We start from the raw sequence: 144,179 nt of genomic DNA on the forward strand, positions 1-144,179 counted from the left end.
TTTATATACTTATGAATAATATAAATAATAAAGATTAATCAAGCGTTTATCTGCATCTTACCTTGCTCATTTATTCTCTTCGTAAATAGTAAATATGACAATGATAAAATTAAATCCACAAATAACCTACAATTTTGATAAAAGTAACTGTTTTAGATGCAAAATGTTCCTATTCAGGATTTAGTCCAGATTAAGGGAAAACAAAGCCACTGCAGAAGCTAATATATCTCTGGTAATGAAGAGATTAGCTTTGTTAATTCAAAGTTATTTTTTTCGCACAGTACCGAAGTTACCGCTAGGTAAGGCACTCAAGTTTCGAAAATATTTCGTTTTTTCGATAACAATATTATTATTAGCCATCATATGGTCAGGTTGAATTATAAGAACAGGCCATTTTCAACCTTATAAAAACGAAATAAAGTCCAATTTTTTAACCATTACCAAATGTTAACCATATGATTTCTGAGAAGTAGGCATCTGTGTGTGCGACCGCGGCAATGTTACCTTTCCTAAAAACAAGATCTTCTTGCAAAGTAATAGAGTTTAAATTACTTTAATTTATTATTTACTTAAACAGGATCAGATTCCCATAATAATTTAAAATGACATTCCTCCTTAGTTGTCCAATTGGAGTTTCAACTCTATTAACTTTTGATAAAGAAACAAATGCTTCGTTTCGTCAGTATTGGGATCGGTTAGACTCATAATGTGACCATATGTATTGCTACATAGTAGAAAATACTACTATTATTAAGAAGTCTTAACTGTAAAGTCTTTAAAAATATTCATAAATCCTAATCGTATTAATTTATGACGTTTCCAAACATTTTCTTAACTAAGTTACCAATGTCTTTTAATTCTATTGTATATTAATGTCTCCCATTAATATACAATATTTAAGCGCCAAATGATTCTTTATATGCATATTGTTAAGAATTGAAACTATGTAAGGATACTTGAAACTTAAAGACGAACAATACCAATTTAAAATTATATTCGTTTGTTCATACATAAATTAGTTACTAAGCCCGTTTAAAGAAATACACATTAACTTAATATAATAATTAATTCGTACATTGGTGAAGGTACGATTCGTACGTTGTTATTCGTAAAAAACTAATATTGACGAAATAATAAATTGATCCAGTTTTTAAACTATTCTTTATATGATATTTGAATATTTAGTGAAATTTGTAAAAACGATTTTAACTATTCTTTAAAATCTACTAAAATGGTAGAAAATGAAGCTTTGACGATCCCCCGGGAACGCGGGAGGGGTGAAGTAAGCACGTTAGTGGGACGGGAAACTCAAACTCACGTCACCAATTCATTCAAGTCAGTCGCCGGCTGACCGCGGACGCAGTACGTACTTCGTGGTCCAGTGTAATAATAAACAAATAATGGACTTAGAATAAAATTGATAAGTGAAATTCAGTGAATATGTGGGGAGAAAACAGTAACGATTGTGAGAATAACTGCCAGTGCTCTGGGTGAGTTAATTAGTATTTCTTTAACCTTGATAAACTAATATGTATGACGACAGGAAACTTCCGTGTTAAACTTGGTTTAAAACTCATATTAATTTATTAATTAAAGTATATAATTCTACTTATACCCTAGTTTTATAATATCACTATTTATAGTACAGAATTTATCATTAAATTTAATCGGACGTAAGTACAATAACGATCTGGACACTGACAAACCAAAACAATAACATTACAAGATAAAAAAGTTACATTTTGTATATCTTGTACATTATTAAAATCAGAAGAACGTTTATAAAATAATTTACATGTTCGATTGCTTCATGTTAACTCTTTTTTTAACCAAAACTGAGATCAGGAAATAAATGATTCAAAACATCACATTATGTGAAATATCATTTCGTATAATTATTAAGCTACTAATAAATTAACTTTCTTAATGAAAGTGCATAATAATAATTTTGTAAAATATTATAATTCGAATACAATACATGATGGATCCTAAATCCTGATGCCTAACTTTAAGGACAAGCCTTTAAATTTAGGCATTTAACATACCATTTGGTAAGTACGTGCTTAGATTAAATCCTTCAGGAATTTTTGTGTGGGTGGGTCCTCAGCGCCACCTAGAGTGGATCTTATGAACTACTCTCAACGGACGGAAGTGAGGTCATTATGCTCTATGGTCTGAGATGAAACTTTTTGTGGTCCACACGGACCTACCATGGAGGCTTTATAAAACTTTTTATTGCTATGCGAGTTGTCTGTTAAAAAAACGTTCGGTATACAATAAATCTAGCCAACAAAAAATATAAATTAGATAAATATTAAAAATGACTAATAAACTAAATGTATTTCATATTTCGATCATTAACATTACGGGTAGTTTCGTAGTTTATTTCGCTACTTTCAAGCGACACCTATGGCTAAACACTACATACTTAGTTATGACTCTATCGAACCGCTTCGGATCTCAATACCCAAATAACTTAAGTTACGCAATTAACTTGGCCTTGACAATAGCAAAGTTGAACGACCTCTTTTGATTCAAAAAGCTTGAATACGCGCGAAAGTTTCAATTTTATCGTAGAAAGTGAATTTAAAAACGGTATTTTTAAAGTCCGAAATTATGATTGTATAATCAATTTAATGGAATTCTGAGATATTACTTCTATATGTGGAACGAAATTAATATATGTTTTCTGCAAAAATGCACCTATGAACTTGGGCGTTGCCTCCAAGGAAGCAGTCTCGTACCTAGAAACATAAACTAATAATTATTATTACTCTACGGTTGCAATATACAACTAAGCTAACAAATCCTTGTAGTACATTCATAGAAGAGTTCTAAATTTAAAAATGTGATCATAAATTTATTTTATTTTTTATTCATTTCACAGCTTTAACGTTAGCCAGTGATGTCATATGCAAATTTTTTCACGCTTTCAGGGAATTTTAGTTAGGGTATTACTTAATTAATATGTTAAATTTAGTTACTAATCGACATAAATAATATTCTATATTTTAGGCTGATTTAGTTAGAATGCAGGTAGAAATAATACCTTGATACCGTTAGACCACCGGTATTGATTTTATTGGTTTTAAAAATATTTATTTTATCTGTGTAATAAATATCTTTACTGTCATCTATATAACAATACCATAAAGTTTTATTGATTTTCTATGAATGAAATGACAGATTCATTAGTAGTCACTGGCCACTAGGCTAACGCCGGTTTTGCGTAAGCCTTTGACGGAAATACTTGTGTATTAAATGTTTATAGAACGATAATAATATTTAATGAATTTTGTTTTGTCTCTGCTGTACTATGATGAATTTTAATTTCAATTATTATGCGAGTCTTAACTTATTAATACAGACTAGAAAAGTATTTCTTTAAAATTTAATGTAACATAAGAGACCAAGTTAACACAAGCAATTATGTGTCAAAACTGGAATAATTAAGTGGCAACACCAGATGGTAATGGAATATGCAAATTACGAACTTATGAATGAACGACTCGATTTTATGATGTCATAACATTTTTAAATTTTACTAATTTTAAAGAAACGGGTGCTGAGCTACTTAGAGAATATTGCCAGCAGGGGACCGAATAGTCTGGACAAGCTGGTGGAAAGGAGTGATGGCAGAAGAGGTTGGGGTGGATCGCCTACCTGACCAAACCAAATTAAGACAAGTGTATAGAAAGGTGTGGAGTCAGCACTACGTACGAGGCTTTTCAAGACAGGCGCGACCTTCAGTGTGCTGCGATGAGGAAGAATGCAAATATATTTCTTGTAATAGACAAAATATAAAGATAACATTCTTAGCGACTGATATAGCATATGTTGAAGGGTAGATAAGAAATCGTTGAATTTTGAATAATAAGACATGATTGTACCATAGATAAAGCTGTGTGCGTCAAATAGCAAACCTACGTTTTTAAATGGTTATTTTGGCCGATATAAGCTTTTTATACAAGTCTATCAAAGCACAGATTTGACACTTGTCCGTTTGATTCAGGCATATTTACTTTTTGAATGGAGAACGTCATAGCTTATATCCACCAATTGATAGCCTTTAACCTGGCCCACTTTTGGCGGAAAAAAATTAATGAAAATGGGCCATTACTTACGATAAACATTGACAAGGTCTGTTTATCGTGTTGCAATGAATTAACTTAGAATGACCTTTTTTAAAAATACTTAATAATTTTTAAGTATTTCTTCGTTTCGCTTAAACAGATTTGCTTATTTTAGTTTTAATTGCCTGTCAAGGAACTTATAGTCGAATTCAGTCATAACTGGAAAAATTTTTAAGGATTTAGAATGTTTTAATTTACTATTTATTAATTATTATCATTACTATGTAGGTTAAGAATATTGTCGATACTGTATATTTGTGTGTTGTTAATAAGTATCTTTGCATGGTTGATATATATAATAATATATAACTTCCAATAAATTACAAATCGCTTGCAATATTTTAAGATCTATCTCCGAGTAAAATTTCCCACAGAAGTCTTCACCGGCAAATACTAAAGTATGTACGGACGAAAATAGTTGCTGTAAATGTAATAAGCATGCAATAATATCCATGAAATATGGGAAACTGCAACATTAAATGACAAGTACAAATAAAAAATTAACGATTCAAGATGGCCAATGACCAATGCAACATAAAACTACTTTGTTCTGTTTATAAGCGTTGAATATTTTTTTACTGGAAATCGAAGGAATCGCTGTTATTTTTAACTAATACGGATAGAAGTGAGATTATATCTAATTTTTGTATGATAACAAAACGTTTATTCAATGCCCACTTTCTGAAAATCTGATTAACAAATATCACGTATTTGTTGCATTTTAATATTAACATTAAAGGGTTTTTTTATATAAATTAAAATTATGAAGATAAATTATTTAACGTATCATAACAATCGGACCTAAGCAGATGTCAGCAATAGTAAGCAAAGCTCTCAAAATTAATAGTACATCGAAAATTCATTTCGTGTTAATGTTTTTAGAACGGTGTATGCCTAGTGGATTTACCGTGGGACACTCATCCTTGAGGTCGTAAGTTCGATCTGGCTGGCCGTATCTCAAAACACTTGTAAGTCGAGGTATTGTACCTAAAGGCATAATAAAACCTAATACTATATATAACTAATATAATATACTGGTAGATAGTGCAGGTGACCACAGAGCTGGTCCTTTTATCGCGATAATAAAATTGTAAATACTGTATATTTCATTGTTATGTTGAGGTTCTAATTAAACTAAATCTGTCAAATTTAAAAAAAAACTAAGAAGTATTTCAAATATTCGTTAATCCAATTAGAATCTTGGTCTGTTGTCTGCTGGGTTTAAACGCACTAAATATTAATTAATATTTGTTTTCGTATACATTTTATCGTTAGCCAAAGGTCAAATGGTAAATCAAGAAAAAAATAGTGAAAATAGCCATCGGTAACGGAAATGGAAATAAGAAATGTCGGTTTGTGTAAACGTAACGTGTGTGTACCGTACCGTAACGCGCCGTTAACGTAACGACGCATATGGCAAGTCGTTACAATAGAATATTGATAACTTACACTTGTTACTGCATGTACCAACGGTCTCATAGTGGGCCATTGGGCATATTATGTATGAACAAGACAGAGACAAATCTCATTCAGAATTAGTTTTATATAGTTATCTTATATATTGATTTATTTATTTTGCACAGTATTTACAATATTCTGAACACTATACAGTTATAATTACATTTATAAATAGGTCCTTAAAACAAATAATTACATTATACACAATAATTAACGCCTTTGCACGTGTACCCCATGGCCCAAGAGTCTCTACTCCAAATCCTTACACAGGATTATTTCCAGTTCTAGTTATTTTAACATTCAGTATAAAATTTCTAGAATTTTAGACTTCTTCTAATTGGCTCGTGCTATTTATAATTTAAAACCTTGATTGAAGCTATGATATATTCTTATGATGGGTTAAAGTGGTTGGAAAAAGCCTATATCCCTAGGGGATTCTAAAAACTAAAAAAGGAATTTCTATTTTAATTAATTGTTGCATTTTAGAAATAAATATATATATTATATACTTAAGAAGTCTTGGCTTCGATTCCCAATACAAGAATTAATGATAGCGCAGATATAGTGAAGTAGACTAGTAGGGTTGCATTAAGTATTATTTTAATCACTCTTCATAGTCCGTTTTTTTCTACAAAACAAAGAGTCTGTGAAATAATCGATTACAATTTTGTTGTGTGTATGTTTTTGTGGCCGGATCGTCTTCTGACATAGGTCCTACTTTTGCCCATTACGCATTTTTTTATAAATAAATAAAACCTTCATTAACTGACCATTAAAAAAACAAATAATTTATAAGCAACCAGTTTTGTGGTCAGGTCTGAGATACATTAGAACATGCTGTTCTATCCCGGGCTGGGCATATAAAATCTCTGTGCATCAAAACAAAACAAGGACCCGATCATAATCCCGAAGAAAAAACTATGATGTAAGTTGATGCGCGTGAGTTGAAAAAAACAGGCCGGTTTGAAAGAATGTTGTAATGATTTGAGATCTACGCATCTTGACGGTTAGACGGGTTCACTAGTGTGTGCCTTGGTTTCGTTCATTGATTATGGACTCCATATCTCTGGTAGTTCGATTAGTTCTTGGATGAATATCGCTGTGAAATTTTATTATGTAAGGTTTATTAAAAATTATTATATAAAGCTCGATTAGGTCAATACTGACTTGTGTATTTGTTTTAAATTATTTATTAATTGCTTATCAGTTAATTATTATTATTTAATATATTTGCCTGTTATTTGTGTTATTAGCTGACCGTATACGATACATAACTGAGTTACGTAAATACTTTGAATTAGCAAGAGGAATTTGAAATAGCGACAAATCAAAACTTTGCTTTGTAAAAACACCAGATCGTATTGTTTGTTACGTCTACATTCTAGGGATTTAATATCAAGTGTGGAGAGTCTTCAGAGGAGTTATTCGGACTAATACATGCAGCTGAGATTCGTATCACCTCGTCGTCCATCTTACCACAACTACGCGTTGAGTCAGTCTTTACTACCACCAGTATGTGGAGCCAACTGCCCACAGAAGTAACTAGAAACCCAAAAAAAATATTAAAAAAGTTTTATATAAAACATCAGGAAATTATTATTTTTATTGATTTTTTTTAAGTCGCTCATATCTCGAATAATTCTGATTTAACACCCCTATAGGGGGCGGCATCTGTCGGGGTCGTTGGACTAAGGGTGAACACCACTCATGCGCATCACAACTGTTATATAAAATAGTTAGATTACAAATGTATACAAAATGTTTAATTAAAGTAATAAAAGCTTTTTAGCAATCTGTAACTTTTTAGTAATCTGTAATTGAAGTCTATCATCACAATGTGTTAATACAAAATATATCACCGGAAAACGAAAAATATTGTAACTCCTTTCTGCATGGAAATTGGATTTCTCTCTCTAATTGCATAATAGGTAATAACCGCCAAGCAACGGTGGCGATATATAAAGTAAATAATCATTTATCAAAACCATAAACAATAAACTTAATTGAACAATGGCCCATCTCTGGGCTATGGCGAATTTCGATCGATACTCACCACCTGCCCCGGGGTTGTTAAGTATATGAGCAACAGAAAATATATCTTATTTCCATATTTTACAGTGCATTTTAGCTTATTTGATATTATCGATCCGCGTTTTGCAAACTGATCTATGTGAAAATAGTAATTCGGATTAAATAGTGAGTTTATTCTATTTAGAATTATAAGTGTTCTTAAAGGAATCATGGGAATGCTGAAGCATTATGGAGACACTGAATTAGTCTTACACGATTACATTTGGTTATATATATATACTACTAGCGGATCCGACAGACGTTGTCCTGTCTACACGTCTTTAATTTCAAAATTTCAATTTTTAATAAGCCATTTTGATGAAAATTATTATTCAAATGTTATGACAATATCTAACGATCCAGCACATGGTCACACACGATATAACACAATGATAACAAAACTTTTTTTAAATTTCGGGACAGACTAAAATTAAAATTCGAATATTATTTAAAATTTGACACTGCGATGGTAGCGCCGTCTGTCGGATCCAATGTAAAACATTCCAAAATCAACAACAACTAATAAATTAAAAATTAATTAAAAAAACATTGTCCAGCGGAAAAAATTGTGAATCTAAACCATTCCCAGATCCCCTTGAACACACACACAAAATTTCGTCTAAATCGGTCCAGTCGTTTAGGAGGATTTCAGTCACATACACACGCACACAAGAAATATATATATTAAGATAGATGTAGTACTTTCGTTCTTAACGGCTGCAACTGATTCGTTACGAGACGTTACTCGTTACGCTTAAAAATAACTTTCGTTTTCATTATTTCCGATCACGTCTTGACTTCCTCTAACGGACTTCCTGAAGGACAAACTCAATATTGATGTATTAAGATTCACATTTACAATAATCTTTATAGCCGAAGATAATTAGAATCAAATATTGTCTTTGATTTATTTACGTACGTTATTTAACTGAAATAAATACAAATGCTATTCGACTTTTCGACATCAAAAATGTTTTGACAACTAAGAAATGTACATGTCTTATTTTAATCAAAAATACTGCTTTGTGTTTTTAATTTTGCTTGCCAACGCTCGGCGCACTGATACATTCAAGAAAAATTCAATTCAATTTTTAATGTGACAAACACTTAGGCAAACACACACAAGAGATAAAAAAAATATACAAAACAAATTATAAAAAACTAAGCGAAAATCAATTTCAAAGTGTGAAAGGAACTATATGTTATATAATATTCAGTCCTAGCAAGTTTATCAAAATGCTCAATCAGGGTATCGGTGAGTTCTGGCCGAAACGCGTTTTTTTGCAAGGGACAAATATAATGATGGGATGCCTGGGGTATCTCTAGAGGGTACACGAAATTTAAATTTAGTCTAAAGGATGGGGCACTGAGTTAAATGCCCTTAATCAGTTTTTTTCTGATTCTCCAAAGACAACATCTTAAAGTGCGCTAGCCTGGTTTATTGGCAACTTTTTTTTCCACATGCCACACTAATATTTTTTGTTTTTTATAATTCTAATATTGTTTGTTTTTTTGCGTTAAACAAATGCAGCGTCAACAGAGTACATATAAAAAAAAACACCAAATCTCAACTCTATGGCAGGAAGACGTTAGAAATTCCAAACAGTAAATAGAAAGCTCCAAGTTCAAACTTGGCGGTTTCGTAATGACATTGACAGGTGGTAATGAACTGTGTTAACCGATGTGTCAACATTATGCAATCATGAGGAAATGTCAATATTTTTGTGTACATTACTGTATTGTCAGTTTATGTTTATACTGGCTTTTTTAAGACAATTTTATTATTAGCTTGTGTAGAGCTGGTTTGAGTTGGCTGTCTGCTATTGGTTAGTTCTTTTGAATAATTTACGAAACGGATATAGAAGAGACCAATAGAATTTAAAATAATAATTTAAATTATTTTTAAATAAGGTAATTAGGAATTACCACTTCTGGAGCTTTGTCATATTATTCTCGCCTCTTCTGACGTAAATAACAAATTTTTCACTAAGTAAGGTAGACGATTGTCTTTCTAGATTAAAAAAAAGTTTCTGATGAGCAAAAAAATGTAACGGTCCAAGAACAGTTCGACCAAACCATATTATTCAATTCCTAAATATAACATTAAACAAATAATATCATTTTAATAATAATATTAACCTTGTGGTTTTCCTATTTAGTTTCAATGAAGAGTCAAAAGTTAAAATGTTTACATCCTTTTTCTTTTTTCGGTCACACCACATGAAATCAAAACTAGTTTGTAGATACGCCCACTGACCAATAAAACGAGTTCCAAAAAACCATAGTCAAAAAAGTTTTTTCTTTCTCCATTGTCTATGACCCGCGGCTAGGTTTGAATTGTAATCTCCTTTATTACTTTCGAGTGTCGTTTTATTATACAAAGATTAACTTAAGTAAGCCTTTTAAAGTATAATTAGATAAAACAGTTTTTACAGCTAATGTTTGTTATAAATAGCGTAGAGGTTTTTTAAGTAAAAAATAGTAGTTTTATTTTTTATTTAGAAAAGGTACAATTGGTTTAATGTAACAAACTCTAAAGAAATTAACTATAAAAACTAAAGTAAAATCAATTTCCAAGTGAGCCATTATTGAAATCCAGGTCTAGCTTGTATATCATCTGGGTTTCAGTGAGTTGTGGTCTAAAACGTTCCTTTGAAATGGAGAAATGCCTGGGATACACGAATTTAACATTTTATAGATAATTAGAAAAACCTTCTTTCGACAATAGTCAACACGAGTTTTTAAAGTAAAAAAATATAGTAATACTTACGAAAGACAATGGTGGCACAATTATTTAATGGCTCTCTTAATAACATAAATTGCAGCAGCTGTTCATTTAACTGATAACATGATGTCATTTCCTATAGAATTATAGTTTCAACACCCACGCCGATTAAGTTAAATGAGGACCAGGACTCATAATTATTAGAAGATTGTTTTAGAGAAACCCCTGCTCTATTTTATTAATAGAGCAGTGAGTAAATGGGCAGGAGGCTCCTCCGATGTTAAGTAACCAATAAGTGGTCATTTTCAGTGCCAAAAGATTGGTTGGTACACTCGTTTCTTTGACGGACTCGTAAGTCGAATTGGTAATACTTGGGAAATACTTCAGTGGGCAGCTGGTTCCTCATAGTGGTGGTGCTGGTTGTGTGTTTTTGGACTTCCTTAATATTATATGTGATAAGCTTGTGGTGGTGACAAAATATTAATTACATATTTAAATATATGAAAAAGTCAATAATTATATGAGGGGTATATGCGAAAGTTAATAATAAAGTCGAATTATTATCAACCACACAATAATATGTATAGGTAATCTTGTCATTAAAAGTCCTAAGCAAGTTCTAATAAATACCATAAACAAGTTAGATCATTACAGAGCGTTCTACTCATAGACAAAACCATAACCAATCCCTATATGTCGCCATATTTTTTATCCGCATTTCGCGCCATATCAAATCAATGTGGGAACGGCGACGTTCCAGGAGCAACTTTTTTCCACTGATTTTGTTATGGCTACAGCTTTAATTGCAAAGTTCAATGGCAGGTTAAAAAAAATACCAAAAAATATATATGAGAAGTATATTTGTAGATAAAATAACATTCTTAGAGGATAGAATGGTATTTTCTAAAAGAAAATAGGCAGAATGTGCCCTGGTTAGGTCTCTTCTCAAGATGCCCGCTATTAATATTCAGGCAGATAAAAATAAATTATTTAATCAGTGGGGCTACAACCCTTTTAGGTCTGGGCCTCTGATATCAAATAATCAGCCTTCTGTGCCTGACACATGTCAACTTGTGGGTCTAAGGCAAGCCTTAGGTTTCCTTACGATGTTTTTCTTTACAGTTTGAGCGAATGTTAAATCTACCTATCATGGTAGAAGAAAAAATAAAAGGTGTCTTGAACTCGCCAGTTTATTTTCTTTTTCTTTACTCAGTGCTAGGGCATCTAGAGTAGAGAACTAACCAGATCGGTTTAGGTCTAGTCATTTAATTTCACTCTAGGTCATCATTCCAGCTACTTTCACCTATGCATAGCATGCATATAGTTGACAAGTTGGTTTTGCCCATCTTTATTTGCCTGGATGATTTTATTTCAGAGCTTGGCAACTTTGATCATTAATTCGTCTTAAACCTTTTAAGGCAATTCGTTCAAATTACGTTATAATCCGGAAACCAAAGCTAACGTACCTATACCTTCTTTTCTAGTCGGTTAACCAATAAGAGGTTTTTTAATTTATTCAAAACTAAGGAATTTAGATAAAGAACTTAATTACATAAGTCTTAAGTATACTTATATACTTGGCTATGAACAATGTAAATACAGTCGTGTAGACAAGGTTCACTGTATCAAATTATTATAATACCTACGCTTACAAATGACATGAGATAAATTAGAATATAAATTAATTAAAATTCTAAATGGCTAGTAATATTTATTAATATTTATTCAAACACATGTACAATATTGACAATATTCTTAACCTACATAGTAATAATAATAATTAAAAATTGACAATTAGACAAATTAAGACAAATTAAAAATGTTTACACCCCTGTAGCTATGGCAGTATATAGCTGACATTTCCTCGCTGCATTGCGATACTTATTCATGGAGCGAGGAGAGCACCAGCTCTGGGGTCTATGCTATTATTTTGATATTTATATATAATATTAGAAATAATAACAATAGCATCTGGTTACTTTTGATCTCGCCAAGTTGGTTGTCCCTTACTTCAATATTAGAAATACAGTTTTTTCGTCGCCTGTACGTCGGACATTATTGCCTACATCCTGGCTTGATAAAGACTTAACAAACAGTGTCGGGTTGTTGAACTAGTGTTGACATTGTGCAGCACGTGACATAGTCCGCTAACACATCCTTCCTCTCATAGGGCCCTGGTAAATACGATGTATTATTTCACATCAAATTCTCATACTGTAATACCGATATTTATTGAAAAAATTCCTTGCTTAATAAAACACAACTGCCGTTTGTATACTTACCAGTAGTGATTTCGTAGATTTTCCCTTAAAAGAATGAGTTTGCCATGGGAATCGGTTTATAAGCCGAAATGGAAAAATTCTAAAAAATAAATTTTCGGAAATTACTAAAAACCATCTTCAAAGTTCATTATAATTCTACGAAAAGTAATAAAATCTTGCGAAGAACTTATTTGTCAGATTTTAAAGATTTTAAAATTGACTATTAAACTGTAGACATTCAAAAACGCCTGTCCAAACCATAAACAATCACGCAAATTAGGTCAATTTTGATATTAGTCATCGCGTGTCCAAATTGCTTGTCCGTATCCGACGCATAAATATAGATCTGATATCGTGTCCAATTTGTACGTCCGAGTCTGCAAATGAAACAGCCGGTCAATGTCATGAGAATTGCTTCCTTGGAAATTCTCATTCCGTCACCCCCAAATTAAAAAAAATAACAATAGACAATCAGATGATCCAGATTCGCACGGGAATTCGCGCGCATTGTTTGACAGGTCGTGACCCCGAGGGATGCGGAAGTTGTCTATGAATTTTTGATTTTAGAATTTCTATTGTTTGGTGTCCCGTTACAGCCTCCTTGTTACTTTGGATTTATTGCGTTTGATTTCTTTAAAAATTATCCATGGCTTCATAAATTTAATCAGCCGTTAAGTTAACTATCGTTACACCAACTCACCCGTTACAAAATATTTCTGATATGTTCATAAAAAAATTCGTTGACTGATCTTTATTAGTGAAATACCTAAAACATAATCCGTAAAGTATGTAGATTAAAAAAAAAGTAAAAACCAGTAAAAAGGCGTGGCATTATGCGCTGTTTTTATATTTCGAACGGATGTATTTATTTTACGTTATCAATGTTATTGTTGTTTCGCTGATAATAATAAAACCGTTGTAATGAACTAAAGCTTATACTGGTGTGATATCACAGGAATAGGTATTGAAGACAGGATAAACCTTGTTTTTGACCTCAGTCGTGAAATATGGTTTTAAGGATCTCTTATATTGTATAGGCCACCTCCAACTGGCTTCATCTCTCTTTTTATTCTGATCTTCAAAGAAGTTAAGCTCTTTAGCCCACCGTGCAATTTCCTAATAGTTAAATAAATTATTTTATAATAACATTACTTGTTCTATGGCGTGATTAGGTAAACCGTTTATTAAATCTATTATTAATAGAGTCAACTATTTTTAATTAACCACAATATTGAAACATGATTAAAATTATAAGGATATTAAATATTATTTTTGTTTTACCAAAATAGATTGCATTGTAATATATACCTTATGGCACAGTTATTAAATCACAATTTTAAGTATATGTTGCTTATGGTATTTCCGGAGTTTATTTTGCAATTTGTTTTTTTTTTGCCACATAGTGGGGACAGCTTAGGTACTAATTTTAGCTTTTCACTTTCAATGTCACAAATTATTTAATGAGTTTATTATGATTAGCAGGACCCTGCCGTGCACGACTGTTTCATTTGCGATTTGCGAACTATGCACACATACACATGTAAAAACCGCCGCCATTTCTAGATTAGCTAGAAATAATAAACCAGCTGTTTAAGGTGGTCTATACAATTATTTTACAATACAAAATACTTTTAAGTACTAATAAATGGAGATTATTATAATCTATTATCGACGAAATTTAATTCCTATTCGGTTCAAAGATACCTTATTTTCTCAATTGATAGAATATTATGCTCACCATAAGTGTCATGTATTTTATTAAAGTAAATATACTGTATTAACAGACTCCACGTAAATATATAAATAAACTATGAAAGTTCGTGTTTAAAATGATTTGCTTAAGTAATAAAAGGGATTTACTACTTGTTTTAACATTTAAACTTTGAGTGATAACTCTGACTTAGAAGCAAAACATTCTTCGTTAAATATACAAGGTAATAATTTGCAAATTTTATGCGCATTAATTTTTTATAACACAAGGATCCCACGGAACCAGTTTGAGATGTAAAAGAAATTACAAAAACAATTTTGTTCGAATAGATTTTTTATTAAGACGATCTATTTAGGTTTAAATGTTTTTTAAGAGTTTCTAACCGGGCCTTCTCATTAACGACATTCTGTTAACATGAACAGTACTTAATTTGCAATAAATCTAAAATAATTTAATTATAAAGAAACCCTTTAAAAGAATTTAAATACAGTAATGTTTCGTGTCATTAATTCTAGAAATCTGTGAGTCCTTTTTTGGCAAATGTCTCGTCCAAATCTCTTCTGCACTGTGCCACTATGTACCATGTAACTGCTGTTTCCTTAATCTGGTCTATCCACTTTCTAAATTGTCTTCCTCTTATGTGTTCATTAGGCACCAGTTAATGCTTTGTTAAAACAATTTACTCACAAATAAATCTTCTCAAGTTCTATCACGTTCCATTTTACGTATCTATAACCAGATGCTCATTGTCCTAAATAAAAACGCGTAGTACGGTTTGTCGCAGTATACAATTTAATTAACCTTTAATTAACTTAAAGATATGTTTTATTTAAAGTTTTAATAAAAATTTACGTGATTAATAACGAATAACGAAGAAACGTCAAAATCTGCGGCCATTTCGTAGTCTAGCCAACATTGACGCCAAAGAACGCGCATAAACAAAAGAACGCATTCGAATTTCGAACAATGCAGACGCAATTTGCCGTTAAGAAAATGAACCCTTCTTAACATTGTTGGAGACTGAGGCTATTATGGCGTAAAAATGCATTTTAATAATTAGGCATTGAATGCGAATAACTGGGTTAAGTTGACGCTTACTGTTGCTAGGCAACCGCAAAGAATTTATTAACTTTACAGAAAGGCGACTCTCATGCCTGATGTAGGTTCGATCCCCGGCTGTGCACCAATGGACTTCCTTTCTAAACTGGCCTTAGACACAAAATATCGATGTGAGTACAGGCACTGGAGGTTAATGCTGATTAATAAATTATAAACAGATACAGAAATCTGAGGCCCAGGCCTAAAAAGGTTGTAGCGCCGTTAAGGGTAATTCTCTATGGTTTTGTCATTGGAGCGTTTTAGCCTAAATTAGTTTGAACCTAAGTGTGTGTTATTGGCTTTATATAGATTTCACTATTCTATAAAATAGATCATACATAAACATGAACCAAAAAATATCGCAGATGGTTGGAACAATTCGAGATTTATTTTATTCCTCCAGTTTTGGGGAAGGTTCTTATGGAGAGAAAAATATGAAAAATGAAAAGCGAAATAGCAAAATGCTACATGTTAATGTGTAACTGTTGAAAAGGTTTTTTTGGAAAAGGCTAAATTATCATATTGAATCGAAGATCGTGTTGCTAGTAGCTAATAAATAAACTTATTTTACTTGGGTTATTCCTTTACTTATATTGTCTGGAAGAGTTTGTTAGCCAGGGCCGTCCATTACATTACTGATGTATCTGTGTTCATAGTTCTCTTACACGTGTGTGTGTATAATTTAAAATGTGTAACTACAATAACACATATAATCGTATCTGGCATAAATACATTCGATTAGAATTTAGAGCATTTGATAAAACTAATAATGTTAACCTACTTTGTAATATGTCCAGAATAAAAATATAATTCACCGAAATGTACAGATTAAAACCTACATTTAAGCTAGCAAAGGTCATTGACCTTTCCACTTCAAAAGGATATTGACGATTTTTTTTAATCGTTAATAAACAATTATATGTTCTGATGTATAGATTTCTAAAGATTAAATTTGCTGTGATAAGAACTATTTTTGATATGTTATAAACAACACACGCGTTTACACAATTAGAGGATATTTTTTTAAAGAATTTGTACGCTTTTAAGTCCTAAAACTTGCCTCCACATAAAGAACAGTTGCTGAGTTGTGCGCCATCTAGTTGTAAAATCGGTAATCAAGTGTAAACAAACAAGGCGTGTGGTCGTAACTCTATCCAATTTGTGCCAAGGATGAAATTAGGCACATAGACGACGATTGTTTTTTTTAGGTCAAACTACTTGATAACTAGTTATGCCTGTGTAATGTTTGTTATGAAGATATATTTAGTATGTAACTTAAGATTTTCTATACTAATAAATTGTTTCTTTATTTATTTCTGTAAGAGTTTACTTTAGTTCATTGTTATGTGCCAACTTTTAAATTTATTACACTATTGATATTGCTTTTGAAAGATTATTAGAACTTGGTGATCATGTTCCACCCATACTATATACAATTAAATTTCTGAAACTAAGCCCACCAGATAGATAACTTCGAAAAGTGACTTATAAGAGTTTTGGTACCATATAATCTTAGGTTACAGCAGCATAAGTGGTCGGCTCTTTGTATCTTCTTTTTTAAGTCTTCAAGGATTTTAAAAAGTAATTATCTCAAGTGCGATCCTCACGTTTCGCTAGTTCAAGGACACTGATTAGATGCGGTTAACGTTTTGTAGTTATTTTTAACTTAGATAAGATTAGATGTCGAAAAATCTGTTAACTGTACAGTTTAAATTTAACACGTATTTATTAAAATTTCATTCCGTTTAGGTTTGATGAGTTTGTAGCACTATTCGACCTCCCCGAAGCTAATGTGACATGCAAGAACCATATGGCATTCCGAAACAGATGTTACTTGAACTAATTCGATTAATTTCACCTCAATTTGCATATGTGCGATGGGTTACGCAGTTCCTATAACATACGGTTAACGAAGCGTCTTATTCAAAATTAACAATAAAATTTGAGCCTCAATTTTGACCTCGAAGTTTAGAATCTATTGTCAAAATTAGTGACTTAATTAATGTTTTGAAGTATCCATCATAACATGCTCATTTTTTAAACTACGATTTTTCGAGAAAGACAAATCGTTTCCACAGCTCGTTTTATATTTACGTAATTATCTGTGGAAACTTGTAGTCGACATAATGTTAACATTAGCATGATCATGAATGAAGTGTATATTACTGTGATTGTCCCATTCTTGGGACGGATGCGGTCAGGAGCGGAATTGCGGCTCAATTACCTATATTGTCTTACGCATGGGGTGACCATTTCCTCTGATTGTTAACCCCTTTTACACTGGCGTTTACTCAATGCCTCCAAGGAAAATTATCAGTAGATCCATTGCTTTAAACATATATAGTGTCTATTCAAGCCTACAATAATTGTTAAAATTGCTAATTTGTAACGAGTTTATATTTTATGAAATTTGTTTAGTGACTTTGACCATTTAATGAGAAGTCAATTGTCTAGGTCTAACTATAAATAATGTCTATGGGTGAAACAAAGACAACAGATACCATAAAGTAAATAATGCAGCCGGAAGCACGTGCAGTAATGTCCCATTCACTTTCGTTGAGATTTGACGTTGAATGAACTTCAGTTTTGTCTTTGAACGAATACAGAGTATGTTAGATGTTTTGTCATTATATTTAATCACATTATTCATTGCTTTATAACACTTTCCGAAGAAAATTGACTGATTAGTCGGTCGAGACTCTTACGGCAAAATCAATACCTAGTATGGATTCCATACCAACTTTTCTAGCACTATTTCTTAACACATGTCAAATTTTCGTCATACAAATATTGAATTGAATTCCCGCCTATATAAAGTTAAGTTTTTTTTTGCAAGAAACGCAAGGGGCCAAGCAGATGCGCATGCGATAAGGATTGAATGATTTGTTGTTATTGAATGATTATCTTATACGATATAAATTAGCCGATGACACCTAATTTAGGTTTTTTGTTTGATCAATCAAGCGATTAATTTTTTATAATCCTTTTTTTGCGTTTATTTCGTAACTTTATCTTAATTATACAATAAATAGATTTTTGTATGGTCATAGTCCTTTTTGCTCTAAGTATCGCTCTCTTTATCTATTTATGGAACATATTTTCTTAATAGACTTTCTCTGTCTGACACATGCCGTCTTTTTGGCTTTACGATGTTTTTTTTTCACCGTACGAGCTGGTGCTTAATGCGTACTTAGACATTGCCACACAAAATAATCATTATAATAATCAAAAAAAGAGAGAGAAAAAAAAAACGAATAAGGAATAAGGTACATTTTAAGTATGTGTGTGGGTTTTGTGTTTGTATCTGGCCCTGGTCCCAGTCTGCTGTGGAGCAGACGTTTTCCACAGCGCTGCCAGAAACCACAACAGTTAGTGGCGCCTCAAATACAACAAAAGAAAAATAATGTTTACGTATGTAAGTCCACTGGTGTCAAGACCTGATTCGAACATTTGATCTCAAGGTTGAGGGTTGCAAGCTGCTCTCACTGCTCTTCTATCAGACTATTACTTTGAAAGGGGAAGTATTACTAATCGGCCATCATCACTGCTATTGTTAGCTGTTCAAAGGTCCAATAAATGTATCACTGCAAGTAATGAACTCAACTATATATTACTTGTGATATAAATGTCGAGCAAAACCGCGGGTGAAAGCTTGTTGAACAATATGCCAGCATATCGATCGCTAACCGCCACTCGCTAAACGCGAGGGTTGATAGTTCAGTGTAGGAGTGTAATATATGGTACATATACAATTTATGTATTTTATCAAAGTATTTTTTATAAATACCCTCGCGTAGATATATCAGGTCGAGTCGGTTGTGGCTATGATTCAGACCCACAAAGTAATGGAATCGGTATTTTCGATGTCTAGTAAAACTATGAAAGCCGGCATTGCATAGTACTATCATATATCCGTTACCCCAGATATGACCGCATCTGCCCAATCTTTGAAAATCTTCGATTAATCACAATAACTTCCTTACATTGTCTGATTAACGGTTACAATCTTGCCACCCTCTCCGAGATTTCTCAGCTGTTGCAGATGCCACTTGCTCTCACAGCTGCCGTGGCACGCGCGGCATTGTTAACTTTGACCCGAGGGTATTGTTAAAATTCTGCTTCCTTATCAAACTGTCTCAAGATGGTCAGTCACGGTCGCGATACCGCGGTGAGCGGACGTGTTCGGTATTTAAAATTGTTCTGTTTTCGAAATTTTATTGTTATGTTTGAAATGATTACGTTATTTGAAAGTTGTTTTTATGGAGTGCAAGAGAGGTTTGTGGAGTTATTGTAACTTATCAACTGAATTTGTTTTAACATAACATTTCTTTTTAACTGTTCAACTGTGTTTAAATTTAAAACATATTAAAATGTATAACTCTTTTACACAAACGATGTTTACTAGTGTTTAAACGTGCCTAAATATTTAATAGGACTTGGGACACTTTTCATTGCATATATGCCCCACGCTTCAAAATTGATTTAAATTCACTCTTTTTACAAAAGCTATTTAAATAAATGCTTCATAATCGTAATGCACTCAAATCTATACCATTATATTTTTTTCGCGTGGATTACAGTTATTGTACTCCCCTACGCACGTGCGCGGGAGTTCATTCCATTTTTTTTAATCAGGTGTGTGTCACGTGCCGAATGCAAGCTGTTTTAACAATAATTTGATGTCTAGACTTTGTTGACAGAGAGATAAGTCAATATAAGAAGTCAACATATAATAATATAAATAATAACATAAGCGTAATTAAAAAATTAAATTACATTAGGTATATTGTTTACAATCTATAGAAGACCGTTGCGCAGAAAATGCTTGAATTTATTTTTCTGAAAAATTATTTAATTTAATTACGTTATCTAACAGTCTTAAAAGTGCACCTTTCATAGAGTTCTCGTTTGTCTAAGGTAACAAATCAGAGACGAGATTCAGCACTATGACTCTTGTATGTCAAAGTCGAACTCATACTTAGAGCTAAGTTATATGTAGAAATAATTCACAATTATCGTCTGTAACTTGAGTCCTACTCAATAAGTGTTAAGTATTTCAAAACGTACAATTTCAGTTGGTGAAAAACCAAAGGAAAATGACCATGCTGCACAACGGTATATTTAGGTTCTAATACGAAATCCCGGCCGTTATCAATCGATATATCGACAGATAACGGTTCGTAACGGCATCGTCACCCCAGCGTTCGTTATGCGTTAGGGTGCAATGGTATTAATAACACTTATATGGTTTCAGTGGTTGAGGGACAGAGAAATAGTATATTGTCTAAACACTAAGCCTTTTTATTAATTAAACTGTTTTTCACATTTGTCTAATAATTTCATGTTTATCTTAAATTGAAGTATGCCCCCGTTTTAGGTCCCGTTTAAATTTTCGTTTTCGAAAGCACTCAAAAGAAATGATTCGTAAATCGTTGTCAAATGATTTTTGTCAGTCGTTCGTATATCCTTCCTATAACCTTGTTAACATGTGGTATATGTTCGGTTTGGTTTCCGCCGCAACGGTTTCTTGCTAAAAATAGATCGATTTTTGTCCCCTGAAACATTAAACACCTGCTACGAGATTTGTTAATCTGTGAAGTTGTTTTTGTTTTTCAATACAAAACTTAATCCTTACTTTTGAGTTTAAACTTTTGTAAATCAGTTAAATTATTATTGATAGGCTTTAATTATTTATTTTTCGTTGCAAAACATAAAAGAAAAAAATATTTAAAATAATTTAATGAAAAGCAACTGGCGGCCTTATCGCTTTCGAGCGATTTTTTCTAGACAACCACTGTGAAAAAAGAAAAAAAACATGGATTAAATTACATATTAATGTAATTATTACTAATTACAGTCTCAATTATGACTATAAATCCATTCCTTTATACTAATATATTACTGAAAAGTGTATATTTTAATATCTATAGAACATACGTAATATGCTGGTTTTTATTGGAATGTATAGATTTGTCGGTAGTCATAAGTAAATATCAGAGGCGAAAGTAAGTGCTAATAATTTTAATTCTCGACTCATTTTCTACTCTGAATCTTAGTCTAAGATGTCATGGTAGGCCTGATGGGCAGATATTAGCGTATTATACTAATTTATATAGTGAACATTCTTATTTAAAGTATGGCTGTGTTATGATAATAATGTAATGTTACTCACAGACTGAATAATCTTAATCATTCGGCGCTGTAAACAGTGGTAGGGATTTTACGATAGAATAAAAAAACCTAGTTACCGCGAATTTAATTTTTAATAAACGCGAACTTCAAGTGAAGTGACGTTTTGCCTGAATAACCTTAGCAACAATAGACAATTTCAATGTGGAGGTTTTATTTAAGATCTGGTATCAAACGAGCTCCAAAGTATATATAAATTGAAGTGCTATATAACGCTTTTACTTCATCTTGTCAAACCAGAAATTAAAAAAGAGCTTTGTCGTTATACCGTTACGACCCTTGCAGTGATAAGAATGTGCAGTTATTGTGTACGAGGGGTGCAAAAGGGGCAACAAATACTCCAGACGTTACTCGTTTATACGTTAAAAAATTAACGTATACGTAGCCAAGACTCCAATAATACACAAAAAATCTTATAATCATATAAGATATATGCCTGATTTTGACAAGTTTGTTTCAAATTAATTTCTTGTGTCATTTGTAGGTTTACGGAACGATCAACTTACAAAAATATTACGCAAACATGTCAAAATTCTGACTAATTGTCGGTGCCGATTCGATCTTAGGAATTAGCCGTCAAAAATGTGTATTATTAAAGTTAATGCTTGGTGTCTAGTAGACCGGAGATAATCATTTAGCAGGAAAAATTAAATTGATTTAACTCGAAGGATATAATTACTATTATTGTATTATCATTAACCAGTTGGAAGTCGTCGCATACTGCACATTAAATACTATTATAACTACAAACATTCGTATGTTTTTATTTGCTGTGTGCTTTCAATTCTAAATTGGATGTACAATTTTTCATTTTTAAATGTTTTTAGTGTTTTAAGATTAATTAAAAGCATGGTTAATTATAATTTGTGAAATAAAATCATTCTATTTTTATCATACCAAACTCCTAGTAATGACACTATAAAGACAATTTGTTTATTCAATTTATTGGTAATATCCTAGATCCGTTAAAATTAACGGTTAAATCTGTTTTATTCATGATTTTCGGCGCCCAACCCCGTTTTTAATGTGCTGTATATTGATTACCTTGTTTTCTTGAAGGGATGCATCTTCCTATTCAAAGTGCTGCATACATTAATATTAAACTAGTTTGTCATGAGCTGATTTATTATAATTATCTAGGAAATTGCTTTTTTTAAACCTTATCTAACAAGTTTAAATCTTTATTGAGTAATATGTAAATCAAAAATTCGTCCATATATTCGTAAATCTGTTTCTGTTTTATAGCTTATTAAGAATTTTAATTTTATAACATTTAATCCTAAAATTTGCATGTGCGATTATCCGATTTCACTTCATTTGAATGTCATTGTCAATGCCATATGTTCGACAAAGCGCGCGAAATTACCACCTGATGACTAGTTTAAAGTTGATAATTTCCTAATAATTACTTAATAAATCGTTTATAAATATCATGTTTTTAGCGTTAAACAAAACTTAAAAAGCTCAAAAAATTAATAAGGGTCTTTTAAATATATAAAACGTCGTTTTTGAGGCCGAAATTGTTAAATCTCATAACCTTTGGAGTCGTGTGAAATATCGTATCGAACCAGTTTTGCTGGTGATCGATATTTTGTGTTAAAAAAGTTATTGTTATGTATTGTTGAGGAAGACATCGTGAGAGTTTATAATAAGGGGTGTGATATCAACCCTTTGCACTAAAAAAAGCTCGGGTGAGAATCTTTCTAATAATAGAATTAGCGAATTCTATTTACCGAGTAAAGAATACCTATTTTTTCTACAGTCGTAACGCAAACTTTCTGCAACTTTTGTTTCTTTTTATTTTAATTCAAAGCTATCTTACTTCTTAAATGTTTTACAACTTAATTTTTATAAAGATTCGTCATTCTAGACTAAGTACTAACTTTTTTGTTATATATTAAGAGGTAATTAGAGGTGCTTAATTTTACTTTATAATTACATCATTTCGAGTCGATAATTGCAAAAAATATATTTAAGTTAAGTGTAGAAACTGGTTATTAAAACTTATTGTTGGTTATTATTCTATTATCTAATACTTGTTCCATTGGAGCCTCTATTCCTAAGCTGTATGAATTATTAAGGCTAAGTAGATGTTTCTGCTTTCCTTTTTTAGTTATTCCAAGTTCATCAAAGCAGTTTCCATTAAGGGTAAACCAAAGCAAAACTAAAAATAGTTCATGATACATAAAACATTATTTTGTTTATGTCTCTGAAATACTTTACAGATAACTAATGTAGATAACAGATGGTACAAATTTTTAAAATATTTTCTTCTTTGTTTCAGACTAATAACTGAGAACTTCAGAATAAACTCTGGTAACAATGCCACAAAACGGAAGCAGGAGGAAGCACTCTCATACAATTATAAAGTCAAAATTAAACCACACTCTATAGATTTCACCCCACACTCTCCTAATACACCAAGCAAGGTTCTAGGAGAAATACAAAAAGCCTTAACACCTCAAAGGAAAGTATTAGGTGAAATACAAAACTCTCCCAGCTACAAACTAGACTACAGCCCTTTAACTTTTAAGTCACAAAACTCTCCTAATCTACATGGAATATCTAACATTCCTAACTCCCCTGTGATACCAAAAACATACTCACCAAGGATCCCAACCTCTTCAGGAATCTCTAATATTCATAGCTCACCTGGAATCTCTAGAGTCTCAAACTCCCCTGGACTTTCGAGGATAAACCAATCTCCTGGTATGTCCAGGATCAAAAATTCGCCAACAACACCTTTGACCACTCAAAAGTATTCTCCAAGGGTTACACAATTGTACATTAAAAATTCACCAGCTATGGAAAGACTGAAATCTCCTTCGGGAGGCTTAAGAGAGAGAAAAAGAAGTAGATTGTCTAGGGTATTTGAAGATAGAACAATGTTTAAAGCCAATAAGGAGAATGAAAATCTTAATATTGAAGAGGAAACTCAAGATTGTACTTTTGGCATGGAAAAAAGTCACTTGGCTAAGGTAATAATCTTAACTTTATAAATACACAACTATTTTACATTGATAATTATATGAGATTATACAAACATCTAAACTGCAAAGTTGAGCTGAGACTGTTTGAAGTAATACATTTTTATTTGGTGTTAAATTTATACACAATTTAAACAATTTTTCTGTTTCTGTAAAAATTTCTTAAATTCATAAACAAATTTTTGTGATGTGTTTTTGCTTTTAAAAATAAGAATACAAATTATATTTTCTAATAGTCCATTTTGTACATTACAGTTGGACTTCTCTGACATTAAAAAAGAGAAAGAAATGAATGCAGATATCTTGGTACCAGAAACGGCCACCTCTCTGGAACCAGATATGGAATCATTACAAGATTTAGAAGAGGAATTTGATTCTAACAACTTTGATGAATGCACTAAGTACGAAATAATATCTACTGACAGCCCGGATATTATTTCAAGTGGCCGTACCAGTTCCAGAAAGGTCAACCAAAGGAATTTCGCCTTTGGGGCACCGTTGTCTGAAAACGAAACATCCACTTCCTTTAACCGACCGAGCTCTTCCAGAGTTCTCAATTTCGAGAAGAGGATAGAGAGATCGAAATCCAACCGCACATTGAACTTTGATGAGAGCCGGTCTAGTTTCGATAAGATGGAATTTGATCCAGAACAAATTTTTGACTTCAACTCAAAGACTAAAACTAAACTCAATTTCGATGATAGCAACTTTGAAGAGAGCTTCGAATTCACCTCGCCAATGACTAAAGAAACTACGCCGAGAAAGACTGTATCAGTTAAAAAATCTCTGAAGTTCACTGAAAGCCCGAAATTCGAGAGACACAGTAGCATATCCAAGTCTCCCTGTTCGAGTATGTCGAAGCGGTTGACATCAGAATCTATGGAGAGCGGCTTCATTTCTGAATTTGAAGAACCATTTTTGGACATGGAGGAGATCTCTAGCTCGCCCAAAATTTCAAACTTCAGTGACTTATTATCTGGTCAAATTAAAGAGAGCTTCACCGAAAAGCTTCGGCCCTGTGTGCATCGGAGTTTGAGTTTCAATCCTGTTTCAAAGCGGTTGAGAGATGAACCGACTAGTTCAAGTAAGAGGTTAAAGTCAGAAACGACACCGGCTCCACAAAGGCCGGTTTTACAACGAGCTCTCTCAGAGAATAATGCATCTATTATGTCTGCGTTAGCAAGATGTAAGTAAACATATGTGTATATGAGTTTAAGTTTGAATCTTGGTTGAAGCAAAATAGTCTTGAAACTTAAAATCATGAAATTAATAATCCTTTAATCAATCAAACATATATATGTCCTATGCCCCACTGTGTGATTAACTCTAGACATTATAAGCATATTTGAAATAATTAAGGCTCCAAAATTACTTTAGTATCACAAAAAAGGGAATTTAATTATAATCTAATTAAACGTAAACTTCTTGATTCCAGCTTGTGTTGAACCAGACCTGATCGGTGACTTCAGTTCTCCCTTCGCACTACCACTCACAGCCGGAGACCACTCGGACCTCAAATCAATATCCGGTGATACACTTGCCAGTTTAATTCGGGGAGAATATTCTGATAGCATTGACGACTTTCAGGTAAATATCATTTTAATATTTGTATCAATTTAATTCATATCTCATTATTTCAAAGTTATTTTATTCGTAAAATAAAGTTAATATTTATTTAATAATTAACCTATAAAGGTGCTTTTAATACATTAATTTTGTATTTAAATGCATGTTAAACATTTAATTCAGAGTTTATTGAGTCAATTATGATTAAAATTAGAATAATAGAGGCCTTAGTGACCCCAGTGTGACTCTCATTTGATGATCATGGTCGTTGATTCGATTTCCGGCTATGTACCAATAGACTATTTTACTATTTAACATTCCCTTGAACTGTAAAGGAAAATATCGTAAACATCGACATTTGTCAGGCACAGGAGGCTGATCATCTACTTGCCTGATACAAATCATGAAACAGAAACAGGAATCTGAAGCCCAGAGCTAAAAACGTTTATCTTGAATAATAAAAATGAATAGTTTCGTTAAATTATTCCAGGTGATAGATTGCCGTTACCCATACGAGTTCGAAGGTGGGCATATCCTGGGCGCAGTGAATATGTCGACAGCAGAACAAGTATTGGAACTGATGAATGCGCCCCCGAGCAGGGACACCCAGAAGCGGCGTATATTGGTGTTCCACTGCGAATTCTCACTTGAGAGGGGACCTAAATTGTAAGTATTAGCTTATAAATTGAGAAAAAACATTGTCTTTGTATTGTGTTTATCCCCAATCCCCACGTTGGGGTCCTTCACTCATAAACTCATGGCAGGCATATTTTTTATCACTACAAATTTTTCGAATTTTCAATCATTAAATTTAGTCTTAATGATTATATTAATCATTAAATTTGTGTCAAATTTAAATAATTTCAATGTCTTATAATTATTATAATACGTGAAACCTGCATATAACAAAGTACTTTTATAACGCATATTTATATTACGGGATTTCAGTCCCTCGTATTACACGGGTATTCCCCCATATAACGCGGAGATATCGCATGATATATTTCTGTACATTATGAACCGTCATCTTCATCATCTTCATAAAAACATAGTTTCTTCTTTTTATTCGATTTAAATTCGAAACGTAATTTCCAATCTATGAATTATTAATAATATATATTTATATGTTTAACACATCTAAATATGTTTCTTTCACAGATCGCGTTTCCTCCGTTCCTCGGACCGAGCAAAGAACCAAGAAAACTATCCCAACCTCCACTATCCAGAGATCTATCTCTTACACGCCGGGTACAGATCGTTCTTCAAGAACTATCCGGAACTCTGCTCGCCAAACGGCTACACCGCCATGCTGGATCCGAAACACCGCCATCTCCTGCGGAAACACCGGTCTCTGCAGCCGTCCGGAAGACGCAATCGGCTGCTACTGTAGACTGAGACCGACTAAATTGGACCAGTATTGTAAAATAAAATGCAATGAAAAACCAAAAAAACGGAAACATGTATAGCAAAAGATATATCAATTGTATATAAAAGTTTGAGGCCACTTCGAAGAGACCGTGTAAATAAAAGGCCAGAATTCTAATAGGGTAAGAGAGATTGAGGTATTTTAGTCCTAGCATTTAAATGTGAACGGATTCTTTAGACTTCGTAAATTCGGTCTCAGTTTAATGAGTCTTTGACTAAATTTAGTTTAACGACGCCATATTATTATAGGAATATCCCACCTCTAGTTGTAAGAAATAATGCAATATATTTTAAGTGATACATAAGAATCATGACAATTTCGTAAGTTTTAAATAGATTTTGATACAAATGTTGGAAACGGGAATTTTTTAGTTCATGAGGCCCGCTAAACATAGTTTTAATTTCACAAAAATATGTATGACATGTTGCTTTAATGATTCGCAACCAATATAATGCAACATTCAAACTATGAAAAAACAACTAAATAGACAGACTCAATATTTGAGTAGCTTCTGGAGATTGTGAGTTCGATTTCCAAGAAATAAATTTCTAAATACAGTCTTATTGAGAAATGCTCAGTAGTGGGCCTCTTAGCAGACACATTTGTCTGCCCGAGAGGATTGCCGATTAGGCGACGTGGCAATAATTTACGCTTACAAAATATATTTTATGTTATATGCATTTGGAGGCATGATTCAATTTCATTTCACAATTTTATATATCTGTCATTTCAATTAAAATTTCAACACTTTAAAATACATCATTTCAAATACAATATTAGTTGACTTAAGCCGTACTCAGAGATTTATCTTTTAATTAACGAAATACACACCGATTACGTCATTCAACATCCATAGGAAAGTAAATTTTTTTAGATTCCAGTTTAACAATAAAATATTTAATTTATTATCTCTTAATTTCTGACTCTAAATAAAATATAAAAACCTAACCTAGAGCAGTGTTGGCCTAGTGGCTTCAGCTCGAGGCTCTTACCCGAGGTTGTAGGTTCGATCCCCGGCTGTGCACCAATGGAATTTCTTTCTATGTGCGCATTTAACATTTGCTCGAACGGTGAAGGAAAACATTGTGAGGAAACCGACATGTCTTAGACCCAAAAAGTCGACGTGTGTCAGGCACTGGAGGCTGATCACCTACTTGCCTATTAGATTTAAAAATGATCATGTAACAGATTCTAAAAAAAATATAATAATAAATTAAAAATAGCGCGGCCTTATCCACTAATAATAGTTTATTATCATGACGATATATTTTTTAAATAGTGGTAACTATAGCAAGATAACAAAACATGTTTACGATATTTTTAATAGAAAATTTTACTTATAAAAACCAAATACATTACATACACATTACATACATACATACATATGTGTCTATCAAAATTCCTAACGATACAAATTTATCACATTCTTGGAATCCTAAAACTGAAATATTATCAGTTTCCAATAATATACATACTCTAACCGCCTGTTTTGAACTCAGTTAAAATATAAGTCTCATTAATTGAAAATAAAGTCCACATTTAAGAAGAATCATATTTAGATAATTTAATCATGTCTTCAGACAAATAATCTTCCGTTTCCTCGTCATTTACGCTTATTATGTTAATATCTGTTAAGAATTATTCTAGCTAGTGTAAGTTTGTGTTTGCAAAGAATTTGAGACAACCCAAAATAGCCTTAACACATTTGAGTTCAAAATTTTGTGTATTGAAATATGTTTGCTTGTATACATTTTCTTTAACGCAGACAAACAAAATATGTGTTTAGTTCTGACAATGGACGAAAGAAAATAAAACAGTTTTAATATTTTAAAATAGAAACAAAGTAATCATTTCGAAATCCTGTTCTGATGTTGGTTGAAAGGAAAATCTATGAATAAGAGTTGTCTCAAATGATTTGCAAACAATTGTAGTTGAATTTATGAATTAAAAGGATCTTCTGATTGTTTCGGTTGTAAATATCGTTTTATTAACATTGGTCTTATGGCGAAAATATTTCAGAACATATAATAAATTTAAATAGCTAATAGTGTCGCAAGCGTATATGATCCAGTGTTAAACTGTTCTTTCCTCTTCAGCTATATCTTCGCTGGTTTCAGATTAAACTTTCGGAGCAGATATGCTTAACTACGCCACTGTTTTTTCCATAAGATCGATTTTCGTTCGTGTCATTTGTCTCTCCCAAAGTATCAAAATTTTAAATTAAGTAATATATTATTTTTAGTTATTTTATTGAATAGATTTTAACTGTGTATAGATTTCAAATAAATTATGGAAAAATATGATTTTTTTATTTATTTTTATTTATATGGGTTGTTATTCAATAAAGGTCTATTACTTGACTTAAGGATACTATCGAAATCGCTTTTACTATTACAAGTGGAAGGATCTGGTACTGAGGAGCGTCTGTACTGAACTTCGTTCAAAATGTTTGGGTGTGTTGCCCAGTCTTGAGATTGATCGGCCAAAAACTACAGCTTGTCATTTATATATATATATATATATAGGTAATGTACACTTATGAGAGTCAAAAAAAGAAATATACATTTTATGATTCTAATTTTACATTTACTGCCAATTCTCAAATCAAGGGCGTAGAACGGAAGAGAAGAACTGAATAAACTCTCCGCCACTCTTTAATCGCCAAGTTTTTTCTTTTACACTACATTTGTAAGGAGCTGCAACCATTACACCATGTTCCATATGACTTGATTAATAAAATAAAATAAATTAATAGATTGTCATAGAATGAAGAAGACTACAGGTTATTTATTAAATGAAACGCAATATGTAGATTTCCAAACGAATCTTGTAGTAAAACAGACATTTCCATAATATATTTACATTAAGCACAGCACAAATAACTTTAATACAATAAATAAAACATAATTAATTACATCCTAGTGAGAAAAATACGAGTAATACATAACGTTGAAACCAAATACATGTATTTAAAGGACAGATATTTCATTAACAAACTGTTGGAAGTGAATGAAAACATTTCGAATGAAATTTATTTTCAGAGTAAGTCGTTTGCTGTTTTTTGTCAGGACAATATACGAGAATTTGGTACGATGGTAGTGTATGCGCCTGATTCTAAAAATTGTGCAATCTTACCCGCCTATGATGTGAATAAAATTGATCTGGATTTATTTATCTAAATTTATGATAAATTAGAACTGCTGGTATTTTATAAGTGTGTAAGTAATTGCTCGAACATCGGAATACCTGACCACGAAGACATATCCACATAATGTTGGAACTAACATTAAGTCGCGTCGGTCATCAAATTTAACAGGTGGCAAGCGATTGAAATAGCCATCTCAGAATATCTCTCTCTATTTGTGTTTAATTGACAAGATATGATAAGAATGGTAATTGACAAATGGGTATAGTAATATTAAAAAAATATCCTCAGAGATTGTTTCTTCAGCTTTACATTTTAAGTTAATTTGTCTCTTTGACTTCCTCATTTTTCGTCTCCTGACTTTCTTCCGGAGTTTCACTTATCACCTTTTCTTCGAGTGATGATTTTGACAATTGACGAAGAATTTTTTCAAAAATCTTCGGCGCACTCTTGGTGTTCGGCAGCGAAATGTCGGTCTGTGTCGGCACAGACTCCCATGTCTTCTCTTCTTTCACTTCTAGAGGTAGCACTGTCTCCTTCAGATTTAACGACATTGATTTCTTCTTTAAATCTTTTTCAAGATCTATGATAGGTTCAGGAAATGCTTTTTGACTTTCTTTGGATTGCCTTTCTATCGCTTTTGTGAGGACATTCCCTAAAATGTGTGTACATTTAATGATATTTTGCGTTTCACGTGGGGTAAGGTGTAATCCTTCGTTGCGAATTATGTAATTTATGTTGGTTATGTCGTCAGGTGAGCGTTTTAAGCCTTCATTCGAGAGATCTGAAAAATAAACCCAAAACAAACATATGATATGTTAAGAAGCAGTATTGCAGTATTGGCCCAGTGGCTTCTAAGTGCTACTCAACCCTGGGGTCTGGGGTCGTAGGTTCGGCTGTACATCAATGGGCTTTCTATCAATGTGCGCATTTAACATGGGCTCGAATAGTGAAGAAACTGCTTGCCTTAAACACAAAATGTCGACGGCGCGTGTCAGGCACAAGAGGCTGATCTACTTGCCTATTAGATTGAGAAATGATCAAGTAACAGATACAGAAATCTGAGGCCTAGACCTAAAAGATATATATACATAGCACTATTGGTAAGTATGGTCTAAATCACGTAAGCATACACATACACTCCCAAAAAAAACTAGTTAAATTATAGACCACAAATTTACATCCAAGCTATTTTGATAAGTAATTCAGTTGACCCTGATAAATACATTTCTATATTTATTTGCCAGGAGCCGCACTATTAATAAGGAACATAATTTAAGTAGCAATTGGTCTGTTTCATAAATATGTAATATGAAATTTTTAAAGAAATCATCTGTGACGTAGCTGTTTAACTGCATGTTTCTATATTTGTAAATATGTGAGCACCATGTATCTACATAAGAATATATAAATATATCTGCTGCATTGTTTTTTACAACTAAATGCGCCTATTTTATTTTAGTGTATCAGTTATTTATTTATATTATTATCAAATCAATACGTATACGAAATACTGTAATAACTATTTAACTAAGTCTCTTTTCCCATTCTTAAATAAAAGTTCTTATGGAACTTGTGCAAGGGATACTAGTCATTACCTTTAAACATTCTAACTTTTAATTTTGACTTTCATAAATGCCTTTTTAATAGGCCTAAGTGAATAAATTATTTGATTTAGAAAAATCGTGTTTTCTTTATTTTGATGTAGTCTTACATTCTTGAAAATCATTTGAATTGCTATTCTTGAAACAATTTAAAAGTTGTGTGTGTACACAACACAAGGTAATGTAGCACAAAATGTACGAAAAATGCGGAGGCATTTGCATAATATACTTTATATTAGTGTAAAGCGTTATCCCAAATTCAATATCACCAAGCAACAATTTTACTTACCAAAATCCGTGAGTTCAAAGTCCTCAGTACGGTACGGTGTGGGACATTGGTCATAATATCGGCTTATAGGAACCCTGGCTAAAGAGTTATTGTAATTAGCCCAAAAATTGCTCCATTCTCCAGTTGGCTTGGGATCAGATTCCTGCCACGTACTAACGCAACAGCTGTCAACAATATTATGAACAAAGAAGATAAATAACGTAATTAAAAGGGTAGATTAATATATCATTTACATTGCGATTTAAGAGTCAGGTTGATTGGGCCAGCTCTTTAACTAAATGAAAATTTCGTATACCCTAACATCTGGGTATCTAACGCAAGGCATCATATAATCCCATTGGTTCCTCTCAAAAGAAGAGGTTTTGGCCATAACTCACCAATATCCAGATTGAACAGCCTGATAAACAAATCTATACATGGTTAATTTTACACTATGATATCAATTTTCGTTTAGTTTATAGAAACTTCACACTAAACTATTAAATAAAAGAAATTATAGAATTTGTTTTGTTTAATTTTTTTAAATGCTTGTCACATTAAACTTGCTTAAGTCATAAAAATTGCCATTTTCCCTCCTCACCTGTCCAGCAGATCCTGACTTCTTGAAGACATTAACGTGTCCGGTGGGAACCCATGCACGCTGTCAGTGGATGATGGAGCAGAGCCAGGTGATGCTGATGAGCATTCCATTTCTGTGCTCATTGTATGTCTATAAACATCACTATATAAAGATATAAGATTTTCATGTTAAACCCGCATTTTTTTCGGTATTCTTTTTTTCATTCTTAAACAAGATTACAACTCTGTGACTGTTGCATTTATAATTAAGTAATGTCATAAGGAATATAACTTATAAGATATCCCAGAGATGGCAGAGTGGAATAAAGACTCTTAATATTATTATTGTTAGGTCAAAGGCCTAATAAAATCAACTGTGCATCTCGAACCGAAATATCTCTTGTTTCAAATCGGACCCATGATGGAATTGGGATACAAGCGGCTCTATCTATATATTACTATATTTTGGGCCAAACACTGCTCTGATCAGTGTTAGCCTAGTAGCTTCAGCGTGCGGGGCTCATTCTTGAGATCGTTGGTTCGATCCTCGGCTGTGTACCAACGGAATTTATTTCTGTGTGCTTATTTAACATTCGCTGGAACGGTGAAGGAAAACAACGTGAGGAAACCGACTTGCCTAAGACCTAAAAAGTCGACGTGTGTCAGGCACTGGAGGCTGATCACCTACTTGCCTATTAGATTAACAAAAGATCATGAAACAGATACAGAAACCTAGAAAGGTTTTAGCTCACTTATGTTTTTTTTATATTTCTGGCCTAATCACTCTGGTGAACCCCATTTAATACGCACCTGTAAGCACCAAGACTGGATTTGCTGTCCCGACTGAACGAGCTCTCCTTGCTCCGAGATTCAAGTGATTTGTTGTGCTTGTCTGTCAGCACACTCTGAATAAGCCGCCTGTGCACCTTCTTAGGTGTTGATGTTGTAAATTTTTTCACACCATATTTTGAATTGGTATCCTCGAAATCTGACACCTAAGGGGAGAAAGAAGAAAATATTTTTAAATTTCATTACATTTTCGTTGGTTTGTGAATTTAGATATCTGTTCGATTTTATTTTAATAATATTTGATAAGAGTGTTCTAAAATTTTTTCACTCGGCCGATTGTCACATTTTTTGTTAGTCACGCTCGAGTTTTACTTGCGAAATGTTAGGCACATTTTTATTTACATTTATACGTTTTTGTTATTATTTACGTCCTCAATTCATAAGATTGTGCATCGATGGCTGCCAAATCGTTCTTTGTTGTGCAATATGATGTGTTTTAAAACAGTCTGCCAAGTTTCCGTAACCTTGTTTATTTATCATGCTCTTAATGAGGTTTAAGTTTTCATTTAGTTTAGGTTATGACCTTTAATTTTATTTAGTTTTTTATCTGTTTAGTTTTATTTAATATGAACTTTTGTATTGTATTTGTTTGTTTTATTTTCTCCTTTGATAGATTACTTATGTTCTGATATAATAAATATGTAAGTGTATGTCTATTAAATTTTTGATATCATATTTAGTCTATCAAAGATGAATTTAATATCCTTATAATATAAATACATAATTACGTATAACTTTCGTTTATTAAAATCTAAACATAACAATCAAATTTACAGTATTTACTATAACCTACATAGTAAAAAAAAAATTAATGAAAAAAAAATTAGAACCAAAATTAAAAAGTTTGGTCCCTAGTATTTCTGCTGCTGATTTCTGCTGTTGAGCTATCGTTAAAAGTTTACCGGTACTATCTACCAGACGCCAACTGAAATCATTTATTAACGCCTGTGCATTGGAACCCAAAGGCCTAAGAGTGTCTATTCCAAAGGGAACAAAACCGAAGTTGAAGGAGCTTCTTCATACTTCCTTCTTGAGCCGCTTATAACATACGTTTTAATATGCACTAGTCAGAAACTACTATAATAACTGAAGTCATATAAAAATTTGAATGTGATAATAAAACCAATAAGTATGTTTAAACAATTTGTTTTTACTCAATATCTTTCTGTCATATAATTTATTTTTAAAAGAAAATTTAATTTTAAGGCTTTACTTTCGAAGCGTTTGTGGAGAAATATTTTTCAAAATTAATTAGTCATAAATTGAAACGGCAAATTAGAATTATAAATGTCTTCGATAAGATACAGGACAATTTTAGCTTTCACCTTTCAAATAATGCATATTAAACGATAATATAAATACGAATAGAAATTGTTTTAAGATTAGATTATCTTTTTCGAAAGTATATTCAAATTAAATTGTTTTGCCACATAAACAAACGCTTAAAATTTTTTCATTAATTATTTAAAAGCAAGTAAGTGAACTGTAGGTACTTATGTGATCAGCCATTATCCTCACGATCTCTACTTAGCAGTTAAACATTGAACTAACAACTGTTATTAATAAAATTATAAATAAGATACCTGAGATAAATCCAAAGACATATCATCATCCAACGATGCGTCACGACTTTTAGTTTGAATTCTCTTTGGCGAATCGATTTTCTTTCTCAACGAATCAGCTGACTGTCGCCGCAAACCACCAGGAAGGGATTGAGCTCTGTCACTTCTAAACAAAGGTAATATTAACATTATTACTCAGTAGTAACTTTTGAAATAGAAAAGATTTCCATTAAGTATATTATCATCTGAAGTTAAGTGATAACGTGGCCCATGGATACTCTCAATGCCGGAGTGCTCGCTAGTGCGTTGCCGGGTTTTAAAGAATTGATGAGCTCTTTTCTCAAACTCAAATGTTTATTGCATTCCATATGTTATTATTTTATACGTGACATGTTATAATTTATTACTATAAGGACCTTGGTTAAGCACAGCAATGTTGTGGAAGGGCATGCTCCACCATAGTTAATACAATTCTATTCTTAGAAGATACATTATTTCGTATTCTGCTTTCGTCCAGAGATAAAGCTCAATTGCAAGTTATAATCCAAACAACTCCTCTGAAAACTCTCCTATGTAAATGCGTTAGAAGATTCAGAGTTTTGTAAATGTTAATTCCCGGCGAGAGTTGAGATAATAAGATTATGATGATGATGCCAAGATTTGTTTTTCCCATACTGACTATAGTTAATTATTTCTTATTTCTATTTTTATAAACAATAATGTAAAATGTGGAGTTGCAATATTTGTAGATATGTGAGCACCATGTATCTACATAAAAATCTGCTGCATTGTAAAACGATTTGAGTGTTATTTTTACTAATATGTACACAATGTATACAAAATATTGTAATAACTATTTTAAAAGAGTATTCTGGCCCAATTTTATAATATAAAACCTTTTGGAAGGGATTAGTAATTTTTAACATGTAATTTAGACTTTCAAAAGTGTTTTTTATTAGGCCTAATTGAAATGAATGATTAGACATTTGACATTTACTTTGTGTGCGTTACTAAACTTGTTACGACATTAAGTTTGAATTTCGTGAGTCTTTTTTTTAAATTTTACTTACTTTTTTAATATCTGCTTTCCCGTAACGACAAAGTCAAACTTTTGAGTTTTCTTTGGTGTTGAGTTTGTTGAATGCACTGTTTTGTCGACACTACTACGACGAGACAGGCTAACCGAGTTACGCCGTGACGACGGTCGACTCTTCTCTTCTTCTTCTTTATTCATTCTTAATCTATAAGAACAAATTTATTAACAAGCTCCTGGCATATATGAGTCGAATGCTGACGTAATAACTGGTTTTGAGAGGTAAGCACTTGCTCTGAAGAGATTACTCTTGTGAGTTGTGTGTTGCGACTGATTTGTGAGGAAGTTTCATGGAACTTTTTAGTGCTGCACCTTCTTTCTTTTTTTTCGTTCTCATGATATTACACGAGTATTTTTCTAACATTTTTTTTAAGTATTTTAACATGTGTGATATTTGAGAGCAAAAATAAAATAAAGATTTGATACACGGAACCGTCTGCCCAGTTCCTCATTTTACTGTTATAATTTAGGGACTTGAAAATTAATGGTGCTGAGAAATATGGTTACAAATACCAAAATAAGTTCTAATTTGAAACCTCTAAGTTGAGTTTAATTTTTTTTTTAATTGTACAGTATTTAATAATAATTAAAGATATATTTATTAAATCATATAGTGTGAATATAGTAAATATATGCGGAATAAAAAATTGCTGGTACATTATCGGCCTTTTTTCGTATCAAAAATAGTGTCTACGGCAAAAAATAAAAAAGGAATCTATAAAAGGACTTTCCACATTAGTTCTGTTCGTACAGAGATTACTCCCAACAAACTCAGTAACATGTCTTTGTATAGCCTAAATACTTACATTTCACTATTATTGACACCAATATTCGATCATGGTTTGTTTAAAACTGAGTATTATACATGTTAGAGCCTATATCATGCTTGAATAAACATTATGGTACACATTGCTTGGCGACGCGGACGAGTTCGCGATTTTATTAGCTTAGGCTTAGGTTTGGTTTTAATCATTTTGAGGATTTTTAAATGTATTTATATTGAAAAGACATACAAACGAAACACACACACACAACATACATGCGTACAAATATGCACTATATTTACAGGGAAATATTACAATGATAAAAGAGAATGGAAATTATACAATAACAATAAAATATATTAAGAAATCAAATATGCAATTTGAATATTTCATATATTTCTTCTTTGCCATTGTTATTGGTGACGGAACAATGGCGGCGACATCTTACATGTAGACTCACAAAATGGATCAGCCTCGCAAAAGCGCCGTTTACTGCAGATATGTGTAGAGTACCTCAAAATCCGAACGTAAAGAGACTCTTTCTTGTGTTTCTCTTCAAGAAACACAGCAATGTCTATATTGTATGTAACAAAATAGTATACGAATACGACACATATTTGTGCAACCTTTTTATTAATTTATTTTTGTCAAGCCTTTATTGCTGACAACCAATATAATATTTTACCACTTTTTAAGTTACGTCAAAAAAACTTAATTCTAATACTTGACCCGTTTTATGTAATCAGCGTGTCCTGTGACACATGGGCCACTTGTTTCCATTATTTTATGATGTTAGTTCTTCTCGTCTTGTGCCTCTTATTCTCTTTATATCATCTACCCATGTCTTACTCTGTTATCCTCGTTTCCTTTTTCTATCGCGTGGTTGCCGTTCTGTAATTATTTTTGTCCATTCCAACCTGCTATCTCTCGCCATGTGCCCGGTCAACTTTAACTTGGTAAAATCACGTGACTAAAAAAACAGATTTCTAAAACTTGACTAGGTTTAGAAATACAGTTTATACGGTCTATACCAACAGCCGTAAGAACTCTACAGTTATCCATGGGCAGCCTTTAACATTATATTTTAAGCATATGCCCTGCCCGTTTGCTGAAGGTCCTATGAAAAATACATGTCCTATATTTGTTTGATGTCCATCTGTATAATAAAAATGTTACCCGCTCAGCGAATGAACTCGCTTACTAACGTGACAGTTTCCTTAATAAAGGATCGTATGGGTGTTCAATGGTGCATGTACCCGGTGAGGCGGACATGTGTGACCTACTTGTTGGGGTCTGGACTCTGATAAGATTTTATTTATTCACAGGTCACAGCTTTGAAAGACTCAATCCGACCTCCGAAGATACATAAGTTTCTTTAAAAAGCAAATTTACACAAAAGGACAAATAGAAAAGTTATAAAAATTGTCATTGCTGGCAGTCAATATAAATTTATAAACAATTATAAATAAATGATATATTGACCTTCACTGTGCCCATAAACATGAATGATGTGTGGAGGATGATGCTGTACTGTTTCTCTAGCCTAAATTGATAATCCTCGAGCAGTTTAACCATTGACTGGACCGAAGGCCTCAGTTCCTTCGACTGATGGGCAGGACGAACGCTCCCTGGATTCCCCGTGGATAATTTCGGTAGACTTGTATGTATCTTTATTCGGAATAACTAAGTTTGCACTGTTTTTGGTTTTATTTTTGGTATGACGTTATCGCAGTGAAAGCCCATATTTTGTTTATTAGTTTTAACATACAATCATGCGAAAGAAAAACGAAATATCGGTAAAACTTTTGTAATAATATGTACCAACGATTTCCCTATATGAATAAAATGCATTTACCACGTAAAATCGTCATTAATATTAATTTCCCTGCCACATTACTGATCATTTAGTTTTTTAAATTCTGATGCGACGTTACAACAGGTATTCGAGCAAAATGCTCAACGACGAAGACACTGATCTTCTTTCATTATTATTTTCCAGGTCGTAATTACGCTTTTCTTTTCTTTGGGACACTACCAATAATTCAATCTTGATTGAAATAGTTTCAATAGTTTGTGTTGTAAGGACGGCAACGCTTACGTATGTACGTCAATTTGTATGTTTGCCAGAATTTTGAGGCCCAAATAAAAAGAACCTTCTATCTAAAACCAGTCGTCAATTTTTGGACCCAGATCGTATACTTCACGCTTGCGTGTGTTCACAATGGGTTCTAGGTCTAACAACAGTAACAGTCAGCAGTCCAGCAGTCAGATCAGTCTTGAGCCCCGTAGATCCCGTCTCGCTTTCCAGGTCATCCAACTTGGATGGCATGCGTGTGACTTATTGCTATATTTCAAATGTTCTAAGATTTTCATCCCCACTCCTGTGCGTTGCCAAATCCCTTTTAGAACAACCAGGAAACACAATTCTATTGTATTTATTTCATAATGCATTTTAGAATATGTCTCGCCCAAAGCGGAAAACACAAATCACAAATACCGTAATTATGCAAGTGAAAATTAAATATTTATTTTTGTATAGTTATGTGATGGTAATACGCCCCCAAATTACCATATTACGTGATCAGAAAGTTGTTGTGTGATGTGCGAAATGCCAAATTTGTACAACCTACAATCCGGGCAAGATTTGTTTTACGATATTGTTTGTAAAGGCATGTTGCGTCACACAAAATTACAATATTCAATGTTTGTAGGCGTCATGCTTTTTTTGTTTTTATAGAAAGGGGGAAAAGGCTCACCTGAAGTATCACTTCAGCCATGGACTCTAAAAGCCAGAGTACTTTGCCTTTTAAGAACTGGTACGCTCTTTTTTGAAGGGCTAAGTCAAATGGGTTCGGAATTACTTCATTGGGCACCGATTCCACCAGCTGATACTCAAATCAATAATTATGTAAACATTTTAAAAGTAAAACGTACTTTTAAATCATGGAGTCAACTGCAATATTCTAGACTAAAAAACAAGACTATTAAAGATTTTATTATTTCATTTAAACCGCTAGTTTCTCACGTTTGTTATTCGACATGAATATTTATGAGATATTAATAGTTAACACCTTAAAAATCTCAAAAGAACATTAGTACTACTTATAACTAAAATCAAGTAAAATCTAAACATAAAATATATATACGTACAATAAAATCAACAAAAATCTAAACCAAGGGTTAATTGAGTCACAATTAAAGTATATAAGTAGTAGCTAATTACGAAACAAGAAAAATGAAGATATATTATAATATTTTACGTATACTAAAATTGTTTCACCGCGATTCTAAATCAGGCCCTTTGCTGACATGTACAATCTATCCACTTGAGCAACGAAGTAGCGTGTAGGTAAATATCATTTTAATGTCAACCGTGTAAATTACTGAGCCAATATACGTAAAACTTTCACTCTCAAGGCCATAGGGCGGCTTTCACTTTGAGATGAGTAGGGTGAGTATCTTGGTGAGGTCAAGTGGACAACCTTTTAGGTTTATGGACATTTAATTGACTTTATTTATTAATTTAACCCAATTTTTATAAGAATAGAATATGTCTAATAAAACTACGAACTACTAGATGCTTTGTTCTCTTGTACTATTTCATCCATATACCACTTAACACTGACATGCAGGCTGGTTACACTAAATAAAATTAACTAAATTTCATTTGTGTATAAAAGTTTTTTAAAGGTCAATGAAATGAAATAGTTTATTTGCTAAGATGAATTTTTGCTTTTATTCCAGAAGAGATGAATAATCAAAAGAGCACTTGTTATTACTATATTGTTACATTTAAAGTTTAGAAAATAATTTGACATATTTCTTAATTTTTTTTCTTTTATAAAATATTTCGATTGGCGTAAGTTTCGTTAGTTTCCAAGATATAATAGAATCATCTGGCAGCATGGACACACTACTATTACATAAGCACATTCCTAACTTATGAGCTCGTTAAATTCTCTCATCTTTGACAAAAATCAAGAATTCTTCTAAAATTCTTTGTTATCTGTGTTGACAAAGATCTTTTCTTTTCTCGAAATTATGTAATCGAGAGTTCTTGTACCACTCAATTGATAAATGAAAATGATTGAAGAATCAATATGACGTGTTTTTTTTGGTTTCATATGTGCAAACAAATGTGTATTTTTTCTGGTATTAAATTTAATTACAACTTTTTTGATTACGGAAAATAAAATACATAGGCAACAGATTGATTAGGAATTGATTTAATCACTATTATTTTATATAATAGAATAAATACCTGTTAGCCTTATGTGCTAAACAGTGGTAAATTAAACATAGAACATAAGAACAATGAACCATTCCCTAGAAGGACTGTCAGTAGTGTTATTGAACACTTTCTTATGTTAAAATCCTTTTTAGTAAATTAGGTAATACTTAAATTACTAATTATGTAAGTTTGGCTAGATCGTATTCTATATCTTAGTATTAAAAATTCATCTTATTTGTAATATCAATAATCAATATATTACATATGTGTACCAAATCATATGTGTAGCACACACCTCGCCAGTTTCAGTGATCATCAAAAACACATATTTGTTAAAACGTGTTCTTTGAAAGTTGACAAATACTTTCCCTCAGTGACATCATTCAATATTTAAATAATTAATATCCATATAACATTTTGTGGAAAATCATGTGCGCCTTTATTAAAGTATTTTTCATCTATGTATTAACAAAAATAATAAAACCCTATACCAAGGTTTTTAAATAATTGATACCACTATAAATTCAACTTTTGTTATAGTGTCACTTGTTTAATATTAGTTTCAGAAAAATCTCCATTACCTTGTCAAGATATTTTAAACCATAATTTCTTGACTGGGATAGGCCGCTAATCTATCGTCCAAACCCAATAACCTATCTCAATCCATTTTTGGCCATCTAAGACCGAAATCTTAATCCAAATATTTATATAAGTAAGCCAATAACCAATCGACGGATTGAAATAGCGATCTGTCTATACAAGCTATTCATTGGATCGTTGCCTCTATGTATGTGGATATGGATAGACCTTTGTATGAAAAATTAGATGCATTCTATCAGTCACCAAAAATGGATTGTGGTCGAAGGGGTTGGGTTATTGGGATGAAGAGCTTCGTTTTGAGTTTGAGAGTGGCAGAATGTGGAATTAAATTTCAATTAACAGTCAACAGGCTAGGCAAGTAATGAAACGTCAACGATCCAAGTCATTTGCCTAGCTGTTTAATCAACTGGCTAAACATCTAGCTGCTAGCTAGCTAGCTAACTTTCAAGCTGTTAATTAAACAGCTAATAAAGCAAATTGGCTGTGACATATATAAAAAACTATACTTATATTACTTACATTACATTTTTTAGATTAATACTAGTCTATTATGTATTAATTGACGCTTTATATAATTTGTTTGCTGTCGTTTAAATTTAAATTTTAAATATTTATTTTTTTGTTAGAACATTTTGGATTATAAGAAATAGGATAAAAGAAATTAACAAACTCTAAATGTTGTTTCTTAAAATACATATGTCAGCAACACATTTGAATTTCATCCCTCATATGTTGTCACATGTCAGACTATGTTATGTTTACTCACATGTTAGAAAAAAAACTATGACGCAATCACTAAGATGTTCATTATATTTCAGTGAGCGCTTTCTTCAATTATGCAAATGGACACGCCTTTACATCCTGCTGACACACTTGTGTCTGTGTCATACTTTAAAATATTGTTTTTTCCTATTCTCATGGCTGAGGTAGTGTGTGTTTAGTATAATAAAAATCATTGTTGAGTGTTATTTCAAAACATACGCCTTCGTCAATATTCAATTTAAAAAAAAATCGCCTCTTCCGGTTTTTTACAGTTCTTGTACAAGAAATGCCAGTTAGCTATTTGTCACTAATTAATATACACACATAATACACTCCGCTAATGATAAAATTAAATGTATCATTTGTTAAAGATTCAAATTGAATCAATCGTTCATTTTTAATAGCTTTTTCCAAAACAGAATAAGTAAAAAATATACTTGGATTTCTCCCAGCTGAAAGTATACAAACGAAACAGTTTTGTAAATTACCGTGCCTGATATGCATGTCTAAACCTGGTCACTCGCTAGTAACAGGAAAGCAAACTATGAGTATGTCAAAATATTATCGATAGGAGTGTTCTAGATCGGAAATTAAAAGACAATGTATAAATAGAAGAAATAAAAGACATGATAAAATTTAGAATCGCTGTTACTTCTTGTAAAATATTGAAATGGAAATGGACATGGAAATGAGTGCTACATTATGATGAAGACAAAGATAAATGGACAAAAAAGCGACGGAATAGCTTCCTCGCTGTGACAAAAGAAAACGAGGAAGACAAATGAAAAGATGGGAAAATATATAAGTTAAGCTAGACACCGAGAAGAGTGGAAGCTCTTAAAGGAAACCTACGTCCGTATCTCCGACGTTCCACATCTGACCGTTTCTTCAGGCAATTTCTGCCGCGCACCACCAATATGTGAAACCAATGCAATGCACATAGTATTTCCGAACCAATTCGACTTAGGGTACTTCAGGCAAAAGAGCGTACCAATTTTCAAAAGGCCGGCAGCGCGCTTGCGAGTTGTCTGGCAGTTTGAGTGTCCATGGGTGGCGGTATCACTTAACATCAGGTGAGCCTATCTGGCTCCTGTAACATAAAATACTACTAGTACAAAAATAGAAATTAACAGGCTTGCCGATTAATTATTAGTGTTAATAGCACTTCACATTTCTATCTACTAGGATAATTATTTTACAACAATAAATTCTATTATTATTATATACATATTTATGCCAATATTTACTACACATTATATTACTCGTGTGTACTTCTCAACTCTAAAAAGTAATATGAATACCCCTGAAGGCATATAATACACCACCAAAGAAAGATTAAATTAGTACAGGTCGATCCCCTACACAAAAAGGATAATTTTCATTCATTAAAAAAAACGTTCAATTTTTTATTTTGACTTCGAAGATTCCTCTAAATTTTTCTGTTTACTTATCATCCAATAAAAACCAGTCGGGTCAAAAACGACGAAGTCAATTCCTTGATATCACGGGCGTAGTGAGAAAATTGAAATGCACAAAATGTAATACGTCGATTAGTGTCTGTGCACGTTAGTGAGTATTAAACAGTGGTAAGTGTAATAGTACACAAGGACAAATTGTCATCCCCTAAATACAGACTGTAAGTAGTGTTATTAAAGACTATTTCTGGGATATATATCTTTTTTGGTAAATAAGGTAAGTTTTAATTATTTATTAATTCGTTTTAAGTAAGATAAATCGTATTGTTAAATTTTATCTCAGTAAAGAGATTCAATAAAAAGATTCAAGAGTAATTTATTAAAAAAATGATAAATGACAGTTCTCCGTGGTCGGATATGTAATCAGGTTTAAAAATCGTCATAAAAATAGCAAATCTTGTCTCATTTTATCTGACCGTAACATATTAGTGGTAAAAACAATACAAGATATTCCAACATTTCCCATGACACCAGCGACCAATATTCAAATCGATAAGATAAATTAAGTTTCTAACAATAAATGATGTAACTGAATTGATATCGCGAATTGCAAAATGTCTTCGATAAGTTTTAAAAGCTCATTCCAACTTTTCACCTCAACCTGCTCCGCGGCGCCACTTTCTATCACAGTCGAAGACGTACACTCATGCAGACAACACGTGAACATATATTAAGTTTCTTTTTCTTGTGTTGTGATAGTGCTGTGTTGTGCTTATTGGATTTGCTGATAAAATGGTATGTTTTTATGTTTAAGAAAAAAAACTTAGTTTTAAGATACTTAAATAATTAAAACCTACTACAAAGTGTAAGATATGTACCAGTGTCAGGCCAATAATAATAAAAATACCAGCTTTTCCATAGCAAGCTTAATAGTTAATTCCATTTTGTTTAGTTTTTTTCGATTAAATTTTAACGCAACACGCATGAGTGCATGAGTCTGTGTAATAAATAGTAAAATATTCACAAATGTTATTTAAAAAACTGATGATTGAAAAAACAATAACTTTCTGCAAAAATGGTTTTAAGAAGTCTACAAGGCTTATTTTATTTTAAAGTTCGTGATTAGCTTTCTTATTATAAAAATAATAATTTAATTACTATGCTTTATAATTATCCTATTTTAACAATTTATTTGAATAATACAATAATTCTAACTCCCCATTTTACATTTTAATAATATAAAGTTTTATATGAAATTTATTTTCGTTTTTGAATGCAGGTTAATCGAATCTTATATGTGCAATCAGAGCGTGGAGATTTTAAAACGTTAGAATTTACTTTTATTTTTAATGAGGCTTAAGTAAAAAATCATATAGGTTTTCTTGAAAGTTCATGATATAGTTTTTATTTTTCACTTTGCGTGCAGGTTCTAACCAACTTCTCAAATTGCCTTTTATTGCCTGAGAGAGTTCTTTTTTAGGAAAGGGGAGGTTTTGACTTTCCGCAGCTCTGGTTTTTCGGCTACAGATCTTCCTGATCGCGTGCCTGATATCAAATCAAATTAAAAATCATTTATTCATATAGGTAACATAATGTACACTTATGAATGTCAAAAAAAGAAATATATGCTTCTATAGGGTCATAAAAATTGAAAAAAAAAACAAATCATAAAAAAACCGGCCACTTAGTCGAAATACATCGAGAATTATATTTATATAAAAACAATGAATAATACACTTATAAGTGTATAAAAAAATAACATGCAAATGTTCTATTAATTATCATAATGTCATAATAATAGGAACAGTTAAGTATCACACGGCAGTGATGTATAACTTTTGGGAAGGTATTAAAATAGTTTGATAGCCTAGAATGGATAGACATTTTTTTTTCATACATCGTCGTTCAACATGCACCGAAATAAGTTTATGTAAAAAATATTAATAATAAGGTAATCAGGGGCAGGTGACTTGTATGTGAAAGATTTGGTGAAAGTTAAATTCTCACTTACGCATTTATATTAACAACTTCACTTATTAATTACGCCGTAAATTACGGTGTAAGAAATGTCTAACATCTTTCGGTTACTCAAATTACTCACATTTAGAAAACACGAATTTATTAGGATATTAATTTATCTAGGATAAGTTAATATCGTCAATTTGTAAATTGAGATTTTATAATTTGTCGTAATAGTGCACCTTTGCGCCAAGAGATGGCGTTAACGTGGCAATCTAGTCTAGTTTATAGTGTAGCGTCAATTTCCGCATTCAAATGCCCAATGGTCCGTTGTGCGATAAGTCCTGGCTAATTAAACCGGCTCCTTCCAGAAGCTCTGAAGTTTCCTGGGTACTTGGCAGGCATCACGGCTTTGTGGATTGCTGTTGGGTAGGAAGCCACAGCCACGCATTCCAGGACTTCAATTCATCACCTCAATTAAAGTATGAGTCACGGCTTTTACGGATATAGGATCCGGCAATTAGTGAAATGTATGCATTGACACGGAATTAAGTTTCGAATGTTTTAACATAATGGACTTTCAAATCGCGAGATTAGTTTTAGAATGAGTGCGAATTTATTATCCAATCTAGAGTATTGGTCTTCAAATCACCACTATGCTTCAATATAATAAACTTTTCTAATGTGTATAAAAAGTGAGATATGTCTCAGACTGCCTCGTGTTTAAAGAAAATAACCAAAAATTCAGATAGAACCTATAGATATATAAATGCCCTCAATCGACATAGTTACATGTGATTCAAATTCCTCATATGTGAATTTGAAAACCCAAAAACTTATTAGATTTTGACTTGCGAAAGTTGTCGCCACTTGATTTCTATGTAAAAAATTTAACAATTTTTTTCCGTTTAGGTCGATGTATTTTAGGACACACGTTAATTGGACACTGACTCATTTTTTGCAAGTGAAGTTTCAGACGGAAGCTTTAATACAGATTATCTTTTCGAAAGTAAACTTGCCAAATTGAAAGTATTCTGTACAATTATAATTACTATAATTTATTTTATTGCATTGAGCTTCACTTGTTAACTGGCGGTTTAACAAGATTTAACTGTCAGTTAACAGAATAACATATATTTAAGTCTGTCTCTTTAATGTATGCATTGACTATGAAATTGTATAGTTTATGTGAATAACAATAAGGCGCTTACTTTGTAATGACTATGTAAAATAATTAATACTCTATTTATCATATGCATTCTAATTGATTATATAAGTACATAATTATAACGCATACCATGTCAGTTTCCGAAGTTTAAGCTACTGATATTTAAAAAAGTAGGAATCTGGCGATTCAGTTTATCATATCGATTAGATTCGTACGAGAATATTATCCATTTTGATTAGTTTATAAACTGTCGAATCGACTGTATAGGATTATTTGCTAACATTACAATCTAAACTAAAACTATGTTTATGGTTGTTGCGATCTATTTCATTTAGGGTAGGTAAACGAGTATTACTAACATTTTGCACAATAATACTAAAATGTTGTGCAAAAATAAAAATAAAATACAGTTATAGTACTACCAAGGAAGTCTAAAATGAGAAAACATTAAAATAATTGTAACACTGGTTTACGATTTTGTTCCCCAGGACAAGTCATATTTTCGAGCGAAAATCCCAAATCTTATGATTTATTTCAATTCAGACACAATTGATATCGTGACGTAAAATTATATTTTTTCCAGATCCTAAGAAAACCCCAGAAAACTTGTTTAGGTTCCAGGCGAACAAAGTCGCCGGGCTAGTTTTTAATATATCTTTTTTACTGACCTAAGTAAACATTTGGAAGTTTAGGATTTTTTAGAAAGCAGACAATATATTTAAATATTAATGGTTAACATATATTTGTACGCATCTTATCTTCAGTTTAAGCACCGTTCAAATCGTTGGTGAGCACCAAAGATCAACGCACAGCTCACAACACTTATATAACATGAAAATGACTTTCGATTTTTTGTGGTTTAAAGGTTGCTCACATAAAGGTTAACAGTCTTTAAAAGAAAGGCTTCAGATCTCTATGTTTTAAGTGCATTTCATTTGGATTAACTGTTCTTATTAGAGGTCACCATTAATCTATCCAAAGAACTCGGCCTCGTGAGCGAAGCTTCAGACGGAAGCCATTTTCTAATAAAATACTCTTTCAATTTTAGTATTTTGTTCTATCAACATCTCCACAAAAGAGACTTCGAAAAAATATAGACTAGACCGACTACTAAACACTAGTAAACTAATTTTCTTTTGATATATTTTTATATGTTTGTAAAATACTAAATATATGGTTTTACAATAAATTATTAATTGAAAACTTTACTAAAAAAAATTTCATTTTATTGTAAAAATAATTTCGATCCAGGGGTTTCCACTCTTTTGTTGCACCAAGGCCTCCAAATCTCTAAACTTAACAATATCTGTTTAAACAATTAAGCCATAGAGACGATTGCATATATTCATTACAACGACGTAGGCAGGATGGTAATTGAACATCATATTAACAAGTTTACTACAAAATTACAAAACTGGCCGTGCACATTTATCCGTGAACTTGCCTATAAAAATGTTATATAAATTTAAATATACCAATCATAAAAATCTTCTCGCCTTGGTCGAATTCATAAGTAATTCTTTTACTAGATGCAACATGATTCCTGATTACAATGTAGTCGAAATGTCCGTGCACAGCCATGTTTTTAAATTAAAACTTGAATTTTTGTAGTGATTGTCGTAAAATCAATTTCAGCTTTCGATCGCCTGACTTAGAACCATTTAAATTAATTGATATTTTGACAACTCAATAAGAACATTACGTAACAAATGTTTAGTATGAAATTGTTAAACCACAAAATTCTAAATTTTCCCAATAACCCTTTTAACCTTATTGGTATTCGAGTCCTGATGACTTTCTACCATCCGAATTAGCAGCATCATAAGAAGAAAAACTATCCATATATTTCAAATGTGAGGATATGATGACGATTTTACTTTTTATACACAAATACAATATACAATATCATAGCTAGAAAAGTTCGGAAGCATTGCGCCAATATATTATCGCAGTTGAATCAGACCACTTAATACATTCTTAATTTATCATTTTTAATGATTTACTTTTCATTCAAATCTATTCGAATTAAAGTTAATATAAAAGTCGAAAACTAAATATTAAGTTACCTATACTATGTTCACACATCTCTGAGTATAGAAAGTTGGGAAAGTGACCCGACACCTACCGGTTCTTATCTCAATAGTTCGACTCCCGAGATTTACATTATGCGTAAAGCAAGCATAGGTTTGGGTTATAGGACACTGTATATCAAAATACTTTCTGCGTAAATATGGCAGGATATAGCAAAAACAGATAAGTCTGGAATTCAAATTCAAAGTAATTTTATTCATTTAGCTAACTTAATGTAGACGAACGTCAAAAAAAAACATGTGCAATTCACAAGTGGTTGAAGTGAAACCTTCAAAAACAAAGTTTTTTTAAAATTAATTATAAATAAATTAAACATTTTCACCATCTAAATGTGTGTGTTCTTTAAAAATAGTATATTTTAATGATACATTTTAATTTATAAGTTTAATATAAATCTTATTTGGCAAAAACTAAAACAATGAAAGTTTGATATTCGATCAAAGGAAAAAGCGGCAGTAAAGAGAAGCTGTATAATGCCTCCTATCTCATTTTCTCCCACATTAAATGTTATGAATTTATGTTTCTGTCTCTTTTTACTGTCACTTTTTCCGTTGCATCCGGTTTAAAATCACAACGATTCTGAAGAAGTTTCTCTATCTATCTCATTTTCTCTCACGTCAAATCTTATGAATTCATGTTTCTGTCTCTTTTTACTGTCGCTTTTTCCGTTGCATCCGATTTGAAATCACAACGATTCTAAAGAAGTTTCACTTCAAAAAAAGAAATATACATTAAATGCTTCTAATTTTACATTTTCTGCCAGTTCTCAAATCAAGGGCGTAGAACGGAAGAGGGAACTGGCAATAAACTCTCCGCCACTCTTTTTACCTAGGCTATTACTTGTAATTATAATTTTTTTTTATTAATGTCTTGTATGGAATAATTATCATTATAACATACAAACATTGCAAAGTCCTGTCTTATTTAATCAGCTTAGAATTGTAAAAAAATGCCCATGTCCTGCAAATTGTTATTATCAAGAAAATGAAATAAAATATCCAACTGAAAACTTTATTTTCTTTCGTCCGCTACATTGGACATTTTCTTTTGCGAATTAGCGAATTAGGTAATCGACTCCCGGTGGGTCTCCTTCCCTTGGAGATACGCCTTTCCGACTTCCTTAAAGAGCATACTTAAATGTGTGTTAATAGGCTGCGATGACTGACTTTTTATCCTAGAAAATACAAATAAAATAACTTACAATTACTAAAATAACGATTGAAATGAAAACCATACGGGCAAGTGTTTATGTAGAATTTTAAAAACTTTCATTATAAGTAATGATGTATTGAACAACAAATTATAATTTAATTTGAATTGTATCCAAAGATGTCGATTTCCTCACAATATTTTCGCTTATCATAATTATAATTAAGCCCTTTACAAAAGCATGTTTACAAGACGATGTATTAAGTAAGTGATAGATCACTGCTATGAGATGTTTGATGAGGGAGGTGAAAAAGATTCTAAGCAAATTTTACGGAGCCTTTACGGCGAGTATTTAGACCATAAGTTATGACAACAATGAAATGAAATGAAATCGTTTAATTTAATAAGATAGTGATACATTTTCATAGATTAATTATAAAAATCCGCACAATCAGCCAAATCATAAATGTTATTGTTAATTCTGTTCTTATTATTATGACATTATGCTTATTAACATGACCATGGCATGCCTATTTTTATATGGCTATGTGCAATATACATTTTTTTTCTTTTTATCCGAAACTTCCCCATTGATCGAAACCCCTTCATGGATAAAGGCCCCGTCCTTCCATAATATTGTTAACTGCAATTCCCCTGTTAAATATTGTATTAATTTACTCTTTAAAATTGGGAAATATTAATATACGCCATCTGTATATTCGAAATCGCTTGTGAATACCAAATATAATGTGTTCCGGTCATCTCGCAGGTGAAAGTTACAACTGTCGTCTCACTTACGTAAGGTAATGTTATAGTAGTAGGTTCTTATTATTAACCAGTATGTTTCATGTTTAAAAAAAGGTTTTACACCTTAGATTTCTGTATTTGTTTCTTTGTAAATCTAATAGGCAAGTGATCAACCTATACTCACACACGCTGACTTTTTTTTATAAGCCAAGGTATTGTACCAATTTAGCGAATGTTAAAAACGCACGCAGTTATTTACATTATTATAAATGTATAATAATGTAATTTTTTTAATAATTATAGACCAATAGTATTTGGTTAAACTCAAGAACATCTGGATAACTAACTAAATAAAAATTTTCGTAACTAAATCATTTATTGTTAATTTTTAGACACCACACACCACCACCACAAATTAAAGATATATTTCACAATATTCTGATAATGGCGTAGTAATCAAAAAGGATTGTCATACATATGGATGTCAGGTTCAGAAACTTATTTTGTATAAACGAAGAAAACTATATCAAGCTTAAACAAGCTTGAACGTAACAATAATGTTTAATTATTTTCGTGTATATTAATAAAGAATTTTGACATTTATTTTCTATTAATTGTATTACTTTCATGTCGTTCGTCGACTGTTAGCCTACGAAGTTCGCCGGGTCAGCTAGTTAATAATTAAAAATTACTACTGAATTTCTAGATTTACAATTAAGAAAAATTGAGAATAATAATTATAGTTGAATTTTAAATTACTATCTAGAAAGAGTGTATTATTAAAATACACGGAATAAAGCAATTCGCCATTCGCCAATAACCACTAAAATTTATTTACCTAGGTAGGTTTATTATATATATTATATGTACAAGTCCTGATTTACAAAATTAGCAATTAAATCACTCAACTTGAAGAAAAGGTACACAATTCACTTCAGTCATAGGGATAAGGGAATAATTAATACAGAAAAAATAGGAAACCTAAACTGGTTATATTATTGAGAGCTTACTTAATACAATATAAAACATAAATTGCCAGATATCTAAATGCCAAAGCCAAAAAATTGTAAATTAAAACGTGGCGGAAGAGACAAAATTAATGTATTTCTCTTTAACAAAATAAATAAATCAACGTAAAGTAAAAAGTATTTCGAAAAATGTGTACCCCGTCCCTCATTAGATTTAAGGCAAAAAAATTACTAAAAGCCTTTTCATCTTGACCCAGTGCGAGCGGAAGCAAGTAGTTCCGCATATTGTACCGGAAAGATGGCCGACCTCAATCAATGGAAAGCCAACCGGTTTTCAGCTAATGACCGTTAATTGACAACTTCTCGACAAACATTAAACATAAATAGCCTCTCTTAGTAGTTAGTAGAATAGATGCCACGACTTATCGACTTGTATAAGTAGAAACAGATGCCGGCCGGCGGGATAATAAAAGGCCGGCAACGCAGTTGCGAGCCTTTGGCAATGTGTCCGTACCTTCTGCCCGTTTGCCTCCTAATACATAAATAATACCACTGTGAGTTCTACTATACGAAATGTAATAATGATATTAAAGTTTATTTGCCTCTTTAAAATATTGCATTTTACAGGACATGTATCTTTGTAAGACGTGCGTATAATAAAACTATAAAAGATATGTGGTAACCTTCCATCGCTGATGCAAAATATACAAAGACATACTACGACTAATATAGTAATAAGCAAAATAATAATAAAGCTAAAGACTGAGTGGTTGTGTGTCTGAATATGTGAAAGAGTCTGTGAATTAAACTGAAGTGAAAGAATTTAATTTAAAGTTAATATATTTTTAGTTTCTTATTAAACTCTTTTATTAGAGTACCTATCTATAGTTCTGATTTCTCGTTTAGTAATGATCGATATATCTCCGATCGAGATTACGCTATATCGAAAAAATAAGAAAATTATTCCAATCGCATTACACCGAGACTCAAGATTTTTATATTAATATATGAATTTTGATTCTTCTTTCTTTTTAAACATAAAATCTACCTACCTGTATCGCCAAAAAGAAGTGAAGAAAAGAATACATTGTCAAATGTCAAACCACCCAGGAGTTTTTTGTCATTATTTTTTTGCTAACGCGCTATTTGTAAACGAGTAAATAAAATATTTAATATTTTGATTAAATGTGATGCAGGAAGGCTTCAAAGGAAAGCACGCGAATGTATTTAAAATTTTACTAAGAATTATAATTTAGTACAAAAATAGTGCCTAGTCTAGATACAAGATAAAAGAAAGTTCCCATTGACACAGAACGTAGTAAGTAGGACTAATTACTGGTACTTAGCCATACGACAATTTCAATAAATTCATCTGCACAGACAACAGTTAAAATAATATATTTAATTAAAATATTATAAAGGGGAAAATTTGTATTTTGTACGAAAACTATATTTTTAAAAATCCTCACAAATGGATACATAGGTTTTACTGTAATTTAACATAGTTTAATAAGGGGATTCTTTAGACCACAATTTTCTAGGTTTTATGGTAAAAATAAAAAAAAATACAACCTTTTTAAATCTGAATTACTGAATATTTCAAGATCATTTGTCAAAATAATAGGTATTAATTTCTCGCTTCCTCTCAAATTGGTGAAGACTACTTCTAGCCCTTAATTATCATGGTGAGCCTGCCCGATAACATTGAGATAATTCCACCACCTTGAACCTTTAATCTTATCCGTAGCGGTCCGTCTGTTACCTTATGTCTCTTGGTGCAGACATCCCGTACATATATTCACTATTTATGTGTTAGTAGAGCTTAGGGATCCGTAGAGTGTTAGGTTCTTACATCTCACCCTCTCATATTATTAGTTATCTAGTGCAGCTTTAGCGAATCAATTAACAACCTAATTCTAATTAGCCGTTCAATTAAGAACCTAGCCGTTTAACTAGCGGCTTGATAAAATATTCAGCCAGTTGATTAAACAGCTAGGTAAATGACTTGGATCTATGACCTTTTATTCTTTGCCAGCCAGCTAGAAAAATATCGAGATAATCAAGTACTTTTTAGCATCATATAAAGGTATTACGATGAGCGATATTTTTTTCTGTGAAGTTTCACCAGGCAAGTGGCGAAAACAATTCGAACAGCTTTTATAACAGCAAGTCAATTAACCAATCTTCAAGAAACGATTACGTTTTTATTAGGTCGATAACGCATCTGCGATTTTTGCAGAAGATGCGCGGCGTAATACTTAATTTTTTTTAAAACTGGGGCAATTTGACAGGAAGCTCATTTGATGTTAAGCGATATTCAATGAGCTTCCTGTCAATGCCAAAGGCTCGCGATTGTGTTGGCGGTCCTTTAACAATTGGTACGCTCTTTTTCCTAAGTCTAATTGCTTCGGATATACTTCAGTGGGTGCCTTAAAAAGCGCTCAGTTGTGGAACAACGGATGTCGTCAGGTGATACGGATGGAATTTCGTATTCTGCCTCGACGTCTGATGTTGACACTCATCTGCAGGTATTAATCCAAACAATTTATCTCATCTCTCCGTGGTAAATGCGGTGGAAGATGCAGAGTGATCCCACATTTAAAGAGATCAAGTCAAACTACTGGATTTTGTCCTTTTTTAATGAATGTCGTTGTTCCTTATAACATACTTCTGTATGTCATATCCGGTTAAATGTCAATGAGCTTCCGTTGAACTTTCCAAGCACCTGCTACTTTCACTGTAAGAATGTGATCGGGCGAGCTTTGTTACGTCATAGTGTATATTGCGTCATTGGTTTATGAATTTGGATGTGCTAGAGGTGAACGTAAATTAATGAGATGAATATATACTCAGAGAAGCGTGATGTACGCGTGTCTTACGCACCCTGAATATTATGCATGTGAGACAAATATTTAGTTGCACACTGAATTCACAAGACTTGTATTATTTATTATAAAATGTTAAAAAGTTTAAGTTTTTAGTTTTGTTGTATTGTTTATACAATGTTATAAGAATATTTTTTATAAAAATAGGAAATAAATAAATAAATATTTCGAGAAAATGGTTACCTGAAGCGTATCAAATAACGTCAGAGACCGATGGTATATTTATTATTGTTTTAAAGATACATATTTTAACATTCAAAAAATCAAAAAGAACTTCAAAGTATTTGTCTTTATATTTTTCATATACATATATAAATTCAAATATGGTGTGCTCTTTTATCAAGTTAAAATCTTATTAAGACGATTTTGTTTGAAGGTTTAAATATTAGATGTTATTTCTAAATAAATATATAATTTCCCGCCGCGTCACCGGCAAATTCATGATTTATTTCATGTATATGCAGTGATATATAAAATTTCACTACAAACCATTATATAATAATAACAAAGCCTTATTTTATTTTCATATCCTTAATTTGCATTTCAAATGTTGTTAGTACTTTTATTAATATATATATAAATAAACAAGTCGCCTGTGGTTATGGACCCCTCTTTGTTAACCCTTCACCAACCCTTTCCGATGACTGTATACATATAGACTGCCAGTCTTTCCCTGGTATTTCTAGTAAGTCATCAACCCAGCGCCTTTATAGCATACCCACACTTCTTGTCTCTTCACCGCAATCTGTTGTTCAGATATCGCGTTACAAGACCAGCTCATTGTTAATTTCAAATCTCTTCAAATCATTATATATTTAGATTACATTAATTCTTAATTTTAAGTTGGTTATTTTGTTCATTATTGTAAAACATCACTAAACTAATTATTGTTTTTAAAGGTATTGTATTTGTATTAATAATATATTTTTTGTTTCAGTTTATGAAGTGGCGGGCGGTATGTACCTTTAAGTATTTGTTTTTTTATAGAAAAGGGGGGGGGGCAAATGAGCCTACGAGACGCTCATAAAGGGCAGTCTTCGCAGCCCATGGACCAATTTTAGTGCGTTGCCGGCCTTTGAGTGAGGAGTAATTCCACAGCAAATAGAAGTGTCAAAATACAATTCCATTACTGAAGTGTCAGGGTTAAAGCTTCCGCCTGCACAGAGTATCGTAATAAAAAGTAGCAAAAAGGTTTTATGTGTAAAAAATCCGCTTTCCTCCACTCTGCATACAATGAGTGACCCGAAGCGGAATGAACGAAAAAACCCGGCACATTTCCTACTTCAGTTCCCATTAATATAAAAACTATGTGAACGTATGGTAATTGTTATGGCTGACCTGCGAAACAATGAATCTTAATAACCTGGGAAGTCTAGTGATGTGCTTTAACGACATCGTTAATCCGAAGCATCAAAAAATTAATTAACTGACTAAACAGTTTTGTATCATGCCAAACAAAAGTCACTAGTTAAGGCTCGTTAAGTTTAAGGCTCGCCTTTTTTAAGCTATCACGGAATATGCTTATAAGAAGTATTAAGAATATCCATAGCGCTTAATTACCTGCTTCATGAGCACACCCCATATACACACCCCGACTTTCATACCAACACACAATACAGTCGAAAAAGTTGGTTTGAATATTTTTTATTCATATTTCTTCTTACTCATACTTTTGTAAATGTTTTAACATTTTTGTAAATATTGTGTGTTCGGTCATTGGCCATAATATATTTAGTATAATTTATTTTTGATACATGTAGTTTATGTTAGCTGCGATTAATAAATATTTTAATTTAACTACTCGGAAAAATAAATACAAATTAATTTATGATTTAGTTAGTTTGGATTGTCATGAATTGTAACGGAATATGTAATGATTAGTTGTTATTTAGTATTAATATTTCTTTTAATTGAGTTTATAGTAGTATTATAGCAGTATATTGCCCATATACTGATGGTACAATGTAAGCTTCGAAATCGGTAAATTTAGGTAGACAGAGGATTTAAAACTTTTCTGTGCTGAAATCTAGCCCGCGATTACAAATCGAAATTTAAATATTGCATTAAATTAGAATTTTGAACAATTAACAAGTACCCAAAAAGAAGCCTAGAAAAGCCTGACTTACCAAAATTTTTTTTTTTTTTTTATAGAACAGGGGGCAAACAAATAATCATAATGATGTGTTTTTATCAGTAATATTGCTTATATCGAATATATTTATCGATATTTTTATTTGCAGCACTAATTAATTGCTTCACTCGGAAGTGGTGAGAGTGACATCATTAGAATGTCAGACACACGAAAAGTAGGGTTTAATGATAGAAAAAATAATAATTCAAAAATGTTATGTTTATAAAAATACATACGTACAGTGCCTAGGTGATGGTTAGGTGGTACAGTTACTATTAGTACCCTCAGTTAATACTAACCTCTCGAAAATGATACAATATTTGGAAATAATTAACTGAATTGAGACATTTATAAATAGTTCGTTGAGTAAACTGAAATGTCCGCTGGTGATGTCAATATTTTATACAGTAAGAAATACTTTTACTTGTATAGATACCGAAAAGAACCAAGGAAATATGAAGCGCCACTGAATTTTTTGCAACTTAAATGATAATATTCTTATCTGTCGTCTCTTAATGTATAAAATGATATGTTTTATTGTTATTATTTTATTTCATAGAGGTACATCAAGTAAATATTTATTTATAGTTGGTGGTGCTGTGGCTGGTGGCGGTGGCTGCGGAGGACACGCCAGAGGTCTCTAAAGATGAACATGATCTCGTAGCCGAAGCTTCCCAAAAAAGTGAGACAATTTAGAATCTGAAATATAGTACATAAAATATGATGAGCTATTTTTAAGTTACGATAACACTTCACTCACAACAGCAAAAGCAGAAGTTCTATGTTTGATTCCCAGTTAGACAATAATAGCTTTACATAGCTGCATGCATATGTAAAGACTAGCGTTAACATTAAGGTAAAAAGGCCCTTCAACTTTGTTTTCTCTTTGTGTTTCAGGCCCCCAAGCGCAAAATAGAGAGGGACTTTCAAACTCGTATGGCGAACCTCTACCTCCCGATGCATATGGACCTCCGAGGGATATTAATAGCAGTAAGCATTAAATATTTAAAATAATAAAAAAAATAATGATAATAAAACTTAAAAATGTATAACTTTAAAAATTTGATTACTATGTGCGCTGTGCCTGGTGCGAGTGACAGATGCGTAATTTTTCTTTCAATTAGATTTCATTTGAAGACTAGAACCTGCTAGCTAGGTTAATTTTAGTTACTGGTATATATTTATTGATTAAACTTATTATTTATAAACTAGGTTTTCGAAGATGCCGGCAGCGTACCCCCTTTGAATACCTAGACTAATTCTTTGGCCGAGGTAGCTGCCAGCCCTGATGTCTCCTGTGATATCAAAATAAGCTATAGTTATTAATGATTTTATATACTTATTAAAAATGTTGTACAGCTGAAATACTAAGGCATAATTTGTAAGTCGCGCCAACTAAAACGAACCTTTACTGAAACTGTCACCCGCACCATGCTTTAGCGCACATACTGTAGTTCACTGTCGTATCACAAGTGACAGTCTCGTTTTGAAGTCTGTCAAATTTGCCTAATTTGGTATTGTTTAAGACAAATGGTATAGAACTAAATTTAAGATTGTTTGACGTTCTTGACGCAGTAGAGTCTCTTACCTAATGTGATGTTTTAAGCTTAATAATGTTCCAGTTCCAGACTCACCACTACCAGCCCCGGTCTATGGAGTACCGGAAACGATATTCTTAGACACGCCCCCTGGTGCATACGGCCCTCCGGCCCCGGTGGTATTCCCCAACCAAAACTACGAAGGACCACCGCCACCGATCAAACCAAAACCTATTTATGGCCCACCAAAATTTCATCCACCAAAGATCAGCTATGGGCCACCGAAACCAGTTTACGGCCCTCCAAAGAAGAGTTATGGACCTCCGAAACATAGCCTCCCAAAGATAAACTATGGGACACCATTCAAACCACCAAAAATCTCTTACCCCAAACCAGGTTATGGCGCCCCTAAGCCTATTTACGGACCTCCTAAACCCGTGTACGGTCCCCCAAAAGTTACATACGGAACGCCACTCGATGTCCAAAACGTACAATTTCCTTTACCCCAAAGCTTTGGTACTATTGGCATTGGTGCAAACGTTGGTTCAACGTTCAGTACAGTTGAAACCAGTATTGGGACAAACTTTGGTTCAGTCGACCTACCGGCACCAATATATGGAACTCCCTTCCCTAATCTCCCTGTAAACTTGAAACCCAACTTCCCCGTACCTTCAGATTCCTACGGCCCTCCCGGTCTTCCTTTAGGATCGATCGGACAGAACGACCAACTCGTGGTACAAGACTTTGGAAGCATCGGTCATTATGGACCACCACAACCGGATCCTAATCCTAGACCGCCACATCCAGGTATTCCAGCGCCGCCAACACCCCCTCATGTCTTGTATGATGGATGGAGACCAATCCCTGGAGTATCAAAGCCTTTAAATGAAAACTTAGATCATTCCGTAAATATCCAAAGTCATATCGAATTAGACCAGTACGGACCTCCGCCACCACCCCCACCAGTTATTCAGTCTTTAGAAGTTCAGTCCCTGCCTAATATCCAATCAGTTCCACAATTCTCTGGAGCTCAGATATCATCAGGGTATTCAACAGTGCACCAAGATGCCCTATCAAATATTGACTTAAACGCAATTGTGGGAGGGGATTCAAATCACATTGACCAATCTAAAACCGTATTTGAGGCTCATTACACCGAGAAAAATCCACAAGATGTCTCTTTTATTCAAAACCTACAGAACCTTAAACCAATAGACGCTTACGGACCACCAGAACCGCTATCATTCCCGGTGTCCATACGTCAGCAAGGAGCAAAAGGTTTAATTCCACCATCTGGTGTATATGGTGTACCACCAGGTAGCCAATATGGAGTCCCACCGCGTCCATTACCCTCTAACCTACCAATTCCATACGGTTCAGTCTCCGGTGGTGGTCATTCATTACACACAGGAGGAAATGGCCCCAGACATCCCATTAAATTTAGAGAGTCGGTACCAGAAGGGTTGATTCAGCAGATAGGACAAATATCGCAACATAAAGACCATCACAGCACCGATCATTTAAAGGTGGGACCAGCGTACTTACCTCCACCAGTAAGAGAAGTGAAAGATATTAATCACCAGACTGGGAATTTCGGAGTCAATAATCTAGCTTTGTCAATAGAGCCGACGAACCTCTACAGCCTCCCTCATGCTGGTAACCCTGTGAACTTCCAAGTACAGCCAAGCAATTTATATGGTTCCCCAGTAGATTCATATTCCGTACCACTACATACTGTAGGTGATCATACAGCATCTGGTTCCAGTACAAATGCTGTAACAGCAAGTCTGGATGGTAATATACTAGCAAACTTGAGCAATTTAGAAGCAGCCGCGATTTTGAAGCACTGTCCATATCACGAAGCTATATTAAAAGCTGCTCAATCAGGAGAAAAGATTCCAGCTGACTTAGCGTCAAAATACGTTGCAAGCTTGAGCTCGCTAGGTGCTACATTATTAAAAAATAAACAAGTGCTCCTATCACCACAAAACGCATTTAACACTCCGGCACGTGGTGCTGAATCAGTTTCCTACAACAGCAAAGACTTGTCCACAGCATCCCATTCACTCGTGCAAACAATTTTACCTAGTAACCATATAGACAGTGAAAAAACAGTAAGATCCACAGTTCAAAAAGGAAAGTCTTTAGACGAAAAACAACTCTTTAAACAAAACTCCATACAATCAGTTTCTGATCAAATCTATGAAACGTCTGAGAAAATTAAGAACTTAAGTGAAGAAACAAAGCAATTACAGCAGAAAATAGTTACATCAAGCCAGAGTTTGAACCACGACACATTTAATATACCCATTGATAGCAATTCTCCATCATTCTCCGTACAAATCCAGTCGTCACAGGGAAAAGGTAAACCAACTATTCCTCACGAGCAGTTACTTTCCGAAGGCCTTCTTCAAAGCATCCTTCAAGCAATAGAACAACCGCAAAGACCAAATCAGCAAATAAATCAGAAACAAGTGTTTCAAATCCAGAATTATCAACCGAATATAAACCAAGACGGTTTAGTTCTTCCCGCCGGTTACGAACCGATAGACCGAACAAAAAGCAAGGATCTTGATACACAAAGCTCGAATAAAGTACAGATTAAAAGTGATCACACAGAGTGTGATTTAAGAACAGATAACTCCATACGTCATGAAATAGTCGTACCACCACCACCGGGCGTTAGTTTGGATAAGGTAGACGATGTTGATAATGATGTAGCAATATATTTTGATCAGAAGGAAAGAGAGACAGTGACAGAAATAACTGTAGCAACGAGTATAAGTGAAGATAAAAACGAAAAAAAGTCATGAAAAGCGCTGCATACGTCTCTAGTCCTATTTACCAGTGAGCTTTAATTGAACGCACTGAAGATTTTATAAATCTAGGTCCTTAAAAATTTGTTAAAACATTTTAGCACCAATCTGATTTCTCTAAAAGCATTTTCACACATTATTATGAAAATGAAGTAGTTGAACAGGAAAAGACAAGATTTGCTCACTGGTGCCATTTCACTGTTAAATATCTTCACTTTATTTAATTTTAGTTTAAGTTCATATTTAATTATTGTAATCAACGCCATCTATTGATTTGAATCCCATTCACATATCTTCTGATATTTTAAGAATTTGTTGATTGGGCTTCAAATAAACTAGATTAATATTATTTATTTAATCCTAATTTTAAGTAGTATTGGATTTGGTAATAATTTATGTTGAATAAATAAGCTAAGTAATAAAATACCGTATTTTCATTTTAAAATGTTCGCTCTTAATTATTCTTAAAAGGGGTTTGGAAAATAAAGTATAACCAAGAAATATATTATCAATATTAGATAATATTGAAGTTTTGAAGAGCGTTCATGACATGTTAATATATATATTGTGGTAAAACCTCATAATATAGTACAAGAATAGTGGTTTTGTCTTAAATTAAAAAAATATATATTAAATATATTTGGGCTAGGTATATCCCTTAAAAGGTTTTATTATTTTGTCAGGTTTAAGTACAATAATACACTTTCTCAATAATAAAATCAAGCCACTTCAAGTTTTGTACCTACCTAAATAGTACCATTTTTTTTAGTTTTATGGCAACAGTTATCACTATGCCAGTTTAAAAGATATGGAAACTAAAGGCGAGAATTAAATAAATATAAAGAAAATACCTAGAACATTGATACACTTTGATCTTAGCCAAAAGGCATACATTATAGTTTAGAAGCATTGATATACAAAAAAACAATATTTATAGTATAATTCTATCAATGTTTAGAAGTTATTCTGGCAAAGCTGTGAACTGTCAGACATCAATAGCAAATCACAAACGTCAAACAAATAACAACAAACTATTTATGTTTTACTGCCAACTGGCGAGTGCCAATTTTTTGCATAAAATCTTGGAAAAAAATATTCTTGTTTCATTTATTAGAATTTTAGTGAATATGAATGAAAACTCCGTTGTAACGAATATATGTGATGGATGTTTAAGTAAAGATCGTGTCCTAACAAGTTTTAGCTATGAATTTTTGTATTTATTCTCGCAACTTCTTGGAACTCCGGTAATTTTTTAAACTTGTTTTTAATAAGCAATACCATAAATTTTAATGGAACATATAGTACACAGGCTCAATGCTAAAACATTTCTAATAATTTGGCACACTTAAATATGATCCTTAAATCAAAGAGAGCAAGAATTGTTTTTAAACATTAACTTATATGTACATAAAACTGAAATAGTTACCATTTCCTAGCATTGGAAACCCTACAATACTAAGCCTATGAATGTATACTTGACTGGTTAAATATTATTGTGTTAATCCCAGATGTTTAAATTATAGTTTGATATAAAGACCATAAACATGTGTTGGGAATGCTGTGCTTTGTTAAGAAAGGTAGAGAGATTTAAAAGACAAATTAAAAAAGCACAGAACTGTATGCTAGATTTGGTTAGTATATATACTTTCTCTATGTTACATTGCTAAATATATATTATTTAAATATAATTGATTAAAATGCAAGACTAATTGTATTTCCAGATCCATTTTTTAACATACAGAAAACATACTTAGTGCTAGTCTTAGTCTGCCCCTGAATACAATTTAGAAAAGTGGCATTATGCTTTAATGCAGTAATTTTAAGATTCTCAGTTCTGTATGATAAAATTATTTTAACTATAATATATATATAAATTATATGTAGTGTTTCTAGCTTAGTCAATGTCAACAAATTATATTTACTTACATAGCATGTTACTTTTTTTAATATAATTACTAAGTCTGCTACTTCTCAATATATTATGTAATATTTTAATTTTACTTTTACAGGTGGAAATCCACTCACTATCTAGATTAAAGCAAACTAAATGCCTCAAAATAGATTATTTAAGTTATGAAATTGAAAGCAAAGACTTTAAAACTGAAGATGTATCTCCATATAAGTCACTAGGAATGCAAGATGTTTCACAACACAATATTACTCATAATTTTTATAATAATAATGGGTTTAATAGTGAAACTGAATTACATAGAAATAATGATGTAAAGTGTGAATTTTTCAGCCATAATTATGAGACTGAATTTGATTATGTCGATGCAGAGTGTACTGATGTTTTAAGTGTAAGTATACTTGTCTGATTTACAACTAGAGTTTGTTCGCTAATAATAAAAGCTGCTTGAAAAAAAAATATTGGGGAAAAACTAAAGGGAGTATTCCCTGGAACTTCAAGAGAATATTTTTTTTATCAATTATTTATTTAAAAAGAGACCATTGAATTCCACATAAACCACATATTGTTTGCCACTATGGTGAACCAGCTTTCTATCAATTCTACTTATAATCCTTATATAAAGTTAAATTTCTTTTTATTAAGGCTACTTAGTCTACTCATTCACTCACTTTACCATGAATTCAGTATGCATGAAATATTATTATTCTAAACTTATAGCCATTGATTCACAAGCAGGCATAAAAACAGATACATGTATTACTCAAAACCTTTAAAAATACAGGTTTTAAGATATTATCAGTTGAGAAGAAAAATAAAATTGTCTTCCGTAATTTTTTTTAAACATATTACTCACAGTTGAACATCATTTTTGACAACTCAATTTCAGGTAGATGAAAAAATTATTAAGACTCTTGAAGAGTTTGACGAATCGGATGAGGAACCACTGCGGAATAAAAAGATAAAGACAACGGAGAAAATAAAGAAAGAAAGTGAGTCGTGTTTTATCTTAGTAACTAGTGTTGTCTAGGAAATGGGTTTATAAATAATTTTATTTTGGTATAAATTGTAAGAATACAATTATTATATTATAGTCAAAAGACGAGAGAAGGCATCTGGTGTGGTGATGAATGCCCGAGTGATGAAGAAGCTTCAACAACTGAATGTCAATGGTGATCACCTCGAAATGGTGTTGCTTAGTTGGGAAGAGGTATATTTTATATTTTTTAAGTTTATTTTTACCACACAATTGGTTTTTTCATGTCATAATATTAACATAATATGAAGAACGATTTGTCGAATTCGTTTTTCTGAAGTCGGTTAAAAACTAGAACACTTTCAGGTGGAAAGTGAGCGTCAAGCAACGTTACAAAATCCAAAATTCTTGCGACACGCCCACAAATGCCACCAATGTGCACTCGGCTTTAACCATGCTTGTAAACTAGACGAACATATGAAGAAACATCACCCGGTAAGTAATGCGAGAAATCATTTTGTTAACTGTCAAATTGACATTTGACATTGATGGCCATTTTGAAAATACATGGTTGATTCTCCTCTTTCACTTTAGCATCCGGGGTAATTAACCGTATGGCCGCAGTCCCTGAGCGTTTTAAGTAGAGAAATGTTGCCGAACCAATTTGACTCCCATTAAGTAAAGAGAGTTGCAACTTTTAAAAGGCCGGCAACACACTCGCGAACCTCTGGTAACTCTCCTGCCCGTTTGCAAGGGGTTCGATAAATATAAATAAATTACAACCTAGCACGAACCAATTGTTGTTCTATTATGCAAAGTCTTATGAAAAAGCCACACCCAACTGGAAATAATATTATTTATAGCTACCGTTGATAATGATAAATTTACAATTTTAACAACAGAGGGTAGTTTAAAATATTATGTTTTCAGTCCGAGGGTAGTGTGGAATGTGACTCGTGTCATATTCAATGTAAAGATAAACAGGCCCTGGCCTCACATCGGCGAAGACATCGAGTACGGTAGGTTTTTTAAATATATCTGTAGTAACAATTATGTAAAAATATTAGCGGTTTTATGACGTCAATATAATTGAATACATATTTAACATGCAGAAGTGACAAACACGCTGAATGTCAAATTATCGCACTTGTCAAAGTCCAAACCTCGATTTAGGAAACAAATTCAAATACTATAGATACTGTCCTGTTTCATTGGATATGATTTTGTGTAAAATAGAAAGAGACAAACTCTATTTTGTTGGTTTATTTACAATATTTTTAGTGAAAAAGTATTAGAACGGGAAGAAAGCTTTTAACACTAAGTCTGACCATTCACATTAATAGTCTTTTTTCCTTATTGTGATTTGAATATTAATATTTAAAGCCTTTTACTTCAGATACTTATACGTATTTTCATAATTACATTTTCATAATTCATTCCTAGGTCGTGTGCCCTTTTTTGCCAACTGCTGCATGTAACTACTGTTTTCCTAATCTAGTCTATGCTCCTAAGTCTCTTCTTCCTCTTTGAGGCTTAATACTTTGCTCCACTTTTCTATTCCTCTTGCCATGTGCCCCACCCATTCACACTTGAGTTTATTAATTTTCATTGTGACATCATCTACGTAAGTTATTCCTAAATTAGTTCTTCCGTTCTTACTTCACAACGGGATTGTAGATGGCGTTGCGTTGTATGCGGAGGTTGTTGGTCTCGTGCCAGCGTAGCAGCTGATCATGTGCACAGACACCACGCGGGACCGACGCCAACGCACACGTGCAATATGTGCGGACATCGGGACACGTGAGTCTGTTCTATTGTCTCTGGTTTAAGCCTGAGTTTGACATCACCATCAAAACATCGGGCTTATCAATTTAGTACACCCATGTGCCTGTCTATTAGTTTTTATAAAAAAATATCATATATATTTAATGGGCGGTTAAAATATTTTTATAAAAAAATAAAACAATTATTATAAATATATAATATAAAATATTTTAACCCCCATTAAATATATATGATATTTTTTTATCGGGACATCGGGACACGTGAGTCTGTTCTATTGTCTCTGGTTTAAGCGAGTTTACGACAGCGACAGCTCCATCAAAACATCGGGCTTATCAATTTAATACACGCATGTGCCTGTCTATTAGTTTTTATAAAAAAATATCATATATAATATTTTAATGGGGGTTAAAATATTTTTATTAAAAAAAATAAAACAATTACAGTGAAGTAGTATTGTGAAAGAAATATTGAAATAAAAATTTATTTAACAGTAAACAATTTTTTTACCGTAATTGTCATGTAATTTAGACACAATACTTTGTAACTTATACTGTAGAATATATTTTTAGATATTTATTATTAGGTAACAAAAACAAATATTTACAGGACATTAGGCAAACTACGAAATCACATCAAAAAGGTTCACTCCGGTCAGCATAAATGCGAACTTTGTGATAAAGTGTTCCGGGATAAGACATCTCTCAGGAAACATTTGTTGTAAGTGTATATTTAATCGTTTGGAACGAAAGCAAGTTAATTTAACTAAAATTCATATAGAAATATCAAGTCATAAAGAAAACTGATTTGGTTTTCTCAACTATATTGTTTGACAAAGATATATTTCAAGTTACTTGAATATATGTTTTTTTTTTTTAATTTTGAAAGTTACTATTTTTTTCACACTTCAATTTATATTTCTTTATAGTATTCACAGTGGCGTAAAAGAATATTCTTGTAGCGAGTGTGGGAAGCAGTTTCTATTTAAGAAGGCGATGGAAATACACCTAGTCACGCATCAGTCGCCGGCCTATATGTATTGCTATCAGGTATATGTTCTACCATTAATATGTCACATAGATTTTACTGTAGGCAAAAAAAGCCGCGGTACAAACTGATATTTTAAAAACAATTTTTTTTTCTTGAAAATCGAAACTAAGCATAAAATGGCGGGAAAAGCTAGCAATAGGCTATTTTTGACAGTACGAAAGTTTGGTATTGTCTATACATTTATAACAAATGACAGTCACGTGACTTGAAACGGTCACAGATTAGTATGATCACGATGACATCACATTACACTACGTAAATAATGTGTCTTCGTCTGTCTAATCCTAATACTGTAATGGAGTTTTATTTCGATCGTGATTTCTCCGTAATTTACAAAAACTAAAACTGAACAAAAAATTGGATTTTTGCGTTCTTTTATCTCAAGGATTATAGACATTTTAATATGGTACTCCTAAATCCAAGATTAATGATTAGCAACAATTTAAAGTGTTGAAATTAATTGTGGAATAATATTCCAGTGCGATATGACGTTTAAGAATCAAATGTCATACAACCAACATATGAAGTACAACCTCAAACATATAGATCCAGATAAGCTCAAGTAAGTTTAACGAATAGCACTCGCACTTAACACCAGATGATTCTCAATCTATACAATTGTTTACAATTTAGTGATTTTTTTATAGTTTGTTTTTTCTTTTGTTGTCAAAGTTCTCTATCCATTTCTTTTCTCCATTCGCTTCCTGCTGACGCATACTACTACATATTCTCATAAAATTATTTTTTAAGAAATATATTGTGTATATATATTTTTTTTTTAGATACGCTTGCAAATTGTGCGATAAAAAATTTGTAAAGGCAAAGCGACTTGAAGAACACAACATGGCGGTGCATTTAAAGATAACACATATACAATGTCCCGTCACCGACTGCACCTTTGTAAGTAAAAGCATCAACACAACATTAAACAAAACGCTACAAAGATATACAAAAAATAAAATATGTTTATTTTGGAATATAAGATACAGGTATGACTTATTCCAAATCACTCATATAATAAGGGTAGACCCCCACTCATTGGCAAAGAAGACAGAGGGTGTAGGCCGAGTCTTTTAAAAAAGCAAATCATCAAACTTATTTTAAAACAAATATCGCGAATTCATTAGCCCTTTTATCAACTAGATAACCGCTAACTTTATAGTAAGCCTTTTTACACAGCTTTTCTTAAATACATTTCTAAAATTTATTAAAAGGCATATATAAAAGACCCTCTGGGATTCTATTAAAGAAAACATCCCTTTTCCCATAAAATAATTACTAACTTCACATAGTTTAGAACGGGGTAATTGCAGCCTGCCTTTGTTCCGAGTATTGACATTGTGCGTATGTTCTATTCTAGTATACTTAACACTATTTTTGTAACATGACATTGACCAGAGCGTATCCAATATTAAAATAACATCACAAGCATTAATTTGATTCTTAAAATTATTTGCCTCCAGTGAATGAAGTCAAGCAATAAATGAATTTGTTAAAAAGTAAAACTAACTAACATTAAAAGTACAAAATTACCTTAAATACGCAAAATACAGATGTGTTTCTAGTGCGTTAATTGGAATCCGAAATCAATAAACAGATTTTATCGAATTTCTATCAAATAAATGTGTGTCAATCGACAATATTTTTCTGGATTCTTCCAAATATACCGGGATGCGTAGTCCCTTAATTAATTGTACAGTACCTGGATGGCCGAGCTTTGCTCGGTATTTATATTTTTATATAAATTGTGTTTTTTGGAAATTATATTTAAGTACGAATTACATACTAATAAAATGATGAAATATGAACAATATAGAATTTATATGCTGGAATAGCTTTAGTGTTGTTGTGTCGTTAAAGCAATTAAAAAAATAGTATTATTATTCGCCGAAAGATGTCAGGAAGATTCATTTTTCAGTTTAAATTGGGACCACTCAAACACCACCATTTTGTTATTTTCTATCCTTTATTATATAGCTAGATCGATTTATCGCCCCCGAAACCCCCCGTATACTACTTACTCGTTTAAAGATATAAGATAAAGTTAATACTGTATTTAAAAGGCGTGTTCGTCCCGTGCCGTGCTGAGGTCCCACCGTCGAGCGATTCACGCGCAACACGTGACGTCACGGAATCACGTGTGTGATATGTGCGGGAAGGCTTATACTGTAAGTATTACTCTATATATATACACATATATGGGTATATCAGGTGTTGTTTGTTATAGGTATATATAATGCCAGAAAGCTCGCAAGTTTCTTGAAGGACCTTAAGTAGAATTGGTAAATTGCCTCTGTCCATCTATGGGTAAGGTATACAAGGTCACCAGCTTAACGATCACGACAAGTCGTACTTATAACCGCTAATCAGCTGGCGGCCCTTCGGGATTCATCATTATTAAATAATCAAATTTAACACAAAAGTAACTTGTATTATTATATGATAAAATCTTGTGCTGCGTAAAAAAACAAAGTATAAATGAGTAATTAAACGCGTTCTTATCTTGTATAAGTTTTTTAATTAATTATTATGTAATTAAAAGTATTTATATTCGTTATTATGCTGTTTAGACAAAGAAAAGTCTAGAAGGCCACTTGCGCATGCACAGCGGTGAGCGTCCGTTCCGTTGCGGGAAATGTCCCGCTGCCTTTGGCTACGAGAGCGCTCTCTATAACCACAATAAGCTCGTACATTTGAAGCATAAGGTAAGAAATATATTTTGATAAAACCAATAATCACCATTCTAGCTAAAAGGGGCCGTTCAAGAATTAACTATAAAAATTTAAATTTCAGGTAAACCGCAGCCGGGCCCAGGCAAACTCTAATTGGATCGAAGTTCCTACAGATTAAAATTTTATTTTTACATTGCGTTTTATTTTAAATTAAAATCCAAAATGATTAGATAACAGTGGTTTAGAAGATAATCTACGTAGTATGATAGACGTATATCATTATTTAACAATGACACTTGTAATATGATAGTGACAGTCGACACTGACAATAATTTCTAAGTCAAAACAAACATAACCCCAAAAGGCCAAAAATGTATTTTACAATTGAAAATGAGTCTATCGTTTGTTTTTCGCCACTTAAAATTGTCAACGAAACAAATTCGCAATTACTGCGACTACCAACCCAAAGCTTTACGTAGTTTGAAGCCAAAGTCAACTCGGTCAACAGTGCAATTTTATGTAGATTCGTGTAGAGTACGAGCTGTAGCAGGTAAGGGTGGCGATGGCTGCATATCTTTCTTGTCTTCATGGTGCAAGGAACATGCTGGGCCTGATGGCGGAGATGGTGGGCATGGAGGACACATTATATTTCAGGTAGGAAGGAAATAACCATAGAACATTCATCATGTTCAGATTTAAACAAATACTTGTTGTATTATATAAATTCTTGTAGTATCTATTACATTAATCCCTGGGTAATAATGTTTGCATTTTCAGGCAACTCATTCAAAGAAAAGTTTAAATCATTGTTCTTCAGTCATAACAGCTAAAGATGGAGAGAAGGGGTACAATAAAGACTGCAGTGGCAAGAATGCCCAACATGTTATCATAAGTGTACCTCTAGGTAAGGATTATAAAATAAATAAAGAAATATTAAACATTCCAGGGCTAGTCTTGCTCTTCAAGAGAGCAAGCAATCTAACAGGGACCCAGTAAAAGAATTGTATGTAACTTTATTTTAACATAAAATTTCAAGTATTATTTATTTTGCATCACTAACTCATCTTAATGGTTTTTTATTCTAATGAAGTGACATTATAAGCCAATTTAAAATATAGTTAGTTTTATATGTTTAATTTTATGTAAAATTTCATTACAGGTACTCTAATAAGAGATAGCAATGGATCTGTGGTTTGTGACTTGGAACAAGAAGGAGCTATGTTTATTGCTGCCAGAGGTGGAGCTGGAGGCAGAGGAAATAAGTTCTTTTTGACAGATACAGAACAGGTAACTTACTTTTGCTTAAAATCCATTAAAATATATAAATGTTGCTATCTCTAGCTTATACATACTTTTTTTTAAATGCTGTTGATCTTTTATGTCGTCAGACCTTAGCAATAACTTTATGTTTTCAGTTATCAGATCGTCCACATAACAAATTTTGCCTGCAAAAAAATGCTAAAAAAAATCTAACAATTATTATTAAACATTTTGAATACTTCTGTTAACAATAGCTTAATGCTTTTAAAATACAAACAGTTAACAGTATTAACAAAAGATATACTTAAATTTACAGGCTCCAAATGTAGCTGAATATGGAGCCATTGGTGAGACTATCCAATATTTCCTTGAAGTAAGATCAATGGCCCATGTCGGCCTAATAGGCTTCCCAAATGCTGGAAAGAGTACTTTATTAAGAGCAGTGACAAGGGCAAGGCCCACTGTAGCACCATACCCCTTTACTACACTAAGACCACACATAGGTAAGAGGAAGATGCAGTATATCTTTAAGATAGACTAGATATAGGCAATGGCTACACAGTTAAAAACTTATTTGTGGATACCCATGCTTATATTATAGCAAAACACAGCGAAACAAATTCCTGTATAAAATTCCAACAAATAATATACAATCAAAATTTTGTATAAAATTTAATATTTATATATTTTACAGGGATGATACCATATGATGATTATGAACAAGTAGCAATTGCAGATTTACCAGGACTCATTCCCGGTTCACATAAAAACAAGGGATTAGGTATTTTATTATTTTATATCCAATGAGAATTTATTATTTGATATATTATATAATATGTCCAATGGGATAAATATAATTTGTCTATAATTGCTTTTCAGGTATACAATTCTTACAACACATTGAAAGGTGTAAAGGTCTAATTTTTCTCTTAGATGGAAGCAATGATCCACTTGAACAATATCAAGCATTGAACTACGAGCTTTCTCAATACAACGTCAGTTTGAACGAAAGACAACGGTGTGTTGTCATCAACAAAATAGACCTTCCTGAAGTTAAAAAATCTCTTCCCAAAATTAGAGAGAAATTAGATGTCATTGGAATTTCGGCGAAAACTGGGTTAAATTTACAAGAATTGTTAGGAATCGTTAGGAAAATGTACGATTCAGCATAAATAAATTGATGTGTCTAGCAAATGAGTGGTTTTATTGTGCACATTTACTAAAATTATTGAATAATGTATTTACATGGTGTATTTTATTAAAGCGCGAGAACTCTTGCTTCGACATTGTTTTTTATTGGCAACTTACTATTAAGTGATCACCCTTCTGCGCCTGACAGATGTCAAATTTTAAGATATAGTGTTGACAGTGGCATTTGCCTATCACTTAAAAATGTTTAATTAATAAAAATAGGTAAAAAAACTTTTTAAGTTAAACGGTTTTATGTTAAACATACATTGCAATGTTTAAGATAAATGTACTAAAAATAATAAAATAGATACAGTCGTGGGAATTATAAACATATGCATAGACTAGACTAAAATAAAACCGTGGGGAATTTCCATTGCAAGAAAATAGTAAGTAATTTCCTCACCGTCTGCGGGCAACTGCCTATTTTAACGACGAATTAAACGATTCTTCTATCGCACATTAAGTCGATTATTTGTAGACAATTGACGTGCCCCACGGTTTTATTTTAGTCTAGTCTATGCATATGTTTATAATTATCACGACTGTATCTATTTTATTATTTTTTGGTTTTTAGTACATTTATCTTAAACATTGCAATGTATGTTTAACATAAAACCGTTTAACTTAAAAAGTTTTTTACCTATTTTTATTTTTTAGATTTTATTTCGCATTCTGTTTAATTCATTTAGTGCTTCATTATTGCAAGGTTTCTTGCCCGTTATTTATAGTATATTGTATTCTGCTTGTTGAGCCCTTTCATTTGATACCCATATTGATGGGATTAATAAAACATAAATTATCCGCCATCTTGAATTTATAATGATAATGAATAAATATAATTGTATTGTCACCAAAATCCAAAGTGTATACAAAATTTCACATTAATCGGCTGACAGGAAGAGGGTGAAATTTGAATGACTAAATTTGACCCAAGAAAAATGAATAAAACAAACCGGGTGAGCTAAATAAAACCAATTAAAAACACAATATTAGGCGAACAACCATAGAACACAGAAAAACGATTTTTTCGTTTATTTATGCTCTCAAACAAACATCAGATTGTTACCAGGCCATAAAATTATTAAAAAAAAAACATCAGATTATTCTATTATCAAAGGACATTCAGAAACTTATGAAAATATAAAAAGGATATACAAGTGTGAAAATGACAAGAGAACTTAAGAAGGCGCCTGTATACACTATATAGGCGTGTAAATTAGATATTTGTTTCTAGTCAAACGTGAAACTTCATTGAGAAAGGATAGTAAGCGATTCCGTTGAATATTGTCTTATATGTTTAGAATAATAGTAAATATATTCTTTTTTTATACATTCGTGGATTTTTATACTGTAGTTATTTGTAATAAAACACATATTTCTGACCAATGTTTTATTTAAGATCTTAAAATATCACAAGTGTCTCACTCAGGAATAAAATATAAAAGGGTGCAAAGATAAACTATTTTAATACTGTATTAACCAAAACTGTAAAAATATAAAAATGATTTTCGATTATACAACGCAATTTATTTTATTGTTTGAGAAGTGTCAACTCTCAATACTGAGTTCGTAAGTTCGATTCACGGCAATGCAATGCATATGTTGCAGCTAATTAGTAAGCTGTTCAATTAACAGCCTAGCCCAACGGCCTGAAAGATATTCAGCCAGTTGATTAAACAGCTAGGCAAATGACTTGGATCGATGACGTTTCATTACTTGCCTAGCCTGTTGACTGTTAATACACTATCTGCCACTCTCAATCTCGAAACGAAACTCTTCAAAATGGCGTCAACAAACCTCAACTTTGATGGTGTTTTCCAAAGTTTCATGAAATGAAACAATTACAATGGAAGAGTGTAGTGACAATAATAATGAGAATTTGACTCGAGCAATTAATTTTAAATGAAATATTTTTATGTCATTTGTTATTTGTTCCAAATAATGTCTTTATAGTTCGAATGGCCTAGCAATAGCCAGCCAGTTTATTAAATATTATAACAAACGCTACGACTGAATATCTTTTAGGTCGTTAGTTAAACGGCTAAGCAGTTAATTGAACGGCTAATTGGCTTTCACAAATATAACATGTTGTAACAAACAAAATTAATTGAAAATACTGACATGTTGTAAAGGCGATCTGCATAAAAATAATACTAGTTTTGTAATCAAGAATAAAAATAACTTTATCACAACAGACTATAGCAGACGAAGGTAAAGTTCTAAGGTCCCGGCGGTTCCGAGGGTAGCGGGATCAATTCTTGCAACTGTAATTTTTTATCCTTCTTACTTTTCTTTGCTTGAATTTTCATCTAAAAAAAATGTTTATTAATGATTATGTTCCTGAATGGGGTCTTAGATTTAAATTCATATAAAAATAGGTGACATTTTCTGATCAAATCTAAATAGTGACAACTCGAAACCAGATTTAAGGACAAATATTTTTTTTTCACGATGCTAACCTATTTGATTATTATTACAAACACCTATTGCACATTTCAACGAAACAGATATTGTATTATTTCGCTGGAAACAGAACCTAACACTGTTGAATGCGACTTCATTAAAAAGTAAAATAATTATTATCTGTATTTAATTATATTATACTATCCACTTTACTTAGAATAAAACAGTGCGTGCGAACAAAGCACATAATATGTCGGAAGTGAAACTTTTTTATAAATTAATTATTAATTTATTAGGTAAAAACCCCAAAAGATGATCATGTACCAACCACTATATGATCACTCCATGTATTTGTATATCTATATTCAGAATATTTTTACTGTATATGTGCAAATGACAATATTAATAATTAAAAAATCTGCGTTTACTGCTAAAGTTCTAATATGTAACTACTAAACCAATAGCGTGTACTTTTTTTCAATCTCCCTTTCTCACTCTCTCAATCGCTCTCTCCCTTTTCTTCAACAAAAACGCTGCACACCTTCGTGACGTTTAGTAAAAATTTTACGCTCATGCCTAAGGAAGTTTAACTTCAAAAACGTAGGTACTTTCCCCAAAACCCACCTTGTAATGCACTTCCCGAATGTGCCGGTACAACGACGAGTACCACCCAAAGGCCGCGTCGCAGTCAGCGCACTGATATGGCGTCTCACTCGTGTGCATCGCCACTATGTGGTATTTTAATTTCGCTGCATTCTGTATTCATTAATTTATTTATTTATTAATTACAGACATGGCTAAACTCACAATAAAATAGACTATAATATATACAATACAAAATTAATTAAAATAACATAAAACACAGTATATTCTAACCCCTAATACTCTCCAAGTATACCCTCAAATCAGAGTACACTACCGCCATACGTAATTAATATTACATTTAAAACATTTATTATCTAGTATATTTTGTGAATTCTACTGTATAATAAATATATAGATAAGAATACCTGATATGATTTCCCACAAACATGGCACAAGTTGTCTCTCCTCTCTTTATTCCTGTGCACGTTCTGAAGGTGTACGTATAGCGACGTGTGGCATTTAAACGGCTGAATCGATTTTGATAAGGTTAATATAAAATTTCATTCAGTTAATGTAATCTTTGTTAAGATTTAGAATAAAAAGGAAACTAGCTTATGCTCGCAACTTTCTTCGCGTGGATTTCGATTAAATGTTATATTTAAATAAATATATAATCACACACATTAGCAGCCGTTTAAGTATTACGGAAGAAGATTTACTGCAATATTACCCCCCCCCCCTTCTATCAGTTAAAATAAGCAAAGCTCTCAAAATTGTACTTTTATACATAAACGTATATTTTTTGTAGGAATTCTCATATGTAGGTAAAATGTGTGCCCGTTTGCCCCCTGCTCTATAAAAAAAAACACAAAATAAAAGAGCCTCCCCCCCTTTTTTTATAATGCTTACTACTGTCGACCAGGGAATATTACATTATGTTCAGTTTGTGATTTATTTCCAAGTTTATAAAAAAAACCATACGAAGCACCCAAACTTACTTTATTACACAACTGACAGCGGAATTTAATCTTGTTTAGATGCTCCCAATCGACATGATCACGCAAGCGTGTCTTGCTCACAAACTTTTTGCCGCAATCGTCGCATGTAAAACTAAAAAAAAAACAAAAAAACATTTCGTGTATATAAAATCCTCACAATATTTGTTACCATACTCCGAAATGGCTCAACCGATTCTTATGAATTTCTTTATGCATATTCAGTAAGTCTGAAAATGGGGCTATATCTTTCAAACCCCTAAGTGAGGGGTGTCCAAACAAAAAAAAAAAATATTTTTTAGATTTTTTTTATGATACAGCATACAAAAATACATACAACTCTTAAATTTCAATTCGCTACAATTAACACCTATTTTTAATTGTTACTTGAAACTTACAACATAAACTCTGAGTTTTATATAGAGGGGTATCATAGCAAAATGTTCCATGTTGGTTAAACAGCCTACCTAAGTAACATCACATTAACGAGAAACAAAGTTCGCAGGGAAAAACGTAAATTTTTATACTCACGTAAATTCACTTTCCGAAACATGTCGTCTTGACACCCGTATATGCTGTCTGTACGTCGCCACAGACGCAAAAGACTTGTCACATTTCACACAATACAATTCACCACTTTCACGCGCCTATGGATATAAAGCGACCAATACATATATATATAAGTATATACTTGCGACTCTCATTCCTGAGGTCGTGGGTTCGATCCCTGGCTGTGCCCCAATGGACTTTATGTCTATGTGTGCCTTTACGAAGAAAAACATCGTTAGGCAGGCTTGGCTTAGGAAGCGTCCAAGTATGACGTAACGAATTTGGGGGGAGGGGGTTTGGGGTAAAACGTTACGATGCGGGGCGGGGATTGAATTTTGCTTAATTGTATTCAACTTTCATAATAAATGGCAACTTTTAGGTTTAATGAGTCTCTGGGTTGTAACGAAACTATTTACTATTAAGTACAGAAAAATGTTACGGCGCGTTACATGCCCCCCCCCCCCCCCCCCAAAATGTCGACATGTGTCAGGCATAGGAGGATGATCACCTACTGCCTAATAGATTGACGAATCATGAATCAAATACAGAAATATGAGGCCCAGGCCTAAAAAGGTTGCGCCAGAACTAGGTGGACTGACGACAGCGTCAAGTCTTTTAAAGTACTCTTGCATCTCTTTCTATCAAATTGTGTTTACGCTGTGATGAAAAGAGACAGCATTACCATATCACACATGTAAAAGTGTTCATTGCGTACAACGAAAAAAAATATTCTCAACACAGGAAGGGGAAAGAGGAAAGGAATCACACACTAAATACGTCTAGTTAAAACGACACTAAGGGATGGATTTTGAAATAGTGTACCTATTCACTTTACGCTATCTTACGAATCGCGTATAAAATCTTACCTTATGACTTCGCATATGTCTTCCCAGGTTCGACTTCCATTGATAAACTTTTCCGCATTTCGGACACGGGTGACGATTCTGTCCTTTATGTAATACACTGCAAACATTATTAGAACCTATATACTAATCAAACGCATATATATATATATATATATATATATGAATGTATGTATATATACTGAAAATCATCGTTCATAGCATCATGCATGGGACATGGGATATATTCATTGTTTGAGATGGTGGTCCATCCCGGTACTGGACCCGATCGCCGAGCTGTTACTAAAAGCGAATGGCCTGGTTTGTGAAGGATACTTGCTGTGTCAGGTATCTCACAAACTAATAAGGGCGTGGACGCAACCGTCACATCGATTGGAAGTGGATAAGGCTCTTCATCCAGCCAAAGGCGGTTGGTGGCGCCTTGGGGTTTTAGTGGAGTTTAATCGCGACTTTCACAAAACCCTTCCGCACCAAAAAATGGGAATTTTAAAGGCAATTGTGTGCCTTCAACCAAATTGTTTCACTAGTAATCGAATGCGTTACCTCCTTGGTGGGCATTCTCGTTAACAATACACTTTGTTTTATTCAATAATCTTAATAGATGATAAAACCAAAAAGAGAGACAACAAAAAAATCTGGTTCAGTTCATAATTTTTTTTAATAAAATTTAATACCGCCACCTATGGTCACGTTGCCAAAAGGTTCGACAGTGCGTTGCCGGCCTTTTATCAAATTGTAAGTTATTTTCTTGAATATAGTCGAATTGGTTTCAAATACATCAGTGGTTAGATTTAACTGACAAACTAACTACTAACTGACTTAAGAAAATCTCAGTTGTGGAACGACGGACGTTGAGACGAAATAACATAACTGTAGCGATATAGAACAAATAGGAAGTTTGTTCTAAATATATTTAGTACTACTAACTAGGCTTGAGAAAACCCATCATTTATTTTTTGAGGATAAATATTTTTAGTTTTGGTTAGCGAACTCAGTTTCCGAATATAGACTCATACATCACTCAAAAATCGCTCACTGTGCGTATATATTGTATGATTTTCAAGAGAAACAGAGAAAGTTGTTACATATTTCAACACAGACTACAATCTTATATAATATTAAAGAAAATACTTACTTTAGATGATAGCGATATGTCTTTCTTGAACTGAACACTTTCCCACATTCAACACATTGAGGCCTCTCGGGTAATTGTTCTCTATTTCTGACATTCACTTTCTGAAAATAAGTTTCACCATCAATCATCTAAATACATATCACTAATTTATTATATAATTTAAGGTATACAAATCTAAAACTTCTTGCTTAACATGATAAAGTATTTTGACCACAAACATACAACTGTCAAGCACAAAAACCGAAAGATTTAGAAAAATATAAATCTCAGGCCTCGCCCAATAAGTTTTCAGATTGTGTTTCAAATTTCAAAAAAAAGCAAAATCAGTCTTACTGCATCATTTAAACTAAAATAAACATCAATCATTTTTTATCACATCATAATCACTATTTGGTAAAAGAGCTGAACATGAGTGAAAAGGGTGAAGTACAAATGATTTACTTCTAATTTATAATAAATAAAATATAACATATAAAAATGTTTCATTAGCTGATTTGATTGCATATGAATGCATCATTCATAATTAGGTAATGAAATTTATTTAGACACAATTTAATGAAACAATATTCACCACCTTTCATGTATACACTTTGAAATTTGTGGAACTCCCTTGTCTTTGAGACAATCAACTTAAAACCATAGATAATAGATGACTGAACAGTATAACTCCTTACCGAAACATCATTCCGTACATCTGCTACATCATCTTCTAATTCAACCTGTGTTTCATTCTCTTCTGTCCTTGATTGGTCTTTTTCCTTAGTTTCATTCTCCAAATTTATTTCATTTATATCTAAATTTTCCTTTATAACATTTTGTTCTAAGTTATGTTCAATATTTTGATCTACTTTTACATCTTCAATCTGAAAATCAGTCTCATCATTGTCAAAGTCATGGTCACTCTCCGATGTTTCTTTTTTTAATTTAGTTTTTCTTTTTAATTTTAGTTTCTTTTTCTGCTTTTTCTTAGTCTGTAAAAAATATCTATTTTAAAAGTATTTTACATTTTATACAAGAAATAGTTTGGTATTATGAATAAAATACATTACACACAATGTATTTTCGAAAGATTTTCACATCATTCATTCTCATAAATTATTATTTAAAATACATACTTTGCCTTTCAGATTTTGTTTATTCACTGCCTTATCAGCTTTCTTTATAATGACTTGAGGTTCACAAGGTAGCACATCCTAGAAATATCAGGCAATTATATTACATTGAACATTCATCTAAGTACCAGAACAGAATATTGTAAATTATATCATTAAATATTGGCACTTTTCTTTTAAAATGAAAATTTTCCAGCAAGATACAAACCAAGCATCTTCCATACAGGAATTTTAGGAAATAACTTTAACTAAATAATAGATATAGTCTGTCTGTCAGTAACCTCTTTTATACCCTATTTTTGAAAAATAAATCTAATTTGTTATAACACTTCATTTTCAGAGTTTTATTCTTCCAAGAACAATACATCTATTCTATTTTTGATGCAGCATAAATACTCACTTTTTCTAAATTATCTCCCCAAGTTAACTGGTTAACAAATGTCTCTGGTTCACAATGAACTTCCTCTGTTTCCTCCTTTATCTCCACATCTACTTTCACTTCTGGAAAGCTAATAGTGACTGCTGACTGACATTGAAGGTGTGATGGTTTTGATAATGATTGTTGTGAATTCTGAAATTTTTATTGTGAAGATAATATTTCTTGGATAAATAATATTAATACCTTTACCTATTTTACTCAATATGTGTATAATGTAAATCATTGACAATGTCTTTACAACAATTCAACAATCCAACCCAATAATACTATCGGAAAACATACCTGCTGCACGCACATTAATAGCTCAAGGTAACAGCACTTGACTTGCTGCTGGAAACACTGGAATCGACGGAGCAGCGCTGTACATTCCCAACAAACCTTTGAAAGCTGCGGTAGCACTTCTGGAGCCTAAAATTATTCATTAAAAAAATAAAAAAGTATTTTTTCAAGACTTGGGTAAATTTAGTTAATTATATAAACTAACTTACGGCAATTTCATCAACAATTTGTTTGTAAAAATAGTAAACAGACGTTCCACTAATGTAAGTTAATTTTCTTCCTGAACACAGGCAGCCGGGACACAACTCTTCCATTTTATTTCAAACGAGGGCTAATGTTTTATTCTTTAATTCTTCTGTTATTCTGACTTTATTTTAAGTTATTAAGTAAACAACAACAAAATAAACGGCGTCCTTACGCATAAGGGTTTGTTTCTATTATTTAAATCAAAGTTGTCAATTGTCAACACTGTCAAATTTTATTAAATGCTGTGCTACTAACACAACACTAGTATAAAACCGGCAAGAATATATAATTATTAAACTTTAAAATTGGTTGACTGCAATTTTATGCATATTACAAAAGTCCTGGAAATGAAAAACCTATTGAAATAAATGATTCAATGAAACGAACCTTTTTTTGAATACGTATATTACATAAATATTTGGTAATGTAGTTTCAGATATAAAGAAGACAATGTAATACAGTTTTTAAACGCTATAATCTTTATATTTCACACCAACTATATATTCCCTGTCAAGATCATCACATGCCGCCAACAGCTCCTCTTTACTCCTGTATTTATACATGACTCGGTGGGACTTCCACTTACTAGAAAATTGAGAATCGCTGAAGAAAGGCTCAGCCGTTTGAATATCTAACGGTTTACGTGGTAGCGGTAATACTAGCCTAAAACAATAAAGATTAATATTAATTTTAATCAGCGGATATGTTAAGATGAAGTTAGTGTAATACCAGAATAAAATATATGAATATATATTAATTAATAAATTAGTCACCTAATAGCATGCAAAAACATTCGATGTGGAGCAGTGTCAGTACGGTCACTGTAGGTGTAGTCTCCAAGAATGGTATGAGAGGCCGAATGGCAATGGATGCGTAATTGATGACGGCGACCTAAGACAGTAATAACATCATTATTCTTATGATATAACATTAAATCATTCAATCATATTATGTCAATTTGGTTTGTAGTGTGTTAGTTTCAATATTGTTCTGAATAGGTATTGTAGGTAGGTTTTTAAGATACAAGGATTAATTAAATTGTAAATCATCATCAGGGGATTACCCGTGATTGGCTTTAAAAGTACTACAGCTACAGGTTGTCCACAATAATATCCAGTTTCAAGTAATAACATCCGCGTGTGAGCTGGTCGGGCATCACCAGCGATACTTGTCTTGGATACCACTGACATACGATGCCCGTGATCCGGTGTTTGATCTACGCCTGAAAAGGATAAATATGATTATTTTATAAATCAAAACACTATATTGTTGTGTTCCAACTACATAATAAATTATGAGCGATATACACATACCAACAGCGTATCGTATTTCAGCAACTTGAAATTCTGGGTGGCCTCTCACAATAGCCAAGTAATACTTCTTCGTCAAACGTTTTTCAAAGAGTCTTAAAAAAAGTAAACATATGCTTAAAATAATTATTAAGCCTGTAAAAATTCGATTGACCTTAAGAAAATCGTTATTACTTTCCAGCTAAACCAGCGGTGGTTTTGTTCTTAGCAATACAGAGGACGCCACTGGTTGAATAGTCAAGTCGTTGTATAAAATACAGCGGGTTTGAAGAAGTTGATAGATGGGAGTCGTGGGATGCAATGTGACAGGTCACGGTGTTCTAATAAAAAAATAAATTATAGATTAATATATGTAATAACTTGATAAAAAAATATAACTGCTTCTAACATCGGATACGACTTAGAAACAGTTTACACTTTTGTATTGTCTTTTATTAACATAACTTTTACACATTAAAAAAAAACACTTTTTTACGGATTATAGTTATGTATTATTGTTTACACTTTTTATAAGTTAGACTTTGATATCTTTTAAATGATTTTAAAATATTCTCAAACTTGTTTAACACAATAGGAAACATAAAAAAAACGGAAATCAGCTGTAACCAACTTTACCGATTTTTCTACAGATAGTTTGGCTCGCCACTACAATAAAACATAACCTACATTTTGGTACGATTTATTATATTAATGCGATCTATAAAAATAACTATGTCAAACATACCTTTTCATTTTCGTCATCCGAATTTATGTACATATCGTATGGTTTGTTCACTACTAAAAAGTCTTCACATTCGTATAATTTTTCGACGGCCATTTTGTAAATAGATATTAAGGAGCGCGAAAATTAAATTGTTTATCGTTCAGAAATATCGAGCTTGGGAGCTGTAAGAGATTCTTACAAACGCTGGTCTCTTAAACTTGATATTATCGCCTATTTGTATGCTATGGGTAGGTATGATATGATAAACAATATTCGGAAACAAATTATGTAAAAAAGTATGAAACGCCGCTTGAATACCTCTGTCCAAGTAATTATTTAAAATTTCTTCTAACTGCGGCATTTCACTCATTCTAAATTTTACATTATTTTTGTATAATTTGTATTCATTTTCAAAAAGTCATCTATCAAATCATCCAAAAAGTATACATTAGAAAGACACAATCCATGGAAATAAATATTTTTTTTTAATAAAATACGTTGAATTAAATACTTCTTTCATAATACGTATCCAGTTTCTCGTTGAATTGATTGACGCAATAGTATTCTCTGTATATTAAAAAAATCAATTCAGCACAGCTGCGGTCTCCCAAGTCGGTTTTCTATCTACACTCTCTAAATAATTAAATATTTTGTATTTTACGATACATTTTTAGGGTGTATTTTGAATTTTCTGAACGATTGCTTGATCGGTTATGGTCTTGACAGCTAGATGCAAGATTTCTTACAACTAATTTCTTGACGTGACAGATCGAATCTCCCGAGATCGATAGTCGATACTCGGTCATCGTCAATTCGAGGGAAAATATAAACAAATAATAAATCTTTATCATTTCATTGTAGATTTAAATCACGAAAATTAAAATGAAGCGTGTAAAAAAACATAGAATAAAACGGGAAATCCCAGAATCGTCCCAAATAAGACACGAAGAGCACGATTTAGCGTATTACATACATGATAGAGTCGAGCTGATGCATCAGGTTTTTTCTGTTTTGAAACACAAAGAGTTACGAGCAATGGCACCGGAGTGTATCCGACATATATCCCTTGATGATTTACAGGAGCTGTGTACTGAAGAGGTAGGTTATATCAATTAGGGATCTGAAAAAAATCTTAAGTAGGCCGTGTTGGTGAAGATCATTTTTATAAACATTTACTTTTACATATATTGAAGGTTAGGTAAACATTGGTTTATACTCATCGTAATATATTCGTATTAATCAAAGTTGTTGATTTGTTTAGAACAAATGGAGTTACATTTTTTGCTTGTAGTTTATGCTTATTGGACATTGGGCTAAAATTGTGATATCTTGGTTTATACTGAATTAATGAATCAATCAAATATTATACAATATTATTTTTTAATGTTACAGCTTCTTGGTATAAGTTCAAAACGTCTTTGTGCCATCTTAGATGGAGCCGATCCTCCTTCCAACACAGAATCTTCCAGTTCATCTCCAGAGAGGTTTGAGACCATATCTCTGGACAGCATCTCCTCAGATGAAGAAATATTAAGTCAAGGTAGCTCTAAGAGAAATAAAAAAGTAAGTATGCGTTAAGCATTTTTTAATTGTACTTCACTATTTGTAGAATGCAAATAAAAAATTAAAAAACTTAAGATTTTTTAAAGTACTTATTATAATGTATGGTAAAAAAATATTAGAATTTGTAGATTCTATTATTGGCAACACTGTTAAAGAATTGTAAAATTCCAGCATAAACATCACCGCCACTCAAAGTCAAAGCATAAAGATAAGCATAAAGAGTCGGAGAAACCTGATGAAGATGACAATAATAAAGCATCTAGAGCTGGTCTCACTGTTTTGGAGCTGTTAGAGTTGCAGGCCCGAGCCAGGGCCATACGGGCACAGCTACAACAACATCAAGCATTGGGTAATAAAATTCTGTACAAATGTTGTTTTCAGACTGACACAAATTTTATCCAAAAGAGACCTTAAGCACAGTAGGGATTAAAGGGCAGATTTGATTTGTGAGAAAACACTGTAAGCAAAGGTTTATAGTAACCAATAAAGTAACTATTTTATACTTATTTATACAATACCAATTCTCATGCAGTGTATGTATATACTATAAATAACTTCTTTTTTATGTATATTATATTCAGTATCTACAGAGCAAACAGAAAATCAAGCTTCATCATCGGGTGATGACGATGAGGTGGTGATTAAAGAAGAAGCTCCTGAGGTTGTAGAGATCAGCAGTGAAGATGAAAAGCCAAGTGTACAGGAGTTACAAAGTATGTACATAGATTTGACAAAAAATTAATAAAACCAATGTAATGTACAAAAAAAATTTTTTTAACATTATTCAAAACCATTTTTTATCAAACAAAGCTTTTTAAAAAAACCCTAAATGATTTAGACATGTTTTTCAGAAATGAACTTTAATAACTAATACAATAATAATGCAAACTTGTCACTGCTTTAACTCAATAAAGTAATGAGAAATATATATAGTTATTCAGCAATATGATGTTTTAAATGTATGTTTGATATAACTTTATTTCCACTATCAGAATTAATTATAAATGATCATTCTTATAACTAAGTATTGAGCATGTATTTTCTTTAATTATAGAATTTATAATTTTCAGGAATAGTAGAAAGTACTAAACCCAAGGAAACAAGAAACCCCTGTTCCCCTGTTGAAGAAAATACCAATACTGTGACAAAAAGAATTAATGATCTTATTATAACTGTACCTCAAACAAAAGCATCACGAAAGATAAAACTTAACAGACCTAAAACTAATAAAAAGGATGAAATAGTCCCAAAAGAAAAAGTTATAGACCCACCAAAAACAGTCCCTGTACCAATTGGCAAAGATATAGTAAAGGACAAAAAGAAAAAGAAACAAAAGAAAAAAGATAAACAGAAGGATGGTAGTGATCATGACGAAATTACTTTACAACTATCAGACTCCGAAAAGATGGATCTTTTAGAAGACTTTGATAGAAACAGACCTTCAAGTGAAGATTCAGACAGTAGTTCGGAAACAAGTCAATCAAGTTCAATGTGTAATGACAAATGTTCTAAAAAGGAAAATAAAACGTCTAACTCTAGTGATCTTAACCATCATAGAAGTAAAACTATTGAAAATGATGCTACCATTCCTCATCAAAGTAGAATAATGGATGAAGCAAAAGAAATACCTGAAACGGATAAGAGATCTGAAAATGAAAGCAAAAATATGAAGGCTAACAAATCTGAAACAGACGTTACGGCATCATGTGACGGTAAAGCGGTTGTAGGAAGCGAAATTAGTTCTGTCAATCAAGAAAATGAAACCGTTGCAAACGTAAGCAGTAATGAAAATATTGAAAAAGTTGCAACTGAAATCGAGACAGAAACTTTAGATAAAATGGATACAGAGGAATCAACAATAACTACACATACCAATGACATTGTAGCATCTATAAGTGAGGATAAAAATAGTATTATTCAAGATAAAGAATGTAAAATATCGAACGGTATATCAAAAACATTGGAACAAGAAGAGACAAATAGTGCTGAAGATGGGGAAATAGTAAACAAGAATTTATCCGATGGCGAACTATCCGAGCACAGCATACCAGAACAAAGTATCGAAACTGAAGTAGTTTGCATTTCTGATGAGGAGAATAAGACTAAAAAGAAAAAGAAGAAAGATAAGAAATCTAAAAAAAGTAAGAAGTCGGATTTTCGCGAAAGCGCTGACCAAAACTTTTATAAAATACAGACAACTGACAGTGCAGAGGCTAAAAGTACAGTCGTTAAAATAGATTTGGATGAAGATAAAACAAATTTGAGTCCAATTAAAAAGATTGACAGTAACAATTTAGCCACCGATGATAAATCAAACATAAAGGAGATATTAGATACAGATGAATCTATAGATGATGTTTTTGAATACTTAGAACTATCTGACGATTCTTCTTGTTTTGAAGTGGAAGGAATTTCTATTTTATCAAAAGAACCAACTGCAAAAGAAATTGCTGCTCTCTCAGCTAAGATAGATGATATAAAAAGAGAAGATGTCATCACTGAAGAGGAGATACGAGAATTCGAGAGATTAGAACACGATAGAAATGAATTTGAAGAAGTTGAAAATATTTCGTGGAAGGACAGATATTTAGAGAGTAAAAAAGTTAAGTCTGTTCTGTCCACAGCCAATATTCTTAATGCAATGAGAAAAAAGAATAAAAAATTAAAGAAACACATTGAAGATACGAAAAAAGATCAAGTAGAAGTAATCATCGAAACTCCTTTGTTAGCTAGAAATGATCAATTAATAGAAGGGTCTATTCAGCACTACAACACATTACAAGGATCTACGAAATTTGTTGACCCTGTTAGGGAAGAAGAGGTTGTCACTGAAAAAGTTTCTAAAGAAATGGAGAAAGACGCTAAGCAATTATTAAAAATGTATAAAAAATTATTAAAATACAACAATATGAATAAAAAGAAAGATCCAAATAAAAAGAGAAAGAAAAAACAAAAGAAAAACAAAGAGAAGCATAAAGATAGTGATAAGAGTATAAGTTGAATTAACGGAACAAATTAACATGCTTTATTTTATATTTATGCATATTAAATTTATTACTGCATTTCTTTTTTTATTTCAATTAGTGCTCAAGGTAATAAAATCTGATCTAATAAAATTGATGTATTATCAAATATGCCCGCTAAGCACGGGTCAAAATGATAGCTTTAGTACATTTAGTTTGTAATCAGGGCTCTAGGCGTTCGTTTAAAGTTTAATAAATCCATCCTAAATTTAATTTCAAAGGTAAAACTTGGAATAAAGTGATATCCTTGTTTTTAAAGGACTCGTCACCTGATAATGCTTCCAACACACAACTTAGATGGTCTTAAGAAAGGTAAATTTAAATCATTTGCAGTTTTTATTTACCGCCTTCCTTCCAAGTATAGACTAAATCTGATGTTTTTCAAATTATATCATTATTACGGTTATTGTTTCAGTTGTTCATAACCGACTAATAGCGATTTATTATTAACCTTATTTACCGCTAATGGAGGATTTAGAATAATAGGTAGAAAAAAAAACAGTTAAATCTTTTCCATTTATTATTGTATTACAATCATTGTATTGCTTGAGGTTCATTATTAGTACATGACTCAGGGAAGAACAAGGGCTTACATTAAATTCATAAACTTTACCATACATACAAAAAGATTTAATACAATTGTATGAATTCTCATCGTATGGTTTTCTACCTAGGTAAATTTAAAAACAATTTGAACACAATATATCAAGTTAGGGTAAGCGCCATCTAGTGACGGGAAAAATATAAATTGGAAATCATTTTTCCTCCAAGGATAAGAATTTTACAGTGAACAGTATTGCTGTGTAGTATTTTAAGCACGACAATCTAAGCGAAACGAAATTAAAAAGTCATCAAAAGTCTATTTTAAAGCAATCAAATTTAAAGCTTGTGATCGAGTGCCAGCAAACCATTTTCTATATGAAGTTTGACAGTGCTAAGACAAGATTTTGACTTGATTATTTATTTATATATACGTATTAATTAATATCCATCCGGGGAGAGGTCAATGACCTTGTTCAAAGTACATTGACCAATCCCTAATATCTCTTGTGGACAAGGTTCATTATATCTATGTTTGATGACTTTTAACGTGATAGTGACCTTAGGAAAAGGAAGTTTGTGTAATTAGCCTAATAATAATCGTCTCCATTGGCATCTTCAGGATTATATTTATTCTCGTCTTCTGGCTCCTGCTTGATCTGCATATCCAGAGGTGGCAGCGAGAACTCTGGATAATCTGAAATATGAAATTTTGACAATAAATAAAAATAGAGGAGCCACTTTACTTTGTAGGTAAAACTTATAACAAAGTTCCATCAGGAGATACATAAGCAATGGTCGTAGAAAACTCTCTAACCTTGTATTAAAACCAATTATACTCTCCACTCACATAAGAGAACATTGGAACATTTATTTTTAATGGAAGACAATTTTGAAGTGAAACTTCTTTAGAATCGTTGTGATTTCAAACCGGATGCAACGGAAAAGCGACAGTAAAAAGAGACAGAAACATTAATTCATATGATTTAACGTGGGAGAAAATGAGATAGATAAACTTCTTTAGAATCGTCGTGATTTCAAACCGGATGCAGCGGTAAAGAGAGACAGAAACATCAATTCATAAGATTTATTGTAACGTGGGAGAAAATGGGATAGGAGGCATTATACAGAGTCTTTTTACTGCCGCTTTTTAATTTTATCGAATGTCAAGCTTTCGATATTTTAGATTTTGCCAATTTAAAAATTGATATTAAATCTATAAATTACAATTTATCATTAAAATATACGGTTTTAAAGAAAAGTTTATTACATTTAGATAGTGAAAAAAGTCTAATTTATATATGATTAATTATAAAAATTTTGTGTTTGAAGGTTTCACTTCTACCACGTGTGAATTACACACATGTTTTTTTGAAACTAAGTCTTGACTCTTAGATCAAAAAATCCACATGTGACATGTCCCTAACCTACATGTCTATAATGATCAATGAAACAGATTCAATCTGAAGCCAAGGCTTCGAAATATTATTCTATAAAGAAATCTCTTCATAAGTCACAAACCGTCCTGAGGCTCCTCCTTGATCTTAATATCCTCCGGCTTAACCTTCGTCTCCTTCCTGTCCCTGTCTCTCCTTCTCCTCCTGTCCTTATCTTTATCCTTGTCCTTGTCTTTGTCCCGGTCGCGGCGTTCGCGGCGCCGTTCGGAACGAGAGCGAGAACGGCGACGGCGTCTGAAAAGCATTCATTTTAATTAAATATATTAATATTTAAAGGATACCAAGGATTTGTGCGAAATTTGTAAATGTATGTTTGCCAAAAATTTTTTTTGGTAAGAGTCATTACAATAATCCTATTTGATTTATACCAAATATATTCCAACACAGTCCAAATTTCCTCAAAATCAGGTGCCTGAACTTTGTATATTATTTTTATTTTAGCAAATACTACTTGTGTTAATTTACAAAGAAATATACATGTAACTACTCAAATCGCAATGAAAGCAGATTTTAAAAGCTTTAGGCAATTGAAAATGAAAGTTTTAAACCACAAAATATTCTATTTCATATTTTTTAAATAAATAAATTAAAGTAAAATCAAAATTTATTTAAGTAGGGAGCTAGGGCTTCTTACTTAAATAAATTAAGATTTTTATAACAGGGCTCCTTTCTTGAATTGGAAATACTTCAAAGGGCAGCTGGTTCCACACATTGGTCTCAAATTAAAGCAACATAAGCTTACTAACCTCTCAGCCGGTTGTTCTTCCTCTCTCTTTTCTCTTTCCCGTCGTCGAGTACGAGACGTAGACCTTCGACGAGAACGAGATCTTGTCCTACGACGGGCAGGACCTAAAATTATAATAAATTATTAAGAAAACATATAACAATAAATAAAAAAAATAAAATAATACATTAAAAAAAATAATAATACTTTCAATTTAGATTTTTCAGAAAGAGCTGAAACTGCTCCAAGTACTTGCTATAAGATCTCTTATTTATGGATTGGTGTGGAGAAACTTTGTAGAGTGTGTCTGACATTTAGTAATTTCCACACCAAAAACACACTAATACACCAAAAATACGAGACAACTACTCACGTTCCCGCTCTCTATTGGCTCGCTCGTCCCTCTCCCTGTCTCTGTCGCGCTGCTCCAGGCGGTATCTCTCCCTCTCTCTTTCGTTGTCCTCCCGGCCCGAGTGCTTTATATTCACGTCATTGCCACCGCGTCTCGTTCCGCCAAGTCCTCCACCTAAAATCATCATTTTCCATCATATTAATTATATGATTTATTTACCAGCACTTTTATAAGAATAGGGCCGGTGGTATGTGGTCGACCAAATGGTCTACCTTTTTAATAAAAATAATGTTATTTGGTATACAACTGCCGTCTTGGGACAGGGTATGTAGGTTTCAACAGATGTGGGATTCATTAATTTTAAAATTTGTGATTTTAATGTATTGTACTAACATAGCTATTAAGTAAATTGTTACTAACAAATAATTATGGAACCTTGTTTTCTGATAATAAATGAATATTATTATTATTCTTATTATTAAACCTGGATTGAGGATCTTGCTTCCCTAACTGACACTTCTGCCAAAGGTTCTGATTACCAACTCAACCATAAAAAAATCAAAGGTTCGTGCACGTTGATACAAGTTAACGTACAATCTTTCCGTCTCTTTCTCTCTGCAAATTTGAACTGTTGGACGCCGATGGGTACGAATTAACGCATTGTTTTGTTGTGTAGATTCTTTCGTTCGAATTACCAAGTGCTTAAAAATGTATTGATTTTGTTCGACATATAGAGTTAGAACTTACCAAGCCTTCTCGGGAGCCATCCTTTAACGGTGCGAGCTCTCTCCACATCGACAAGAACCCGTTTTCCATCAATCTTCTTTCCGTCCGCGTGTTTGTAGGCCGCTGTAAGGTAATTATTGTTAGCGAATAAAATACAGCTAGTTTTATTACGAAATGTAACAAGCTACTCAGACAATACGTTATTAATCACAGTTATGTTGTCGGGTTTACATATTTTTTGATAATTGTATTTCCTTTTAACTTGCAAATTTTAGTTGGTACTTTTACTACAAATTATTTTGATTTTAAATTCAATATAATTTGGTAATGTAACTTTCATGTCTCATTTTTCCACACTGCAAAGGGATTTATCGATTATGTGTTCGACTTATCACAATGCAGTGCGAAGTTTAAACACAATTGTGATTTGTATCGGACTGCCTGATTAGCTGCTGCTATATTTCGTAATAGTCCTACTTGTCTTTTCTTGCGTGCCTCTTAATGATGTATTTAACTAAACACCGAGATGAGCAGGATAAAGGTCTTCCAAAGGCACAAAATAAATTAAAATATGCCGAATATTTTTGGCAATTTTCTGTGTATTGTATATAAAATATCGCCAAAAGAGGCACACAAGAGAACTGTGCGTATGAAACTGTAATACACATCGAAACCTAAGCTAGCTTAGCCGATTTGACAAAAATGCAAATTTATCGATGAGATAATTACAATGTTTTTATCGAAACATCAAATCGACCATTCTAGCTTGCTGGTTAGCTGAAAAAGAAAAAAAAATGCAATAAAATCGCAACAGACATACCTACCGACCAAGCCGTATCGAAAATACCTACCTTAAATTTTTTACGAGTACCCACATTAACATTTTACTTACTTTAATATAAAAAATTCCGTTCGCGGCGTGTGAACCATTACCTGGTGCGCTACTACTTACGTTTCCATTGCGCATTTAATTAAATGAATTTAATAATATTTAATAAAAACCCATACTTAGCCTTTCAGTGTTCATTATTCCCAATTGATTTGCTGATTGGCGTAAGTTATGTTCGGAAAATTAACCAATGTTGACATACCAACTATTTTAAATTTGATAAAATAAGGCAAGGTTTCACGACGACTGAACTTATTACAAAAATCATTTGAATACGCCTACACTTTTAAATTTGGAATCTTCAATCTTACCGTACCTACGGGGTCCGATATTGAACTACCCTCATTTTTAAGAACATTATTTGTGAATTGTATCTTGTAGCGTAACGATAGAATCGTGTTTTCTTACCGTGCCTATTGAAATCAAATTACCTTAACACTTATTAAAAACTACCCTCACACACTTTATATATTATATTGTGTCAAATATGTCAGGTAATTGTCACCAAAGTTGCTAATATATAATTCCTACTTAATTGCTGGTTGACATAGGGCCAAATTATGAATTTCTTAGTTAAAATACGTTGTATGTTGGCGTCTTACCACATACAAACCTAATAACTGGGCCGGAATCGAGTAGCATTGGTCAAAACGGCTGGGTCTGTGGTGCGAATAGAGAAAACGACTCATTAATCATGTCATCATACAGCCCAAAGCTGTAGTACCATCTTGGAATTGATCTCTACTCACTTTTCTATGTGAAAATTATTTAAGTGATTAGCATAGCTATAAAGAAATCTACCGACATGCAATTACAGCTTGTTATATATCTGCACCCGAGGTGTCCTATTTTGAAACCAAATTAGATTGTATATTGGCCTATTATTTAATTAAAATCATTGTTTCAATAATACATTATACCCTTTTAACTACAATAAATATTTATGAATGACTTAGGTACAATATTTATTTGATGTTTAATTAATTAATTGCTGGATTTTTGAATAAAATTATTATGGATTGTTAGGTATAGTTTTGTATGGTGTTTAAATTTAGTTAAATGCGTTGTAGCATGGCGAGGTTACTTAAGTTTTCATTTCACAGTTGAAAGTGCGACTTACAAATGAGTTACTATTTCAGTAGTTTCAGTCAATGTGGTACATTCATATTATAACATAAATAACTTAATTTAACCCAACTAGAATGTTCTAGTCTACAATTAAAATCAAATTTAAAGAAAAATTAAGCAACTGTCACCCGTACCAGGCATAACTCTAGTTTGGGCTTTTTTTGTTTACTTCTACAATTTCGATATGTTAATTGAAAGCATTGGTGGTATAATTGATAAGGCCAAAACTGGATTATTTTATAAATCAATGGTAATGTTGCACAAGTGTGGGTCTAATATTTGTAAGATCTCACAATAACAATTCCAAGAAGGGTTTACAGCATATTTTGCTAAATAAGTTAAATATTTTTTTAAAGCTGTAGATACTTTTTGACTGTGTTATATTCTTTAAAAGTTATGGTAGGAAAAGGTGCATACAAAAAATTGGACTATTATTTTCTTTGAAATTCATTCCTGATAATATTTATTTTTGCCCACTATTAAGTTTTGAAATAGTAAAAATATAGTATCATTCTTGTATCAATTACTGAATAATAAGAACAATCAAGTATTGTTGTATCAACATAAAAAAATTCATGGTTTAAAAAAAAATTAGTTCAGCTTCTTACAAATTTGCTGAGTATTTTCTTAAGGTTACACACACAGTTAAAAAGCATCAACTGTATATAAAATATAAATTTAAAAAACTCACAGTGCATATCCCGTTCATGTTCATACTCGATGAAGGCATAACCACGTGGCTTACCATCTTCTTTATTGAATACAAGGTGGATCTGAAAATTTAAAAAATCAATTTGCAATCATTTGATTATACCATGAATAAATAACTTCATATAGTTAAAAAACAGTTATTTAATTAACTTAGTCAACTCAGCTATTTGTTGTAGATTGGGTTTCAGTTGAGAGATAATCCAAAGAATTAATTTCTTGTTAGATGAATTAAGATAAACACTAGCTAGTTAAAAACAGGTATAAAATGACAACATATTAACCTGTATGATTGTTTTGCTTTAGTTTACAATTAAAACTAGTTATTTACCTTTTTAATTGGCCCATAACCTTCAAACTCTCTCCTAAGTTTTGATTCTGATGTATCATAGTTCTGAAAAGGAAAGTTGATTACAAAATTAAGGCAATATGCCTAAGATGAATACTGTTAGTAAATTAATGAGATTAAAGTAAATATGAAAATGATGTTTCCATATTTGACTCACATTTTTATTAAAAAAAATACAGAACAAATAAACGACAACAACATTTTAGTTAAAATGATCTTTTGTGCTAAGGCTAACAAAAACAGATTCATAGTTTTTTATTGTTATTGCAGTTTTTAGAAGCCAAAATGTATGTAATCTTACAACTCTAGCCACAAACAGGGTTTTGAAAGGATCACCCGTGGCCCTAGCGTTGATACTAGGATCCCACAAAGCTATCTCCTGCTCTAATTTATAGGCTGTCTGCTCTGCTCTTTCACGACGTCGTCTTTCGATGCGCTCCTCACGTGTCTCAACACGAGTTGGTGGAGGCGTTTCTGATGGGTTCTAGAAGGGAATGTACAAGGTATTTTTTAATATGTACTTGTATATATAACCTAAAGATAGGTGCATTGATATGCACCAAAATAAATGCATTAAATTGATATTTAAATGATTCCTTTTTCTAGACAGACTTGACTATTTGTATCATGTTTATGAGTTGATAAAGAATCAGGGAAAGGATTTGAGTCAAACAGTCATACATTTATAATATATAGAACATACTTTATTATTGTTCATACTGTTTTTAAGTCAAGAACAGTTTATGATGAATACCTGTGTGTATGAAATATATACCATGTTCATACATACAGACCAGTATTTGAAAGTCTAAATTGAGCCCAGTAATATTTATTATACACATTCATAACATGAAGGTAAAGATTTGATGGCCTATTATTCTTGTATAATAATAGAAAGTTTGGAAACTAACCTCAAATATATTAAGAAAAGCGCCGACTCCATCGTAACCTTTCTGTTTTTTTTCGTGTGGTAATTTTGCGGCCGGCGGCAAGTATGGAATGGGATCCCTTGCCGCAAATAGCGCGAGTAAATTTGGTGGCAAAAACTGCGTCATTGTGCCTCCATGCGATGAATTGAATATATTAACACGGTCACGGATTACTTAATAATCAGCAGAACTTAGTAACAAAATCATTGAAATTATTAATTGTTTATCTGTACACACTTGACTACACTAATGAATTAACGCGTAGCACGACTTAGATCAAATAAAAACAATGAACAATCAATGGAATCTTGGTGGTCCTTCCTCAGCCATTTTGTTTTATTTAAGTAGAGTAGCGTCGCCACTCGCCCGTCGCAGCATGAAAATTAAAATACAAAGTCAATTGCCAAATTACAATCATAGATCGTAGACGTTAACTTTTTTCCATAACATAGACTAAAAATAAAAAATTACGTTGTTGGGTAAAATTTTGTGTTTGAATATTCCATCTCCGATACTTTTTACAATACATATTTCTATAATTTCAGTATCACTTAAAAAATCATATGCCAAAGTCATAAATCCTAAAGCGGCATCCGAATGAACAAAAGACAAAGGTTAGTAAGAAAAATAAAATATTGTCATGTTTAATTAATCTCAGTCATCGTACCATAACTACAATAAAACCTATAATAGTACCAATAATAAAAATTATGAAAAGAGTCACAATAATTGCACAAAAATGTCTTCCTAAACAGCTATTTTCCCCGTGAATCGGGCCTCGCACTCTAAACGCATTCATGAATGCTGGTCCTGTGGGCTTTGGAAAGCCTTTGTCCATATTACTTTCGACCACCGACTTTCACAATGTATGTTATGTCTGGAATTTAAACATAATTATGAATAATTGATAACACATTATTAAAAAAAATAAAATTATAACCTTTTCCTCTAACTTCAAAAAGAATATCTATTGTATAAATTAGTTTCTAGTGAGAAAATGAATATAATAGGACTTAAGAAATGATAGAAGAAAACAAAAACCTTTTATTTTGTATTTAATGCAATTGACTCAAAAATTTCGCTAAAAGAATTACAAATGCAAACATGGAACCACTCAGGCCAAAAAAGACGAGCCACCAAACACCGTTTTTAAGAAAAATTTTTGATTTTCTTCTGACTCGATATTTATGGGAAGTTGTCGCTTGTTGACTTTCTTTTGGGGCTATAAAGTTTAAAACATCATTAATGTAAATGGTATGTAAGCGGCGAATTATCTACAGAACGGCACGATCGTTCTATTTTTCTTTCCTTGCGTGTTACATTTTTATATGACGGTAAGTAAAAGTGCTCAATTATTTTCGGCATCATTACTTATCATGTATAAGTAGTTCAAAATATAGTCAAGTTATTTCAATAATAACTAGGAAAGATAATCTTTTGTTGCGTTTTCGCGTTTTTGCGAGTTCGCACAGTAAGAAAAAACTTAAACCAAAAACATCTATGATCCGTCTGTAACTTGATTTGTAAGAAAGTTCTTTATCGTGACCATCTGAGAGAAAATACAGTGAAAATACTCGAGTGATCTCGCGAGCGTCTGCAGCCGTCTTAAGAATCAGAAATTTTACTTACAGAAATTAATCATATTTGTTGTATTTTCTTCAGGCACACTAAAAAGATTTTTTTATTATTCAAACATATGACATAACTTTTACTCCTTTGGCTCATGACCAAACTTAGATATTTATCTAAAAAATATTCCTGCAAGGCTTGTCTATGGTAAAAAAATTACTGTTATAGGTATTTCTATATCAGCGGGAAGTTTTAATTACAATACATAATTATAAATTAGCAGCAACATTTTTGATACATGTTTCTTGTATTTAATTAATGTTTTCAGTCATGAGGATTTCTTACGAAGTTTTAAGTCCCGTAATATTTAACGACTAAGGGCGCGCGCGGGCGGCGTAGGAGTGGCGCACGAACAAAAATGCGAGCGCGAGCTGCACATTCGCCATATGTGGACGCACCCTTACATATACCGTATATACCACTCCCAGATATATTATAAGATAACTAAAAAACACATACTTACTGGACAGGACTCGGTTTTATTTCGCATTCTTTCATTAGATTAACAATCGTCGACCCATAATATTAAAATTCTGTTTGACACGTGACAGAGATATTTTGGTAGGTACGCTGACAATTTTTATTCTTCTATGAAATGCCAAAGAGGTAATTTCTTGCAAATTATAACTATAAATTATTTTGTATTTTGATAAACAACTGATTGGCTGTTTATAAAGACAATTACAGTAAATAGACAAGTCTAATTACAAATTTTGACCATGTATGTCAGAAGCTGTATCAAAATAACAAACTTTTACATAATAATTTAAAATTAGATGGCGCTTTAAAAATGTTTCCTACGGCATGATGCCTAGGCGAGGTTGCCAATCTTTGATTAGCGACTATCAAGACATGCAAGTTCGGCAACGCCGCAAATGTACAAGACGCGACACAAACACATATTATTCAACGCAAAAGAGACCCGAGTCCCAACGATGACGTATCACGTAGGTATTTGGTAATAAAATGGTGATCATATTATTATCAAAATTAAAAATACCATTATAAGAATTAAATTACTTTTAATACTTTAAGATCTTCGGTTGAAATAACAATATTAAGTATTAAATTGATATATATTTTGGGAATTGATAGGAAAACTAGATTTGGACTATATTTTTTAATTCGTTAATAACATAGTTTTCTTAGATAGATCATAGATCTTTGGTTGACATAGAAATTTAATTGTCTTTAGTGATACACATAAAAAAAAACTTAAGGTAAAGGAGTAGCACTCGATGTATTTAATTATTTTGATCCGAAATATGAAATTTTTAAATCCTTATTTACTATTCAGTTTATTTTCGGACATGAGGCTGACGAGTGGCGGAGAGTTTATTGCCAGTTCTTCTCTTCCGTTCTCTATTTGATCTTTTCTCTTCTTGATTTGAGAACTGGCAGTAAATGTAAAAATGTAAAATGTGTTACCTACATGAATATATGATTTTTGACTTAATACCACCTCGGGTAGATCTCAGAAAGCGGCATTATAGAACACTGTCTAGATTAGTCTATTACTCTCCGTTGTAGCATATTCGTCCCACTGGAGGAAAATATGTACTTTTTAACGAATAACAATGTTGTTTCTAATGAGAGTTCACAGTTACCCTTTGTATCGGTTAAGCACTGTATAATATCTTATCTAAAACCTTTGAAACTGATAAGTGGTTTCAAGTTTACAAAGAATGCCTTAGGTTCCAGGAATATTGCAGCGAGATATATTATCAGCTGACCCGAGAAATTTGTTTTATAAATTACTTCTTTTTATCGACCATTGAGAGTATTATTATAAATAATACAGACTGAGAACTGTAACCGTTTCGGGATTTGTCAACCTAATAGGCAAGTAGGTGATTGGCATCATGTGCCTGAAAAGTGTCGACTTTTTAGGTCTAATGCTAGTTTCCCCACGATTTTTTCCACTCTTCGAGCGAATGTTAAATGCGCACATAGGAACAAAGTGCGTTGGTGCATAGCCGGCGATCGATCCTACGACCTCAGGGATGTGAGTCGCATGCTGTAGCCACTAGGCCATCCTGCTCTTCAATAATGAGATTTTTATTACAGTACAAATATCGCTCAACGTCTGAACGTCAAAACTTATTAATTCGTATTGAAAGTATTCAAAGATATATTGACACCTTGCATTGTACAGTGGAATTACTATGAAGTAGAAAAACATTTGGAGTATAAAACCCTTTAAGAGGTTAAAAAATAGTTTTTTTTATATAATAGCCTACGGGACGCCAAAAATGGACATGGACACTCATTTATAATGGGTCCGTAGCCGGCCTTTGAGGGAGATGTACACTCTTTGAATATTTGGAGGTCGTATCTCTCCAGGAAGATTAGATTCTTTATTTTCTAGACTCTCTCTGGAAAGAAAAAGAGCACATGACTCTTGTTTAGACACCATTTTTAGTGAGTGCGTTGCCGGCCTTTCAGGGACGAGAATAGTCTTACTTTAAACAATTGGAGATCGTTTCTCTCAGGGCAGACCCCAACTGGGAGTCGATTCCACAGTTCGCTAGTTCGCAAAAGGAAGTGCCTAGTGCTGTGGAAGACTTACCATCAAAGCGTTAACCACGAGCTTAGTAATCTAGTCTGAGAAATACGTAAAAACATTAAACCATGAGTTATGTGACCTAACATGAGTTAGTCAGTTACATATTTTAGTTTATAGTTAGAAGCGCATAGAAATAAATTTTTAAACCTCAGTTAAGTAATAAATGTGCTCTTTCGTTTAGACACACTAATAATTAATACATATTATAACATTCTCGTTTCCGATAAGATGACTTAGATTTAAGAACTTAATACTTCGTTCTTAGATCTAAGTTAGTTCTTTGTTAGTGTAATCTCACTACCCCTAATTTTAAAGTTATAAACTCATATTTTAACATTTGAAAGTCCCTCCGACTTTCAAATGATGGTCACTCCACTCCACTCCACTCATCAACCGCCACTGAACTTAACTCATGTCAATTTGTTTTTAATTTTAATACTGTAATTGCTTTAACATGATAACGTAATAATCAAAATAAAATATTAATGTTATCTTTGATAAAACATTATGACTACATCTTTGTAAGTAATCATATTTTAAAAGAGAAATGATACCAAGAGATTAATTCTTATTTGCAATCGTCACCAGCTAGGTATATTAAAACAAATTTGTTGTTCTAACATAACATTTTGAGTACCTATATTTTGTAATTTGTAACTTTTACGCCAACTAACTTTTTCTAAAAATTGATTTTTTTTTTCATTGACTTTTTATTTGATCTAAACCATTGCGAGTCTATGAATAAATGGTTACTTTAGGTATACAGTATCTATTATAAACATCATTTACATTCGTCATAGCTCTAGCGATAATGTCGAAAAAAAACGATTATACGATTTATTTGTGTATGTGTCGTGTTAGCACATACACAAATAAGTCCTTTAAATATTATTATTTAATCTCTTTTTTTTTAAGTTCGTAAAAGTTTGATGTAATGTAAATCATAGTTTTACGGAATAGAATCCTAATAAAACCATAGATTATAGTTCAAAAATTCATGTCACTGTGCAAATTAAATACAATTTAAACCGTTTTTCTGATATCATTAATAAATCATACTTATACGGACATCATAAGGCCTGTAAAAAGATTTTTTGCAAATTTTTATATATTAATTTAGGTACTTTACAGTATATAAATAGGAAATAAGCTATATGGTCCTTGCGATAAAATAGCGATAAAATTAGTGGAACAAGTTCAATCTTCAAAATCCAAATCAAAATACGATTATTCAGTTTAGATGCGTCTTAGGGCATGCTTATGAATGTCAAAATTGTTTAGTAAATTCGCGAAAGGGAACTACACCGGATAATTCATTTACATATTAACAAAAATATATGCCTTACTACTGGAAGATTTCGAAAAATCCAAATATAATGTTAGGTTTATAATATACGCACTATCGTTACTGTGAACTTAATCTGCGAACATATTATAGGTATAAAGATGACGATTATGTCGGAGACAACATTTAGCAAGCTCAACGTCTTCGATGGCGGGTGTCTGTGCAACTGGTTCTGGCCTTGGTATCGCTAACAAGCTTGGCCTTAGCCAAAGAACATATCCCTTAGAAAACGGAGTTCTTGAAGAACTTGGTTTTAAAACTTTATTGTTAAAATTTTTTACACCTCAACATCCCTAAGACAAAAAAATGTAGATTTAATAAAAGTTCATAAATACTATCGCTTTTTAAAACCGTTAATAAAGTATTACAAAGTAATAATATGCTTAGGAGATATTATGTTACAAAATATGTATGTATAACGCATGAAAATAGCTAGTGAGTTGATAAGTTTGTGTATGGGGATTCCCCGAAATCATAACGAGCAACGGCAAACGGAAACAAGTGTTGTCAGTATAGATCGTTCTAAATAGATAGCTTTAGCCAAACAATGAATAAATAAAAATGAGTGTCAGCAAATATTTTTCGTGCGGTGTCCTTAAAAAAAACATGCCTAAAATATACAAGAACAAGTCAAGTTATATTGACTACAAATTTTACACACATACACATCAAGGTATATTAGAAAATAAAAAAATCACAACAGCAAATAAAAACGAAATTTAATTAGAAGCTTAAACCTAATTAAAAAAAAAAGTATTATTAGCCGTGTTATAAGTGTTATTATTCAATTTTTAACAATAGTGTTAGCTTTTATAAGTCAAATTTGAAGTAATACAGATTACGTAAAATCAGTGAAGTGAATAATAGTGAATCTAATCAAGCTATGAAGTGCCATGGCTGTAATAACGTATTAAATGTCGATCATTTTTTAAAGTGTAATAATTGCAAACGCAAGTTTTGTTATGAATGCCTTGATGTTGCTGCCGGGTCGACTAAGCAGCTCAGTGCTGAGCAATTGGCATCACTTAATTGTCCTCTGTGTCAGAATGTAACTCGGCGTAAAAACAATGACGATAATACTCCTGTCCGGCGGGGTCGCAATAACCAATCACCAAGCGCCTCCTCATATATAACGACGTGTAAAGAGCCGGAGTGTGATTTTGCCACGAAAACTTCTGCAGGCGCTGACTTTTCTAAGCAGCCGGTTACGTTGGACAGTATTAGCAAACTTATAGACTTGAAACTGTCCCCTGACTCATCGTTTATGCTAAATCTACGGTCCGCGCTTAGAAAGGACTTGAAGGACATGGTGACCGACGAGGTTAGCCGAGCTGTTGAGTTGGTAAAGGCTGACTTCACGACGACAACGGATTTTATCATCTTAGAACAAAATGATTTGAAGTCAAATATTGCAGACAAAGACAATCGAATCAGGGTACTCGAGACTGAACTTACGAAATCTCAAAACACGTTATCAAAACTCCAGAGTCGTTTATTTACAGTTGAAAAGATTTCACGTGACTTAAACCTCGAGATTCACGAGGTACCCGAAAGCAAGTCTGAGAATCTGATGGAGTTATTCAAAAAACTCTGTGAGTGTTTAAATGTTGTGGTATCTGAGAGTGATGTTAAAGCATGTCGTCGTGTAGCTAAGATGGACTCAAACTCCAAAAGGCCGCGAAACATACTAGTTACCCTCTCAACGCAGCGTCAGCGTGATACACTCTTGTCTGCGTTGACTCGCTTCAATAAGTCCCACCCTGACACCAAACTATCTACTACCGATATTGGTATTGGCGGCTCGTCGTCGAGCAGGATATACTTGTCTGAACATTTGTCTCCTGAAGCTAAAGAGTTACACCATGCGGCACGTAAATTTTCTACTGACAAGAACTACAGGTTTGTTTGGGTGCGATATGGCCAAATTTATGTTCGTAAGGATGAATCAAGCCCGGCCATTCTAATTAAAAGTCATGATTCCTTCACTAAATTGTCTTAATTGTTATTACTACTACTAATTTGTTTGTTTATCATTGCTTAGTAAGTTACTTGATCAATTTTTGTTTTTATATACTGGATCACACGTTATTTCCACAATGATTAATATATTTTATCAAAATGTAAACAGAATTCGTAGCAAGTTAACTCAATTTTCTTTAAATCTGTTAAATTCTAACTTCGATATTATATGCTTGACGGAAACGAACTTAAATATGAGTGTTTTCGATGGCGAAGTTGTTGACGCCCGTTACAATCTCTTCAGACGAGATCGTGCGGATTCCTCCAGTGCTAAAACCGAGGGAGGTGGAGTTTTACTCGCCGTCCATAAAAAATACCAGGTCATCCGTCAAGCATCGTGGGATAGTGATATGGAGGATGTCTGGGTTACTCTTATTCCTGAAGCACGTGACACTTCTCGCATAAATTTATGTGTTTGCTATTTGCCTCCTGATATTAGAATTAACAAGCTTGAACTCTTTTATAGCCATTGCCAAAATTTACTTCTTAATCGTTTCCCTTTGGATAATTTCTTATTAATTGGTGATTTTAACACACCTGATTACTCTGATTCGATTAATCCCTCTCTGTCAATTTCCCCTAACCCGAGTAAGAAGCTCCTTCTACTAAATGAATTAATGTCACTGTGTAATCTAAAACAACATAACTTTATCACAAATGCAAACGCTCGCTTGTTGGATTTGGTGCTTTCTAATATAGATTGTATAAGTGTCAATGAAACACTTGCATTAAGTTTGTTAGATAAAAATCATCCCGCAATTTTGATTACTCTTTCTCCGATTCAGATTTCTAAAGGGCTTCAACGCGCTAACATTAAACGGCTTAATTTTGCTAAATGTAATTTTGAAAACATTAAATCTGAACTCCAGTCTGTGAACTGGTCCGAAATCTTATCGTCCCCTTGTATTGATGAGTGCACCGAAGCTTTTTATGAGCTTTTATTTGAAATAATATCAAGAAATACACCAAGTTGTTGTAGCAAATTCTCATCTTATCCAGTCTGGTACAGCAAATCCTTAATTAAATGTAATAAAGAAAAAAACTTATATCATAAACGGTTTAAGAGGTTTGGGAATCCCCGCGATTACGACGTTTTCTCTTTGCTGAGGGAGAGATGCAAATTTCTTACCAAGATTTGTTACGACAAGTATATCGCATCCATCGAGGACTCGTTGGTCAAGGACATAAAATCATTTTGGAGATTTGTGAATAATCGTAAAGGCCATATTTCAGTGCCTCACACCATGACACTTGAAAATACTTCTGAGACAGACGGTCAGGGGATATGTGACCTTTTTTCGCGATACTTTGGTTCAGTTTTTGACGATAAAACTAATAAAACTATATACACTGACCAATCTGGTGCTGTAAATAACACGTATTTTAATATATTATCTGGCTTTTCTATTACGGTAACTGATATCAAACGTAAAATAGATAGTTTGGATATTAACAAAGGGGCGGGTCCTGACCTTCTGCCTCCTATTTTCATAAAAAGTTGCGGAAAGGAGTTGTCCATTCCATTATGTGTTCTCTTTAATAAATCGTTAACTAGTGGTGTGTTTCCTAAGCGCTGGAAAACTGCCCACATAATACCTATTTATAAAAGTGGTGATAAGTCCAATTGTAAAAACTATAGACCGATAAGTATTTTATCTTGCGCTGCTAAATTATTTGAGTCAGTGATGTATACTCATCTGTTCAGTCATTTTAAGCCTGTTCTTTCAGACAAGCAACATGGTTTTGTTAGAAACAGGTCTACGGTCACTAACCTTCTGGAATACAAAAACTATCTCTGTCAAGTGTTTGCCACAGGTGGCCAAGTTGACTCTGTTTACACTGACTTCTCTAAGGCTTTTGACAAAGTAAATCACCATCTGCTCTGTCATAAGTTAGCGTCACATGGTATCCACGGCAGTTTATATAGATGGATCTGCTCATACCTAGACTCTAGAACTCAGTTGGTTGCGTTAAAGGGCTTCATCTCTGCACCTATCGCAGTTACATCGGGAGTACCTCAGGGTTCCCACTTAGGGCCATTATTCTTCGTAGTTTTTATTAATGACCTTATTCAACAACTGTCCTGCAATTGTCTCTTATATGCAGATGACTTAAAAATATTTACTTCTATTACTAATTTAGATGACTGCTTAACATTACAGCGTGATATCAATACCGTATCACAATGGTGCAAGACGAACTACATGTATTTAAATATAGACAAGTGTTTTGTCATATCGTTTACTAATAAACGAAACAAAATCGTATGGAACTACGTCATAGATGGTCAATTAGTTAACAGATCAGATGTTGCAAAAGACCTAGGTATCCTGTTCGATGACAAGCTTTCATTCCGTGCCCACTATAGTCACATCACGTCTAAAGCAAACCATCTACTGGGTTTTATTCTTAGATCCACAAAAGGTTTTAAAAATCCTCGTAGCACCTTGTACTTATACTTCAGCCTCGTAAGAAGTATATTAGAATACGGTAGTCCTATATGGTCGCCGAATTATAAGGTGCACATTGACGATATTGAACGAATTCAGAGGAAATTTCTCAGAATTTTATGTTATCGTATAAAACCTGGCCGGTCTAACTTAAATTATTGCGATAGACTCCTGAAATTTAAAGTTCAACCATTAGAATCCAGACGCATAGTCTTCGACTTAGTTTACCTTTACAAAATCACCCACTCCATTATAGACTCTCCCGAACTACTAGCTCACATTAGCCTTAACATTAGATTTAGTGCCCGTAGAGCTAACGAAGTCAATTTATTTTCCCTTCAAACTTATAAGAATAACATCTCTTTTTACAACCCTTTGACCAGGATGGCTCGTCAATATAACGAGATGGCAAAGAGCAACCACTTACTTGTGGACATATTCTGTCGCAACATCAATAAATTCATTAGTGTCGTTAAAGACATCCTCCATCGTAGGTTAAGTGCTGACCCTTGTGGTCCTGGTTAACGTTACGTTAAATTGGTGTCGAGGAACTTATTATTATTATTATTATTGTTTTTTTTTTACTATGTTACCTTTGTTAGTTATGAGCCTTTTATTGATGTAACATTAATTTTGCAGTGTGCACATGGTTTTACATTAGAATCCTGTTCTTAACTATTAGTTTTAAGTTTATTTTTGTAAAGATTATAATGTGTTTTGTGCACCAAATAAATAAAAATAAATAAAATAAAATTAAGATCGTGAAACCATTTACGGTAAGTAAGAAGATTGTTAATAAACATTTTTGTACCAATAAAATATTCGCGGAAATATTGCAAACTTCATTCACTGGTAACACGTTTCAATTTAACTCGTTGATAACCGTTAGTTCAAGCGCTTTAACGGCTGTGATTTTATTTTTTAGAAATGACCACTTATTAGTATTATTTTCAATACAGTCGTTACCGAGGAATAACAGTATTTATTGATAAATTATTGAATATTCATAACTTTCTTAACCTATCTTAATATAAACAAACCAATAAAGCTATTTCTTGCAGCGCTTTTTCGCTGAACGATCAATGAGTTTTATATAAATGCATTGACATCATACGTTTACGCGTCACAACTTAATAAACCTTGCAGTTAACAGTTGCTATTAATTTTTAAATAAAAATGCCTAGTTACTACGCTATCGACTGCGAGATGGTTCAGAATAACCTGAACCAGAGCATGCTCGCAAGAGTATCCCTTGTCGACGAAGATTTGAGGGTAATTATGGACGAATATGTGAAACCTACTCATCCTGTATCGGACTACCGGACCTGGATATCTGGAATACAGCCTGGATATGAACGGAACGCTAAACCGAAAAGTGAAGTTATTAATCGTTTGGGGAATATTATCAACGGGAACGTGCTTGTTGGGTTTGACATTCAGAAAGACCTGGATGCTTTGGGAATAACTTACCCGAATGTAAAGGACGTAGCGACATACCAGCCTCTCCTGGTAAGTACTATTCATTTAATATTAATTTTAATTGTGTCGAAATATTATTTCAACTTTCTGCAGGTTTTAAAACTAGATTGTTTTTTTTTCAGAAATTCGGCCAAAAGCAGTCGCTTAAGACTTTGGCCTTAAATGAGCTCGGTTTAAACATACAAAATGGATCTCACGACTCCATTGAAGATGCGAGAGCCGTTATGAAGATTTACAAGAGACATCGCTTCTAAGTGTCTTACAAAATCCAAAACTTTTTGTTTGTACAACTTTTTTCGTTTTATATTCAGAAAATAAATGCATCTTTAAATTACGTTTTTATTTTAAACCTGTCTGACAGTAATAGGATAATATTAAATTGTTTATTTGCAAAGAAAAGTTTAGTATGTCCTGAATTTGGAGCCTCCAGGTGCGACCTCTAGCAACAAATTAATGTAAACGTAAGGGAATTTACCGGAAATATTAAGAAACTTAAGATCGCAACTGGAAGATTCCTGTGGTAGCGTAGGGAGATGTGTTACTCACTGCAACAAGAGCGTAGCAGTGGTGAGACGGGCCCCCATGAATATAAAATAGATGTTTGAATGTATGGATATTAGGAATTTTTTTATGTTTGTACAAAATATGGTCCCGCACCACAGTCGGGGATATTGGGAAATTTATAAAAAAAAAACGTATAAATACTCTCCCATACTATACAGTCTGTTTGCATTTTAACATCACCTGAGAGCATTACACGCTACGGCTAAATAGAGCAATTAATTGTTTTATTATTAAAAATAATAAACAAATATATATATATTATAATGTATCATGTATTCCGTTTGTGGCTATATTCTCGGTGTATTTGTTTGTTATTATATGTAATTTGTGTTAGCTGTAGGAGTACAATATAAATAAATAAATAAATAAATATTGTAAGGGAAAAAAAATAAAGTTCTCTTTTAAAAATTGAAAAATGATATCATTTTAACATTAAATGTTAAAATGATATAAAAAACTCAATATAAATTTTATATTGAGTCACGAATTAAAACAAACGACATCTAGTCCATCTGTCAAAGAATTCTAATATTTTGACATATTTGACAATGCTCAAGCGGTAAATGAAGCTTGAGAAATTTGAATAAATGCCTTAGAAGTGATACCACATAGACGTGCATTACTTTTGCAAAAACGGCCTTTTAATTTGTTGTCAAAATATAACGGCATTGTTATTATAATCTAGTATTAAAACAAATCGGTAATTTACCATCTTTTTTTAGCAAACTGAAGAGTGAAGTTTTTTGTGCCACAGACTACTTTCATCCACTGATTAATTATTCTAAACAACTATCCACTCATAATAGTTAGTGCTCTGTGCTCCAGCTTTTTATTTTTTATCACGTCACGATGCCACTTTAGACCTGTGAAATACAAGGTCCTACAATGGCTTAAACTTCATTATCAGCTCGTCCCGACCTTGGTTTCAAAACTGGCAGTACCTATATTCACATTTGTTTATAATAAATAAATTTGAACATATCTTATAATATAATTTATATTAGAAGGTAAAAATCTTTATGGAAATTATTATATAAGAAGTGTTTACACTGTTACAGAGTATCTGACCGATAGACTTTAATTTCTTTTATAAAAGTTAAGTTTATTGATAATGTTAAGTACATTCTCCTTTTCGCGATGTGAAGTTAATGCAAATAAATAATGTCTCTTGTAAGAATAGAAATGTATTAACTATGGTGGAGCCCTCCCACAACATTGCTGTGCCTAACCAAGGTCCTTATTGTAATAAATTTTAACGTGTAAAATATTTATATAAGGAATGCAATAAAAATTTGAGTTTGAGTTTTAAAATGAATTGCATTTGAGCCCGTGGACGATAGCAGTACTTTTATCAGTTATATTTTCAGGTTTAAGATGTTGATTCAGACGTGATTGAAACAGCCTTTTGAAAAGTAATTGTAATCTAATACTGATTTCTAATTGTAATCTAGAACTGAGTTTCTGATGATTCGGAGTTTCGGACGATATTGTCCAGCATGCGATAACGTTGAGAATACTTTTACCATTATCTTCTTATCTACCAGTGTAAATTAAACAAAATACAGATAATTTCATTTTTTTATTATTTTTGTATTAATGGGAATTTTAACAAAAACAATCAAGCGTTTCACTCGTTTTTATTTTTACACAAACTTTTTTCAGACGGTCAGCAACATTTTCATATCAAACTCTATGGTTCGCTCAACATTTTATTATTTACATTCCAAATTTAAATAATTATCCACAGAGTATAAATATTGCGCTTTAATGTTACAAACCAATATGTCCAACGCATATTCGAATGATGTGGGCCAGCTACAAAAGAATTAAGCGCTTTCAAAGCCCTCTTAGCATCGCAGAAAATGCCATTCAAGCGACCACCATCAGTTAGCGGCTTGGAAGTTGTCTTACCACACTTATACAACCTAGTGCAGCACGTGGGTGGCCTGAAGAAAATAGCAAAACTACCAAAATGGAACAAAGTGGCTGAGCAATTGAAATTTTGTAATCATTTAAAAAATCCTGTGCAAAAAATAAAAGAGATTTATGAGAAATATCTAGTCCCTTATGAAGTCATCACATCTTTGGAGAAATATAATTTGATAGAAAAAGTTGAGAATTAGTGTGAAAGACGTCATTCAAGGATGTTTAAGCGTGCAAAAAGTCCTTTGCACACACAAAAACAAATGCTGGAGCCATGTGATTCAACTGATAATGATTCGTCTGATGAAATACCAACAAAAGATCGTTTAATATTTAATGCTCTTGCTGAGACTGAAGACTGCATTTTTCCCGGTCGATCAATGAATCTCCATGCTTTTGAAAAAGTAGCTGAAGTCGCTTCTGAAGCATTTTTGTCATCCACAAGTCAGAACACAAATGTCATCTGTGTAAGTTCAAAAGAATATCGATTATTGTGTCGGTTTAATTAGGTGTTTAAATTTAGATACTTTGTCAAACTCTCCATCCGCATATCAATTAGCCCTTGTTTTAACGGGTGCAAAAATGTGTCTCATAGTTGTAAGAAAAGTAATCTGAAATCTTGATGGGACCATGAGGGTTTTAATGTTACAAACTAATAATATGTCCAACGCATGTTCGAATGATGTGGGCCAGCTACAAAAGAGTTAAGCGCTTTCAAAGCCCTCTTAGCATCGCAGAAAATGCCATTCAAGCGACCACCATCAGTTAGCGGCTTGGAAGTTGTCTTACCACACTTATACAACCTAGTGCAGCACGTGGGTGGCCTGAAGAAAATAGCAAAACTACCAAAATGGAACAAAGTGGCTGAGCAATTGAAATTTTGTAATCATTTAAAAAATCCTGTGCAAAAAATAAAAGAGATTTATGAGAAATATCTAGTCCCTTATGAAGTCATCACATCTTTGGAGAAATATAATTTGATAGAAAAAGTTGAGAATTAGTGTGAAAGACGTCATTCAAGGATGTTTAAGCGTGCAAAAAGTCCTTTGCACACACAAAAACAAATGCTGGAGCCATGTGATTCAACTGATAATGATTCGTCTGATGAAATACCAACAAAAGATCGTTTAATATTTAATGCTCTTGCTGAGACTGAAGACTGCATTTTTCCCGGTCGATCAATGAATCTCCATGCTTTTGAAAAAGTAGCTGAAGTCGCTTATGAAGTTATCACATCTTTGGAGAAACATAATTTGATAGAACAAGTTGAGCATTAGTGTGAAAGACGTCATTCAAGGATGTTTAAGCGTGCAAAAAGTCCTTTGCACACACAAAAACAAATGCTGGAGCCATGTGATTCAACTGATAATGATTCGTCTGATGAAATACCAACAAAAGATCGTTTAATATTTAATGCTCTTGCTGAGACTGAAGACTGCATTGTTCCCGGTCGATCAATGAATCCCCATGCATTTGAAAAAGTAGCTGAAGTCGCTTCTGAAGCATTTTTGTCATCCACAAGTCAGAACACAAATGTCATCTGTGTAAGTTCAAAAGAATATCGATTATTGTGTCGGTTTAATTAGGTGTTTAAATTTAGATACTTTGTCAAACTCTCCATCCGCATATCAATTAGCCCTTGTTTTAACGGGTGCAAAAATGTGTCTCATAGTTGTAAGAAAAGTAATCTGTAATCTTGATGGGACCATGAGGGTTTTAATGTTACAAACTAATAATACGTCCAACGCATGTTCGAATGATGTGGGCCAGCTACAAAAGAGTTAAGCGCTTTCAAAGCCCTCTTAGCATCGCAGAAAATGCCATTCAAGCGACCACCATCAGTTAGCGGCTTGGAAGTTGTCTTACCACACTTATACAACCTAGTGCAGCACGTGGGTGGCCTGAAGAAAATAACAAAACTACCAAAATGGAGCAAAGTGGCTGAGCAATTGAAATTTTGTAATCATTTAAAAAATCCTGTGCAAAAAATAAAAGAGATTTATGAGAAATATCTAGTCCCTTATGAAGTCATCACATCTTTGGAGAAATATAATTTTATAGAACAAGTTGAGCATTTGTGTGAAAGACGTCAATCAAGGATGTTTAAGCGTGCAAGAAGTCCTTTGCACACACAAAAACAAATTCTGAGCACACGCTACAGCTTATGGTGAGACGGAGGGAACTTCAGAAGACAAAACCCAAATCAAGAGCAATTAAAAATGAGATCTCTGCCCTTTACAAGCTCATAAGTATATTAGAAAGGATTACTCAAACCACAGATATAATACTATCGAAAAACACATCATTCAAACTGGAGGCACAAACAAATCTTACAAAGAGCTGCGAACACATATAACATGGATTGAAGGTTTGAAACAGGGCAAAAAAACACACAACAACCGTAAAGATATCATCACTGTAGCAACACAATTTTACACAAAAATATACAGCACCAAAGAAACAACAAGCACGGATGGAAGAGATCAATACCAAGGTCCTAACATCTAGACGTAATGTAGAAACGCAATGCTGGCTTCGAGGAAAACGTTGACGAGAATGAAGATTTGCCTTTATCGGTATTGGCTCAAAGACTGCAAACTGTTGAATTTAACAGAAAATGACGAGGATGGCGTTGAATTTAATAATGAATCCTCGTTTATGGAGTCCTTCAGTTCAGTCTTTGCGATACAATGATCTGCTATCAAAAGTACGAAAAGTGGTAAAAATTTTCAAGAACTCTCCGACAAATGCGATGACATCCTTCAAAAACATTTCAGAGCTGATTTTGGACAGGAGTACTCCCGCTGTTAGATGGGAAAACGCGCTGGAGTAGCATTTCTGCCATGTTAGGTTGGTTTCTGATATTGAAAATATCTATCACAAAAGCTTTGATTGATTTAAAAACAGACTTTGCATTTACTGATGATGACAGGAGAAATATAGATGAAACCCATAAAATATTGGATGTTATTAAAACCTTCAACGTTCAAAATGACGATAAAACTGTTTTTTATCGGCCTACAGGAGATGAAATGCTAAACGAAATTGTTAATATGATTAAACGCACAACCAAAAAACAAAATATACCTCTTGAAAGTTTGCCAGCGCTAGACCAAGACCTGCGAGAAATTAACATTCAGCTATCTACTTTGACAAATGAACAGGAACTGAACAGACAGTTATGTCAAGCTGTTGCTACTGATAATTCAGCTCCTGACACTGGATCAACTTGTCCATCAGACGATTTGCTTAATACTGTGAGGGTTGAAATGGCACTCTTTGAGAATGGAGGATTAAAAGGCACTAGATAACTTATTAAGTTTAAAGATATTCAGAAGAAAAAAAAAATATTTTTAAATACTAAAAGTGTTTTTGTAATTTGTAAAGTACTGTTTGATTTATTTACATTCTTCCTCACCCTTTATATTTTGTACACATTATAGGAAATCGATATTTAAACGCAGATTAGTGTATTTAAAAAAAAATGCAATAAAAAGATCGAAATGCTCGAAAAAACCGGTCTACCCGGGTTTTGATTACTTTTAGACCCGAAAACCCGGGTTTTCAGAATTGAACCGAGTTTCGATGCCCTACACCCACCCAGTGGTCAGAATCTGACATTACCCTTATCTACAAAAAGGTGACCCCAACGATATAGGTAACTACAGACCAATAAGCCTGCTACCTACCATCTTGTATAAGCTCTTCTCTTCAATAGAGAATAAGAGAATATACCCTACACTAGAAGCGCATCAACCTGTCGAGCAAGCCGGATTTAGAAAGGGATACTCAACGATCGATCACATACATACATTGGAACTTCTGATTGAGAAATACCGCGAAAAAGAAAGACCACTTTACATTGTGTACATTGATTACAGTAAAGCATTTGATTGCATATCACATACAAAGATATGGGAAAGCCTAACAAGGCAAGGGGTAGAAAAAGAATACATTTCTGTAATCAAGAGTATATACAACAACAGCAAGAGTAGAATCAAACTGGAGACAACTGGGCCTTGGTTCCCGATAAAAAGAGGAGTTAGACAGGGCGATCCTCTTTCACCATTGCTGTTCCTAGCAACACTAGAATCAATCATTAGTCAACTCAATTGGAAATTTCGGGGTATTAAAATTAAAGATGCCTAAGCCACCTAAGGTTTGCTGATGACTTGGTTCTGCTATCTTAAACAGGACAAGAAATCCAATAAATGTTAGAATCACTTAATGATGCCAGTAAACTCGTAGGTTTAGAAATTAACTTGTCTAAAACAATGTTGATGACTAGCAGTGAAAAGAAAATAGTATACGTAGGTAGCGGACCTCTCAAATATACAGACAGCTACATATACCTGGGCAAACAAATTAGCTTACACCACAATAATAACGATCAAGAAATAGAACGCAGGACACAACTTACCTGGAACAAATACAATGGGCAATGAAGGGCATATTCAAAAGCAACATGCCGATCAAAGTTAAAACTAAAGTACTAAACTCGTGCCTAATACCGTGCCTTACGTATGCGTGCCAAACATGGAAATTTAACAAAAAAACAAAAGATAAAATAATTGCATGCCAGCGGGGTATAGAACGTAGTATGCTAAATATCAGAAAGATACAAAAAATAAGGCAAACTAAAATTAGAAATATAACCAAGGCAAGAGATGGATTAGAACACGCTCAGTCACTTAAATGGAGAGATGGACGAAAACGGTAACCACTTGGTAATCCACAGGGAAAAAGAAAGAGAGGTGGACCTGTGGCTAGCTGGGAAGACGAGATAAAGAAAGCAGCTAGTCTAACTGGATCCAAGTGGTCCAGTGGAGAGAGGACTGGCTGTCTTTGGAGGAGGCCTTTACCCATAGAGGAGTTCTTACAGAAAAATAATAGTCTAAAAATAGGAAAAACTAACACAACTAAATTTAGGATAGAAATTTAATTACTAACAAAACTAACACTAGTATGTAAGTAAACTTAATCAATGTAACTTGTTCTGCTGTAGGAATTATTTACTTTTTTATTTTTATTTTATTTTATGAGAAATATAACTTAGAAACATTAGCTTGGAGGAAACTTGAACTTCTGAGAAACAGGAAAATGTTCCCGAAGAATATATCTATATCAGAAGACTAGATCCGTTTTGCGCACCGTCTACTCCACCTTCTGACTCTGTTGAAGACACAAGAAAGAAAGAGAGTGAATCCACACCAGTGTCGAAATTCAGTAAGGTTAATAATGCATTTGAAAAAATGAAAATAGATGCCACAGAGAAACAGAGAACGGTAGCAGCTAGCAACCAAACATCGGCAAAGGGGAAAATACAAACTAAAATAAATAAAACCGACAAACAAAATCAAACAAAAGAAGCATTCCCCAACCCGGCTGGTCCCCGTGGGGACCACAACCCCTCTAACCTAACCCAACCTTGAATGTAAGAATGGGGGAGGCCTTTGCCATTGGGCACACAGAATCAGTTATCATAGACAACAAAAAAACAATAGCTATAATGTATATATTGATTCTGATGTTACATATTCCTTGCATTCCCTTGGCATGCTTTACACCAGTACCCCTCTGAAGCAACAACTTCATAAAAGCCGATAGACAACGGAGACCAGAGGCTTTTGATCGGAAACCTAGCATCAGGCCGGTCAAACTTCAAATAGTCATAAGTGTAATATAGATTGTCGCGCTTATATCGGGCCGATTTAATTATCATATTTAGTTAAGTAACCATAAATTGTAGAATTTAATTAAATAATTTCAATACATTTAGTTTTTTTTTTTGGGATTCGCCGCTGGCACTCACTTAATTCTGATATAAGGCTATAAATAATAAATATTGCGCTACGACTTGGGGCAATCACATATTAAATTCGGTTTTTTATACTGCAGATTAAATTGGTCGTATTTATAGAAACTGGATTACGATCCGTAGAAATTACGAATGTTATCTATGTTATCTTGCACATATCGGCATTGTCTTCAATCTTGTCTGTTTGTTTAGTTTCCTCGGTCTGAAAGAGAAAGTATATATACTTTAAATAATACAATTAGGTGCCATGTGCCACGCCCTTCTACTTAAATTTATTGATTTTTATTGTATTTTAATTATATATTCATGATTGATTATTCTTTTGAGTTGTTTGTTGAACTGACAAGAGACCTTCATGTTAGTTCCTATACTGGAAGAAATAATCTTTTGTAAAAATTCTAATAATACTGTTTTGTTATGAATGTGATGTCAATGTAAATATTGTAGTGATCTGTAATGTTAAATAAACTTACATTATTCTCTTTATCTAAGTAAGGCACTGGTCTACCGAAAAATCGTGCGAAGCGAGACTTTTCCGGTTTCATTTTCTTATCTTGTACAATAGGCTGAAACAAAACTTCCAATATATAATTGTGTTTAATCTTAAATATAAAAATCGTGTTAGTTATTTAACTTATTTATTTAAATTTATTATATTTTTATTAAATGTTTCGCCACATTGTCGTATTGGCATAGGCTGTAAAGATAATGTGTGTATGTTTGAAATAAATAAATAAAACTTATAACTCTTTGTGGATTCTCCACAATAGATAATAAAATATGGATTAAGTTGTGGAATAACAATAAATAAATAAATTTTACATATGCAAACAGCATGTTAAAGTGCTTTTATTGTGTGCTAACAATAGCGTGTATTTATCTCGATCTCCCACTTCGACAAAAACGCTGCACATCTCCGTGACGTCCTATAAAGAAAAGAGCGTACCAATTTTTAAAAGGCCGGCAACGCACTCGCGAGCCCTCTGGCATTGAGAGTGTCCATGGGCGGCGGTATCACTTAACATCAGGTGAGCCTCCTGCCCGTTTGCCCCCTGTTCTATAAAAAAAAAAAAAAACATCCAAAATGCGAATTTCATATGAAAGGACCTAATATTCAATCAAGAGGTTCTGCAATCTTCAGGCTTTCAGATTGTTCCATGATCATCAATAGGCAAGTAGGTGATCAGCCCTCTGTGCATCAACTTTTTAGATCTAAGGCCGATTTCCTCACGATGTTCTCGTTCATAGGAGTGAATATTAAATGCGCACAGCCAGGGTTCGAACCTAAGACCTGATGATGATTAATATATTTATTTATTTAATAATAAGTAATCCAACAGCTACTTAACACATATTATTATACAAAACACAAATACAATACACAAAGCCAAAACAGATTACACAGATTAAATAAAAAACAGAAAACAAGCATTAAAAGACAAAGTGACATTTAAAAGAAAAACAAAAGAATAAAATTAAAAACTGCAAAATTAAAAAAAAGCAACAAATAATACTAAGAATTTATTAATATCTACTACTTAAAAAAATCGGAGTCTTCCCGCTTCTCCAAGTACTTAACTACATAATATAAAATATAGATCTTTTGAAAATAGTTCTTGAATCCTGTACATCTTATAAAAATGATATAAAAATTACCTCATTTTGACATTTATCAGTCTCCTGCCCCCCATTTTCCAGGTTAGAACTTGTAGCGCCATCAACACTATCTGAAATGGGAGATTTAGTACCAGACTCTATGACGTCACACGCTTGTAAACAAAACGTCACATTGGCCTATTCGCTTCAGGGTGCGACTCTTACTCTTACTCTTGCGCGCGCGTGAGTAAACTTGTCTCTGACCCAAAATAAATATAATATGTCAAGGGCAGAGGGCTGATCACCTACTTGACTATTAGAAATGATCACTGATACAGAAATCTGAGGCCCAGATCTCAAAGGTAGCGCTCCTGGTATTATTATCATTCAGGCATATTGTTTACAAGCATGCTACGTCATTATTGATTCGACCAATCCTAAGCGTTTTGTCTTTTTTTTTAAGTTATACTTCTTTTGGCGCGATGGAGAAAAATGATGAGAGTGACACCTGAATTCGACATCGTAAAGTTAGGTCTAGGTGGCATGGAAATCGAGAACTATGTCCAAGTTGTATATTCTAGTATTTTAATATTTAGAACACGTGTTTCGTAACAGTACAATAAAAATGTGAATAAATAAATATTATTTTGGTGTTTTTATTAAATCAATGATTTATTTTTTTAAATAAAATCTTTTTGATTAATTTTATTATTTATCGTTAATCACTACTGCATTTTAGTTATATTTTTCCATACGCCAAAGAAGTATAACTTCTAACGCGTGTATATAAGTACACACACTTTTAATGTAATAGGAAGCAAACGTGCTCATGTGATGTTAAGTACACTCGAATGTCAGAGAGGTCGCGAGTGCGTCGCCGGCCTTCCAAAAATTGTTAAAAATTAAATGCACTCACTAAAGTCATACGTATTCCCCGACGCGGCACCAACGCAACAGGCGCTTCGCCCAATCACAGGAGGCAGGGCTTCGCCCCTTGACACTATCGGCATTTGCTGTTGTGATTTGACATATCGCATTATTTCTTCCGCGCGCTCCATATATCTAAAGTTGAATTTGTAAAAGCTTTAAGCGCTAAGAAGAACTTAACTATTTCAAAATTTTATGAAATAAAATCTAGCGCTTTTGGCTTTGATTACATTTTTGTTTCTTTATTTTAAGTCTAATATGCGATTTCCTTTCATATATTATCTGGTATTGGCCTAGTGGCTTCACCGTGCGACTCTCATACCTGAGGTCGTAGGTTCGATCTCTTTCTTTGAAGAGTGAACGGTGAAGGAAGACATCGTTAGGAAACCGACATGTCTTAGACCCAAAAAGTCGACGTGTGACACTGGAGGCTGATCACCCACTTGCCTATTAGATTTAAAAATGATCATGAAACAGATTCAAAAATTGAGGCCAAGAACTCAAAAGTTAGCGCCACTGATTACTACCTGGTGAGTTTAGCAGTGAGGGCAGTGCGTCTCATAGCATCCGTCTCCATGTGCACGACAGGAACCAGGTATTGGAGCCCCTCGCTGTAGCAACGCAACGCTGGCTCCAGCAACCCAGAGCAATCCAACTCAATAGCTTGCTTTATTAAGCACACTGCCTAAAATAAATACCGAGTTGGTATTACTTCCCAACGATTTTGAAGTGAAATTAGGCGCATGAGGATGAAACGTCACGCATGTGCAGCGTTTATGTCGAAGAAAAGGGAGAGAGCGATTGAGAGAGAGTGAGAGAGGGAGATCGAAGAAAAATACATGCTATTGGTTGATGTATTCGTTTAGTAGTTACATATTAGAATTTTAAATGGAAATTCTGTCGCTTAACGTCTTCTGCAGTATTTTATTTATTTATATTCTTAGCGCATATACAGTATGTAAACAGTGTGATTATAGATATACAAATACATTTTACCTAAGTAATAATTAATTTACAAGGACCTAGATTTAAATAAACAGTCAACAGTCTAGGCAAGATAAAACGTCATTTATCCAAGTCATTTGCCTAGCCGTTTAATCAACTAGCTGAATATCTTTTAGGTCGTTAGTTAAACGGCTAGGCAGTTAATTGAACGGCTAATTAAGCTTCGTTTATCACCCACCTTGTCATAATTCTCTTTGCTTGGCATGTGCTCCAGGTCCAGATACTCATGATTAAAGAACTCTTCATACGAAATACGTCTATTCGGATCGTGTTGTAACAGACGAATTAGGAGATCAGAACAACCCGGAGATATTGAGGAATTCGGTGGAATCTGAAATGTAACAACGATTCAATAATTAAATTGTATACAAAAAAATATGATAATGACAAAGCACACTGTCTCTATTCATCACAGCGTAAACACAAATTGATAGAAAGAGACGGAAGAGTACTTTTAGAAGTTCAGGTGATGGCTAATGCCCATATGCCGCCTTTTATTAATAACAAACTTTTGGAGCCTTTTTAGTATAGTATATTTTATATAGTATAGTAAATAGTTTCATTACGATGGCTGACCATGCGTCATACTCGTGAACGGGTGCTACTGGTCGTATTTGAATTCGTGTATGCGGTGATATTAGTTGTTTCTACTACGTATTTATTTACGTGTCGTTCTCACGAGTATGTAAGTGCGTGCTCCTATTTCACCATGCCTCCTGCTGATAGAGGACAAATCTTTGTTTTTAATTTATTTTATTATTATTTATTACTCAAAATGTCATATGGAACATGGTGTAGTGGTTGCAGCTCCTTACAAACATTGTGTAAAAAAAAATTGGCGGTTAAAAAGAGTGGCGGAGAGTTTATTGCCAGTTCTTCTCTTCCGTTCTACGCCCTTGATTTGAGAACTGGCAGTAAATGTAAAATTTAATATTTCTTTTTTTTTGACGTTCATAAGTGTACATTATGTAACCTATATGAATAAAAAAAAATGACTTTGACTTTGACATTACCTGTATGGGATCCTTTCTTTGTATTTTTTTCATAAGCTCTTGTAATGTAGTCGACGCGTAGGGTGCCCGACCAAACAGACATTCATACATGATAACACCTAAAATAAAATATTCGCTTTTAACTATTAAGCATATGTTTTAAGATAAATGAGTCAAGACTATAACTCCTGTATGTCAAATGTCCAATATGTTCGCGGGCCGCGTCTAAAAGTTCTTTGTGCATTTTAAAGTAGTGATAATGTTTTTGCGATAGATATTAGACATGAATTTTGTAACATTGTACAATTTATCGTTAAATTTGCAATTTTTACAAACTACGAAAGTTGAATACACCGAATCTTTGGAGTAATTCCACTGATACAAAGACGTAAACAATTTTTCAAATTATCGTCAGTTGTATCTACGTCAACAAATTATACGATGTATAATTTATTGACTTTTTTTAAAGAAAAAAACTGCTCGCATTCATGAGTACTGCGAAACGCATAAATCAATCTTGCGAATTTTCTAAGACGCGGAAAATTGTCTTTTTTTAGGTATGTTTTATAGAAATCGTTTGATATGTCGCCCGTGAGCAAAAGTACCTATAGTATATTTATTTAATTGGGTTCTTTTATTATTGGATATTTTTATTGTTATGTTTAATATGTCTATAAAAAATATTTAAAATACATTACAAATGGGACCCATGAGATATTATACATTACTTTAATATATAAATAAACACTATTAATAGGAAATTTGAATGTACTTTTTATTCTTACATACCAGTACTCCATAAATCGACTCTTGCGTCATATTCTCCTGCTATCATCTCAGGGGCCATGTATAAGGGCGAGCCACGAATACATCGCATGCGCTCTGAAGTCAGGTGTTGGGCGAAACTGTCATAATTTTTATAAATTACTAGCTGACCAGGCAAACGTCGTTTTGCCATGTATATCATTTATAATAAAAAATAAGGGTTCATCGTAGAGGGTTGAAAATTTAGGGTTGTATGTATTTTTTAATGCTGTTGATACAGTTGATAAAAAAATTAAAAATTTATCTAAAACAAAAAAAATATTTAGGGGTGGACTACCCTAAACATTTAGGGGGATGAAAAATAGATGTTGTCCGATTCTCAGACATACCCAATATGAACACAAAATTTCATGAGAATCGGTCAAGCCGTTTTGGAGGAGTTTAACCACAAACACCGCGACACGAGAACTTTATATATAAGATAAACTATAAATAACTTTATTCATAAAACCTAATACATTTAGAAAAAAATTTATTCACAATTTACATTTAATAACAGTTAGTAGAGGCGTAGAGCGGGCAAGAACTAGCTCCTACACTCTAATCGCTAAGTTTTGAGTCATACAAATTGTTTGAATTGGAGCAAAATAAACCCAAGGATTAGGATAATTTAATAGAAGTGTAATAAAATATAATCCTTATGGTCACCTTTGCCCAATTTTTAATATAAATAACTGAATTGTTTACTTAATAAACTGAAGTGGTTTAGGAATCACTCGGAAATTGTTAACAAAACACAGTAATGTTTAAAAATAATGTACAACTGAAACTCAAATTCCTAATATTAAAATTAAAATGGCCGCCGTTTCATTGGAAAACTCTTCTCTGACTAAACGGTTATGCGTTTTTATCAGACCTGTGCACTAATGGAATTTACTTCTTGTTTTTGTTAATTTTTTAAATTTATTTCACAGAATACATATAAAAATATCCCCAATATAGCATTATGTAATGATAGTAAATATAACAACATCACCTTACCCAAAATCACCAACTTTCAACAAATATTTCCCATCAGAACGCTTATGTAACAGCAAGTTATGTGGCTTCAGATCCATATGAGCCACTCCTGAAACCATATAATAGGGAATTTCAAAAATAATAATTTAAAATTGATTCAATTATTTATATAGTACCTTTTTCTCTAAGAAACTTCAATGCTGACGCTAGTTGTTGAAGGAAATATAAAACCTGAAAGGGGCATATACATAAATATATATTTTTTTATACATAAAGTGTAACAGCAACATAACTCGCTCCTTATGTTTTTCATATATTCTACGGTTTCTTTTCACTTGCTATATCATTACAAATTTGCATACTGTTAGGTGTTGTTGCCATACATACTTATATGCTATAAGGTTGAATCTTTTTATAATAAGAATAGTTAATAGATTGTATGGGTAAGAAATGAGCCATAAAACAAACTATAACTACTATCTATTTAAATCCAAGTTAGCATAAGACTGCATTCTGAACTAGTCTAGAGAAATAGATTTTAAATACTTTGATGGGCAGTGATTTTCTTAAGTACAGAAAAATATAGTTCTTGTATAAATACCTGTTTTTCAGGAACTCTGCCATATCTTTGAATATATTTGGATAGATCTCCACCACAGCAGTATTCCATTATTATATAAATGTTTCTGAAATTAACAATATATAGCTCAGAGTAGAAATTAATAAAAACAACAATTTACTTGTTTAATTAAGAATTAAGAATATTCGAGTTTAATTAAAAATTTTAACTTTTTATTTTGTGAAGGCAAGTTGCAATGCTTTCCATTACATTATGATAATATATTAAATACAAACTACATAATATACTACAAAACATTTGCTTATTTAAGTAATAATTATAGAGTAGAGTCATATAACCAATATTTAAATTTACAGTGACAGGGTCTACAGTACAGTGACTAGCACTGGTTGTAAGTAAAAACATAAAAGTTAGACATGACTTCCCAATACTCCTTTAGAAATTATGGGCATTTTATTTTAAGACAGAATTTACAACCTTCACAATATTTTTCTAATTCTTACTTAGTATCCCAAGTGAACTCTTTCATATGAACAATGTGAGGATGAGATAAGGACTTCATTAATCTTATTTCTGTGATAAGATTATCCACCGCTACTCCAGAATGCTTCACACTGGACTTGTCTATACATTTTATAGCTACAATTGTACGGGCACCTATCTGAAAACAGTTATTTGAGAACCATAAATCTAAGGATTGATCCAACAGTATATCTACTTTTCCATTCTTTTATTGATGTTAGGTTATGTTGAAGATTTTATTATCTACATATATATTAGATATGGATATATGGTTATTCATGTAAAGTTTCCAGAAAGTTTAAATGGGATTGGTAAAGCAAGGGAGGCATATAAAAATTCTCATTTGCTAGTAATACAATGGAAAATAGTCTTAGGTGGTTTAGAGCTCTGGCATTACTATATAAATTTAAATCAATTTATATTTAAATAAATTGATATAGTAAATTACATAATAAGGTAAATTTTAATTACAGGTAAATTTTTAATTACAGAAAGTAGATGAGATAAGATTACTTTTTTAATGTAGATTATATGGTTTTATTTACAAAATGATTACCTTTGTGTAAGCTTTGTATACAGTTGAATAGCTGCCCGAACCCAGCTTCTCGGTAAAAACATATCCTTCTACTTTCGGGAAAGACATTTTTCATGAAAATAATCTCGGATCATCAAAAACATACTCGAACATTTGTAAATATTGTCTAATGAACCTTTGTGTTTCTACTCTTCTTACTTCTTGTTTGTCAATTTTCAAATGTCAATGCCAGTTGCTGATTTAACGATTGACTCGTACTGTGGTGGTTTATGTAATTCCAAATATAAATGCTATCTCTAAACTGGCATAAAGTTTTAAAAAAATAATAATCAATTACTCATAAAATATCTTATCTTATCCTGATCAATTTCGTTTCGTAATTCTCTATTTGTAAGATTAGCTTTTTAGTTTTAGTTAGTTTTTATAATATATATAGTTATTAATAGATTAAGGTTCTATGTATTAATATAAATTTATTTTGTTTTTTATATAACTTCTGCACTTCTTGCACCCATCATTTTTTTTTTATTTATTTCTTTTCTTACTAGGGTTGCCTGGAAGAGATCGCTTGTTAGCGATAAGGCCGCCCGTTGCATCCCTTGTAATTTATATATATTGTGTTATTTGTATTTCTTTAGCAATGAAGTGTAAATAAATAAATAAATAAATAAATAAATAAATAAAATATGTTTTAGTACCTTCCAGTGACCCCAGATTGTTCCTTACTCGCTCCACGGATAAAAATTACCATACAACGGGTAAATTAATGCCACAAGGACCACTTTTTAAATAATAATATATTATTCACTATACAACGTGTTTCGAAGACCAATCAAAATGACATAACAGCTATGACAGAACTGCTAGTTCTCAAATCAAGGACCTAGAACGAAAGAGAAAAAGTGGCATAAGGCAACTCTCTGCCACTCTTTTTAATCGCCATTTTTTTGGTTTTACACAAAGTTTGTAAGGAGCTGCAACTATTACACCCTGTTCTACATGACATCTTACGTAATAAATAAATTACAATATAAATTAAAAACAAAGATTTGTCTGGGATTGTTAAAAATCAATTAGCAGCAGGAGGCATGGTATAATAGGAGCACGCACTTACATTCTCGTGGGAACTACACGTAATTACATAGTCGAAATAAATAACATCACCGCATATGCGAATTCAAGTAGAACCCGTTCACGAGTATTTAGCATGGCCATCCATCGGCCTCCACGCCATATTTTAGGGAGAGAGACAACCCGACGCATGGACGCCGCCATATTCAATATTTAAGCATAACAATATTAAGACATAATCAATATTTGAAATGTTGACTTGGCTAAATAACAAAATAAAAATGTATCACAAAGAACGGTTCGGTGGCCGTCGATACGTAATCTTATACTAAAATAAGTCATGAGTACATATTTCTATGTATTGCTCCTTATTAGGGCGAAAGGCACAAAATGGCGTCAGCCGTAAGGATGGAGAAATTGTTAGTTTAGGAACAAAAAGAGGTTAGACTGATGTTGAACTTGCCTTACAATAATAGTTCATGCACAAAAACACTTACTATAAGTCTTAATGGAGGACGTAACTATTCGCAAGAAATGCACAAAAAAACATTATATATAAAATTGCATCGAACTTAACCAAACGAATGCTCAACAACGACTCATTCAATGCGCGGATCAGCCGAGTTAAAATATTTTTGGGACCACCCTCATGACCCTCAATTAATTTTATAAACTAAAAATGATTCTATTCCGAACAATACTAATATACTGAAATAATTTAAAAACGGTTTGTTCCCACTTTACATTAAAACAGTCGTGGATGTTGACGATCGTCCCAGAGTCTGGAAATGCAGCCCAGCATCCCTTTGCCCAAAAAAGAATTATAAATTATATTAAATAATTAATTAAAAAATAAAAATTAATTAATAATTAAAATTTGATAGTCTATGACGGAGATATTGCAGCATGTATTTGTTCCGAGTATTATTTTGATTTATATTTGCTATTTAATTGCAAGAAAAAAATAAGGAAGCCTACTAAAACTACAATAATGTTACCCAAGGTGTTAAAATAATGCTTATAAAGTACAATACCACGATAGTTGCTCGTCTATAAATAAAATAAAAATTAAAATAAAATAAAAAAGCCTTTTTATTTCCTACAAATATAACTTTTTACATTGGCCCATCTCCAAACGCTTACTTATCTAATTAAAATTAATACCATCTTATTTTTATTTATTTTCTATATTATTTACCTATAACTATTTTGTCGTCTATATGAATACCTAAATATTTGTCTTTTGTAATTGGAGGACACGGGCAGTTACTGAAACTTTGCATATCGCAGTTATATATTTTAATTTTAAACTCTTTGGGTTCGATTAAAGTTCTGAAACATACACAGTTGGATAGAATATTTAAAATAAAAAAGTCCTCCAATTTTGATTTTATTCACTTCGGAGTAGAGACTCATAAGCCGTGGCCCTGCATAGGTGCTAATTAAAAAATTTAGTTAGCGCATGGTACCGATGACGCCAGCGCTTGCCAGGTGCTTTCCTCGCTCAAGTAGTAAGTATCAGTATCAGACGTCAAGGCAAAATACAAAATACTATCCGTATCAACTCGACGTCGGCAGTTTTTGCCGCGCACCAACACTATGTGGAACCAACTGCCTACTGAAGCATTGCCGAACCAATTCGACCTCAAGAAAAGAGCGTACACTTGCGAGCCTTCTGGCAATGTGAGTGTCCATGGGCAGTGGTATCACTGAACACCAGGTGAGCTTCCTGCCCGTTTGCCTCACATTTGCCACATTAAAAAATATCAAAAAGTCAAAAAGCGGGAAAATGCTGCCCCCATCAAGGTACATACCACCGAGACTAAACTTTTCAAACTTAAAAAAAAATCATACAAAGGTCTATCCATACACTAATCCGACCTACCTACCGATGGCTATTACAATCCGTCAATTGATTATTGGCATCAATTGATTATGGGCAAAATGGAAAAAGGTTATTGGGTTTGGGCGTATAATAACAAGACCGACTGTTTAATTAACTTTAATCTTTAAAGATTTACACAACACACGATCACAATTCTCAACCTCAATTCGGATCGTACGTTGAACAATGGCGGACGCACAATTTACGCGGGAAAACGAAAACTTTTAAAATCTATATAAAATTGTCTTTGATTTGCATGAGTTAAATATTGTTTAATAATTTATTATACCACCTTTCATGTCGTGTTAAAACATTCGTATAAAGTGTTCATGTGATTTGACTCGAAGTTATTGTGAGTACATATTATATTTTTATTCTCTTACAATTAAAATATTAGAAATTATTAACTGAAAGTTCATCCAAGTTCTACCAAGTTTCTTTTTTTCTTTTTTTTTCAGATTGTAACGTTAGCATATAAGTGTTCTCATGTAAGTGACTATTATGAGAATAAATGTCTTTAAACCTAAATATTAACTTGCAATTTATGATTTTTTTTACGTACTTTTTCATTTGTCTTTTGTTAGATTAGTTTTATTAGTTCCTGTTTTAGTTATATCTAAATAACTATATGTATTATAAATTTTTGTTTTTTCCCCACAGTGGTTGCCTGGAAGAGATAGTTTGAAAGCGATAAGGCCGCCAGTCACCCTCCTTTTCATTTATTTATGTCAATTCCAACTGCAACGAACTGTTTATAAAATATATTATAAATATATTTTAAGTATATTATATACTAGTTGACCCGGCGAACTTTGTTCCGCCTTAATGGCAATAAATAAGCAGTTTGGGTTTTTTTATTGGAAAAAATACAAAAAAATTAAATACCTACATTAATCATTCATTATTATTTCTGTATTTTAGTACATAGGTTGCTCTTCACTTAAGTACCTTGTGATACACATTTTTTCATTTTTTGTTTTATTATCAGGCGCAAAAACAAACAACGCTGATGGTCTTCCGACCCGTGAACATGCCACGTATAATTGACCATGGGAAAAACATGAATGTTCTAGATTTAAACCACAAACTTTTAAGGATTGGCCTTGTAATTTGTTGATGGTCATGGCAAATGCAAGACGTATCGGAAATTGAAGTCTTTTAAATTCAAACGGCATATCGGTTGGGATCATCGGGATCCTCGGAATAAGAACTTCCTCACCTTTGAATTTTCCTATCATTATCGTAGCGTAAATTACATTGTTCTTCAATTTTCTAACCACCAAACGCATACCATTATGTAGTTCAGGTCATCTACATCTTTATTCTTTTTCTTCTTTTTTATCAGTAAGCAATGTAACTCTCATGTTTGTTGTCAGCTGCAGTTTCGTCACATAGCGCCATAGATTTGACGATTTGAGGCAAGCGTTTATTTCGTCGACAGCCGTAGATCTTGGAATTACTGGCAGTATTTGGCGGAAATCGCCAGACAGTAAAATCATTGCTCCTCCAAAACATCTCGATTCATTGCGTAAATCTTTTAATGTTCGGTTAAGTGCTTCCAATGCACGTTTATGCGCCATTGTGCATTCGTCCCAGATGATGATTTTCGATGCCGCTAAAACTTTGGCCATTGCTGAGTGTTTTGCAATATTACACGTTGGTTCTCCAATAGTTTGAAGATTTAACGGTAATTTTAATTCTGAATGAGCCGTACGGCATCCTTCTAACAATGTGGCTGCTATTTCAGAAGAAGCAACTGCAACCGCTATGTTGGATCTCGCCCGAACAGTTGCTAAAACTAATGACATGAGGAATGTCTTGCCAGTTCCACCAAGGGCATCTAGGAAATATAAACCACCATTTTCATCATCGTTTGCCTTCATTAAAGTATCATAAACTTCCTTTACTCGATTAAATGCGTCATTCGACAACAACAACAAATAGAAACATTCATCATTCTTTGGATGAACTGTATACATACGACCATACCGAGTTTTATAGTTCTCTTCACTGTTTATACGAATGGGCAATAGCACTATCATTATAATTAAATTGTAAATTGTAAAAATAATTAAACGTATTTATTTAATAGAAATATTTTGAATATTGATTTCTTACAAATATCAAATTGTCATATATACGTCATTACATAGCTGTCATTATACGTCAATTACATAGCTATCATTTGCGTTTTATTATTCCAAGTCTGATTCTTATTTGTTATACCACTTTTTATAGTGACTGACGTTTCATGTCAAGTCCCACGGGAACGCTGTCGAACGGGATAAAAAGTATCCTATGTCCGTCTCCTGGCTCTAAGCTACCTCCATACCAATTTTCACTCAAATCTGTTCTTTCGTTCTTGAGTTATAAGTGGTGTAACTAACACGACTTTCTTTTATATATATAGAAGATAATATGCGGTATCACTTAACATCAGGTGAGCCTCCTGCCCGTTTGCTCCCTGTTCTATAAAAAAAATAAAATATATAGCCTATGTTCATAAGTATAATAAATAAAATAAAAAGTCTTTATTCATTTTAAGTAATAATAATAATAAGTGATAATGTAGGCTTCTAATGTAAAAATAATTTTTCTATTCTTAAACTCTGAGGTTTATATAGAGAAACTAGCTGCCCCCGCGAACTTCGTTTCTCCTTATTGAGATTTTATTGAGCCTACCTGTTTAGTACATACCAAGATGGAACATTTTGCTATGCTATCCCAGAGACTGTTCGGAATGAAATCTTTTTAGGTTCTTCTGTGGATTTTTCTCTGCATAAGCCTTAGAGTTCACAACATAAGTTTTAAATAATTAAATAAAAAAGGGGTTGATTGTAAAGGGTTGAACATTTAGGGTTATATGTATTTACTAATGCTGTATCTTAAAACAATTAAAAAGTTTTTTAATTGTTTTATCTAAAATTGAAAAAAAATTTTTAGGGTTGATTACCCTTAACATTTAGGGAGATGAAAAATAGATGTTATCCGATTCACAGACCTACCCAATATGCACGCAGAATTTCATGAGAATCGGGAAAGCCGTTTCGGAGGAGTTTAACCACAAACACCGCGACACGAGAATTTTATATATAAGAAATCACAGAATAAAACCTATAAATTTTTCATTCAAGAAAACCGAACAGTCTCTGGGGTAGCATAATAAAATGTTCCATGTTGGTATCTACTAGAAAATTAAAATATAAATAAATGTATGCAATATGTTTGATTTATAATATGATGGCACGGCCTACATATTATGGTACCGTAACATATAATATATCAAATGAATAAATGCATTTTGATTTGATTGATATGTTTTTATGCCCATTTGCCTGGGCTGCAGTCTCATCTGATGTTGAATAATACTGCTGCCCATTGAAACACTGAATGCGAGAGGCCTAACAAGTGTGTTGCCTTTTATTGGCACGCCCTTTTCTTGAAGGAAGTCGAATTGGTTAGGAAATACTTTAGTGGGCATCTGGTTCCACATAGTGGCAGCTGCAATGCATTAAAAACCCCTCTGTTGTGGATACGATAATAAGCACGGTATTTCTAAAGAACTACTATGAACAATATAATTATTTATCCAATTATTTTGAGTTACTCTTGCTTACATATTTTTTGTATGAAGATTATTGTTTCATACAATTATCGCTCTTAAAGCGAACAATACGTTATAATGAATCTATGACTTGAACAAAGCTTCGTAGGTGCGAACTTTGTAGCGATGTCGCTACAAAGTTTTGTAGTTTGTGTTTTTTAATTTGAAGAAGTGATGGAAAAGTTCTATAGGCCCCGGCGCGGAACTTGGCAAGAGTCGTTAGATGCGCAGAAGTCGTTTTTTAGGTCTCTTTGGTGGTGAAGCGGGACGCGGGGTATGACGTAGCGCCGATCACAGCGCGCTATTGGTGCGTCAGTCGATCCTTGCCTCCCGCACCGCGTCTACATTACGTTCGCTCCCGATTACACTTGCCGACACGAAAGTTGTACCATTTGTTTTTGTTGACTTTTTGGTACGAGTTCAGTTTTAAATTAAGTTTTGGTTTTGTTAGTGTTATTGTTGTTGTTTTAAATTTAGTTTTTGTAACGTTTATTACAATGCCAGGACCAAATACCGTTTTACGCAGACATGCCAGAAAAATGGTATACGATGTGTACTGTTTCATGGAGAAAGAAGCTCAAACTCTCGTCGCTGGACGACAGCGACTCCTCCAGCGACGAGAGTGAAGATAGTTTTGTCGAGGATGAGGAGCCAACTCCTTCCACGAGCTCAGGTGGTAGTTCTAGTTTGATGCCAGGTGTAACATTATTATTAACCGATAGTGACCACGAGAACTTATAATTTTTAATAATAATATTTTTTTACTTAAATAAATAATGCATATTATGTTTTATTTATAACACCTAATAAATGTCACGAATTCCTCTGCTTTGTTTATATACAAGATTTAAAATAAATGATGGCAATAACCATAATGACAATCAATAAAAGTGAACAGTTTTTGTTCCACTAAGTGTACGATGCGCGAACTTGCCCCCACTACGCCAAAACCTTGCCAACTACGGTGCCGGGGCCTATACTGACGTTGACTATGACCTTTCATAATTACTCCTCTGGCCCTGTTACCGAAATAATGTCTTGGCTTCCGAAATGAGAATATTCCTCTTCTACCTCCCGCCAATTGCTGGCTTACAGCTGCAGCAGGTACTCCTCCACTCTGTAGACCGGTACAAGGGCCGACCTAATCATTTGAGGCAATAAAATATACTGTATATGTGTTATTTTTATTATACTTTTATGGTTTTCTGTATTCTATTATTTGCTTTCTTTGTGTTTGTTTATGAAGTATAAATGTTAATATAATCTAGAAAGTTTGTAAATATGACTAGATGTTTGTTACTCTTTCACGTAAAAAACACTGTATGGATTTTAATGAAACCTTACAATAAAATAGCTCATACACCAGAATAATACATAGGCTACAATGTATATAGATATTGTGAGAATTGTCTAAAATATTAAGTAAGTTAGAAAAATCTACCATCTGCGAGTTATCTGGCATGCGCTGCCAAAGCCGCTATAGTTACACACATGTAATGTGTGATGGAAATGTTTATCTTCAATAGTTTATATCTTTAAAAAAATTAATGACATTTGCATGTCGATTTATATATGGCGGATTGTGCCGAGTTTTATAATAATTGTAGCTATATCTTAGCAAATAAACGATTTCATTTCATTTTAGTAGTTTTTTTACGCTCCGCTTATACTTAGGTAACAGAGAAAATTTAGAAAATTGAAAACAGCTTAATGTAGAAAGTTGCCAATAACAATACTACTATTGTTCATTAGTCTGTTAAAGGATGTTACACTCATGAGATTGCTACGTCCAAGCTTACTCGTTAAACCAATTGTAAATAGTGGCACGAGATGGGGTTTCATTTAAAAATGATAATCGCAGCCTATCATAGCTTTGTTGTTTAGCCCACAACGAAAGTCATAATCGAATCTAATGACGTGGAATAAGTGATACCATGATGATCTTATGTTCCAAAATAAACGTATTTTTTTATTTTTATAATAAATAATTGACCGAAAATATTCTCGCGTTAGGTTCATTGTCATGTGTAAAAAGAGTTTTAGATTTACCGCCAATTCACAAAAATGACAAACGAATGGAATATACTACATTAGATTACCAAAGAGTTATAAATTGAAACTCAAAAAAGTTTTCATTAGCAATGTTTCTAACTGGCCAGTTCTAAAAAAATCGTATAAAGGACTATATCAGGTATAAAGCTAGTATACTTTCCCAAGCACTTTATCGACACATTTCCCCGATTCGAACATTATAAATGGGGCGAAAAATCGAGAAAAAGCTATTTTTCCAATTAATTTACGGTTATGTCGCGGACACACACAAATTATGTCCGCGCTTGGGTTACAGCCAAAACGATTAACAGTTATTAATGACCGAGGAATTGTCCAGAATTCGATTTTTAGCCATACGATATGTTTAACTCAAACTCAGATCTTTTTTGAATTCTAATGTTACTATTTTATAATTCATTACAATGACACAACAATGTTGTAAGAAGTTTTATTTATAAGGAAAGTGCAAAAATTGGTATTTATGTCCAACGGGGCTCGGCTTGAAAATGCTAAACGAAACTAAATGAAACATTTGCTGACCATTTTTAAAAGGACGCAATTTTATTTATGGAACATGAAATTTAAAAACTTTTTTTTATAGAACAGGGGTGAAAAAAAAAACGTGTTTGGGCTATATCTCCTAAACTTATATATATATCTTACATAAAATTTGTAAAGACACATTTTAAGTGACTTTTTATCATAAATCTTAAATTCATAATATCAATTTCATTAATATTTTTTTTGTGGACCTCTTTCTTACCAATTCTTAAAAGACCGGTAACGCACGCACGAGTTCTCTGGTATTGAGTGTGTCCATGGGCGGCGGTGTCACTTAGCTGATGCACCTGATGTTGAGCCACCTGCCCGTTTGCCCCTGTTCTATAAAAAAATATATATTAGTATACCTAAATGTGTAATATTGTTATATATAATTTATGTTATCTATACGATTACGAAATAGATAAGTAAATCCTGGCCGATATTAATATACTCTGATTTTTTTAAATCATTCTGATGTTAAAAAAATATCTCCACCGAAAAAGGGACGAATTGACCCAATTGAGTTTGAGCACAATAAATACTACGTATTTATTATGTTTTACCTACTAAAAGGTAAATCTTAACTTACTCAAGTGACTTAATACAAAAATAACAAACATTTCACTGCCTATTAATTCCAGGTTTAGTGAACCTTTTTAAAAAATAAAATTATCCTTACTTGAGCGTTTTGATACCGTTTGTGATGAATTGTTGACTTAATTACTCATAAAACCACTTTTAAAATGGAGCACCGCGCTAAATAAAATGGATACATTGATTAACAAATACAGTGTATGCATAGATTGATTTTCAGACTCAAGTTGAAATTGAAAAATGAGCTGATTTTGGCTGGCAAAAAGGTTTGTAATCTCTGACATGTCCAAAATAGCTGTCATGATTGTACGGAATTTAAAATCAGAGTATCAGGCTTAAAGTTATAACTCATGCCATAAATAAAATAAATAGTTTATAGACAAACAAGCTGACCCGGCGAACTTTGTTCCGCCTTAATGGCAATAAATAAGCAGTTTTTTTTATTGGAACAAAATACAAAAAAATTAAATACCTACATTAATCATTCATTATTATTTCTGTATTTTAGTACATAGGTTACTCTTCACTTAACAAACAACGCAGATGGTCTTCCGACCCGTGAACATGCCACGTATAATTGACCATGGGAAAAACATGAATGTTCTAGATTTAAACCACAAACTTTTAAGGATTGGCCTTGTGATTTGTTGATGGTCATGGCAAATGCAAGACGTATCGGAAATTGAAGTCTTTTAAATTCAAACGGCATATCGGTTGGGATCATCGGGATCCTCGGAATAAGAACTTCCTCACCATTACCGATAGTCAGCAATTGCTCCGAGAAATCTTCAGCAGATGTATCATTAAGCAATGTAACTCTCATGTTTCTTGTCAGCTGCAGTTTCTTCACATAGCGCCATAGATTTGACGATTTGAGGCAAGCGTTTATTTCGTCGGCAGTCGTAGATCTTGGAATTACTGGCAGTATTTAGCAGAAATCGCCAGACAGTAAAATCATTGCTCCTCCAAAACATCTCGAGTCATTGCGTAAATCTGTTAATGTTTTGTTAAGTGCTTCTAATGCACGTTTATGCGCCATTGTGCATTCGTCCCAGATGATGATTTTCGATGCTAAAACTTTGGCCATTGCTGAGTGTTTTGCAATATTACACGTTGGTTCTTCAATAGTTTGAAGATTTAACGGTAATTTTAATTCTGAATGAGCCGTACGGCATCCTTCTAACAATGTGGCTGCTATTTCAGAAGAAGCAACTGCAACCGCTATGTTGGATCTCACCCGAACAGTTGCTAAAACTAATGACATGAGGAATGTCTTGCCAGTTCCACCAAGGGCATCTAGGAAATATAAACCACCGTTTTCATCATCGTTTGCCTTCATTAAAGTATCATAAACTTCCTTTTGTTGGTAATTCAACAGGGTTACATTCGTTTGAACTACTAAATCTAATTCCTGGTGATCATATTCACGTTCCCGTTCCAATACTCGATTAAATGCGTCTTTCGACAACAACAACAAATAGAAACATTCATCATTCTTTGGACGAACTGTATACATACGACCATATCGAGTTTTATAGTTCTCTTCACTGTTTATACGAATGGGCAATGGCACTATCATTACATTTAATTATTTATTTAATAGAAATATTTTGAATATTGATTTCTTACAAATATCAAATTGTCATATATACGTCATTACATAGCTGTCATTATACGTCAATTACATAGCTATCATTTGCGTTTTATTATTCTTTTTTGTTATACCACGTTTTATAGTGACTGACGTTTCATGTCAAGTCCTTCGGGAACGCTGTCGAACGGGATAAAAAGTATCCTATGTCCGTCTCCTGGCTCTAAGCTACCTCCATTCCAATTTTCACCCAAATCTGTTCTTCCGTTCTTGAGTTATAAGTGGTGTAACTAACACGACTTTCTTTTATATATATATAGATTACTTCTCTTTTCATATGACTTCTATACATTAATTTGTCCCAAACGTACTGGGGTTTTAGAAACGTTAGGTCTTAATATTGTTACGGAAACGTTGTAATTTTGTGGTAAATGATTGTAGTTAATAATTTTTTTACGATTAAATTTTGATAGTTTTTGGATGTGTTTTACTCGATTAAAAGTTGTTGCTTCTTATGTATGTATTACTAAAGCAAAACCCATTTTTATTATTTCAGATCACGTGTCCAGAATGTACGGCGTGGTTGCTGGACAAAACGAAGGCAGAGGACAGAAAAAGGTAACATTTCATATCCACGAATGGTGGCTGAAAACGAATTTAGTTCAACTAAATATTGTTACGAGCTAGGGGATCGGATAGAAAACGCCGTCGAATTATTCAAGGGTTTATTTCAATAAAATCTATGAGGAATTCGTTTGTCCTGTTTCGCTAGCTTGCTATCCACGTCAGATTCCAAATTTTCAATTTTTTTATCAACTTCTTGTTTAAGATCTCCTAATTTATCTCCTATATGACGAGCCTGTTCCTCCATCATACGACGTGTCTGAGCCTGTTCTTCCACCATTTGGCGTGTCTGTTCCTCTTGACGTCGTGCCTGTTCTTCCATCATTTGTCGAACTTGTTCCTCCTGATGCCGGGCCTGTTCCTCCTGACGGCGTGCCTGCTCCTCCTGACGGCGTGCCTGCTCCTCCTGACGGCGTGCCTGCTCCTCCATCAATCGTCGTGCCTGTGCCTGTTCTTCCATCATTTGGCGCAGAGCAAGGAGGATGTTGGCGTCGCTGCTTTCGCCCATTCCGCGGTTCGCATCAAAACTCTGTCTCCGCGCGGCGTCACGTGCTGCTTGTGCCCTTGTCTGCACTCCCTCCGCAGCTGGAGACTCTTCTACAAACTCCTCTGGATTCTCCTTTGGAGTAATTGGCATTTTTCTATCCCACTTCTGACACCAAAATGTTACGAGCTAGGGGATCGGATAGAAACTGCCGTCGATTTATTCAAGGGTTTATTTCAATAAAATCTACGAGGAATTCGTTTACACTAGTATCTGGAAATTACGCACAGAAAAGCACTAATAACACACACAATGAAACACTGTCACTAATCACTTAAAACACTCAGTACTTTATCACTGGTTCGCACTTATTCGCACTTTTTCTCTTCGCTGTTTATCGCTTGGAATCGCATTCAAAACTGAACTGAACTGAGTGGTCGCGTTTTGGCTCGCTTATATATCCCTGGGAAGAATCTCGAACGATGTTTCCGATGTTTACGAGAACTTTCTAGGCGGGAGCGCTACTGAGTAGCGATCGCCTAATTCTAGAACGCGCGTACTTGCTATCTCTTTCGCACACTGCTACGTGCTTGTCGTACGACGTTCTAGAGTTCTCTGTCTAGCTTCGAGAAGTTTCTTATCTTTTCTCTCTTTCGCGTATCAAACAGTGCTTGTCCCACACCTAGAAAATTCGTTCTAGAATATTCCTTCATCGAAGGGCTATAACCAGGCCTGAAAACGCCTGAAAACGGGTCTGCTGAAAAGTGTACCAATCGTCTATACGTGTTCTGAAACCGACTGAAAAAATGTTTCAGCCTCCTGAAAACTACGGCAACATTATGAAAATTTCGATTTTCTAATATGTGATTGACCCTCTCCCGAAACGGTCATAAATCATATTTCAGCCTGCTGAAAAGTTCTCTAAGTAGTGGAAAAATCTAAAAACATTGCAGTTGACACGTCTTCGTAACAATATAATCAGCGAAAAAACATAATTAATTAAAAGTTTATTCGTCATAACTTTGGTTTCTTGGTAGTTTTAGTCTATGTTACAAAAAAATTACCTAAATAGTGCATTTATGATTTATTTATTCAACTTTTGGTTTATTTTTTCACATTTTACAAAAAAAAAAACATAAAAAACAGGTTATATGAGTAATTAGGCAACAAGCGGCCTTATCGATAAAAAGCGATTTCTTTGTGGCAACCTTGTTTCCTTTTTTTATAAAATAGAAAGGAATGTCTATTCTATAAAATTTAATGGATTTTATATTTTTTTATAAAATATAAAAAAAGAAACACCTACAGAGGGTAAAGTACAGAAGTGCATTACTATATGTAACAAAAAAGAACACAAAATAACATATAACACTACTTTTAATTAACTATTTTAATTTGGATGCCGCGCTTCTGTACAATGAGTTGGTGCTTTGACCAAACCATTGTCTCAAGTTTTTCAACCAGGACATACGTCTGCGGCCAGGTCTCCTTCTACCTGTCACTTTGCCTTGTATGATTAGTTGAAGGAGCGTATGATTAATTGAAGGAGCGTATTTTTTGCATATAACACTACATATAACCTAAATAGTCAATATATTTAGTAGTTTTTTTCTACGCTATGCTTATATTACCTACTCGAAATACTTATTATGTTCGACGAAGTCGCGGGCACCAGCTAGTCGTAGTATAATTTAAACATGCAGCAGGAAAATATCTTGTTTTATACTAATAATAATAATAATTGAACATTCTTATCCCCTAAAATAGAACTAAAGTCCAACTAAATCCAGAACTTACGAGATTAAAGTTTAATATTTAATCACTTACTTGGCAAAGACACTGCCACTTAAAGTAGGTTTTACTCAAGAGACGCGTTCGAACTAAAGTTTAACAATTGTTTAGTTACACTCAAACTTGTGGTTTGATATTTATAATCTAAGCATTTCACAGGACCATTCCATGTTTGTTCCCAGCATTCTTTCGGATTTAAATTCCTAGAAGAACAAATCTTATCTTATATCTTTAAACGAGCAATTCTTGTATATATATATAATTGGAATCTCGGAATCGGCTCCAACGATTTTCATGAAATTTAATATACGGGGGGTTTCGGGGGCGATACGATTTATCGATAGCTAGGAATCATTTCTAGAAAATGTCATTTTATTCGTGTTTTATCAACTTAAACATAGAATTGCTCGTTTAAAGATGCCAGTCAAATAAAAACTTAAATTTGAATATAAATATCTTTATTCGATAATTATATTAATATTTCATCATTTTATTAGTATGTAATTCGTACTTAAATATAATTTCCAAAAAACACAATTTATAAAAAGAAAAAAATACCGACCAAAGCTCGGTCATCCAGGTACTGTTATTATTAAATGCGACTACTTCAGCACGACACCACTGTCTCCTCAGGAGTTATGAGCGATATTGCATGCCGTGGTAAGCGCTGTGCTTTTTTATGTTATCATATCATTTTCATACGTGTCTATCGTTTCTTTAATTCATAAGTATATTTGCTGACCCGGCTAATTTCCGAACCAATTCGACTTAGGATAGCCTAATTGTTAAAAACTAGCAACTTGTGAGCCATCTGGCAGTTTCCATAGGCAAAGATATAACTTAACATTTGTTGAACTGCCCGTCTGCCTCCTGTAACATAATAAAAATGTAAGGTACATTGCGTTGGATTGGTTGTTAAGGTCTGACTAACATATTTTAAAATAATATCCAAATGTCGGACAAAAATATTGAAGTAAATAAATATCTTATATTAATTGCTTCGAGTCGGATATCCCAACTCACTGTGTTTAATAGATTTCCTACTATAAAAGCCCTTTGTTGATTTACTTTAGCATTATAGCATTACATGTTTATAAAAAAAGGTTAGCCGACATTGCAGGAGACCGAAGAGCTGGCAGCAACCCGGGACAAAGATTTAGTTTAGCTATTTAAAGAACGAATGTAGCCGAACGCGTAGCCATACTGTGCCTCTTTGTCGTTCGTTGCGCGCTCTCGCTTGTACCCCAAGCCTTAAATGGAACACCTCAGAGCGAGGTAACGCCGCGTGCGTCCTGTTTTTTTCGTGCGTGCAGCCGGCTCCGTCGAATTATAAGACGTTTTCATATCAAAATTCCATGAAATGGCCTTTTTAAAGGCAAATTGAAAAATCGGATCAAATTCTATAAAAAATATCCTGTAACGAACTTTTCCACCCACCTAATATGTCTCTTTTCCTAACAGTACTTAATACAAGGGAAAAAGACTGTTTACTTTATTAAGAGTGATTTAATGCTTTAATCTTTTGTATTTCAGAATCACGAAGAAAGAGAGAAGAAAACCATCACAAGTTATTTCACGAGATACTTTCAAAAGAAACATTCATCTGATAAAGGTGACTTTAGTAATAACTATGTTATTTTTACAATATCTAATTAACATAAAAAAATAGTTATTATATTTATTCTCGCCTTGTTAACGCCCTCTAGCGAAACTCTGGGATATGTCTGGGGTTTGTAAGCAACACAAGTTATCAAGTGCCTCTTCAGTAACAAAATAGGTGGCGCTGCCTATTTCATGTCTATCATATACATCTTACGCGAGTTTTTGAAGTGAACCTTCTCCAGGCGAATGAGGGTAATTTTTTTACGGATGAAACGCCATAAAAATTAATATGAGCGTCACGAAGACGTGCAGCGTTTTTGTCGAAGAAAAGGGAGAGAGCGATTGAGACCGAATTGAAAGAGAGTGAGAAAGAGCAAACGTAGCATGAAGCAAATAGCCATAGAGCGAAAGTAGGGAGAGGGCTGTAGTGTTAAAACTAACTTTGCTTATTAAAAGGTTCTTTTCAGGCGTTATCGGAAACAAAAATATTTTATTACAATTTGTGACGAGGGTAGAAAAAACTAGCTAGCTCATTTTTGGCTTCAAGCGTGCGCTAATTGTGCTAAAACAATTGCTAACATTTGGTTTGCGTTTCCAATTATTACCTTAAGCATATATATTATGTAACTTAACTAATGTTAGATTACATAAATCGTGTTTCTGTCTTATTAATGTATTACATGAATTTCTCAAATGAAGCTCCCATTTTTAAAAAGCTTTGGTGTAAAGGTTTTTAATATCGCAATATCAAGAAAGTTGAGCGTAGAAATAAGCTTTTCACTTCATCTCGGCTCATTTACAAGAAATATGAACTTGCTACGAAAGTTCGTTTTGAAATATACCTATTCGTAATAATAAGGCTTGGGTCAAATAAAATGCTATATTTTACAGAAGATAACGAGTTAATCTAACTTTTAACTAATAGGTGTTATGTGGTCCCCACTGTATTATTAATATTTCTATTTACCTAATTACTATTTCTTTACCTTGTATAAGTTAACCATATGTTTACGTAGTTATAAGTTAGTTTAGTTAATTAGTTTGTTCCACTTAATGTATCCCTACTCTTAAACCACAAAACCTAATCCTTTAAGTATCAAGTCCCGATCCTTTGAAACACACTTCTATTCCACATTCCCACTTGAACGCTAGTTTTTGTAAACCTTATTTTAAATAAAGTTTTTGTTAGTTTTAAAAACAAGTTTTTTTCACTGTCTCATAAAAGTCATTTTAGTCTAACATAATTTACTGATAAGGATATTTCCGATATAGATTTTTGAGATAACATAGGAAAGTGTCTGATAACAGTTCTTGCAGTCTCTATTAAAGGGAAGATACTCCACTCCGGTTAAGCTACGTCCATTCCGACCGAACTACTTATTTCGCTCGAGATGAGCTGTCTAGCTAGCCCCTTTAGGCCAACAGTGAGATTCCATTTAAAAATAGAGATGACACTCTGATCTTGTTACACTTAAGAGTACATTAGTACTAATTAACTGATTCAAAAGATTTAATCCTATTCAATCTTCTCACTCGGCCAATGGTTTTAAGAACTTGAAGGTACCTCTATATTTGAGGTCGTCATGCGAATATTACCAGAGAATATTTTGTACTGATAATGTATGACTTCCGAGCAACGGGTACAATTCATTGAAAGAAAGATCCAGATCTTAGAACATGGACATCCCTTCAGAGTTTTATATGCAGCGTCATATACTGGAAGATACTTTGATGTTTTGTTAGTATTTGAAGTGGAAACAATTCACAATGTAGTTTTGCTTTGCCTATATTGCAGTAGTTGGTGTAGTGGCTTTAGCGTCGGACTATAATCCCTGAGGTTGTAGATTCAATGCGCGACTGTGCACCAATGGACTTTCTATGTGCGCATTTAACATTCGCTCAAATGATAAAGGAAAACATTGAGAGGAAATCGCCTTAGTCCCAAAAAAGTCGACGGTGTGTGACATGAAGCTGGTCACCTAGTTCTTATTATACTACCAAATTATTATGATAACAGATACAGAAAGAATTGTATTTGGATCTTTGTAAAAAGTATGTATTTACGTATAAAATAACATTAAAATTAACGTTCACTGTCTGACGCAAACCTCAATTTAATGAGTTCGTATCGCTTTGCGAGTTGCTACGTGCTACGACCGTACCGCTACGAGCCTAGTGCTACGATAACCGTACATATTAATTGCGTAGTAGCTTATTAAATGCGATTTCAATTACTTTTTAGTGTTTAATTAATTGTACTATAAGTAATGAAATCTAAAGTCGACGAGAACTTTGTAAGAAAATCTTTAGTTTTTTGGATAATGTAAAATATTAAATGAAATCAATTTTTTACCCGACGTTTCGCTTGCTTTACAGCGTGCGAGGTCACGGTGACTGAATACTAAAGGTGTTGAATGTCAAAAAGTGCCAAAGTTATATTATCTGTATTAATTTCCCCGGAGTTGATTTCGACCAAAATATGAAGGGTTTTGCAGAAATGACTCACGGTATATTTTCGTGGATTGTTTCCGAAACGTCAGGAAAAAAAAAATTAAATTATATAAAATAATTACAAGTTTATAAAAATACAGCTTCAATCCGTTAAAAAAATAAAAATATATGAAATGCTTATAATTTTATATTTCCTACCAGTATTCAAATCAGGGGTGTAGAACGGAAGATAAGAACTGGCAATAAACTCTCCGCCACTCTCTTTAACCGCTAAGTTTTATGTTTTCCCAACGTTTGTATGGAGCTGCAACCATTACACCATGTTCCATCTTAAGTAATAAAATAAATTAAAAAGAAAGATTTGTCTCAGACTGTCATAGATCCTTTATCAGCAAGAGGCATGGTGAAATAGGAGCACGCACTTACAATCTCATGGGAACAACACGCACTCTCTTATCTTTCTCTTATTTTATCACCTGTTTGTTTGGTACACGTCTTTTACCTGCTAAGTCTAGTATTTTCTGAGACCACTTGACCTAGCTGGGTCTCCTGATCGCATCAGTTTCTGTTTAAAAAGGGCGGTATCATAAATCCAGGTTTAATAATAACAGAAGTTTCGACTATAATGTAGATAGAAGGTCATAGCTTTATTTTCTCTTTACCATCTCAGTTTACGTAAAGCACTAACCATAAATTGTAGAGAACGGTTTAACAGTGCTCCTTAGGTATATTGGAACTAAAGGAAAGCCTGGAAGCATCATTTCTTAAAGATTCGTGTTTCATACAAGTAATATGAACCATCATGGTAAATTTAATATATTTAGGGCCTGTTTCACAATGTTCAAGTTCCAAATAAGCTATTTATTACTTATTGGTAGGATAAACAGTATTTTTGCGTTTCCCGACTGTCAGATAGCGCTATACATGAAATGCGAAGTATCTTATTTGGAATTTTTATCTTCCGAATAATTTATGTGTTGCATAGCTATTTGGTACTTCATCCATATATTGTGAAACAGGTCCTTAAGCTGTCAAAATATGTAAAAGAATACTTTACTTTACTTTTATTGTATAATTTTAATTTCTATTTATAACTGCAATGTTTCCCTTTAAATTTTGTTTACACTTGTCATTGATGCATGTATTGTATGTATGTCATGTGTTCTCTGCAATTGCTTATCGGTGTAGTGTGCCTTTTAAAAAACTGTCTGAAATAATAGTTTATACTATATAAATATATATATATATAATAAAATAGTTTTTGCTAATTATGTTATTTTATTTTTATAGTTACACATGCATTTGCCATAATATTAACAGAAGGTAATTAATAAGATTAATGAAATTTAAAACATTGTTTAAATTTGAGTACTTTTAAAGAAAATTCAAATTTTCAATAGAGCAAAGAATTCCACAAAATAGTGAATCGAAAAGAAATGAAAAAACCTTTGGCAGCCGTGCACCGCAATATCAGAGATTGGTTCAGAAAGAAAGCCCCTTTGAGTTTTTAATTGATAAACATTGCTTCTAAATGAAAAACGGACTGATATAATTTTTTTTTCATTTGTTCTAATTTAGTACAGAATTCGTTGTAGATTTTAATCCGTAATATTTTTTTCTATACTATGTTATATAGCTTGCGTGCGTTGTATTGAAAACGAGTGTTTTTTATATATAATAGAAGGCTAACTGGCAAGGCGCTCATCTGATGCCGCCCATGTACACTCTAACTGTCAAAAGGCCCGCGAGTGTATTGCGAGCTTTTTTTAAAAAATGGTACACATTTTTCTTGAAGGTACTTCAACTTGAGTGGGTATCTGGACCCATATCGTGGTGATGCACGGCATATTTCATTCCTAGAATTTAACTACAATTGAATTATTTTTTAGACATACTATTCTTTTAATACAAGCAAGAATTTTTTTGGAAATAACAACACAGTTTGTATAATAATATATATAATAAAACAATTAACGAACGAGTTGTCAACATAGCGACTACACAATTTTCTTGCTTCGTAGAAATTTCACTGCAGACTTAATAAATATTATCTCTCTAGTTCATGATACTGTACGTTAACACGCATGTAAAGTTGTTTAAACACTTAGATGTTTACACGATATTACAATAGGCGGGTTAGACACTGCGCGTTGTACAAAGACGAGGTTTACTCAGGCTTTCATAGTTTTCTCCGGAGTTACGAGAGTATTGCCAGACGCAGACACTCTACAAAATTGATTTAACATTCGTTTCATATCAATTAACATTTAATGATTTCGCATAAATTATACTGTTGTCCACGAGTGATTAATATGGTGTGAAAATAAAATACTCTATTATTTAAACTACGATGACTC

General features: G+C 32.9%; 11 protein-coding genes and 1 long non-coding RNA gene across 12 annotated transcripts; 6 read left to right on the forward strand and 6 right to left on the reverse strand.

The window, feature by feature from the left end:
- The first annotated feature begins 1,343 nt into the window (after positions 1-1,343).
- On the forward strand, positions 1,344-28,579 carry LOC111001493 (M-phase inducer phosphatase). Its single transcript, XM_022271416.2, has 6 exons — positions 1,344-1,490; positions 23,930-24,623; positions 24,888-25,818; positions 26,068-26,219; positions 26,689-26,864; positions 27,357-28,579. The coding sequence occupies exons 1-6, from the start codon at positions 1,441-1,443 to the stop codon at positions 27,586-27,588; spliced, it is 2,235 nt and encodes a 744-aa protein (XP_022127108.2). The 5' UTR covers positions 1,344-1,440; the 3' UTR covers positions 27,589-28,579.
- A 1,967-nt stretch (positions 28,580-30,546) lies between these two features.
- LOC111001485 lies at positions 30,547-37,581 on the reverse strand. Its single transcript, XM_022271407.2, has 7 exons — positions 37,531-37,581; positions 36,702-36,872; positions 35,653-35,797; positions 34,031-34,215; positions 33,243-33,371; positions 32,663-32,826; positions 30,547-31,553 (listed from the first exon to the last, which is right to left on the reverse strand). Exons 2-7 carry the CDS (start codon positions 36,863-36,865, stop codon positions 31,090-31,092), a joined length of 1,251 nt encoding a protein of 416 aa, XP_022127099.2. The 5' UTR covers positions 36,866-36,872; positions 37,531-37,581; the 3' UTR covers positions 30,547-31,089.
- Positions 37,582-45,171: 7,590 nt separating this feature from the next.
- LOC111001494 lies at positions 45,172-62,372 on the forward strand. Its single transcript, XM_022271417.2, has 5 exons — positions 45,172-45,291; positions 56,401-56,418; positions 58,183-58,276; positions 58,492-58,584; positions 59,217-62,372. Exons 1-5 carry the CDS (start codon positions 45,289-45,291, stop codon positions 61,943-61,945), a joined length of 2,937 nt encoding a protein of 978 aa, XP_022127109.2. The 5' UTR covers positions 45,172-45,288; the 3' UTR covers positions 61,946-62,372.
- Positions 62,373-62,975: 603 nt separating this feature from the next.
- LOC111001500 (zinc finger protein 675) lies at positions 62,976-70,528 on the forward strand. Its single transcript, XM_045633274.1, has 15 exons — positions 62,976-63,192; positions 63,472-63,579; positions 63,958-64,248; positions 64,747-64,849; positions 64,952-65,067; positions 65,200-65,328; positions 65,764-65,852; positions 66,511-66,633; positions 67,225-67,335; positions 67,544-67,664; positions 68,145-68,227; positions 68,448-68,565; positions 69,729-69,833; positions 70,236-70,370; positions 70,459-70,528. The coding sequence occupies exons 1-15, from the start codon at positions 62,986-62,988 to the stop codon at positions 70,513-70,515; spliced, it is 1,896 nt and encodes a 631-aa protein (XP_045489230.1). The 5' UTR covers positions 62,976-62,985; the 3' UTR covers positions 70,516-70,528.
- A 161-nt stretch (positions 70,529-70,689) lies between these two features.
- LOC111001478 (mitochondrial ribosome-associated GTPase 2) lies at positions 70,690-72,791 on the forward strand. Its single transcript, XM_022271394.2, has 6 exons — positions 70,690-70,991; positions 71,115-71,241; positions 71,497-71,624; positions 71,914-72,100; positions 72,292-72,378; positions 72,477-72,791. Exons 1-6 carry the CDS (start codon positions 70,728-70,730, stop codon positions 72,767-72,769), a joined length of 1,086 nt encoding a protein of 361 aa, XP_022127086.2. The 5' UTR covers positions 70,690-70,727; the 3' UTR covers positions 72,770-72,791.
- Positions 72,792-74,169: 1,378 nt separating this feature from the next.
- LOC111001499 (zinc finger and SCAN domain-containing protein 12) lies at positions 74,170-81,579 on the reverse strand. The gene is made up of 12 exons (XM_022271421.2): positions 81,358-81,579; positions 81,152-81,277; positions 80,831-81,001; positions 80,434-80,511; positions 79,993-80,289; positions 79,319-79,419; positions 78,187-78,283; positions 77,303-77,418; positions 76,775-76,886; positions 76,202-76,303; positions 75,816-75,947; positions 74,170-75,097 (listed from the first exon to the last, which is right to left on the reverse strand). The coding sequence occupies exons 1-12, from the start codon at positions 81,460-81,462 to the stop codon at positions 75,008-75,010; spliced, it is 1,527 nt and encodes a 508-aa protein (XP_022127113.2). The 5' UTR covers positions 81,463-81,579; the 3' UTR covers positions 74,170-75,007.
- Positions 81,580-81,790: 211 nt separating this feature from the next.
- LOC111001480 (RNA pseudouridylate synthase domain-containing protein 1) lies at positions 81,791-83,810 on the reverse strand. The gene is made up of 6 exons (XM_022271396.2): positions 83,429-83,810; positions 82,879-83,024; positions 82,708-82,799; positions 82,458-82,616; positions 82,168-82,285; positions 81,791-82,057 (listed from the first exon to the last, which is right to left on the reverse strand). Exons 1-6 carry the CDS (start codon positions 83,519-83,521, stop codon positions 81,859-81,861), a joined length of 807 nt encoding a protein of 268 aa, XP_022127088.2. The 5' UTR covers positions 83,522-83,810; the 3' UTR covers positions 81,791-81,858.
- A 367-nt stretch (positions 83,811-84,177) lies between these two features.
- LOC111001487 (uncharacterized abhydrolase domain-containing protein DDB_G0269086) lies at positions 84,178-88,026 on the forward strand. The gene is made up of 5 exons (XM_022271408.2): positions 84,178-84,505; positions 84,800-84,970; positions 85,142-85,319; positions 85,552-85,683; positions 86,041-88,026. Exons 1-5 carry the CDS (start codon positions 84,290-84,292, stop codon positions 87,969-87,971), a joined length of 2,628 nt encoding a protein of 875 aa, XP_022127100.2. The 5' UTR covers positions 84,178-84,289; the 3' UTR covers positions 87,972-88,026.
- Positions 88,027-88,495: 469 nt separating this feature from the next.
- LOC111001479 (U1 small nuclear ribonucleoprotein 70 kDa) lies at positions 88,496-96,178 on the reverse strand. The gene is made up of 9 exons (XM_022271395.2): positions 95,778-96,178; positions 95,168-95,350; positions 94,849-94,911; positions 94,501-94,582; positions 91,814-91,915; positions 91,088-91,240; positions 90,737-90,839; positions 90,055-90,224; positions 88,496-89,230 (listed from the first exon to the last, which is right to left on the reverse strand). The coding sequence occupies exons 1-9, from the start codon at positions 95,919-95,921 to the stop codon at positions 89,124-89,126; spliced, it is 1,107 nt and encodes a 368-aa protein (XP_022127087.1). The 5' UTR covers positions 95,922-96,178; the 3' UTR covers positions 88,496-89,123.
- A 10,734-nt stretch (positions 96,179-106,912) lies between these two features.
- LOC111001502 (RNA exonuclease 4) lies at positions 106,913-107,617 on the forward strand. The gene is made up of 2 exons (XM_022271427.2): positions 106,913-107,313; positions 107,406-107,617. The coding sequence occupies exons 1-2, from the start codon at positions 106,981-106,983 to the stop codon at positions 107,535-107,537; spliced, it is 465 nt and encodes a 154-aa protein (XP_022127119.1). The 5' UTR covers positions 106,913-106,980; the 3' UTR covers positions 107,538-107,617.
- A 7,652-nt stretch (positions 107,618-115,269) lies between these two features.
- LOC111001497 (serine/threonine-protein kinase ULK3) lies at positions 115,270-123,779 on the reverse strand. Its single transcript, XM_022271420.2, has 13 exons — positions 123,552-123,779; positions 122,977-123,134; positions 122,495-122,579; positions 122,070-122,124; positions 121,915-122,002; positions 120,898-121,013; positions 120,130-120,227; positions 119,295-119,447; positions 118,639-118,796; positions 118,101-118,246; positions 117,245-117,315; positions 116,062-116,154; positions 115,270-115,790 (listed from the first exon to the last, which is right to left on the reverse strand). Exons 1-13 carry the CDS (start codon positions 123,636-123,638, stop codon positions 115,728-115,730), a joined length of 1,371 nt encoding a protein of 456 aa, XP_022127112.2. The 5' UTR covers positions 123,639-123,779; the 3' UTR covers positions 115,270-115,727.
- A 545-nt stretch (positions 123,780-124,324) lies between these two features.
- Positions 124,325-125,191, reverse strand: LOC123690145. The gene is made up of 2 exons (XR_006750946.1): positions 125,099-125,191; positions 124,325-124,413 (listed from the first exon to the last, which is right to left on the reverse strand). It is a non-coding gene; the product is annotated as an uncharacterized LOC123690145 (long non-coding RNA).
- Positions 125,192-144,179: the final 18,988 nt, after the last annotated feature.

Source organism: Pieris rapae, chromosome 22, assembly GCF_905147795.1.
Source record: "Pieris rapae chromosome 22, ilPieRapa1.1, whole genome shotgun sequence".
Taxonomy (NCBI): Eukaryota; Metazoa; Arthropoda; class Insecta; order Lepidoptera; family Pieridae; genus Pieris; species Pieris rapae.

What these genes read in the sequence shown, in the direction of transcription:
- LOC111001493 (XM_022271416.2), top strand. Translation starts at nt 1,441, where the DNA reads ATGTGGGGAGAAAACAGTAACGATTGTGAGAATAACTGCCAGTGCTCT. An exon ending in AATAACTGCCAGTGCTCTGG is followed by an intron (nt 1,491 to 23,929) that starts GTGAGTTAATTA and finishes TCTTTGTTTCAG; the next exon opens with ACTAATAACTGAGAACTTCA. An exon ending in CTTGAGAGGGGACCTAAATT is followed by an intron (nt 26,865 to 27,356) that starts GTAAGTATTAGC and finishes TTTCTTTCACAG; the next exon opens with ATCGCGTTTCCTCCGTTCCT.
- LOC111001485 (XM_022271407.2), bottom strand. Translation starts at nt 36,865, where the DNA reads ATGAATAAAGAAGAAGAAGAGAAGAGTCGACCGTCGTCACGGCGTAAC. An exon ending in GGAAAGCAGATATTAAAAAA is followed by an intron (nt 35,798 to 36,701) that starts GTAAGTAAAATT and finishes ACCTTTGTTTAG; the next exon opens with AAGTGACAGAGCTCAATCCC. An exon ending in AGTCAGGATCTGCTGGACAG is followed by an intron (nt 32,827 to 33,242) that starts GTGAGGAGGGAA and finishes TATTGTTGACAG; the next exon opens with CTGTTGCGTTAGTACGTGGC.
- LOC111001494 (XM_022271417.2), top strand. An exon ending in AGCCGAAGCTTCCCAAAAAA is followed by an intron (nt 58,277 to 58,491) that starts GTGAGACAATTT and finishes TTTGTGTTTCAG; the next exon opens with GCCCCCAAGCGCAAAATAGA. An exon ending in TCCGAGGGATATTAATAGCA is followed by an intron (nt 58,585 to 59,216) that starts GTAAGCATTAAA and finishes ATAATGTTCCAG; the next exon opens with TTCCAGACTCACCACTACCA.
- LOC111001500 (XM_045633274.1), top strand. Translation starts at nt 62,986, where the DNA reads ATGTTTTACTGCCAACTGGCGAGTGCCAATTTTTTGCATAAAATCTTG. An exon ending in GGAGAAAATAAAGAAAGAAA is followed by an intron (nt 64,850 to 64,951) that starts GTGAGTCGTGTT and finishes ATTATATTATAG; the next exon opens with TCAAAAGACGAGAGAAGGCA. An exon ending in TGTGCGGGAAGGCTTATACT is followed by an intron (nt 69,834 to 70,235) that starts GTAAGTATTACT and finishes TATGCTGTTTAG; the next exon opens with ACAAAGAAAAGTCTAGAAGG.
- LOC111001478 (XM_022271394.2), top strand. Translation starts at nt 70,728, where the DNA reads ATGAGTCTATCGTTTGTTTTTCGCCACTTAAAATTGTCAACGAAACAA. An exon ending in GAGGACACATTATATTTCAG is followed by an intron (nt 70,992 to 71,114) that starts GTAGGAAGGAAA and finishes TTGCATTTTCAG; the next exon opens with GCAACTCATTCAAAGAAAAG. An exon ending in TACACTAAGACCACACATAG is followed by an intron (nt 72,101 to 72,291) that starts GTAAGAGGAAGA and finishes TATATTTTACAG; the next exon opens with GGATGATACCATATGATGAT.
- LOC111001499 (XM_022271421.2), bottom strand. Translation starts at nt 81,462, where the DNA reads ATGGAAGAGTTGTGTCCCGGCTGCCTGTGTTCAGGAAGAAAATTAACT. An exon ending in TATTAATGTGCGTGCAGCAG is followed by an intron (nt 81,002 to 81,151) that starts GTATGTTTTCCG and finishes TAAAAATTTCAG; the next exon opens with AATTCACAACAATCATTATC. An exon ending in GACATATGCGAAGTCATAAG is followed by an intron (nt 77,419 to 78,186) that starts GTAAGATTTTAT and finishes TTATATCCATAG; the next exon opens with GCGCGTGAAAGTGGTGAATT.
- LOC111001480 (XM_022271396.2), bottom strand. Translation starts at nt 83,521, where the DNA reads ATGGCCGTCGAAAAATTATACGAATGTGAAGACTTTTTAGTAGTGAAC. An exon ending in CGGATGACGAAAATGAAAAG is followed by an intron (nt 83,025 to 83,428) that starts GTATGTTTGACA and finishes TTTTTTTATTAG; the next exon opens with AACACCGTGACCTGTCACAT. An exon ending in ACTTTTAAAGCCAATCACGG is followed by an intron (nt 82,286 to 82,457) that starts GTAATCCCCTGA and finishes TTACTGTCTTAG; the next exon opens with GTCGCCGTCATCAATTACGC.
- LOC111001487 (XM_022271408.2), top strand. Translation starts at nt 84,290, where the DNA reads ATGAAGCGTGTAAAAAAACATAGAATAAAACGGGAAATCCCAGAATCG. An exon ending in AGGAGCTGTGTACTGAAGAG is followed by an intron (nt 84,506 to 84,799) that starts GTAGGTTATATC and finishes TTAATGTTACAG; the next exon opens with CTTCTTGGTATAAGTTCAAA. An exon ending in ACAACAACATCAAGCATTGG is followed by an intron (nt 85,320 to 85,551) that starts GTAATAAAATTC and finishes TATTATATTCAG; the next exon opens with TATCTACAGAGCAAACAGAA.
- LOC111001479 (XM_022271395.2), bottom strand. Translation starts at nt 95,921, where the DNA reads ATGACGCAGTTTTTGCCACCAAATTTACTCGCGCTATTTGCGGCAAGG. An exon ending in CTTTTCTTAATATATTTGAG is followed by an intron (nt 95,351 to 95,777) that starts GTTAGTTTCCAA and finishes ATTCCCTTCTAG; the next exon opens with AACCCATCAGAAACGCCTCC. An exon ending in ATGGCTCCCGAGAAGGCTTG is followed by an intron (nt 91,241 to 91,813) that starts GTAAGTTCTAAC and finishes TGATGATTTTAG; the next exon opens with GTGGAGGACTTGGCGGAACG.
- LOC111001502 (XM_022271427.2), top strand. Translation starts at nt 106,981, where the DNA reads ATGCCTAGTTACTACGCTATCGACTGCGAGATGGTTCAGAATAACCTG. An exon ending in CGACATACCAGCCTCTCCTG is followed by an intron (nt 107,314 to 107,405) that starts GTAAGTACTATT and finishes TTTTTTTTTCAG; the next exon opens with AAATTCGGCCAAAAGCAGTC.
- LOC111001497 (XM_022271420.2), bottom strand. Translation starts at nt 123,638, where the DNA reads ATGTCTTTCCCGAAAGTAGAAGGATATGTTTTTACCGAGAAGCTGGGT. An exon ending in TATACAAAGCTTACACAAAG is followed by an intron (nt 123,135 to 123,551) that starts GTAATCATTTTG and finishes AACTGTTTTCAG; the next exon opens with ATAGGTGCCCGTACAATTGT. An exon ending in GAGTTCACTTGGGATACTAA is followed by an intron (nt 122,580 to 122,976) that starts GTAAGAATTAGA and finishes TGTTAATTTCAG; the next exon opens with AAACATTTATATAATAATGG.